This window comes from Stigmatopora argus, chromosome 7 (genome assembly GCF_051989625.1).
Source record: "Stigmatopora argus isolate UIUO_Sarg chromosome 7, RoL_Sarg_1.0, whole genome shotgun sequence".
Classification (NCBI taxonomy): domain Eukaryota; kingdom Metazoa; phylum Chordata; class Actinopteri; order Syngnathiformes; family Syngnathidae; genus Stigmatopora; species Stigmatopora argus.
In genome coordinates, this window is record NC_135393.1 from 439807 (window position 1) to 583985 (window position 144179).

The following is a 144179-nucleotide window of genomic DNA, read 5'->3' on the forward strand; positions in this document are numbered from 1 at the left end:
CAGCCCCTGAAAAGCACATTTTGCCCATTTAAAACTGAATATGTCCCCTGCAACCAAACGAACTGTCAGAGACACAAATCTACAATGGACATAGTGTAAAATGGTCCAATTCAAGTAAGTTATTCATTTGGCATCATTCAAATGGATAGAAATCAAGTTTTAATGAAAATTATCATACTCGGCCAAAACATGCTTTTCAGCCCCTGAAAAGCACATTTTGGCCATAAAAACTGAATATGTCCCCTGCAACCAAACGAACTGTCAGAGATACAAATCTACAATGGACATAGTGTAAAATGGTCCAATTCAAGTAAATTATTCATTTGGCATCATTCGAAGTGATAGAAATTAAGTTTTAATGAAAATTATCAAACTCGGCCAAAACATGCTTTTCAGCCCCTGAAAAGCACATTTTGGCCATAAAAACTGAATATGTCCCCTGCAACCAAACGAACTGTCAGAGACACAAATCTACAATGGACATAGTGTAAAATGGTCCAATTCAAGTAAGTTATTCATTTGGCATCATTCAAATGGATAGAAATCAAGTTTTAATGAAAATTATCATACTCGGCCAAAAGATGTTTTCAGCCCCTGAAAAGCACATTTTGGCCATAAAAACTGAATATGTCCCCTGCAACCAAACGAACTGTCAGAGACACAAATCTACAATGGACATAGTGTAAAATGGTCCAATTCAAGTAAGTTATTCATTTGGCATCATTCGAAGTGATAGAAATCAAGTTTTAATGAAAATTATCATACTCGGCCAAAACATGCTTTTCAGCCCCTGAAAAGCACATTTTGGACATAAAAACTGAATATGTCCCCTGCAACCAAACGAACTGTCAGAGACACAAATCTACAATGGACATAGTGTAAAATGGTCCAATTCAAGTAAGTTATTCATTTGGCATCATTCAAATGGATAGAAATCAAGTTTTAATTAAAATTATCATACTCGGCCAAAACATGCTTTTCAGCCCCTGAAAAGCACATTTTGGCCATAAAAACTGAAAATGTCCCCTGCAACCAAACAATGTCGGAGACACAAATCTACAATGGACATAGTGTAAAATGGTCCAATTCAAGTAAGTTATTCATTTGGCATCATTCGAAGTGATAGAAATTAAGTTTTAATGAAAATTATCATACTCTGCCAAAACATGCTTTTCAGCCTCTGAAAAGCACATTTTGGCCATAAAAACTGAAAATGTCCCCTGCAACCAAACGAACTGTCGGAGACACAAATCTACAATGGACATAGTGTAAAATGGTCCAATTCAAGTAAGTTATTCATTTGGCATCATTCAAATGGATAGAAATCAAGTTTTAATGAAAATTATCATATTCGGCCAAAACATGCTTTTCAGCCCCTGAAAAGCACATTTTGGCCATAAAAACTGAATATGTCCCCTGCAACCAAACGAACTGTCGGAGACACAAATCTACAATGGACATAGTGTAAAATGGTCCAATTCAAGTAAGTTATTCATTTGGCATCAATCGAAGTGATATAAATCAAGTTTTAATGAAAATTATCAAACTCGGCCAAAACATGCTTTTCAGCCCCTGAAAAGCACATTTTGGCCATAAAAACTGAATATGTCCCCTGCAACCAAACGAACTGTCAGAGACACAAATCTACAATGGACATAGTGTAAAATGGTCCAATTCAAGTAAGTTATTCATTTGGAAACATTCAAATGGATAGAAATCAAGTTTTAATGAAAATTATCATACTCGGCCAAAACATGCTTTTCAGCCCTTGAAAAGCACATTTTGGCCATAAAAACTGAATATGTCCCCTGCAACCAAACGAACTGTCGGAGACACAAATCTACAATGGACATAGTGTAAAATGGTCCAATTCAAGTAAGTTATTCATTTGGCATCATTCGAAGTTATAGAAATTAAGTTTTAATGAAAATTATCAAACTCGGCCAAAACATGCTTTTCAGCCCCTGAAAAGCACATTTTGGCCATAAAAACTGAAAATGTCCCCTACAACCAAACGAACTGTCGGAGACACAAATCTACAATGGACATAGTGTAAAATGGTCCAATTCAAGTAAGTTATTCATTTGGCATCAATCGAAGTGATAGAAATCAAGTTTTAATGAAAATTATCAAACTCGGCCAAAACATGCTTTTCAGCCCCTGAAAAGCACATTTTGCCCATAAAAACTGAATATGTCCCCTGCAACCAAACGAACTGTCAGAGACACAAATCTACAATGGACATAGTGTAAAATGGTCCAATTCAAGTAAGTTATTCATTTGGCATCATTCAAATGGATAGAAATCAAGTTTTAATGAAAATTATCATACTCGGCCAAAACATGCTTTTCAGCCCCTGAAAAGCACATTTTGGCCATAAAAACTGAATATGTCCCCTGCAACCAAACGAACTGTCAGAGATACAAATCTACAATGGACATAGTGTAAAATGGTCCAATTCAAGTAAATTATTCATTTGGCATCATTCGAAGTGATAGAAATTAAGTTTTAATGAAAATTATCAAACTCGGCCAAAACATGCTTTTCAGCCCCTGAAAAGCACATTTTGGCCATAAAAACTGAATATGTCCCCTGCAACCAAACGAACTGTCAGAAACACAAATCTACAATGGACATAGTGTAAAATGGTCCAATTCAAGTAAGTTATTCATTTGGCATCATTCAAATGGATAGAAATCAAGTTTTAATGAAAATTATCATACTCGGCCAAAACATGCTTTTCAGCCCCTGAAAAGCACATTTTGGCCATAAAAACTGAAAATGTCCCCTGCAACCAAACAAACTGTCGGAGACACAAATCTACAATGGACATAGTGTAAAATGGTCCAATTCAAGTAAGTTATTCATTTGGCATCATTCGAAGTGATAGAAATCAAGTTTTAATGAAAATTATCATACTCGGCCAAAACATGCTTTTCAGCCCCTGAAAAGCACATTTTGGCCATAAAAACTTAATATGTCCCCTGCAACCAAACGAACTGTCAGAGACACAATTCTACAATGGACATAGTGTAAAATGGTCCAATTCAAGTAAGTTATTCATTTGGCATCATTCGAAGTGATAGAAATTAAGTTTTAATGAAAATTATCATACTCTGCCAAAACATGCTTTTCAGCCTCTGAAAAGCACATTTTGGCCATAAAAACTGAAAATGTCCCCTACAACCAAACGAACTGTCGGAGACACAAATCTACAATGGACATAGTGTAAAATGGTCCAATTCAAGTAAGTTATTCATTTGGCATCAATCGAAGTGATAGAAATCAAGTTTTAATGAAAATTATCAAACTCGGCCAAAACATGCTTTTCAGCCCCTGAAAAGCACATTTTGCCCATAAAAACTGAATATGTCCCCTGCAACCAAACGAACTGTCAGAGACACAAATCTACAATGGACATAGTGTAAAATGGTCCAATTCAAGTAAGTTATTCATTTGGCATCATTCAAATGGATAGAAATCAAGTTTTAATGAAAATTATCATACTCGGCCAAAACATGCTTTTCAGCCCCTGAAAAGCACATTTTGGCCATAAAAACTGAATATGTCCCCTGCAACCAAACGAACTGTCAGAGATACAAATCTACAATGGACATAGTGTAAAATGGTCCAATTCAAGTAAATTATTCATTTGGCATCATTCGAAGTGATAGAAATTAAGTTTTAATGAAAATTATCAAACTCGGCCAAAACATGCTTTTCAGCCCCTGAAAAGCACATTTTGGCCATAAAAACTGAATATGTCCCCTGCAACCAAACGAACTGTCAGAGACACAAATCTACAATGGACATAGTGTAAAATGGTCCAATTCAAGTAAGTTATTCATTTGGCATCATTCAAATGGATAGAAATCAAGTTTTAATGAAAATTATCATACTCGGCCAAAACATGCTTTTCAGCCCCTGAAAAGCACATTTTGGCCATAAAAACTGAAAATGTCCCCTGCAACCAAACAAACTGTCGGAGACACAAATCTACAATGGACATAGTGTAAAATGGTCCAATTCAAGTAAGTTATTCATTTGGCATCATTCGAAGTGATAGAAATCAAGTTTTAATGAAAATTATCATACTCGGCCAAAACATGCTTTTCAGCCCCTGAAAAGCACATTTTGGCCATAAAAACTTAATATGTCCCCTGCAACCAAACGAACTGTCAGAGACACAATTCTACAATGGACATAGTGTAAAATGGTCCAATTCAAGTAAGTTATTCATTTGGCATCATTCGAAGTGATAGAAATTAAGTTTTAATGAAAATTATCATACTCTGCCAAAACATGCTTTTCAGCCTCTGAAAAGCACATTTTGGCCATAAAAACTGAAAATGTCCCCTACAACCAAACGAACTGTCGGAGACACAAATCTACAATGGACATAGTGTAAAATGGTCCAATTCAAGTAAGTTATTCATTTGGCATCAATCGAAGTGATAGAAATCAAGTTTTAATGAAAATTATCAAACTCGGCCAAAACATGCTTTTCAGCCCCTGAAAAGCACATTTTGCCCATAAAAACTGAATATGTCCCCTGCAACCAAACGAACTGTCAGAGACACAAATCTACAATGGACATAGTGTAAAATGGTCCAATTCAAGTAAGTTATTCATTTGGCATCATTCAAATGGATAGAAATCAAGTTTTAATGAAAATTATCATACTCGGCCAAAACATGCTTTTCAGCCCCTGAAAAGCACATTTTGGCCATAAAAACTGAATATGTCCCCTGCAACCAAACGAACTGTCAGAGATACAAATCTACAATGGACATAGTGTAAAATGGTCCAATTCAAGTAAATTATTCATTTGGCATCATTCGAAGTGATAGAAATTAAGTTTTAATGAAAATTATCAAACTCGGCCAAAACATGCTTTTCAGCCCCTGAAAAGCACATTTTGGCCATAAAAACTGAATATGTCCCCTGCAACCAAACGAACTGTCAGAGACACAAATCTACAATGGACATAGTGTAAAATGGTCCAATTCAAGTAAGTTATTCATTTGGCATCATTCAAATGGATAGAAATCAAGTTTTAATGAAAATTATCATACTCGGCCAAAACATGCTTTTCAGCCCCTGAAAAGCACATTTTGGCCATAAAAACTGAAAATGTCCCCTGCAACCAAACGAACTGTCAGAGACACAAATCTACAATGGACATAGTGTAAAATGGTCCAATTCAAGTAAGTTATTCATTTGGCATCATTCAAATGGATAGAAATCAAGTTTTAATGAAAATTATCATACTCGGCCAAAACATGCTTTTCAGCCCCTGAAAAGCACATTTTGGCCATAAAAACTGAAAATGTCCCCTGCAACCAAACAAACTGTCGGAGACACAAATCTACAATGGACATAGTGTAAAATGGTCCAATTCAAGTAAGTTATTCATTTGGCATCATTCGAAGTGATAGAAATCAAGTTTTAATGAAAATTATCATACTCGGCCAAAACATGCTTTTCAGCCCCTGAAAAGCACATTTTGGCCATAAAAACTTAATATGTCCCCTGCAACCAAACGAACTGTCAGAGACACAATTCTACAATGGACATAGTGTAAAATGGTCCAATTCAAGTAAGTTATTCATTTGGCATCATTCGAAGTGATAGAAATTAAGTTTTAATGAAAATTATCATACTCTGCCAAAACATGCTTTTCAGCCTCTGAAAAGCACATTTTGGCCATAAAAACTGAAAATGTCCCCTACAACCAAACGAACTGTCGGAGACACAAATCTACAATGGACATAGTGTAAAATGGTCCAATTCAAGTAAGTTATTCATTTGGCATCAATCGAAGTGATAGAAATCAAGTTTTAATGAAAATTATCAAACTCGGCCAAAACATGCTTTTCAGCCCCTGAAAAGCACATTTTGCCCATAAAAACTGAATATGTCCCCTGCAACCAAACGAACTGTCAGAGACACAAATCTACAATGGACATAGTGTAAAATGGTCCAATTCAAGTAAGTTATTCATTTGGCATCATTCAAATGGATAGAAATCAAGTTTTAATGAAAATTATCATACTCGGCCAAAACATGCTTTTCAGCCCCTGAAAAGCACATTTTGGCCATAAAAACTGAATATGTCCCCTGCAACCAAACGAACTGTCAGAGATACAAATCTACAATGGACATAGTGTAAAATGGTCCAATTCAAGTAAATTATTCATTTGGCATCATTCGAAGTGATAGAAATTAAGTTTTAATGAAAATTATCAAACTCGGCCAAAACATGCTTTTCAGCCCCTGAAAAGCACATTTTGGCCATAAAAACTGAATATGTCCCCTGCAACCAAACGAACTGTCAGAGACACAAATCTACAATGGACATAGTGTAAAATGGTCCAATTCAAGTAAGTTATTCATTTGGCATCATTCAAATGGATAGAAATCAAGTTTTAATGAAAATTATCATACTCGGCCAAAACATGCTTTTCAGCCCCTGAAAAGCACATTTTGGCCATAAAAACTGAAAATGTCCCCTGCAACCAAACGAACTGTCAGAGACACAAATCTACAATGGACATAGTGTAAAATGGTCCAATTCAAGTAAGTTATTCATTTGGCATCATTCGAAGTGATAGAAATCAAGTTTTAATGAAAATTATCATACTCGGCCAAAACATGCTTTTCAGCCCCTGAAAAGCACATTTTGGCCATAAAAACTTAATATGTCCCCTGCAACCAAACGAACTGTCAGAGACACAAATCTACAATGGACATAGTGTAAAATTGTCCAATTCAAGTAAGTTATTCATTTGGCATCATTCGAAGTGATAGAAATTAAGTTTTAATGAAAATTATCATACTCTGCCAAAACATGCTTTTCAGCCTCTGAAAAGCACATTTTGGCCATAAAAACTGAAAATGTCCCCTGCAACCAAACGAACTGTCGGAGACACAAATCTACAATGGACATAGTGTAAAATGGTCCAATTCAAGTAAGTTATTCATTTGGCATCATTCAAATGGATAGAAATCAAGTTTTAATGAAAATTATCATATTCGGCCAAAACATGCTTTTCAGCCCCTGAAAAGCACATTTTGGCCATAAAAACTGAATATGTCCCCTGCAACCAAACGAACTGTCGGAGACACAAATCTACAATGGACATAGTGTAAAATGGTCCAATTCAAGTAAGTTATTCATTTGGCATCAATCGAAGTGATATAAATCAAGTTTTAATGAAAATTATCAAACTCGGCCAAAACATGCTTTTCAGCCCCTGAAAAGCACATTTTGGCCATAAAAACTGAATATGTCCCCTGCAACCAAACGAACTGTCAGAGACACAAATCTACAATGGACATAGTGTAAAATGGTCCAATTCAAGTAAGTTATTCATTTGGAAACATTCAAATGGATAGAAATCAAGTTTTAATGAAAATTATCATACTCGGCCAAAACATGCTTTTCAGCCCTTGAAAAGCACATTTTGGCCATAAAAACTGAATATGTCCCCTGCAACCAAACGAACTGTCGGAGACACAAATCTACAATGGACATAGTGTAAAATGGTCCAATTCAAGTAAGTTATTCATTTGGCATCATTCGAAGTTATAGAAATTAAGTTTTAATGAAAATTATCAAACTCGGCCAAAACATGCTTTTCAGCCCCTGAAAAGCACATTTTGGCCATAAAAACTGAATATGTCCCCTGCAAACAAACGAACTGTCAGAGACACAAATCTACAATGGACATAGTGTAAAATGGTCCAATTCAAGTAAGTTATTCATTTGGCATCATTCAAATGGATAGAAATCAAGTTTTAATGAAAATTATCATACTCGGCCAAAACATGCTTTTCAGCCCCTGAAAAGCACATTTTGGCCATAAAAACTTAATATGTCCCCTGCAACCAAACGAACTGTCGGAGACACAAATCTACAATGGACATAGTGTAAAATGGTCCAATTCAAGTAAGTTATTCATTTGGCATCAATCGAAGTGATAGAAATCAAGTTTTAATGAAAATTATCAAACTCGGCCAAAACATGCTTTTCAGCCCCTGAAAAGCACATTTTGGCCATAAAAACTGAATATGTCCCCTGCAACCAAACGAACTGTCAGAGACACAAATCTACAATGGACATAGTGTAAAATGGTCCAATTCAAGTAAGTTATTCATTTGGCATCATTCAAATGGATAGAAATCAAGTTTTAATGAAAATTATCATACTCGGCCAAAACATGCTTTTCAGCCCCTGAAAAGCACATTTTGGCCATAAAAACTGAATATGTCCCCTGCAACCAAACGAACTGTCAGAGATACAAATCTACAATGGACATAGTGTAAAATGGTCCAATTCAAGTAAATTATTCATTTGGCATCATTCGAAGTGATAGAAATTAAGTTTTAATGAAAATTATCAAACTCGGCCAAAACATGCTTTTCAGCCCCTGAAAAGCACATTTTGGCCATAAAAACTTAATATGTCCCCTGCAACCAAACGAACTGTCAGAGACACAAATCTACAATGGACATAGTGTAAAATGGTCCAATTCAAGTAAGTTATTCATTTGGCATCATTCGAAGTGATAGAAATTAAGTTTTAATGAAAATTATCATACTCTGCCAAAACATGCTTTTCAGCCTCTGAAAAGCACATTTTGGCCATAAAAACTGAAAATGTCCCCTGCAACCAAACGAACTGTCGGAGACACAAATCTACAATGGACATAGTGTAAAAATGGTCCAATTCAAGTAAGTTATTCATTTGGCATCAATCGAAGTGATAGAAATCAAGTTTTAATGAAAATTATCAAACTCGGCCAAAACATGCTTTTCAGCCCCTGAAAAGCACATTTTGGCCATAAAAACTGAATATGTCCCCTGCAACCAAACGAACTGTCAGAGACACAAATCTACAATGGACATAGTGTAAAATGGTCCAATTCAAGTAAGTTATTCATTTGGCATCATTCAAATGGATAGAAATCAAGTTTTAATGAAAATTATCATACTCGGCCAAAACATGCTTTTCAGCCCCTGAAAAGCACATTTTGGCCATAAAAACTGAATATGTCCCCTGCAACCAAACGAACTGTCAGAGATACAAATCTACAATGGACATAGTGTAAAATGGTCCAATTCAAGTAAATTATTCATTTGGCATCATTCGAAGTGATAGAAATTAAGTTTTAATGAAAATTATCAAACTCGGCCAAAACATGCTTTTCAGCCCCTGAAAAGCACATTTTGGCCATAAAAACTGAATATGTCCCCTGCAACCAAACGAACTGTCAGAGACACAAATCTACAATGGACATAGTGTAAAATGGTCCAATTCAAGTAAGTTATTCATTTGGCATCATTCAAATGGATAGAAATCAAGTTTTAATGAAAATTATCATACTCGGCCAAAACATGCTTTTCAGCCCCTGAAAAGCACATTTTGGCCATAAAAACTGAAAATGTCCCCTGCAACCAAACAAACTGTCGGAGACACAAATCTACAATGGACATAGTGTAAAATGGTCCAATTCAAGTAAGTTATTCATTTGGCATCATTCGAAGTGATAGAAATTAAGTTTTAATGAAAATTATCATACTCTGCCAAAACATGCTTTTCAGCCTCTGAAAAGCACATTTTGGCCATAAAAACTGAAAATGTCCCCTGCAACCAAACAAACTGTCGGAGACACAAATCTACAATGGACATAGTGTAAAATGGTCCAATTCAAGTAAGTTATTCATTTGGCATCATTCAAATGGATAGAAATCAAGTTTTAATGAAAATTATCATACTCGGCCAAAACATGCTTTTCAGCCCCTGAAAAGCACATTTTGGCCATAAAAACTTAATATGTCCCCTGCAACCAAACGAACTGTCGGAGACACAAATCTACAATGGACATAGTGTAAAATGGTCCAATTCAAGTAAGTTATTCATTTGGCATCAATCGAAGTGATAGAAATCAAGTTTTAATGAAAATTATCAAACTCGGCCAAAACATGCTTTTCAGCCCCTGAAAAGCACATTTTGGCCATAAAAACTGAATATGTCCCCTGCAACCAAACGAACTGTCAGAGACACAAATCTACAATGGACATAGTGTAAAATGGTCCAATTCAAGTAAGTTATTCATTTGGCATCATTCAAATGGATAGAAATCAAGTTTTAATGAAAATTATCATACTCGGCCAAAACATGCTTTTCAGCCCCTGAAAAGCACATTTTGGCCATAAAAACTGAATATGTCCCCTGCAACCAAACGAACTGTCAGAGATACAAATCTACAATGGACATAGTGTAAAATGGTCCAATTCAAGTTAATTATTCATTTGGCATCATTCGAAGTGATAGAAATTAAGTTTTAATGAAAATTATCAAACTCGGCCAAAACATGCTTTTCAGCCCCTGAAAAGCACATTTTGGCCATAAAAACTTAATATGTCCCCTGCAACCAAACGAACTGTCAGAGACACAAATCTACAATGGACATAGTGTAAAATGGTCCAATTCAAGTAAGTTATTCATTTGGCATCATTCGAAGTGATAGAAATTAAGTTTTAATGAAAATTATCATACTCTGCCAAAACATGCTTTTCAGCCTCTGAAAAGCACATTTTGGCCATAAAAACTGAAAATGTCCCCTGCAACCAAACGAACTGTCGGAGACACAAATCTACAATGGACATAGTGTAAAAATGGTCCAATTCAAGTAAGTTATTCATTTGGCATCAATCGAAGTGATAGAAATCAAGTTTTAATGAAAATTATCAAACTCGGCCAAAACATGCTTTTCAGCCCCTGAAAAGCACATTTTGGCCATAAAAACTGAATATGTCCCCTGCAACCAAACGAACTGTCAGAGACACAAATCTACAATGGACATAGTGTAAAATGGTCCAATTCAAGTAAGTTATTCATTTGGCATCATTCAAATGGATAGAAATCAAGTTTTAATGAAAATTATCATACTCGGCCAAAACATGCTTTTCAGCCCCTGAAAAGCACATTTTGGCCATAAAAACTGAATATGTCCCCTGCAACCAAACGAACTGTCAGAGATACAAATCTACAATGGACATAGTGTAAAATGGTCCAATTCAAGTTAATTATTCATTTGGCATCATTCGAAGTGATAGAAATTAAGTTTTAATGAAAATTATCAAACTCGGCCAAAACATGCTTTTCAGCCCCTGAAAAGCACATTTTGGCCATAAAAACTTAATATGTCCCCTGCAACCAAACGAACTGTCAGAGACACAAATCTACAATGGACATAGTGTAAAATGGTCCAATTCAAGTAAGTTATTCATTTGGCATCATTCGAAGTGATAGAAATTAAGTTTTAATGAAAATTATCATACTCTGCCAAAACATGCTTTTCAGCCTCTGAAAAGCACATTTTGGCCATAAAAACTGAAAATGTCCCCTGCAACCAAACGAACTGTCGGAGACACAAATCTACAATGGACATAGTGTAAAAATGGTCCAATTCAAGTAAGTTATTCATTTGGCATCAATCGAAGTGATAGAAATCAAGTTTTAATGAAAATTATCAAACTCGGCCAAAACATGCTTTTCAGCCCCTGAAAAGCACATTTTGGCCATAAAAACTGAATATGTCCCCTGCAACCAAACGAACTGTCAGAGACACAAATCTACAATGGACATAGTGTAAAATGGTCCAATTCAAGTAAGTTATTCATTTGGCATCATTCAAATGGATAGAAATCAAGTTTTAATGAAAATTATCATACTCGGCCAAAACATGCTTTTCAGCCCCTGAAAAGCACATTTTGGCCATAAAAACTGAATATGTCCCCTGCAACCAAACGAACTGTCAGAGATACAAATCTACAATGGACATAGTGTAAAATGGTCCAATTCAAGTAAATTATTCATTTGGCATCATTCGAAGTGATAGAAATTAAGTTTTAATGAAAATTATCAAACTCGGCCAAAACATGCTTTTCAGCCCCTGAAAAGCACATTTTGGCCATAAAAACTGAATATGTCCCCTGCAACCAAACGAACTGTCAGAGACACAAATCTACAATGGACATAGTGTAAAATGGTCCAATTCAAGTAAGTTATTCATTTGGCATCATTCAAATGGATAGAAATCAAGTTTTAATGAAAATTATCATACTCGGCCAAAACATGCTTTTCAGCCCCTGAAAAGCACATTTTGGCCATAAAAACTGAAAATGTCCCCTGCAACCAAACAAACTGTCGGAGACACAAATCTACAATGGACATAGTGTAAAATGGTCCAATTCAAGTAAGTTATTCATTTGGCATCATTCGAAGTGATAGAAATTAAGTTTTAATGAAAATTATCATACTCTGCCAAAACATGCTTTTCAGCCTCTGAAAAGCACATTTTGGCCATAAAAACTGAAAATGTCCCCTGCAACCAAACGAACTGTCGGAGACACAAATCTACAATGGACATAGTGTAAAATGGTCCAATTCAAGTAAGTTATTCATTTGGTATCAATCGAAGTGATAGAAATCAAGTTTTAATGAAAATTATCAAACTCGGCCAAAACATGCTTTTCAGCCCCTGAAAAGCACATTTTGGCCATAAAAACTGAATATGTCCCCTGCAACCAAACGAACTGTCAGAGACACAAATCTACAATGGACATAGTGTAAAATGGTCCAATTCAAGTAAGTTATTCATTTGGCATCATTCAAATGGATAGAAATCAAGTTTTAATGAAAATTATCAAACTCTGCCAAAACATGCTTTTCAGCCTCTGAAAAGCACATTTTGGCCATAAAAACTGAAAATGTCCCCTGCAACCAAACGAACTGTCGGAGACACAAGTCTACAATGGACATAGTGTAAAATTGTCCAATTCAAGTAAGTTATTCATTTGGCATCAATCGAAGTGATATAAATCAAGTTTTAATGAAAATTATCAAACTCGGCCAAAACATGCTTTTCAGCCCCTGAAAAGCACATTTTGGCCATAAAAACTGAATATGTCCCCTGCAACCAAACGAACTGTCAGAGACACAAATCTACAATGGACATAGTGTAAAATGGTCCAATTCAAGTAAGTTATTCATTTGGCATCATTCAAATGGATAGAAATCAAGTTTTAATGAAAATTATCATACTCGGCCAAAACATGCTTTTCAGCCCCTGAAAAGCACATTTTGGCCATAAAAACTTAATATGTCCCCTGCAACCAAACGAACTGTCGGAGACACAAATCTACAATGGACATAGTGTAAAATGGTCCAATTCAAGTAAGTTATTCATTTGGCATCAATCGAAGTGATAGAAATCAAGTTTTAATGAAAATTATCAAACTCGGCCAAAACATGCTTTTCAGCCCCTGAAAAGCACATTTTGGCCATAAAAACTGAATATGTCCCCTGCAACCAAACGAACTGTCAGAGACACAAATCTACAATGGACATAGTGTAAAATGGTCCAATTCAAGTAAGTTATTCATTTGGCATCATTCAAATGGATAGAAATCAAGTTTTAATGAAAATTATCATACTCGGCCAAAACATGCTTTTCAGCCCCTGAAAAGCACATTTTGGCCATAAAAACTGAATATGTCCCCTGCAAACAAACGAACTGTCAGAGACACAAATCTACAATGGACATAGTGTAAAATGGTCCAATTCAAGTAAGTTATTCATTTGGCATCATTCAAATGGATAGAAATCAAGTTTTAATGAAAATTATCATACTCGGCCAAAACATGCTTTTCAGCCCCTGAAAAGCACATTTTGGCCATAAAAACTTAATATGTCCCCTGCAACCAAACGAACTGTCGGAGACACAAATCTACAATGGACATAGTGTAAAATGGTCCAATTCAAGTAAGTTATTCATTTGGCATCAATCGAAGTGATAGAAATCAAGTTTTAATGAAAATTATCAAACTCGGCCAAAACATGCTTTTCAGCCCCTGAAAAGCACATTTTGGCCATAAAAACTGAATATGTCCCCTGCAACCAAACGAACTGTCAGAGACACAAATCTACAATGGACATAGTGTAAAATGGTCCAATTCAAGTAAGTTATTCATTTGGCATCATTCAAATGGATAGAAATCAAGTTTTAATGAAAATTATCATACTCGGCCAAAACATGCTTTTCAGCCCCTGAAAAGCACATTTTGGCCATAAAAACTGAATATGTCCCCTGCAACCAAACGAACTGTCAGAGATACAAATCTACAATGGACATAGTGTAAAATGGTCCAATTCAAGTAAATTATTCATTTGGCATCATTCGAAGTGATAGAAATTAAGTTTTAATGAAAATTATCAAACTCGGCCAAAACATGCTTTTCAGCCCCTGAAAAGCACATTTTGGCCATAAAAACTTAATATGTCCCCTGCAACCAAACGAACTGTCAGAGACACAAATCTACAATGGACATAGTGTAAAATGGTCCAATTCAAGTAAGTTATTCATTTGGCATCATTCGAAGTGATAGAAATTAAGTTTTAATGAAAATTATCATACTCTGCCAAAACATGCTTTTCAGCCTCTGAAAAGCACATTTTGGCCATAAAAACTGAAAATGTCCCCTGCAACCAAACGAACTGTCGGAGACACAAATCTACAATGGACATAGTGTAAAAATGGTCCAATTCAAGTAAGTTATTCATTTGGCATCAATCGAAGTGATAGAAATCAAGTTTTAATGAAAATTATCAAACTCGGCCAAAACATGCTTTTCAGCCCCTGAAAAGCACATTTTGGCCATAAAAACTGAATATGTCCCCTGCAACCAAACGAACTGTCAGAGACACAAATCTACAATGGACATAGTGTAAAATGGTCCAATTCAAGTAAGTTATTCATTTGGCATCATTCAAATGGATAGAAATCAAGTTTTAATGAAAATTATCATACTCGGCCAAAACATGCTTTTCAGCCCCTGAAAAGCACATTTTGGCCATAAAAACTGAATATGTCCCCTGCAACCAAACGAACTGTCAGAGATACAAATCTACAATGGACATAGTGTAAAATGGTCCAATTCAAGTAAATTATTCATTTGGCATCATTCGAAGTGATAGAAATTAAGTTTTAATGAAAATTATCAAACTCGGCCAAAACATGCTTTTCAGCCCCTGAAAAGCACATTTTGGCCATAAAAACTGAATATGTCCCCTGCAACCAAACGAACTGTCAGAGACACAAATCTACAATGGACATAGTGTAAAATGGTCCAATTCAAGTAAGTTATTCATTTGGCATCATTCAAATGGATAGAAATCAAGTTTTAATGAAAATTATCATACTCGGCCAAAACATGCTTTTCAGCCCCTGAAAAGCACATTTTGGCCATAAAAACTGAAAATGTCCCCTGCAACCAAACAAACTGTCGGAGACACAAATCTACAATGGACATAGTGTAAAATGGTCCAATTCAAGTAAGTTATTCATTTGGCATCATTCGAAGTGATAGAAATTAAGTTTTAATGAAAATTATCATACTCTGCCAAAACATGCTTTTCAGCCTCTGAAAAGCACATTTTGGCCATAAAAACTGAAAATGTCCCCTGCAACCAAACAAACTGTCGGAGACACAAATCTACAATGGACATAGTGTAAAATGGTCCAATTCAAGTAAGTTATTCATTTGGCATCATTCAAATGGATAGAAATCAAGTTTTAATGAAAATTATCATACTCGGCCAAAACATGCTTTTCAGCCCCTGAAAAGCACATTTTGGCCATAAAAACTTAATATGTCCCCTGCAACCAAACGAACTGTCGGAGACACAAATCTACAATGGACATAGTGTAAAATGGTCCAATTCAAGTAAGTTATTCATTTGGCATCAATCGAAGTGATAGAAATCAAGTTTTAATGAAAATTATCAAACTCGGCCAAAACATGCTTTTCAGCCCCTGAAAAGCACATTTTGGCCATAAAAACTGAATATGTCCCCTGCAACCAAACGAACTGTCAGAGACACAAATCTACAATGGACATAGTGTAAAATGGTCCAATTCAAGTAAGTTATTCATTTGGCATCATTCAAATGGATAGAAATCAAGTTTTAATGAAAATTATCATACTCGGCCAAAACATGCTTTTCAGCCCCTGAAAAGCACATTTTGGCCATAAAAACTGAATATGTCCCCTGCAACCAAACGAACTGTCAGAGATACAAATCTACAATGGACATAGTGTAAAATGGTCCAATTCAAGTTAATTATTCATTTGGCATCATTCGAAGTGATAGAAATTAAGTTTTAATGAAAATTATCAAACTCGGCCAAAACATGCTTTTCAGCCCCTGAAAAGCACATTTTGGCCATAAAAACTTAATATGTCCCCTGCAACCAAACGAACTGTCAGAGACACAAATCTACAATGGACATAGTGTAAAATGGTCCAATTCAAGTAAGTTATTCATTTGGCATCATTCGAAGTGATAGAAATTAAGTTTTAATGAAAATTATCATACTCTGCCAAAACATGCTTTTCAGCCTCTGAAAAGCACATTTTGGCCATAAAAACTGAAAATGTCCCCTGCAACCAAACGAACTGTCGGAGACACAAATCTACAATGGACATAGTGTAAAAATGGTCCAATTCAAGTAAGTTATTCATTTGGCATCAATCGAAGTGATAGAAATCAAGTTTTAATGAAAATTATCAAACTCGGCCAAAACATGCTTTTCAGCCCCTGAAAAGCACATTTTGGCCATAAAAACTGAATATGTCCCCTGCAACCAAACGAACTGTCAGAGACACAAATCTACAATGGACATAGTGTAAAATGGTCCAATTCAAGTAAGTTATTCATTTGGCATCATTCAAATGGATAGAAATCAAGTTTTAATGAAAATTATCATACTCGGCCAAAACATGCTTTTCAGCCCCTGAAAAGCACATTTTGGCCATAAAAACTGAATATGTCCCCTGCAACCAAACGAACTGTCAGAGATACAAATCTACAATGGACATAGTGTAAAATGGTCCAATTCAAGTTAATTATTCATTTGGCATCATTCGAAGTGATAGAAATTAAGTTTTAATGAAAATTATCAAACTCGGCCAAAACATGCTTTTCAGCCCCTGAAAAGCACATTTTGGCCATAAAAACTTAATATGTCCCCTGCAACCAAACGAACTGTCAGAGACACAAATCTACAATGGACATAGTGTAAAATGGTCCAATTCAAGTAAGTTATTCATTTGGCATCATTCGAAGTGATAGAAATTAAGTTTTAATGAAAATTATCATACTCTGCCAAAACATGCTTTTCAGCCTCTGAAAAGCACATTTTGGCCATAAAAACTGAAAATGTCCCCTGCAACCAAACGAACTGTCGGAGACACAAATCTACAATGGACATAGTGTAAAAATGGTCCAATTCAAGTAAGTTATTCATTTGGCATCAATCGAAGTGATAGAAATCAAGTTTTAATGAAAATTATCAAACTCGGCCAAAACATGCTTTTCAGCCCCTGAAAAGCACATTTTGGCCATAAAAACTGAATATGTCCCCTGCAACCAAACGAACTGTCAGAGACACAAATCTACAATGGACATAGTGTAAAATGGTCCAATTCAAGTAAGTTATTCATTTGGCATCATTCAAATGGATAGAAATCAAGTTTTAATGAAAATTATCATACTCGGCCAAAACATGCTTTTCAGCCCCTGAAAAGCACATTTTGGCCATAAAAACTGAATATGTCCCCTGCAACCAAACGAACTGTCAGAGATACAAATCTACAATGGACATAGTGTAAAATGGTCCAATTCAAGTAAATTATTCATTTGGCATCATTCGAAGTGATAGAAATTAAGTTTTAATGAAAATTATCAAACTCGGCCAAAACATGCTTTTCAGCCCCTGAAAAGCACATTTTGGCCATAAAAACTGAATATGTCCCCTGCAACCAAACGAACTGTCAGAGACACAAATCTACAATGGACATAGTGTAAAATGGTCCAATTCAAGTAAGTTATTCATTTGGCATCATTCAAATGGATAGAAATCAAGTTTTAATGAAAATTATCATACTCGGCCAAAACATGCTTTTCAGCCCCTGAAAAGCACATTTTGGCCATAAAAACTGAAAATGTCCCCTGCAACCAAACAAACTGTCGGAGACACAAATCTACAATGGACATAGTGTAAAATGGTCCAATTCAAGTAAGTTATTCATTTGGCATCATTCGAAGTGATAGAAATTAAGTTTTAATGAAAATTATCATACTCTGCCAAAACATGCTTTTCAGCCTCTGAAAAGCACATTTTGGCCATAAAAACTGAAAATGTCCCCTGCAACCAAACGAACTGTCGGAGACACAAATCTACAATGGACATAGTGTAAAATGGTCCAATTCAAGTAAGTTATTCATTTGGTATCAATCGAAGTGATAGAAATCAAGTTTTAATGAAAATTATCAAACTCGGCCAAAACATGCTTTTCAGCCCCTGAAAAGCACATTTTGGCCATAAAAACTGAATATGTCCCCTGCAACCAAACGAACTGTCAGAGACACAAATCTACAATGGACATAGTGTAAAATGGTCCAATTCAAGTAAGTTATTCATTTGGCATCATTCAAATGGATAGAAATCAAGTTTTAATGAAAATTATCAAACTCTGCCAAAACATGCTTTTCAGCCTCTGAAAAGCACATTTTGGCCATAAAAACTGAAAATGTCCCCTGCAACCAAACGAACTGTCGGAGACACAAGTCTACAATGGACATAGTGTAAAATTGTCCAATTCAAGTAAGTTATTCATTTGGCATCAATCGAAGTGATATAAATCAAGTTTTAATGAAAATTATCAAACTCGGCCAAAACATGCTTTTCAGCCCCTGAAAAGCACATTTTGGCCATAAAAACTGAATATGTCCCCTGCAACCAAACGAACTGTCAGAGACACAAATCTACAATGGACATAGTGTAAAATGGTCCAATTCAAGTAAGTTATTCATTTGGCATCATTCAAATGGATAGAAATCAAGTTTTAATGAAAATTATCATACTCGGCCAAAACATGCTTTTCAGCCCCTGAAAAGCACATTTTGGCCATAAAAACTTAATATGTCCCCTGCAACCAAACGAACTGTCGGAGACACAAATCTACAATGGACATAGTGTAAAATGGTCCAATTCAAGTAAGTTATTCATTTGGCATCAATCGAAGTGATAGAAATCAAGTTTTAATGAAAATTATCAAACTCGGCCAAAACATGCTTTTCAGCCCCTGAAAAGCACATTTTGGCCATAAAAACTGAATATGTCCCCTGCAACCAAACGAACTGTCAGAGACACAAATCTACAATGGACATAGTGTAAAATGGTCCAATTCAAGTAAGTTATTCATTTGGCATCATTCAAATGGATAGAAATCAAGTTTTAATGAAAATTATCATACTCGGCCAAAACATGCTTTTCAGCCCCTGAAAAGCACATTTTGGCCATAAAAACTGAATATGTCCCCTGCAACCAAACGAACTGTCAGAGATACAAATCTACAATGGACATAGTGTAAAATGGTCCAATTCAAGTAAATTATTCATTTGGCATCATTCGAAGTGATAGAAATTAAGTTTTAATGAAAATTATCAAACTCGGCCAAAACATGCTTTTCAGCCCCTGAAAAGCACATTTTGGCCATAAAAACTGAATATGTCCCCTGCAACCAAACGAACTGTCAGAGACACAAATCTACAATGGACATAGTGTAAAATGGTCCAATTCAAGTAAGTTATTCATTTGGCATCATTCAAATGGATAGAAATCAAGTTTTAATGAAAATTATCATACTCGGCCAAAACATGCTTTTCAGCCCCTGAAAAGCACATTTTGGCCATAAAACTGAAAATGTCCCCTGCAACCAAACAAACTGTCGGAGACACAAATCTACAATGGACATAGTGTAAAATGGTCCAATTCAAGTAAGTTATTCATTTGGCATCATTCAAAGTGATAGAAATCAAGTTGTAATGAAAATTATCATATTCGGCCAAAACATGCTTTTCAGCCCCTGAAAAGCACATTTTGGCCATAAAAACTGAATATGTCCCCTGCAACCAAACGAACTGTCAGAGACACAAATCTACAATGGACATAGTGTAAAATGGTCCAATTCAAGTAAGTTATTCATTTGGCATCATTCGAAGTGATAGAAATCAAGTTTTAATGAAAATTATCATACTCGGCCAAAACATGCTTTTCAGCCCCTGAAAAGCACATTTTGGCCATAAAAACTGAATATGTCCCCTGCAACCAAACGAACTGTCAGAGATACAAATCTACAATGGACATAGTGTAAAATGGTCCAATTCAAGTAAATTATTCATTTGGCATCATTCGAAGTGATAGAAATTAAGTTTTAATGAAAATTATCAAACTCGGCCAAAACATGCTTTTCAGCCCCTGAAAAGCACATTTTGGCCATAAAAACTGAATATGTCCCCTGCAACCAGACGAACTGTCAGAGACACAAATCTACAATGGACATAGTGTAAAATGGTCCAATTCAAGTAAGTTATTCATTTGGCATCATTCAAATGGATAGAAATCAAGTTTTAATGAAAATTATCATACTCGGCCAAAACATGCTTTTCAGCCCCTGAAAAGCACATTTTGGCCATAAAAACTGAAAATGTCCCCTGCAACCAAACAAACTGTCGGAGACACAAATCTACAATGGACATAGTGTAAAATGGTCCAATTCAAGTAAGTTATTCATTTGGCATCATTCAAAGTGATAGAAATCAAGTTGTAATGAAAATTATCATATTCGGCCAAAACATGCTTTTCAGCCCCTGAAAAGCACATTTTGGCCATAAAAACTGAATATGTCCCCTGCAACCAAACGAACTGTCAGAGACACAAATCTACAATGGACATAGTGTAAAATGGTCCAATTCAAGTAAGTTATTCATTTGGCATCATTCGAAGTGATAGAAATCAAGTTTTAATGAAAATTATCATACTCGGCCAAAACATGCTTTTCAGCCCCTGAAAAGCACATTTTGGCCATAAAAACTTAATATGTCCCCTGCAACCAAACGAACTGTCAGAGACACAAATCTACAATGGACATAGTGTAAAATGGTCCAATTCAAGTAAGTTATTCATTTGGCATCATTCGAAGTGATAGAAATTAAGTTTTAATGAAAATTATCATACTCTGCCAAAACATGCTTTTCAGCCTCTGAAAAGCACATTTTGGCCATAAAAACTGAAAATGTCCCCTGCAACCAAACGAACTGTCGGAGACACAAATCTACAATGGACATAGTGTACAATGGTCCCATTCAAGTAAGTTATTCATTTGGCATCAATCGAAGTGATAGAAATCAAGTTTTAATGAAAATTATCAAACTCGGCCAAAACATGCTTTTCAGCCCCTGAAAAGCACATTTTGGCCATAAAAACTGAATATGTCCCCTGTAACCAAACGAACTGTCAGAGACACAAATCTACAATGGACATAGTGTAAAATGGTCCAATTCAAGCAAATTATTCATTTGGCATCATTCGAAGTGATAGAAATCAAGTTTTAATGAAAATTATCATACTCGGCCAAAACATGCTTTTCAGCCTCTGAAAAGCACATTTTGGCCATAAAAACTGAAAATGTCCCCTGCAACCAAACGAACTGTCAGAGACACAAATCTACAATGGACATAGTGTAAAATGGTCCAATTCAAGTAAGTTATTCATTTGGCATCATTCGAAGTGATAGAAATTAAGTTTTAATGTAAATTATCATACTCGGCCAAAACATGCTTTTCAGCCTCTGAAAAGCACATTTTGGCCATAAAAACTGAAAATGTCCCCTGCAACCAAACGAACTGTCAGAGACACAAATCTACAATGGACATAGTGTAAAATGGTCCAATTCAAGCAAATTATTCATTTGGCATCATTCGAAGTGATAGAAATTAAGTTTTAATGTAAATTATCATACTCGGCCAAAACATGCTTTTCAGCCTCTGAAAAGCACATTTTGGCCATAAAAACTGAAAATGTCCCCTGCAACCAAACGAACTGTCGGAGACACAAATCTACAATGGACATAGTGTACAATGGTCCCATTCAAGTAAGTTATTCATTTGGCATCAATCGAAGTGATAGAAATCAAGTTTTAATGAAAATTATCAAACTCGGCCAAAACATGCTTTTCAGCCCCTGAAAAGCACATTTTGGCCATAAAAACTGAATATGTCCCCTGTAACCAAACGAACTGTCAGAGACACAAATCTACAATGGACATAGTGTAAAATGGTCCAATTCAAGCAAATTATTCATTTGGCATCATTCGAAGTGATAGAAATCAAGTTTTAATGAAAATTATCATACTCGGCCAAAACATGCTTTTCAGCCTCTGAAAAGCACATTTTGGCCATAAAAACTGAAAATGTCCCCTGCAACCAAACGAACTGTCGGAGACACAAATCTACAATGGACATAGTGTACAATGGGCCAATTCAAGTAAGTTATTCATTTGGCATCAATCGAAGTGATAGAAATCAAGTTTTAATGAAAATTATCAAACTCGGCCAAAACATGCTTTTCAGCCCCTGAAAAGCACATTTTGGCCATAAAAACTGAATATGTCCCCTGCAACCAAACGAACTGTCAGAGAAACAAATCTACAATGGACATAGTGTAAAATGGTCCAATTCAAGTAAGTTATTCATTTGGCATCATTCGAAGTGATAGAAATCAAGTTTTAATGAAAATTATCATACTCGGCCAAAACATGCTTTTCAGCCCCTGAAAAGTACATTTTGGCCATAAAAACTTAATATATCCCCTGCAACCAAACGAACTGTCAGAGACACAAATCTACAATGGACATAGTGTAAAATGGTCCAATTCAAGTAAGTTATTCATTTGGTATCATTCGAATGGATAGAAATCAAGTTTTAATGAAAATTATCATACTCTGCCAAAACGTGCTTTTCAGCCCCTGAAAAGCACATTTTGGCCATAAAAACTGAATATGTCCCCTGCAACCAAACGAACTGTCAGAGAAACAAATCTACAATGGACATAGTGTAAAATGGTCCAATTCAAGTAAGTTATTCATTTGGCATCATTCGAAGTGATAGAAATCAAGTTTTAATGAAAATTATCATACTCGGCCAAAACATGCTTTTCAGCCCCTGAAAAGCACATTTTGGCCATAAAAACTTAATATATCCCCTGCAACCAAACGAACTGTCAGAGACACAAATCTACAATGGACATAGTGTAAAATGGTCCAATTCAAGTAAGTTATTCATTTGGCATCATTCGAAGTGATAGAAATTAAGTTTTAATGTAAATTATCATACTCGGCCAAAACATGCTTTTCAGCCTCTGAAAAGCACATTTTGGCCATAAAAACTGAAAATGTCCCCTGCAACCAAACGAACTGTCGGAGACACAAATCTACAATGGACATAGTGTACAATGGGCCAATTCAAGTAAGTTATTCATTTGGCATCAATCGAAGTGATAGAAATCAAGTTTTAATGAAAATTATCAAACTCGGCCAAAACATGCTTTTCAGCCCCTGAAAAGCACATTTTGGCCATAAAAACTGAATATGTCCCCTGTAACCAAACGAACTGTCAGAGACACAAATCTACAATGGACATAGTGTAAAATGGTCCAATTCAAGAAAATTATTCATTTGGCATCATTCGAAGTGATAGAAATCAAGTTTTAATGAAAATTACCATACTCGGCCAAAGCATGCTTTTCAGCCCCTGAAAAGCACATTTTGGCCTTAAAAACTGAATATGTCCCCTGCAACCAAACGAACTGTCAGAGAAACAAATCTACAATGGACATAGTGTAAAATGGTCCAATTCAAGTAAGTTATTCATTTGGCATCATTCGAAGTGATAGAAATCAAGTTTTAATGAAAATTATCATACTCGGCCAAAACATGCTTTTCAGCCCCTGAAAAGTACATTTTGGCCATAAAAACTTAATATATCCCCTGCAACCAAACGAACTGTCAGAGACACAAATCTACAATGGACATAGTGTAAAATGGTCCAATTCAAGTAAGTTATTCATTTGGCATCATTCGAAGTGATAGAAATTAAGTTTTAATGTAAATTATCATACTCGGCCAAAACATGCTTTTCAGCCTCTGAAAAGCACATTTTGGCCATAAAAACTGAAAATGTCCCCTGCAACCAAACGAACTGTCGGAGACACAAATCTACAATGGACATAGTGTACAATGGGCCAATTCAAGTAAGTTATTCATTTGGCATCAATCGAAGTGATAGAAATCAAGTTTTAATGAAAATTATCAAACTCGGCCAAAACATGCTTTTCAGCCCCTGAAAAGCACATTTTGGCCATAAAAACTGAATATGTCCCCTGTAACCAAACGAACTGTCAGAGACACAAATCTACAATGGACATAGTGTAAAATGGTCCAATTCAAGCAAATTATTCATTTGGCATCATTCGAAGTGATAGAAATCAAGTTTTAATGAAAATTATCATACTCGGCCAAAACATGCTTTTCAGCCTCTGAAAAGCACATTTTGGCCATAAAAACTGAAAATGTCCCCTGCAACCAAACGAACTGTCAGAGACACAAATCTACAATGGACATAGTGTAAAATGGTCCAATTCAAGTAAGTTATTCATTTGGCATCATTCGAAGTGATAGAAATCAAGTTTTAATGAAAATTACCATACTCGGCCAAAGCATGCTTTTCAGCCCCTGAAAAGCACATTTTGGCCTTAAAAACTGAATATGTCCCCTGCAACCAAACGAACTGTCAGAGAAACAAATCTACAATGGACATAGTGTAAAATGGTCCAATTCAAGTAAGTTATTCATTTGGCATCATTCGAAGTGATAGAAATCAAGTTTTAATGAAAATTATCATACTCGGCCAAAACATGCTTTTCAGCCCCTGAAAAGCACATTTTGGCCATAAAAACTTAATATATCCCCTGCAACCAAACGAACTGTCAGAGACACAAATCTACAATGGACATAGTGTAAAATGGTCCAATTCAAGTAAGTTATTCATTTGGCATCATTCGAAGTGATAGAAATTAAGTTTTAATGTAAATTATCATACTCGGCCAAAACATGCTTTTCAGCCTCTGAAAAGCACATTTTGGCCATAAAAACTGAAAATGTCCCCTGCAACCAAACGAACTGTCGGAGACACAAATCTACAATGGACATAGTGTACAATGGGCCAATTCAAGTAAGTTATTCATTTGGCATCAATCGAAGTGATAGAAATCAAGTTTTAATGAAAATTATCAAACTCGGCCAAAACATGCTTTTCAGCCCCTGAAAAGCACATTTTGGCCATAAAAACTGAATATGTCCCCTGTAACCAAACGAACTGTCAGAGACACAAATCTACAATGGACATAGTGTAAAATGGTCCAATTCAAGAAAATTATTCATTTGGCATCATTCGAAGTGATAGAAATCAAGTTTTAATGAAAATTATCATACTCGGCCAAAACATGCTTTTCAGCCTCTGAAAAGCACATTTTGGCCATAAAAACTGAAAATGTCCCCTGCAACCAAACGAACTGTCAGAGACACAAATCTACAATGGACATAGTGTAAAATGGTCCAATTCAAGTAAGTTATTCATTTGGCATCATTCGAAGTGATAGAAATCAAGTTTTAATGAAAATTACCATACTCGGCCAAAGCATGCTTTTCAGCCCCTGAAAAGCACATTTTGGCCTTAAAAACTGAATATGTCCCCTGCAACCAAACGAACTGTCAGAGAAACAAATCTACAATGGACATAGTGTAAAATGGTCCAATTCAAGTAAGTTATTCATTTGGCATCATTCGAAGTGATAGAAATCAAGTTTTAATGAAAATTATCATACTCGGCCAAAACATGCTTTTCAGCCCCTGAAAAGTACATTTTGGCCATAAAAACTTAATATATCCCCTGCAACCAAACGAACTGTCAGAGACACAAATCTACAATGGACATAGTGTAAAATGGTCCAATTCAAGTAAGTTATTCATTTGGCATCATTCGAAGTGATAGAAATTAAGTTTTAATGTAAATTATCATACTCGGCCAAAACATGCTTTTCAGCCTCTGAAAAGCACATTTTGGCCATAAAAACTGAAAATGTCCCCTGCAACCAAACGAACTGTCGGAGACACAAATCTACAATGGACATAGTGTACAATGGTCCCATTCAAGTAAGTTATTCATTTGGCATCAATCGAAGTGATAGAAATCAAGTTTTAATGAAAATTATCAAACTCGGCCAAAACATGCTTTTCAGCCCCTGAAAAGCACATTTTGGCCATAAAAACTGAATATGTCCCCTGTAACCAAACGAACTGTCAGAGACACAAATCTACAATGGACATAGTGTAAAATGGTCCAATTCAAGCAAATTATTCATTTGGCATCATTCGAAGTGATAGAAATCAAGTTTTAATGAAAATTATCATACTCGGCCAAAACATGCTTTTCAGCCTCTGAAAAGCACATTTTGGCCATAAAAACTGAAAATGTCCCCTGCAACCAAACGAACTGTCAGAGACACAAATCTACAATGGACATAGTGTAAAATGGTCCAATTCAAGTAAGTTATTCATTTGGCATCATTCGAAGTGATAGAAATCAAGTTTTAATGAAAATTACCATACTCGGCCAAAGCATGCTTTTCAGCCCCTGAAAAGCACATTTTGGCCTTAAAAACTGAATATGTCCCCTGCAACCAAACGAACTGTCAGAGATACAAATCTACAATGGACATAGTGTAAAATGGTCCAATTCAAGTAAATTATTCATTTGGCATCATTCGAAGTGATAGAAATCAAGTTTTATTGAAAATTATCATACTCGGCCAAAACATGCTTTTCAGCCCCTGAAAAGCACATTTTGGCCATAAAAACTGAATAAGTCCCCTGCAACCAAACGAACTGTCAGAGACACAAATCTACAATGGACATAGTGTAAAATGGTCCAATTCAAGTAAGTTATTCATTTGGCATCATTCGAAGTGATAGAAATCAAGTTTTAATGAAAATTACCATACTCGGCCAAAGCATGCTTTTCAGCCCCTGAAAAGCACATTTTGGCCTTAAAAACTGAATATGTCCCCTGCAACCAAACGAACTGTCAGAGAAACAAATCTACAATGGACATAGTGTAAAATGGTCCAATTCAAGTAAGTTATTCATTTGGCATCATTCGAAGTGATAGAAATCAAGTTTTAATGAAAATTATCATACTCGGCCAAAACATGCTTTTCAGCCCCTGAAAAGCACATTTTGGCCATAAAAACTTAATATATCCCCTGCAACCAAACGAACTGTCAGAGACACAAATCTACAATGGACATAGTGTAAAATGGTCCAATTCAAGTAAGTTATTCATTTGGCATCATTCGAAGTGATAGAAATTAAGTTTTAATGTAAATTATCATACTCGGCCAAAACATGCTTTTCAGCCTCTGAAAAGCACATTTTGGCCATAAAAACTGAAAATGTCCCCTGCAACCAAACGAACTGTCGGAGACACAAATCTACAATGGACATAGTGTACAATGGTCCAATTCAAGTAAGTTATTCATTTGGCATCAATCGAAGTGATAGAAATCAAGTTTTAATGAAAATTATCAAACTCGGCCAAAACATGCTTTTCAGCCCCTGAAAAGCACATGTTGGCCATAAAAACTGAATATGTCCCCTGTAACCAAACGAACTGTCAGAGACACAAATCTACAATGGACATAGTGTAAAATGGTCCAATTCAAGCAAATTATTCATTTGGCATCATTCGAAGTGATAGAAATCAAGTTTTAATGAAAATTATCATACTCGGCCAAAACATGCTTTTCAGCCTCTGAAAAGCACATTTTGGCCATAAAAACTGAAAATGTCCCCTGCAACCAAACGAACTGTCAGAGACACAAATCTACAATGGACATAGTGTAAAATGGTCCAATTCAAGTAAGTTATTCATTTGGCATCATTCGAAGTGATAGAAATCAAGTTTTAATGAAAATTACCATACTCGGCCAAAGCATGCTTTTCAGCCCCTGAAAAGCACATTTTGGCCTTAAAAACTGAATATGTCCCCTGCAACCAAACGAACTGTCAGAGATACAAATCTACAATGGACATAGTGTAAAATGGTCCAATTCAAGTAAATTATTCATTTGGCATCATTCGAAGTGATAGAAATCAAGTTTTAATGAAAATTATCATACTCGGCCAAAACATGCTTTTCAGCCCCTGAAAAGCACATTTTGGCCATAAAAACTGAATAAGTCCCCTGCAACCAAACGAACTGTCAGAGACACAAATCTACAATGGACATAGTGTAAAATGGTCCAATTCAAGTAAGTTATACATTTGGCATCATTCGAATGGATAGAAATCAAGTTTTAATGAAAATTATCATACTCGGCCAAAACATGCTTTTCAGCCCCTGAAAAGCACATTTTGGCCATAAAAACTGAATATGTCCCCTGTAACCAAACGAACTGTCAGAGACACAAATCTACAATGGACATAGTGTAAAATGGTCCAATTCAAGCAAATTATTCATTTGGCATCATTCGAAGTGATAGAAATCAAGTTTTAATGAAAATTACCATACTCGGCCAAAGCATGCTTTTCAGCCCCTGAAAAGCACATTTTGGCCTTAAAAACTGAATATGTCCCCTGCAACCAAACGAACTGTCAGAGATACAAATCTACAATGGACATAGTGTAAAATGGTCCAATTCAAGTAAATTATTCATTTGGCATCATTCGAAGTGATAGAAATCAAGTTTTAATGAAAATTATCATACTCGGCCAAAACATGCTTTTCAGCCCCTGAAAAGCACATTTTGGCCATAAAAACTGAATAAGTCCCCTGCAACCAAACGAACTGTCAGAGACACAAATCTACAATGGACATAGTGTAAAATGGTCCAATTCAAGTAAGTTATTCATTTGGCATCATTCGAAGTGATAGAAATCAAGTTTTAATGAAAATTACCATACTCGGCCAAAGCATGCTTTTCAGCCCCTGAAAAGCACATTTTGGCCTTAAAAACTGAATATGTCCCCTGCAACCAAACGAACTGTCAGAGAAACAAATCTACAATGGACATAGTGTAAAATGGTCCAATTCAAGTAAGTTATTCATTTGGCATCATTCGAAGTGATAGAAATCAAGTTTTAATGAAAATTATCATACTCGGCCAAAACATGCTTTTCAGCCCCTGAAAAGTACATTTTGGCCATAAAAACTTAATATATCCCCTGCAACCAAACGAACTGTCAGAGACACAAATCTACAATGGACATAGTGTAAAATGGTCCAATTCAAGTAAGTTATTCATTTGGCATCATTCGAAGTGATAGAAATTAAGTTTTAATGTAAATTATCATACTCGGCCAAAACATGCTTTTCAGCCTCTGAAAAGCACATTTTGGCCATAAAAACTGAAAATGTCCCCTGCAACCAAACGAACTGTCGGAGACACAAATCTACAATGGACATAGTGTACAATGGTCCCATTCAAGTAAGTTATTCATTTGGCATCAATCGAAGTGATAGAAATCAAGTTTTAATGAAAATTATCAAACTCGGCCAAAACATGCTTTTCAGCCCCTGAAAAGCACATTTTGGCCATAAAAACTGAATATGTCCCCTGTAACCAAACGAACTGTCAGAGACACAAATCTACAATGGACATAGTGTAAAATGGTCCAATTCAAGCAAATTATTCATTTGGCATCATTCGAAGTGATAGAAATCAAGTTTTAATGAAAATTATCATACTCGGCCAAAACATGCTTTTCAGCCTCTGAAAAGCACATTTTGGCCATAAAAACTGAAAATGTCCCCTGCAACCAAACGAACTGTCAGAGACACAAATCTACAATGGACATAGTGTAAAATGGTCCAATTCAAGTAAGTTATTCATTTGGCATCATTCGAAGTGATAGAAATCAAGTTTTAATGAAAATTACCATACTCGGCCAAAGCATGCTTTTCAGCCCCTGAAAAGCACATTTTGGCCTTAAAAACTGAATATGTCCCCTGCAACCAAACGAACTGTCAGAGATACAAATCTACAATGGACATAGTGTAAAATGGTCCAATTCAAGTAAATTATTCATTTGGCATCATTCGAAGTGATAGAAATCAAGTTTTATTGAAAATTATCATACTCGGCCAAAACATGCTTTTCAGCCCCTGAAAAGCACATTTTGGCCATAAAAACTGAATAAGTCCCCTGCAACCAAACGAACTGTCAGAGACACAAATCTACAATGGACATAGTGTAAAATGGTCCAATTCAAGTAAGTTATTCATTTGGCATCATTCGAAGTGATAGAAATCAAGTTTTAATGAAAATTACCATACTCGGCCAAAGCATGCTTTTCAGCCCCTGAAAAGCACATTTTGGCCTTAAAAACTGAATATGTCCCCTGCAACCAAACGAACTGTCAGAGAAACAAATCTACAATGGACATAGTGTAAAATGGTCCAATTCAAGTAAGTTATTCATTTGGCATCATTCGAAGTGATAGAAATCAAGTTTTAATGAAAATTATCATACTCGGCCAAAACATGCTTTTCAGCCCCTGAAAAGCACATTTTGGCCATAAAAACTTAATATATCCCCTGCAACCAAACGAACTGTCAGAGACACAAATCTACAATGGACATAGTGTAAAATGGTCCAATTCAAGTAAGTTATTCATTTGGCATCATTCGAAGTGATAGAAATTAAGTTTTAATGTAAATTATCATACTCGGCCAAAACATGCTTTTCAGCCTCTGAAAAGCACATTTTGGCCATAAAAACTGAAAATGTCCCCTGCAACCAAACGAACTGTCGGAGACACAAATCTACAATGGACATAGTGTACAATGGTCCAATTCAAGTAAGTTATTCATTTGGCATCAATCGAAGTGATAGAAATCAAGTTTTAATGAAAATTATCAAACTCGGCCAAAACATGCTTTTCAGCCCCTGAAAAGCACATTTTGGCCATAAAAACTGAATATGTCCCCTGTAACCAAACGAACTGTCAGAGACACAAATCTACAATGGACATAGTGTAAAATGGTCCAATTCAAGCAAATTATTCATTTGGCATCATTCGAAGTGATAGAAATCAAGTTTTAATGAAAATTATCATACTCGGCCAAAACATGCTTTTCAGCCTCTGAAAAGCACATTTTGGCCATAAAAACTGAAAATGTCCCCTGCAACCAAACGAACTGTCAGAGACACAAATCTACAATGGACATAGTGTAAAATGGTCCAATTCAAGTAAGTTATTCATTTGGCATCATTCGAAGTGATAGAAATCAAGTTTTAATGAAAATTACCATACTCGGCCAAAGCATGCTTTTCAGCCCCTGAAAAGCACATTTTGGCCTTAAAAACTGAATATGTCCCCTGCAACCAAACGAACTGTCAGAGATACAAATCTACAATGGACATAGTGTAAAATGGTCCAATTCAAGTAAATTATTCATTTGGCATCATTCGAAGTGATAGAAATCAAGTTTTAATGAAAATTATCATACTCGGCCAAAACATGCTTTTCAGCCCCTGAAAAGCACATTTTGGCCATAAAAACTGAATAAGTCCCCTGCAACCAAACGAACTGTCAGAGACACAAATCTACAATGGACATAGTGTAAAATGGTCCAATTCAAGTAAGTTATACATTTGGCATCATTCGAATGGATAGAAATCAAGTTTTAATGAAAATTATCATACTCGGCCAAAACATGCTTTTCAGCCCCTGAAAAGCACATTTTGGCCATAAAAACTGAATATGTCCCCTGTAACCAAACGAACTGTCAGAGACACAAATCTACAATGGACATAGTGTAAAATGGTCCAATTCAAGCAAATTATTCATTTGGCATCATTCGAAGTGATAGAAATCAAGTTTTAATGAAAATTACCATACTCGGCCAAAGCATGCTTTTCAGCCCCTGAAAAGCACATTTTGGCCTTAAAAACTGAATATGTCCCCTGCAACCAAACGAACTGTCAGAGATACAAATCTACAATGGACATAGTGTAAAATGGTCCAATTCAAGTAAATTATTCATTTGGCATCATTCGAAGTGATAGAAATCAAGTTTTAATGAAAATTATCATACTCGGCCAAAACATGCTTTTCAGCCCCTGAAAAGCACATTTTGGCCATAAAAACTGAATAAGTCCCCTGCAACCAAACGAACTGTCAGAGACACAAATCTACAATGGACATAGTGTAAAATGGTCCAATTCAAGTAAGTTATACATTTGGCATCATTCGAATGGATAGAAATCAAGTTTTAATGAAAATTATCATACTCGGCCAAAACATGCTTTTCAGCCCCTGAAAAGCACATTTTGGCCTTAAAAACTGAATATGTCCCCTGCAACCAAACGAACTGTCAGAGACACAAATCTACAATGGACATAGTGTAAAATGGTCCAATTCAAGCAAATTATTCATTTGGCATCATTCGAAGTGATAGAAATCAAGTTTTAATGAAAATTATCATACTCGGCCAAAACATGCTTTTCAGCCTCTGAAAAGCACATTTTGGCCATAAAAACTGAAAATTTCCCCTGCAACCAAACGAACTGTCGGAGACACAAATCTACAATGGACATAGTGTAAAATGGTCCAATTCAAGCAAATTATTCATTTGACATCATTCGAAGTGATAGAAATCAAGTTTTAATGAAAATTATCATACTCGGCCAAAACATGCTTTTCAGCCTCTGAAAAGCACATTTTGGCCATAAAAACTGAAAATGTCCCCTGCAACCAAACGAACTGTCAGAGACACAAATCTACCATGGACATAGTGTAAAATGGTCCAATTCAAGTAAGTTATTCATTTGGCATCATTCGAAGTGATAGAAATTAAGTTTTAATGTAAATTATCATACTCGGCCAAAACATGCTTTTCAGGCTCTGAAAAGCACATTTTGGCCATAAAAACTGAAAATGTCCCCTGCAACCAAACGAACTGTCGGAGACACAAATCTACAATGGACATAGTGTAAAATGGTCCAATTCAAGTAAGTTATTCATTTGGTATCATTCGAATGGATAGAAATTAAGTTTTAATGAAAATTATCATACTCTGCCAAAACGTGCTTTTCAGCCCCTGAAAAGCACATTTTGGCCATAAAAACTTAATATATCCCCTGCAACCAAACGAACTGTCAGAGACACAAATCTACAATGGACATAGTGTAAAATGGTCCAATTCAAGTAAGTTATTCATTTGGCATCATTCGAAGTGATAGAAATCAAGTTTTAATGAAAATTATCATACTCGGCCAAAACATGCTTTTCAGCCCCTGAAAAGCACATTTTGGCCATAAAAACTGAAAATGTCCCCTGCAACCAAACGAACTGTCAGAGACACAAATCTACAATGGACATAGTGTAAAATGGTCCAATTCAAGTAAGTTATTCATTTGGCATCATTCGAAGTGATAGAAATAAAGTTTTAATGAAAATTATCATACTCGGCCAAAACATGCTTTTCAGCCCCTGAAAAGCACATTTTGGCCATAAAAACTGAAAATGTCCCCTGCAACCAAACGAACTGTCGGAGACAAAAATCTACAATGGACATAGTGTACAATGGTCCAATTCAAGTAAGTTATTCATTTGGCATCAATCGAAGTGATAGAAATCAAGTTTTAATGAAAATTATCAAACTCGGCCAAAACATGCTTTTCAGCCCCTGAAAAGCACATTTTGGCCATAAAAACTGAATATGTCCCCTGCAACCAAACGAACTGTCAGAGACACAAATCTACAATGGACATAGTGTAAAATGGTCCAATTCAAGTAAGTTATTCATTTGGCATCATTCGAAGAGATAGAAATTAAGTTTTAATGAAAATTATCATACTCTGCCAAAACATGCTTTTCAGCCTCTGAAAAGCACATTTTGGCCATAAAAACTGAATATGTCCCCTGAAACCAAACGAACTGTCAGAGACACAAATCTACAATGGACATAGTGTAAAATGGTCCAATTCAAGTAAGTTATTCATTTGGCATCATTCGAAGTGATAGAAATTAAGTTTTAATGTAAATTATCATACTCGGCCATAACATGCTTTTCAGCCTCTGAAAAGCACATTTTGGCCATAAAAACTGAAAATGTCCCCTGCAACCAAACGAACTGTCGGAGACACAAATCTACAATGGACATAGTGTAAAATTGTCCAATTCAAGTAAGTTATTCATTTGGCATCATTCGAAGTGATAGAAATCAAGTTTTAATGAAAATTATCATACTCGGCCAAAACATGCTTTTCAGCCCCTGAAAAGCACATTTTGGCCATAAAAACTGAATATGTCCCCTGCAACCAAACGAACTGTCAGAGACACAAATCTACAATGGACATAGTGTAAAATGGTCCAATTCAAGTAAGTTATTCATTTGGCATCATTCGAATGGATAGAAATCAAGTTTTAATGAAAATTATCATACTCGGCCAAAACATGCTTTTCAGCCCATGAAAAGCACATTTTGGCCTTAAAAACTGAATATGTCCCCTGCAACCAAACGAACTGTCAGAGACACAAATCTACAATGGACATAGTGTAAAATGGTCCAATTCAAGCAAATTATTCATTTGGCATCATTCGAAGTGATAGAAATCAAGTTTTAATGAAAATTATCATACTCGGCCAAAACATGCTTTTCAGCCTCTGAAAAGCACATTTTGGCCATAAAAACTGAAAATGTCCCCTGCAACCAAACGAACTGTCAGAGACACAAATCTACCATGGACATAGTGTAAAATGGTCCAATTTAAGTAAGTTATTCATTTGGCATCATTCGAAGTGATAGAAATTAAGTTTTAATGTAAATTATCATACTCGGCCAAAACATGCTTTTCAGCCTCTGAAAAGCACATTTTGGCCATAAAAACTGAAAATGTCCCCTGCAACCAAACGAACTGTCGGAGACACAAATCTACAATGGACATAGTGTAAAATGGTCCAATTCAAGTAAGTTATTCATTTGGCATCATTCGAAGTGATAGAAATCAAGTTTTAATGAAAATTACCATACTCGGCCAAAACATGCTTTTCAGCCCCTGAAAAGCACATTTTGGCCTTAAAAACTGAATATGTCCCCTGCAACCAAACGAACTGTCAGAGATACAAATCTACAATGGACATAGTGTAAAATGGTCCAATTCAAGTAAATTATTCATTTGGCATCATTCGAAGTGATAGAAATTAAGTTTTAATGAAAATTATCATACTCTGCCAAAACATGCTTTTCAGCCTCTGAAAAGCACATTTTGGCCATAAAAACTGAAAATGTCCCCTGCAACCAAACGAACTGTCAGAGACACAAATCTACAATGGACATAGTGTAAAATGGTCCAATTCAAGCAAATTATTCATTTGACATCATTCGAAGTGATAGAAATCAAGTTTTAATGAAAATTATCATACTCGGCCAAAACATGCTTTTCAGCCTCTGAAAAGCACATTTTGGCCATAAAAACTGAAAATGTCCCCTGCAACCAAACGAACTGTCAGAGACACAAATCTACCATGGACATAGTGTAAAATGGTCCAATTCAAGTAAGTTATTTATTTGGCATCATTCAAATGGATAGAAATCAAGTTTTAATGAAAATTATCATACTCGGCCAAAACATGCTTTTCAGCCCCTGAAAAGCACATTTTGGCCATAAAAACTGAAAATGTCCCCTGCAACCAAACGAACTGTCGGAGACAAAAATCTACAATGGACATAGTGTACAATGGTCCAATTCAAGTAAGTTATTCATTTGGCATCAATCGAAGTGATAGAAATCAAGTTTTAATGAAAATTATCAAACTCGGCCAAAACATGCTTTTCAGCCCCTGAAAAGCACATTTTGGCCATAAAAACTGAATATGTCCCCTGCAACCAAACGAACTGTCAGAGACACAAATCTACAATGGACATAGTGTAAAATGGTCCAATTCAAGTAAGTTATTCATTTGGCATCATTCGAAGAGATAGAAATTAAGTTTTAATGAAAATTATCATACTCTGCCAAAACATGCTTTTCAGCCTCTGAAAAGCACATTTTGGCCATAAAAACTGAATATGTCCCCTGAAACCAAACGAACTGTCAGAGACACAAATCTACAATGGACATAGTGTAAAATGGTCCAATTCAAGTAAGTTATTCATTTGGCATCATTCGAAGTGATAGAAATTAAGTTTTAATGTAAATTATCATACTCGGCCATAACATGCTTTTCAGCCTCTGAAAAGCACATTTTGGCCATAAAAACTGAAAATGTCCCCTGCAACCAAACGAACTGTCGGAGACACAAATCTACAATGGACATAGTGTAAAATTGTCCAATTCAAGTAAGTTATTCATTTGGCATCATTCGAAGTGATAGAAATCAAGTTTTAATGAAAATTATCATACTCGGCCAAAACATGCTTTTCAGCCCCTGAAAAGCACATTTTGGCCATAAAAACTGAATATGTCCCCTGCAACCAAACGAACTGTCAGAGACACAAATCTACAATGGACATAGTGTAAAATGGTCCAATTCAAGTAAGTTATTCATTTGGCATCATTCGAATGGATAGAAATCAAGTTTTAATGAAAATTATCATACTCGGCCAAAACATGCTTTTCAGCCCATGAAAAGCACATTTTGGCCTTAAAAACTGAATATGTCCCCTGCAACCAAACGAACTGTCAGAGACACAAATCTACAATGGACATAGTGTAAAATGGTCCAATTCAAGCAAATTATTCATTTGGCATCATTCGAAGTGATAGAAATCAAGTTTTAATGAAAATTATCATACTCGGCCAAAACATGCTTTTCAGCCTCTGAAAAGCACATTTTGGCCATAAAAACTGAAAATGTCCCCTGCAACCAAACGAACTGTCAGAGACACAAATCTACCATGGACATAGTGTAAAATGGTCCAATTTAAGTAAGTTATTCATTTGGCATCATTCGAAGTGATAGAAATTAAGTTTTAATGTAAATTATCATACTCGGCCAAAACATGCTTTTCAGCCTCTGAAAAGCACATTTTGGCCATAAAAACTGAAAATGTCCCCTGCAACCAAACGAACTGTCGGAGACACAAATCTACAATGGACATAGTGTAAAATGGTCCAATTCAAGTAAGTTATTCATTTGGCATCATTCGAAGTGATAGAAATCAAGTTTTAATGAAAATTACCATACTCGGCCAAAACATGCTTTTCAGCCCCTGAAAAGCACATTTTGGCCTTAAAAACTGAATATGTCCCCTGCAACCAAACGAACTGTCAGAGATACAAATCTACAATGGACATAGTGTAAAATGGTCCAATTCAAGTAAATTATTCATTTGGCATCATTCGAAGTGATAGAAATTAAGTTTTAATGAAAATTATCATACTCTGCCAAAACATGCTTTTCAGCCTCTGAAAAGCACATTTTGGCCATAAAAACTGAAAATGTCCCCTGCAACCAAACGAACTGTCAGAGACACAAATCTACAATGGACATAGTGTAAAATGGTCCAATTCAAGCAAATTATTCATTTGACATCATTCGAAGTGATAGAAATCAAGTTTTAATGAAAATTATCATACTCGGCCAAAACATGCTTTTCAGCCTCTGAAAAGCACATTTTGGCCATAAAAACTGAAAATGTCCCCTGCAACCAAACGAACTGTCAGAGACACAAATCTACCATGGACATAGTGTAAAATGGTCCAATTCAAGTAAGTTATTCATTTGGCATCATTCGAAGTGATAGAAATTAAGTTTTAATGTAAATTATCATACTCGGCCAAAACATGCTTTTCAGCCTCTGAAAAGCACATTTTGGCCATAAAAACTGAAAATGTCCCCTGCAACCAAACGAACTGTCGGAGACACAAATCTACAATGGACATAGTGTAAAATGGTCCAATTCAAGTAAGTTATTCATTTGGCATCATTCGAAGTGATAGAAATCAAGTTTTAATGAAAATTACCATACTCGGCCAAAACATGCTTTTCAGCCCCTGAAAAGCACATTTTGGCCTTAAAAACTGAATATGTCCCCTGCAACCAAACGAACTGTCAGAGATACAAATCTACAATGGACATAGTGTAAAATGGTCCAATTCAAGTAAGTTATTTATTTGGCATCATTCAAATGGATAGAAATCAAGTTTTAATGAAAATTATCATACTCGGCCAAAACATGCTTTTCAGCCCCTGAAAAGCACATTTTGGCCATAAAAACTGAAAATGTCCCCTGCAACCAAACGAACTGTCAGAGACACAAATCTACAATGGACATAGTGTAAAATGGTCCAATTCAAGTAAGTTATTCATTTGGTATCATTCGAATGGATAGAAATCAAGTTTTAATGAAAATTATCATACTCTGCCAAAACGTGCTTTTCAGCCCCTGAAAAGCACATTTTGGCCATAAAAACTGAATATGTCCCCTGCAACCAAACGAACTGTCAGAGAAACAAATCTACAATGGACATAGTGTAAAATGGTCCAATTCAAGTAAGTTATTCATTTGGCATCATTCGAAGTGATAGAAATCAAGTTTTAATGAAAATTATCATACTCGGCCAAAACATGCTTTTCAGCCCCTGAAAAGCACATTTTGGCCATAAAAACTTAATATATCCCCTGCAACCAAACGAACTGTCAGAGACACAAATCTACAATGGACATAGTGTAAAATGGTCCAATTCAAGTAAGTTATTCATTTGGCATCATTCGAAGTGATAGAAATTAAGTTTTAATGTAAATTATCATACTCGGCCAAAACATGCTTTTCAGCCTCTGAAAAGCACATTTTGGCCATAAAAACTGAAAATGTCCCCTGCAACCAAACGAACTGTCGGAGACACAAATCTACAATGAACATAGTGTACAATGGGCCAATTCAAGTAAGTTATTCATTTGGCATCAATCGAAGTGATAGAAATCAAGTTTTAATGAAAATTATCAAACTCGGCCAAAACATGCTTTTCAGCCCCTGAAAAGCACATTTTGGCCATAAAAACTGAATATGTCCCCTGTAACCAAACGAACTGTCAGAGACACAAATCTACAATGGACATAGTGTAAAATGGTCCAATTCAAGCAAATTATTCATTTGGCATCATTCGAAGTGATAGAAATCAAGTTTTAATGAAAATTATCATACTCGGCCAAAACATGCTTTTCAGCCTCTGAAAAGCACATTTTGGCCATAAAAACTGAAAATGTCCCCTGCAACCAAACGAACTGTCAGAGACACAAATCTACAATGGACATAGTGTAAAATGGTCCAATTCAAGTAAGTTATTCATTTGGCATCATTCGAAGTGATAGAAATCAAGTTTTAATGAAAATTATCATACTCGGCCAAAACATGCTTTTCAGCCCCTGAAAAGTACATTTTGGCCATAAAAACTTAATATATCCCCTGCAACCAAACGAACTGTCAGAGACACAAATCTACAATGGACATAGTGTAAAATGGTCCAATTCAAGTAAGTTATTCATTTGGCATCATTCGAAGTGATAGAAATTAAGTTTTAATGTAAATTATCATACTCGGCCAAAACATGCTTTTCAGCCTCTGAAAAGCACATTTTGGCCATAAAAACTGAAAATGTCCCCTGCAACCAAACGAACTGTCGGAGACACAAATCTACAATGGACATAGTGTACAATGGTCCCATTCAAGTAAGTTATTCATTTGGCATCAATCGAAGTGATAGAAATCAAGTTTTAATGAAAATTATCAAACTCGGCCAAAACATGCTTTTCAGCCCCTGAAAAGCACATTTTGGCCATAAAAACTGAATATGTCCCCTGTAACCAAATGAACTGTCAGAGACACAAATCTACAATGGACATAGTGTAAAATGGTCCAATTCAAGCAAATTATTCATTTGGCATCATTCGAAATGATAGAAATCAAGTTTTAATGAAAATTATCATACTCGGCCAAGACATGCTTTTCAGCCTCTGAAAAGCACATTTTGGCCATAAAAACTGAAAATGTCCCCTGCAACCAAACGAACTGTCAGAGACACAAATCTACAATGGACATAGTGTAAAATGGTCCAATTCAAGTAAGTTATTCATTTGGCATCATTCGAAGTGATAGAAATCAAGTTTTAATGAAAATTACCATACTCGGCCAAAGCATGCTTTTCAGCCCCTGAAAAGCACATTTTGGCCTTAAAAACTGAATATGTCCCCTGCAACCAAACGAACTGTCAGAGATACAAATCTACAATGGACATAGTGTAAAATGGTCCAATTCAAGTAAATTATTCATTTGGCATCATTCGAAGTGATAGAAATCAAGTTTTAATGAAAATTATCATACTCGGCCAAAACATGCTTTTCAGCCTCTGAAAAGCACATTTTGGCCATAAAAACTGAAAATGTCCCCTGCAACCAAACGAACTGTCGGAGACACAAATCTACAATGGACATAGTGTACAATGGTCCCATTCAAGTAAGTTATTCATTTGGCATCAATCGAAGTGATAGAAATCAAGTTTTAATGAAAATTATCAAACTCGGCCAAAACATGCTTTTCAGCCCCTGAAAAGCACATTTTGGCCATAAAAACTGAATATGTCCCCTGTAACCAAATGAACTGTCAGAGACACAAATCTACAATGGACATAGTGTAAAATGGTCCAATTCAAGCAAATTATTCATTTGGCATCATTCGAAGTGATAGAAATCAAGTTTTAATGAAAATTATCATACTCGGCCAAAACATGCTTTTCAGCCTCTGAAAAGCACATTTTGGCCATAAAAACTGAAAATGTCCCCTGCAACCAAACGAACTGTCAGAGACACAAATCTACAATGGACATAGTGTAAAATGGTCCAATTCAAGTAAGTTATTCATTTGGCATCATTCGAAGTGATAGAAATCAAGTTTTAATGAAAATTACCATACTCGGCCAAAGCATGCTTTTCAGCCCCTGAAAAGCACATTTTGGCCTTAAAAACTGAATATGTCCCCTGCAACCAAACGAACTGTCAGAGATACAAATCTACAATGGACATAGTGTAAAATGGTCCAATTCAAGTAAATTATTCATTTGGCATCATTCGAAGTGATAGAAATCAAGTTTTATTGAAAATTATCATACTCGGCCAAAACATGCTTTTCAGCCCCTGAAAAGCACATTTTGGCCATAAAAACTGAATAAGTCCCCTGCAACCAAACGAACTGTCAGAGACACAAATCTACAATGGACATAGTGTAAAATGGTCCAATTCAAGTAAGTTATTCATTTGGCATCATTCGAAGTGATAGAAATCAAGTTTTAATGAAAATTACCATACTCGGCCAAAGCATGCTTTTCAGCCCCTGAAAAGCACATTTTGGCCTTAAAAACTGAATATGTCCCCTGCAACCAAACGAACTGTCAGAGAAACAAATCTACAATGGACATAGTGTAAAATGGTCCAATTCAAGTAAGTTATTCATTTGGCATCATTCGAAGTGATAGAAATCAAGTTTTAATGAAAATTATCATACTCGGCCAAAACATGCTTTTCAGCCCCTGAAAAGCACATTTTGGCCATAAAAACTTAATATATCCCCTGCAACCAAACGAACTGTCAGAGACACAAATCTACAATGGACATAGTGTAAAATGGTCCAATTCAAGTAAGTTATTCATTTGGCATCATTCGAAGTGATAGAAATTAAGTTTTAATGTAAATTATACTCGGCCAAAACATGCTTTTCAGCCTCTGAAAAGCACATTTTGGCCATAAAAACTGAAAATGTCCCCTGCAACCAAACGAACTGTCGGAGACACAAATCTACAATGGACATAGTGTACAATGGTCCAATTCAAGTAAGTTATTCATTTGGCATCAATCGAAGTGATAGAAATCAAGTTTTAATGAAAATTATCAAACTCGGCCAAAACATGCTTTTCAGCCCCTGAAAAGCACATTTTGGCCATAAAAACTGAATATGTCCCCTGTAACCAAACGAACTGTCAGAGACACAAATCTACAATGGACATAGTGTAAAATGGTCCAATTCAAGCAAATTATTCATTTGGCATCATTCGAAGTGATAGAAATCAAGTTTTAATGAAAATTATCATACTCGGCCAAAACATGCTTTTCAGCCTCTGAAAAGCACATTTTGGCCATAAAAACTGAAAATGTCCCCTGCAACCAAACGAACTGTCAGAGACACAAATCTACAATGGACATAGTGTAAAATGGTCCAATTCAAGTAAGTTATTCATTTGGCATCATTCGAAGTGATAGAAATCAAGTTTTAATGAAAATTACCATACTCGGCCAAAGCATGCTTTTCAGCCCCTGAAAAGCACATTTTGGCCTTAAAAACTGAATATGTCCCCTGCAACCAAACGAACTGTCAGAGATACAAATCTACAATGGACATAGTGTAAAATGGTCCAATTCAAGTAAATTATTCATTTGGCATCATTCGAAGTGATAGAAATCAAGTTTTAATGAAAATTATCATACTCGGCCAAAACATGCTTTTCAGCCCCTGAAAAGCACATTTTGGCCATAAAAACTGAATAAGTCCCCTGCAACCAAACGAACTGTCAGAGACACAAATCTACAATGGACATAGTGTAAAATGGTCCAATTCAAGCAAATTATTCATTTGGCATCATTCGAAGTGATAGAAATCAAGTTTTAATGAAAATTACTATACTCGGCCAAAGCATGCTTTTCAGCCCCTGAAAAGCACATTTTGGCCTTAAAAACTGAATATGTCCCCTGCAACCAAACGAACTGTCAGAGATACAAATCTACAATGGACATAGTGTAAAATGGTCCAATTCAAGTAAATTATTCATTTGGCATCATTCGAAGTGATAGAAATCAAGTTTTAATGAAAATTACCATACTCGGCCAAAGCATGCTTTTCAGCCCCTGAAAAGCACATTTTGGCCTTAAAAACTGAATATGTCCCCTGCAACCAAACGAACTGTCAGAGATACAAATCTACAATGGACATAGTGTAAAATGGTCCAATTCAAGTAAATTATTCATTTGGCATCATTCGAAGTGATAGAAATCAAGTTTTAATGAAAATTATCATACTCGGCCAAAACATGCTTTTCAGCCTCTGAAAAGCACATTTTGGCCATAAAAACTGAAAATGTCCCCTGCAACCAAACGAACTGTCAGAGACACAAATCTACCATGGACATAGTGTAAAATGGTCCAATTCAAGTAAGTTATTCATTTGGCATCATTCGAAGTGATAGAAATTAAGTTTTAATGTAAATTATCATACTCGGCCAAAACATGCTTTTCAGCCTCTGAAAAGCACATTTTGGCCATAAAAACTGAAAATGTCCCCTGCAACCAAACGAACTGTCGGAGACACAAATCTACAATGGACATAGTGTAAAATGGTCCAATTCAAGTAAGTTATTCATTTGGCATCATTCGGAGTGATAGAAATCAAGTTTTAATGAAAATTACCATACTCGGCCAAAACATGCTTTTCAGCCCCTGAAAAGCACATTTTGGCCTTAAAAACTGAATATGTCCCCTGCAACCAAACGAACTGTCAGAGATACAAATCTACAATGGACATAGTGTAAAATGGTCCAATTCAAGTAAATTATTCATTTGGCATCATTCGAAGTGATAGAAATTAAGTTTTTAATGAAAATTATCATACTCTGCCAAAACATGCTTTTCAGCCTCTGAAAAGCACATTTTGGCCATAAAAACTGAAAATGTCCCCTGCAACCAAACGAACTGTCAGAGACACAAATCTACAATGGACATAGTGTAAAATGGTCCAATTCAAGCAAATTATTCATTTGACATCATTCGAAGTGATAGAAATCAAGTTTTAATGAAAATTATCATACTCGGCCAAAACATGCTTTTCAGCCTCTGAAAAGCACATTTTGGCCATAAAAACTGAAAATGTCCCCTGCAACCAAACGAACTGTCAGAGACACAAATCTACCATGGACATAGTGTAAAATGGTCCAATTCAAGTAAGTTATTCATTTGGCATCATTCGAAGTGATAGCAATTAAGTTTTAATGTAAATTATCATACTCGGCCAAAACATGCTTTTCAGCCTCTGAAAAGCACATTTTGGCCATAAAAACTGAAAATGTCCCCTGCAACCAAACGAACTGTCGGAGACACAAATCTACAATGGACATAGTGTAAAATGGTCCAATTCAAGTAAGTTATTCATTTGGCATCATTCGAAGTGATAGAAATCAAGTTTTAATGAAAATTACCATACTCGGCCAAAACATGCTTTTCAGCCCCTGAAAAGCACATTTTGGCCTTAAAAACTGAATATGTCCCCTGCAACCAAACGAACTGTCAGAGATACAAATCTACAATGGACATAGTGTAAAATGGTCCAATTCAAGTAAATTATTCATTTGGCATCATTCGAAGTGATAGAAATTAAGTTTTAATGAAAATTATCATACTCTGCCAAAACATGCTTTTCAGCCTCTGAAAAGCACATTTTGGCCATAAAAACTGAAAATGTCCCCTGCAACCAAACGAACTGTCAGAGACACAAATCTACAATGGACATAGTGTAAAATGGTCCAATTCAAGTAAGTTATTTATTTGGCATCATTCAAATGGATAGAAATCAAGTTTTAATGAAAATTATCATACTCGGCCAAAACATGCTTTTCAGCCCCTGAAAAGCACATTTTGGCCATAAAAACTGAAAATGTCCCCTGCAACCAAACGAACTGTCAGAGACACAAATCTACAATGGACATAGTGTAAAATGGTCCAATTCAAGTAAGTTATTCATTTGGTATCATTCGAATGGATAGAAATCAAGTTTTAATGAAAATTATCATACTCTGCCAAAACGTGCTTTTCAGCCCCTGAAAAGCACATTTTGGCCATAAAAACTGAATATGTCCCCTGCAACCAAACGAACTGTCAGAGAAACAAATCTACAATGGACATGGTGTAAAATGGTCCAATTCAAGTAAGTTATTCATTTGGCATCATTCGAAGTGATAGAAATCAAGTTTTAATGAAAATTATCATACTCGGCCAAAACATGCTTTTCAGCCCCTGAAAAGCACATTTTGGCCATAAAAACTTAATATATCCCCTGCAACCAAACGAACTGTCAGAGACACAAATCTACAATGGACATAGTGTAAAATGGTCCAATTCAAGTAAGTTATTCATTTGGCATCATTCGAAGTGATAGAAATTAAGTTTTAATGTAAATTATCATACTCGGCCAAAACATGCTTTTCAGCCTCTGAAAAGCACATTTTGGCCATAAAAACTGAAAATGTCCCCTGCAACCAAACGAACTGTCGGAGACACAAATCTACAATGGACATAGTGTACAATGGGCCAATTCAAGTAAGTTATTCATTTGGCATCAATCGAAGTGATAGAAATCAAGTTTTAATGAAAATTATCAAACTCGGCCAAAACATGCTTTTCAGCCCCTGAAAAGCACATTTTGGCCATAAAAACTGAATATGTCCCCTGTAACCAAACGAACTGTCAGAGACACAAATCTACAATGGACATAGTGTAAAATGGTCCAATTCAAGCAAATTATTCATTTGGCATAATTCGAAGTGATAGAAATCAAGTTTTAATGAAAATTATCATACTCGGCCAAAACATGCTTTTCAGCCTCTGAAAAGCACATTTTGGCCATAAAAACTGAAAATGTCCCCTGCAACCAAACGAACTGTCGGAGACACAAATCTACAATGGACATAGTGTACAATGGTCCCATTCAAGTAAGTTATTCATTTGGCATCAATCGAAGTGATAGAAATCAAGTTTTAATGAAAATTATCAAACTCGGCCAAAACATGCTTTTCAGCCCCTGAAAAGCACATTTTGGCCATAAAAACTGAATATGTCCCCTGTAACCAAACGAACTGTCAGAGACACAAATCTACAATGGACATAGTGTAAAATGGTCCAATTCAAGCAAATTATTCATTTGGCATCATTCGAAGTGATAGAAATCAAGTTTTAATGAAAATTATCATACTCGGCCAAAACATGCTTTTCAGCCTCTGAAAAGCACATTTTGGCCATAAAAACTGAAAATGTCCCCTGCAACCAAACGAACTGTCAGAGACACAAATCTACAATGGACATAGTGTAAAATGGTCCAATTCAAGTAAGTTATTCATTTGGCATCAATCGAAGTGATAGAAATCAAGTTTTAATGAAAATTATCATACTCTGCCAAAACGTGCTTTTCAGCCCCTGAAAAGCACATTTTGGCCATAAAAACTGAATATGTCCCCTGCAACCAAACGAACTGTCAGAGATACAAATCTACAATGGACATAGTGTAAAATGGTCCAATTCAAGTAAATTATTCATTTGGCATCATTCGAAGTGATAGAAATTAAGTTTTTAATGAAAATTATCATACTCTGCCAAAACATGCTTTTCAGCCTCTGAAAAGCACATTTTGGCCATAAAAACTGAAAATGTCCCCTGCAACCAAACGAACTGTCAGAGACACAAATCTACAATGGACATAGTGTAAAATGGTCCAATTCAAGCAAATTATTCATTTGACATCATTCGAAGTGATAGAAATCAAGTTTTAATGAAAATTATCATACTCGGCCAAAACATGCTTTTCAGCCTCTGAAAAGCACATTTTGGCCATAAAAACTGAAAATGTCCCCTGCAACCAAACGAACTGTCAGAGACACAAATCTACCATGGACATAGTGTAAAATGGTCCAATTCAAGTAAGTTATTCATTTGGCATCATTCGAAGTGATAGCAATTAAGTTTTAATGTAAATTATCATACTCGGCCAAAACATGCTTTTCAGCCTCTGAAAAGCACATTTTGGCCATAAAAACTGAAAATGTCCCCTGCAACCAAACGAACTGTCGGAGACACAAATCTACAATGGACATAGTGTAAAATGGTCCAATTCAAGTAAGTTATTCATTTGGCATCATTCGAAGTGATAGAAATCAAGTTTTAATGAAAATTACCATACTCGGCCAAAACATGCTTTTCAGCCCCTGAAAAGCACATTTTGGCCTTAAAAACTGAATATGTCCCCTGCAACCAAACGAACTGTCAGAGATACAAATCTACAATGGACATAGTGTAAAATGGTCCAATTCAAGTAAATTATTCATTTGGCATCATTCGAAGTGATAGAAATTAAGTTTTAATGAAAATTATCATACTCTGCCAAAACATGCTTTTCAGCCTCTGAAAAGCACATTTTGGCCATAAAAACTGAAAATGTCCCCTGCAACCAAACGAACTGTCAGAGACACAAATCTACAATGGACATAGTGTAAAATGGTCCAATTCAAGTAAGTTATTTATTTGGCATCATTCAAATGGATAGAAATCAAGTTTTAATGAAAATTATCATACTCGGCCAAAACATGCTTTTCAGCCCCTGAAAAGCACATTTTGGCCATAAAAACTGAAAATGTCCCCTGCAACCAAACGAACTGTCAGAGACACAAATCTACAATGGACATAGTGTAAAATGGTCCAATTCAAGTAAGTTATTCATTTGGTATCATTCGAATGGATAGAAATCAAGTTTTAATGAAAATTATCATACTCTGCCAAAACGTGCTTTTCAGCCCCTGAAAAGCACATTTTGGCCATAAAAACTGAATATGTCCCCTGCAACCAAACGAACTGTCAGAGAAACAAATCTACAATGGACATGGTGTAAAATGGTCCAATTCAAGTAAGTTATTCATTTGGCATCATTCGAAGTGATAGAAATCAAGTTTTAATGAAAATTATCATACTCGGCCAAAACATGCTTTTCAGCCCCTGAAAAGCACATTTTGGCCATAAAAACTTAATATATCCCCTGCAACCAAACGAACTGTCAGAGACACAAATCTACAATGGACATAGTGTAAAATGGTCCAATTCAAGTAAGTTATTCATTTGGCATCATTCGAAGTGATAGAAATTAAGTTTTAATGTAAATTATCATACTCGGCCAAAACATGCTTTTCAGCCTCTGAAAAGCACATTTTGGCCATAAAAACTGAAAATGTCCCCTGCAACCAAACGAACTGTCGGAGACACAAATCTACAATGGACATAGTGTACAATGGGCCAATTCAAGTAAGTTATTCATTTGGCATCAATCGAAGTGATAGAAATCAAGTTTTAATGAAAATTATCAAACTCGGCCAAAACATGCTTTTCAGCCCCTGAAAAGCACATTTTGGCCATAAAAACTGAATATGTCCCCTGTAACCAAACGAACTGTCAGAGACACAAATCTACAATGGACATAGTGTAAAATGGTCCAATTCAAGCAAATTATTCATTTGGCATAATTCGAAGTGATAGAAATCAAGTTTTAATGAAAATTATCATACTCGGCCAAAACATGCTTTTCAGCCTCTGAAAAGCACATTTTGGCCATAAAAACTGAAAATGTCCCCTGCAACCAAACGAACTGTCGGAGACACAAATCTACAATGGACATAGTGTACAATGGTCCCATTCAAGTAAGTTATTCATTTGGCATCAATCGAAGTGATAGAAATCAAGTTTTAATGAAAATTATCAAACTCGGCCAAAACATGCTTTTCAGCCCCTGAAAAGCACATTTTGGCCATAAAAACTGAATATGTCCCCTGTAACCAAACGAACTGTCAGAGACACAAATCTACAATGGACATAGTGTAAAATGGTCCAATTCAAGCAAATTATTCATTTGGCATCATTCGAAGTGATAGAAATCAAGTTTTAATGAAAATTATCATACTCGGCCAAAACATGCTTTTCAGCCTCTGAAAAGCACATTTTGGCCATAAAAACTGAAAATGTCCCCTGCAACCAAACGAACTGTCAGAGACACAAATCTACAATGGACATAGTGTAAAATGGTCCAATTCAAGTAAGTTATTCATTTGGCATCAATCGAAGTGATAGAAATCAAGTTTTAATGAAAATTATCATACTCTGCCAAAACGTGCTTTTCAGCCCCTGAAAAGCACATTTTGGCCATAAAAACTGAATATGTCCCCTGCAACCAAACGAACTGTCAGAGAAACAAATCTACAATGGACATAGTGTAAAATGGTCCAATTCAAGTAAGTTATTCATTTGGCATCATTCGAAGTGATAGAAATCAAGTTTTAATGAAAATTATCATACTCGGCCAAAACATGCTTTTCAGCCCCTGAAAAGCACATTTTGGCCATAAAAACTTAATATATCCCCTGCAACCAAACGAACTGTCAGAGACACAAATCTACAATGGACATAGTGTAAAATGGTCCAATTCAAGTAAGTTATTCATTTGGCATCATTCGAAGTGATAGAAATTAAGTTTTAATGTAAATTATCATACTCGGCCAAAACATGCTTTTCAGCCTCTGAAAAGCACATTTTGGCCATAAAAACTGAAAATGTCCCCTGCAACCAAACGAACTGTCGGAGACACAAATCTACAATGGACATAGTGTACAATGGGCCAATTCAAGTAAGTTATTCATTTGGCATCAATCGAAGTGATAGAAATCAAGTTTTAATGAAAATTATCAAACTCGGCCAAAACATGCTTTTCAGCCCCTGAAAAGCACATTTTGGCCATAAAAACTGAATATGTCCCCTGTAACCAAACGAACTGTCAGAGACACAAATCTACAATGGACATAGTGTAAAATGGTCCAATTCAAGAAAATTATTCATTTGGCATCATTCGAAGTGATAGAAATCAAGTTTTAATGAAAATTATCATACTCGGCCAAAACATGCTTTTCAGCCTCTGAAAAGCACATTTTGGCCATAAAAACTGAAAATGTCCCCTGCAACCAAACGAACTGTCAGAGACACAAATCTACAATGGACATAGTGTAAAATGGTCCAATTCAAGTAAGTTATTCATTTGGCATCATTCGAAGTGATAGAAATCAAGTTTTAATGAAAATTACCATACTCGGCCAAAGCATGCTTTTCAGCCCCTGAAAAGCACATTTTGGCCTTAAAAACTGAATATGTCCCCTGCAACCAAACGAACTGTCAGAGAAACAAATCTACAATGGACATAGTGTAAAATGGTCCAATTCAAGTAAGTTATTCATTTGGCATCATTCGAAGTGATAGAAATCAAGTTTTAATGAAAATTATCATACTCGGCCAAAACATGCTTTTCAGCCCCTGAAAAGTACATTTTGGCCATAAAAACTTAATATATCCCCTGCAACCAAACGAACTGTCAGAGACACAAATCTACAATGGACATAGTGTAAAATGGTCCAATTCAAGTAAGTTATTCATTTGGCATCATTCGAAGTGATAGAAATTAAGTTTTAATGTAAATTATCATACTCGGCCAAAACATGCTTTTCAGCCTCTGAAAAGCACATTTTGGCCATAAAAACTGAAAATGTCCCCTGCAACCAAACGAACTGTCGGAGACACAAATCTACAATGGACATAGTGTACAATGGGCCAATTCAAGTAAGTTATTCATTTGGCATCAATCGAAGTGATAGAAATCAAGTTTTAATGAAAATTATCAAACTCGGCCAAAACATGCTTTTCAGCCCCTGAAAAGCACATTTTGGCCATAAAAACTGAATATGTCCCCTGTAACCAAACGAACTGTCAGAGACACAAATCTACAATGGACATAGTGTAAAATGGTCCAATTCAAGTAAGTTATTCATTTGGCATCATTCGAAGTGATAGAAATCAAGTTTTAATGAAAATTACCATACTCGGCCAAAGCATGCTTTTCAGCCCCTGAAAAGCACATTTTGGCCTTAAAAACTGAATATGTCCCCTGCAACCAAACGAACTGTCAGAGAAACAAATCTACAATGGACATAGTGTAAAATGGTCCAATTCAAGTAAGTTATTCATTTGGCATCATTCGAAGTGATAGAAATCAAGTTTTAATGAAAATTATCATACTCGGCCAAAACATGCTTTTCAGCCCCTGAAAAGTAGATTTTGGCCATAAAAACTTAATATATCCCCTGCAACCAAACGAACTGTCAGAGACACAAATCTACAATGGACATAGTGTAAAATGGTCCAATTCAAGTAAGTTATTCATTTGGCATCATTCGAAGTGATAGAAATTAAGTTTTAATGTAAATTATCATACTCGGCCAAAACATGCTTTTCAGCCTCTGAAAAGCACATTTTGGCCATAAAAACTGAAAATGTCCCCTGCAACCAAACGAACTGTCGGAGACACAAATCTACAATGGACATAGTGTACAATGGTCCCATTCAAGTAAGTTATTCATTTGGCATCAATCGAAGTGATAGAAATCAAGTTTTAATGAAAATTATCAAACTCGGCCAAAACATGCTTTTCAGCCCCTGAAAAGCACATTTTGGCCATAAAAACTGAATATGTCCCCTGTAACCAAACGAACTGTCAGAGACACAAATCTACAATGGACATAGTGTAAAATGGTCCAATTCAAGCAAATTATTCATTTGGCATCATTCGAAGTGATAGAAATCAAGTTTTAATGAAAATTATCATACTCGGCCAAAACATGCTTTTCAGCCTCTGAAAAGCACATTTTGGCCATAAAAACTGAAAATGTCCCCTGCAACCAAACGAACTGTCAGAGACACAAATCTACAATGGACATAGTGTAAAATGGTCCAATTCAAGTAAGTTATTCATTTGGTATCATTCGAATGGATAGAAATCAAGTTTTAATGAAAATTATCATACTCTGCCAAAACGTGCTTTTCAGCCCCTGAAAAGCACATTTTGGCCATAAAAACTGAATATGTCCCCTGCAACCAAACGAACTGTCAGAGAAACAAATCTACAATGGACATAGTGTAAAATGGTCCAATTCAAGTAAGTTATTCATTTGGCATCATTCGAAGTGATAGAAATCAAGTTTTAATGAAAATTATCATACTCGGCCAAAACATGCTTTTCAGCCCCTGAAAAGCACATTTTGGCCATAAAAACTTAATATATCCCCTGCAACCAAACGAACTGTCAGAGACACAAATCTACAATGGACATAGTGTAAAATGGTCCAATTCAAGTAAGTTATTCATTTGGCATCATTCGAAGTGATAGAAATTAAGTTTTAATGTAAATTATCATACTCGGCCAAAACATGCTTTTCAGCCTCTGAAAAGCACATTTTGGCCATAAAAACTGAAAATGTCCCCTGCAACCAAACGAACTGTCGGAGACACAAATCTACAATGGACATAGTGTACAATGGGCCAATTCAAGTAAGTTATTCATTTGGCATCAATCGAAGTGATAGAAATCAAGTTTTAATGAAAATTATCAAACTCGGCCAAAACATGCTTTTCAGCCCCTGAAAAGCACATTTTGGCCATAAAAACTGAATATGTCCCCTGTAACCAAACGAACTGTCAGAGACACAAATCTACAATGGACATAGTGTAAAATGGTCCAATTCAAGAAAATTATTCATTTGGCATCATTCGAAGTGATAGAAATCAAGTTTTAATGAAAATTATCATACTCGGCCAAAACATGCTTTTCAGCCTCTGAAAAGCACATTTTGGCCATAAAAACTGAAAATGTCCCCTGCAACCAAACGAACTGTCAGAGACACAAATCTACAATGGACATAGTGTAAAATGGTCCAATTCAAGTAAGTTATTCATTTGGCATCATTCGAAGTGATAGAAATCAAGTTTTAATGAAAATTACCATACTCGGCCAAAGCATGCTTTTCAGCCCCTGAAAAGCACATTTTGGCCTTAAAAACTGAATATGTCCCCTGCAACCAAACGAACTGTCAGAGAAACAAATCTACAATGGACATAGTGTAAAATGGTCCAATTCAAGTAAGTTATTCATTTGGCATCATTCGAAGTGATAGAAATCAAGTTTTAATGAAAATTATCATACTCGGCCAAAACATGCTTTTCAGCCCCTGAAAAGTACATTTTGGCCATAAAAACTTAATATATCCCCTGCAACCAAACGAACTGTCAGAGACACAAATCTACAATGGACATAGTGTAAAATGGTCCAATTCAAGTAAGTTATTCATTTGGCATCATTCGAAGTGATAGAAATTAAGTTTTAATGTAAATTATCATACTCGGCCAAAACATGCTTTTCAGCCTCTGAAAAGCACATTTTGGCCATAAAAACTGAAAATGTCCCCTGCAACCAAACGAACTGTCGGAGACACAAATCTACAATGGACATAGTGTACAATGGTCCCATTCAAGTAAGTTATTCATTTGGCATCAATCGAAGTGATAGAAATCAAGTTTTAATGAAAATTATCAAACTCGGCCAAAACATGCTTTTCAGCCCCTGAAAAGCACATTTTGGCCATAAAAACTGAATATGTCCCCTGTAACCAAACGAACTGTCAGAGACACAAATCTACAATGGACATAGTGTAAAATGGTCCAATTCAAGCAAATTATTCATTTGGCATCATTCGAAGTGATAGAAATCAAGTTTTAATGAAAATTATCATACTCGGCCAAAACATGCTTTTCAGCCCCTGAAAAGCACATTTTGGCCATAAAAACTTAATATATCCCCTGCAACCAAACGAACTGTCAGAGACACAAATCTACAATGGACATAGTGTAAAATGGTCCAATTCAAGTAAGTTATTCATTTGGCATCATTCGAAGTGATAGAAATTAAGTTTTAATGTAAATTATCATACTCGGCCAAAACATGCTTTTCAGCCTCTGAAAAGCACATTTTGGCCATAAAAACTGAAAATGTCCCCTGCAACCAAACGAACTGTCGGAGACACAAATCTACAATGGACATAGTGTACAATGGGCCAATTCAAGTAAGTTATTCATTTGGCATCAATCGAAGTGATAGAAATCAAGTTTTAATGAAAATTATCAAACTCGGCCAAAACATGCTTTTCAGCCCCTGAAAAGCACATTTTGGCCATAAAAACTGAATATGTCCCCTGTAACCAAACGAACTGTCAGAGACACAAATCTACAATGGACATAGTGTAAAATGGTCCAATTCAAGAAAATTATTCATTTGGCATCATTCGAAGTGATAGAAATCAAGTTTTAATGAAAATTATCATACTCGGCCAAAACATGCTTTTCAGCCTCTGAAAAGCACATTTTGGCCATAAAAACTGAAAATGTCCCCTGCAACCAAACGAACTGTCAGAGACACAAATCTACAATGGACATAGTGTAAAATGGTCCAATTCAAGTAAGTTATTCATTTGGCATCATTCGAAGTGATAGAAATCAAGTTTTAATGAAAATTACCATACTCGGCCAAAGCATGCTTTTCAGCCCCTGAAAAGCACATTTTGGCCTTAAAAACTGAATATGTCCCCTGCAACCAAACGAACTGTCAGAGAAACAAATCTACAATGGACATAGTGTAAAATGGTCCAATTCAAGTAAGTTATTCATTTGGCATCATTCGAAGTGATAGAAATCAAGTTTTAATGAAAATTATCATACTCGGCCAAAACATGCTTTTCAGCCCCTGAAAAGTACATTTTGGCCATAAAAACTTAATATATCCCCTGCAACCAAACGAACTGTCAGAGACACAAATCTACAATGGACATAGTGTAAAATGGTCCAATTCAAGTAAGTTATTCATTTGGCATCATTCGAAGTGATAGAAATTAAGTTTTAATGTAAATTATCATACTCGGCCAAAACATGCTTTTCAGCCTCTGAAAAGCACATTTTGGCCATAAAAACTGAAAATGTCCCCTGCAACCAAACGAACTGTCGGAGACACAAATCTACAATGGACATAGTGTACAATGGTCCCATTCAAGTAAGTTATTCATTTGGCATCAATCGAAGTGATAGAAATCAAGTTTTAATGAAAATTATCAAACTCGGCCAAAACATGCTTTTCAGCCCCTGAAAAGCACATTTTGGCCATAAAAACTGAATATGTCCCCTGTAACCAAACGAACTGTCAGAGACACAAATCTACAATGGACATAGTGTAAAATGGTCCAATTCAAGCAAATTATTCATTTGGCATCATTCGAAGTGATAGAAATCAAGTTTTAATGAAAATTATCATACTCGGCCAAAACATGCTTTTCAGCCTCTGAAAAGCACATTTTGGCCATAAAAACTGAAAATGTCCCCTGCAACCAAACGAACTGTCAGAGACACAAATCTACAATGGACATAGTGTAAAATGGTCCAATTCAAGTAAGTTATTCATTTGGCATCATTCGAAGTGATAGAAATCAAGTTTTAATGAAAATTACCATACTCGGCCAAAGCATGCTTTTCAGCCCCTGAAAAGCACATTTTGGCCTTAAAAACTGAATATGTCCCCTGCAACCAAACGAACTGTCAGAGATACAAATCTACAATGGACATAGTGTAAAATGGTCCAATTCAAGTAAATTATTCATTTGGCATCATTCGAAGTGATAGAAATCAAGTTTTATTGAAAATTATCATACTCGGCCAAAACATGCTTTTCAGCCCCTGAAAAGCACATTTTGGCCATAAAAACTGAATAAGTCCCCTGCAACCAAACGAACTGTCAGAGACACAAATCTACAATGGACATAGTGTAAAATGGTCCAATTCAAGTAAGTTATTCATTTGGCATCATTCGAAGTGATAGAAATCAAGTTTTAATGAAAATTATCATACTCGGCCAAAACATGCTTTTCAGCCCCTGAAAAGCACATTTTGGCCATAAAAACTTAATATATCCCCTGCAACCAAACGAACTGTCAGAGACACAAATCTACAATGGACATAGTGTAAAATGGTCCAATTCAAGTAAGTTATTCATTTGGCATCATTCGAAGTGATAGAAATTAAGTTTTAATGTAAATTATCATACTCGGCCAAAACATGCTTTTCAGCCTCTGAAAAGCACATTTTGGCCATAAAAACTGAAAATGTCCCCTGCAACCAAACGAACTGTCGGAGACACAAATCTACAATGGACATAGTGTACAATGGTCCAATTCAAGTAAGTTATTCATTTGGCATCAATCGAAGTGATAGAAATCAAGTTTTAATGAAAATTATCAAACTCGGCCAAAACATGCTTTTCAGCCCCTGAAAAGCACATTTTGGCCATAAAAACTGAATATGTCCCCTGTAACCAAACGAACTGTCAGAGACACAAATCTACAATGGACATAGTGTAAAATGGTCCAATTCAAGCAAATTATTCATTTGGCATCATTCGAAGTGATAGAAATCAAGTTTTAATGAAAATTATCATACTCGGCCAAAACATGCTTTTCAGCCTCTGAAAAGCACATTTTGGCCATAAAAACTGAAAATGTCCCCTGCAACCAAACGAACTGTCAGAGACACAAATCTACAATGGACATAGTGTAAAATGGTCCAATTCAAGTAAGTTATTCATTTGGCATCATTCGAAGTGATAGAAATCAAGTTTTAATGAAAATTACCATACTCGGCCAAAGCATGCTTTTCAGCCCCTGAAAAGCACATTTTGGCCTTAAAAACTGAATATGTCCCCTGCAACCAAACGAACTGTCAGAGATACAAATCTACAATGGACATAGTGTAAAATGGTCCAATTCAAGTAAATTATTCATTTGGCATCATTCGAAGTGATAGAAATCAAGTTTTATTGAAAATTATCATACTCGGCCAAAACATGCTTTTCAGCCCCTGAAAAGCACATTTTGGCCATAAAAACTGAATAAGTCCCCTGCAACCAAACGAACTGTCAGAGACACAAATCTACAATGGACATAGTGTAAAATGGTCCAATTCAAGTAAGTTATTCATTTGGCATCATTCGAAGTGATAGAAATCAAGTTTTAATGAAAATTATCATACTCGGCCAAAACATGCTTTTCAGCCCCTGAAAAGCACATTTTGGCCATAAAAACTTAATATATCCCCTGCAACCAAACGAACTGTCAGAGACACAAATCTACAATGGACATAGTGTAAAATGGTCCAATTCAAGTAAGTTATTCATTTGGCATCATTCGAAGTGATAGAAATTAAGTTTTAATGTAAATTATCATACTCGGCCAAAACATGCTTTTCAGCCTCTGAAAAGCACATTTTGGCCATAAAAACTGAAAATGTCCCCTGCAACCAAACGAACTGTCGGAGACACAAATCTACAATGGACATAGTGTACAATGGTCCAATTCAAGTAAGTTATTCATTTGGCATCAATCGAAGTGATAGAAATCAAGTTTTAATGAAAATTATCAAACTCGGCCAAAACATGCTTTTCAGCCCCTGAAAAGCACATTTTGGCCATAAAAACTGAATATGTCCCCTGTAACCAAACGAACTGTCAGAGACACAAATCTACAATGGACATAGTGTAAAATGGTCCAATTCAAGCAAATTATTCATTTGGCATCATTCGAAGTGATAGAAATCAAGTTTTAATGAAAATTATCATACTCGGCCAAAACATGCTTTTCAGCCTCTGAAAAGCACATTTTGGCCATAAAAACTGAAAATGTCCCCTGTAACCAAACGAACTGTCAGAGACACAAATCTACAATGGACATAGTGTAAAATGGTCCAATTCAAGTAAGTTATTCATTTGGCATCATTCGAAGTGATAGAAATCAAGTTTTAATGAAAATTACCATACTCGGCCAAAGCATGCTTTTCAGCCCCTGAAAAGCACATTTTGGCCTTAAAAACTGAATATGTCCCCTGCAACCAAACGAACTGTCAGAGATACAAATCTACAATGGACATAGTGTAAAATGGTCCAATTCAAGTAAATTATTCATTTGGCATCATTTGAAGTGATAGAAATCAAGTTTTAATGAAAATTATCATACTCGGCCAAAACATGCTTTTCAGCCCCTGAAAAGCACATTTTGGCCATAAAAACTGAATAAGTCCCCTGCAACCAAACGAACTGTCAGAGACACAAATCTACAATGGACATAGTGTAAAATGGTCCAATTCAAGTAAGTTATACATTTGGCATCATTCGAATGGATAGAAATCAAGTTTTAATGAAAATTATCATACTCGGCCAAAACATGCTTTTCAGCCCCTGAAAAGCACATTTTGGCCATAAAAACTGAATATGTCCCCTGTAACCAAACGAACTGTCAGAGACACAAATCTACAATGGACATAGTGTAAAATGGTCCAATTCAAGCAAATTATTCATTTGGCATCATTCGAAGTGATAGAAATCAAGTTTTAATGAAAATTACCATACTCGGCCAAAGCATGCTTTTCAGCCCCTGAAAAGCACATTTTGGCCTTAAAAACTGAATATGTCCCCTGCAACCAAACGAACTGTCAGAGATACAAATCTACAATGGACATAGTGTAAAATGGTCCAATTCAAGTAAATTATTCATTTGGCATCAATCGAAGTGATAGAAATCAAGTTTTAATGAAAATTATCATACTCGGCCAAAACATGCTTTTCAGCCCCTGAAAAGCACATTTTGGCCATAAAAACTTAATATATCCCCTGCAACCAAACGAACTGTCAGAGACACAAATCTACAATGGACATAGTGTAAAATGGTCCAATTCAAGTAAGTTATTCATTTGGCATCATTCGAAGTGATAGAAATTAAGTTTTAATGTAAATTATCATACTCGGCCAAAACATGCTTTTCAGCCTCTGAAAAGCACATTTTGGCCATAAAAACTGAAAATGTCCCCTGCAACCAAACGAACTGTCGGAGACACAAATCTACAATGGACATAGTGTACAATGGTCCAATTCAAGTAAGTTATTCATTTGGCATCAATCGAAGTGATAGAAATCAAGTTTTAATGAAAATTATCAAACTCGGCCAAAACATGCTTTTCAGCCCCTGAAAAGCACATTTTGGCCATAAAAACTGAATATGTCCCCTGTAACCAAACGAACTGTCAGAGACACAAATCTACAATGGACATAGTGTAAAATGGTCCAATTCAAGCAAATTATTCATTTGGCATCATTCGAAGTGATAGAAATCAAGTTTTAATGAAAATTATCATACTCGGCCAAAACATGCTTTTCAGCCTCTGAAAAGCACATTTTGGCCATAAAAACTGAAAATGTCCCCTGCAACCAAACGAACTGTCAGAGACACAAATCTACAATGGACATAGTGTAAAATGGTCCAATTCAAGTAAGTTATTCATTTGGCATCATTCGAAGTGATAGAAATCAAGTTTTAATGAAAATTACCATACTCGGCCAAAGCATGCTTTTCAGCCCCTGAAAAGCACATTTTGGCCTTAAAAACTGAATATGTCCCCTGCAACCAAACGAACTGTCAGAGATACAAATCTACAATGGACATAGTGTAAAATGGTCCAATTCAAGTAAATTATTCATTTGGCATCATTTGAAGTGATAGAAATCAAGTTTTAATGAAAATTATCATACTCGGCCAAAACATGCTTTTCAGCCCCTGAAAAGCACATTTTGGCCATAAAAACTGAATAAGTCCCCTGCAACCAAACGAACTGTCAGAGACACAAATCTACAATGGACATAGTGTAAAATGGTCCAATTCAAGTAAGTTATACATTTGGCATCATTCGAATGGATAGAAATCAAGTTTTAATGAAAATTATCATACTCGGCCAAAACATGCTTTTCAGCCCCTGAAAAGCACATTTTGGCCATAAAAACTGAATATGTCCCCTGTAACCAAACGAACTGTCAGAGACACAAATCTACAATGGACATAGTGTAAAATGGTCCAATTCAAGCAAATTATTCATTTGGCATCATTCGAAGTGATAGAAATCAAGTTTTAATGAAAATTACCATACTCGGCCAAAGCATGCTTTTCAGCCCCTGAAAAGCACATTTTGGCCTTAAAAACTGAATATGTCCCCTGCAACCAAACGAACTGTCAGAGATACAAATCTACAATGGACATAGTGTAAAATGGTCCAATTCAAGTAAATTATTCATTTGGCATCATTCGAAGTGATAGAAATCAAGTTTTAATGAAAATTATCATACTCGGCCAAAACATGCTTTTCAGCCCCTGAAAAGCACATTTTGGCCATAAAAACTGAATAAGTCCCCTGCAACCAAACGAACTGTCAGAGACACAAATCTACAATGGACATAGTGTAAAATGGTCCAATTCAAGTAAGTTATACATTTGGCATCATTCGAATGGATAGAAATCAAGTTTTAATGAAAATTATCATACTCGGCCAAAACATGCTTTTCAGCCCCTGAAAAGCACATTTTGGCCTTAAAAACTGAATATGTCCCCTGCAACCAAACGAACTGTCAGAGACACAAATCTACAATGGACATAGTGTAAAATGGTCCAATTCAAGCAAATTATTCATTTGGCATCATTCGAAGTGATAGAAATCAAGTTTTAATGAAAATTATCATACTCGGCCAAAACATGCTTTTCAGCCTCTGAAAAGCACATTTTGGCCATAAAAACTGAAAATTTCCCCTGCAACCAAACGAACTGTCGGAGACACAAATCTACAATGGACATAGTGTAAAATGGTCCAATTCAAGTAAGTTATTCATTTGGCATCATTCGAAGTGATAGAAATCAAGTTTTAATGAAAATTATCATACTCGGCCAAAACATGCTTTTCAGCCTCTGAAAAGCACATTTTGGCCATAAAAACTGAAAATGTCCCCTGCAACCAAACGAACTGTCGGAGACACAAATCTACAATGGACATAGTGTAAAATGGTCCAATTCAAGTAAGTTATTCATTTGGCATCATTCGAATGGATAGAAATCAAGTTTTAATGAAAATTATCATACTCTGCCAAAACGTGCTTTTCAGCCCCTGAAAAGCACATTTTGGCCATAAAAACTGAAAATGTCCCCTGCAACCAAACGAACTGTCGGAGACACAAATCTACAATGGACATAGTGTAAAATGGTCCAATTCAAGTAAGTTATTCATTTGGCATCATTCAAATGGATAGAAATCAAGTTTTAATGAAAATTATCATACTCGGCCAAAACATGCTTTTCAGCCCCTGAAAAGCACATTTTGGCCATAAAAACTGAATATGTCCCCTGCAACCAAACGAACTGTCAGAGATACAAATCTACAATGGACATAGTGTAAAATGGTCCAATTCAAGTAAATTATTCATTTGGCATCATTCGAAGTGATAGAAATCAAGTTTTAATGAAAATTATCATACTCGGCCAAAACATGCTTTTCAGCCCCTGAAAAGCACATTTTGGCCATAAAAACTGAATATGTTCCCTGCAACCAAATGAACTGTCAGAGACACAAATCTACAATGGACATAGTGTAAAATGGTCCAATTCAAGTAAGTTATTCATTTGGCATCATTCGAATGGATATAAATCAAGTTTTAATGAAAATTATCATACTCTGCCAAAACGTGCTTTTCAGCCCCTGAAAAGCACATTTTGGCCATAAAAACTGAATATGTCCCCTACAACCAAACGAACTGTCAGAGACACAAATCTACAATGGACATAGTGTAAAATGGTCCAATTCAAGTAAGTTATTCATTTGGCATCATTCAAATGGATAGAAATCAAGTTTTAATGAAAATTATCATACTCGGCCAAAACATGCTTTTCAGCCCCTGAAAAGCACATTTTGGCCATAAAAACTGAAAATGTCCCCTGCAACCAAACGAACTGTCAGAGACACAAATCTACAATGGACATAGTGTAAAATGGTCCAATTCAAGTAATTTATTCATTTGGCATCATTCAAAGTGATAGAAATCAAGTTTTAATGTAAATTATCATACTCGGCCAAAACATGCTTTTCAGCCCCTGAAAAGCACATTTTGGCCATAAAAACTTAATATGTCCCCTGCAACCAAACGAACTGTCAGAGACAAAAATCTACAATGGACATAGTGTACAATGGTCCAATTCAAGTAAGTTATTCATTTGGCATCAATCGAAGTGATAGAAATCAAGTTTTAATGAAAATTATCAAACTCGGCCAAAACATGCTTTTCAGCCCCTGAAAAGCACATTTTGGCCATAAAAACTGAATATGTCCCCTGCAACCAAACAAACTGTCAGAGACACAAATCTACAATGGACATAGTGTAAAATGGTCCAATTCAAGTAAGTTATTCATTTGGCATCATTCGAAGAGATAGAAATTAAGTTTTAATGAAAATTATCATACTCGGCCAAAACATGCTTTTCAGCCCATGAAAAGCACATTTTGGCCTTAAAAACTGAATATGTCCCCTGCAACCAAACGAACTGTCAGAGACACAAATCTACAATGGACATAGTGTACAATGGTCCAATTCAAGCAAATTATTCATTTGGCATCATTCGAAGTGATAGAAATCAAGTTTTAATGAAAATTATCATACTCGGCCAAAACATGCTTTTCAGCCTCTGAAAAGCACATTTTGGCCATAAAAACTGAAAATGTCCCCTGCAACCAAACGAACTGTCAGAGACACAAATCTACAATGGACATAGTGTAAAATGGTCCAATTCAAGTAAGTTATTCATTTGGCATCAATCGAAGTGATAGAAATCAAGTTTTAATGAAAATTATCAAACTCGGCCAAAACATGCTTTTCAGCCCCTGAAAAGCACATTTTGGCCATAAAAACTGAATATGTCCCCTGTAACCAAACGAACTGTCAGAGACACAAATCTACAATGGACATAGTGTAAAATGGTCCAATTCAAGCAAATTATTCATTTGGCATCATTCGAAGTGATAGAAATCAAGTTTTAATGAAAATTATCATACTCGGCCAAAACATGCTTTTCAGCCTCTGAAAAGCACATTTTGGCCATAAAAACTGAAAATGTCCCCTGCAACCAAACGAACTGTCAGAGACACAAATCTACAATGGACATAGTGTAAAATGGTCCAATTCAAGTAAGTTATTCATTTGGCATCATTCGAAGTGATAGAAATCAAGTTTTAATGAAAATTACCATACTCGGCCAAAGCATGCTTTTCAGCCCCTGAAAAGCACATTTTGGCCTTAAAAACTGAATATGTCCCCTGCAACCAAACGAACTGTCAGAGATACAAATCTACAATGGACATAGTGTAAAATGGTCCAATTCAAGTAAATTATTCATTTGGCATCATTTGAAGTGATAGAAATCAAGTTTTAATGAAAATTATCATACTCGGCCAAAACATGCTTTTCAGCCCCTGAAAAGCACATTTTGGCCATAAAAACTGAATAAGTCCCCTGCAACCAAACGAACTGTCAGAGACACAAATCTACAATGGACATAGTGTAAAATGGTCCAATTCAAGTAAGTTATACATTTGGCATCATTCGAATGGATAGAAATCAAGTTTTAATGAAAATTATCATACTCGGCCAAAACATGCTTTTCAGCCCCTGAAAAGCACATTTTGGCCATAAAAACTGAATATGTCCCCTGTAACCAAACGAACTGTCAGAGACACAAATCTACAATGGACATAGTGTAAAATGGTCCAATTCAAGCAAATTATTCATTTGGCATCATTCGAAGTGATAGAAATCAAGTTTTAATGAAAATTACCATACTCGGCCAAAGCATGCTTTTCAGCCCCTGAAAAGCACATTTTGGCCTTAAAAACTGAATATGTCCCCTGCAACCAAACGAACTGTCAGAGATACAAATCTACAATGGACATAGTGTAAAATGGTCCAATTCAAGTAAATTATTCATTTGGCATCATTCGAAGTGATAGAAATCAAGTTTTAATGAAAATTATCATACTCGGCCAAAACATGCTTTTCAGCCCCTGAAAAGCACATTTTGGCCATAAAAACTGAATAAGTCCCCTGCAACCAAACGAACTGTCAGAGACACAAATCTACAATGGACATAGTGTAAAATGGTCCAATTCAAGTAAGTTATACATTTGGCATCATTCGAATGGATAGAAATCAAGTTTTAATGAAAATTATCATACTCGGCCAAAACATGCTTTTCAGCCCCTGAAAAGCACATTTTGGCCTTAAAAACTGAATATGTCCCCTGCAACCAAACGAACTGTCAGAGACACAAATCTACAATGGACATAGTGTAAAATGGTCCAATTCAAGTAAGTTATTCATTTGGCATCATTCGAAGTGATAGAAATCAAGTTTTAATGAAAATTATCATACTCGGCCAAAACATGCTTTTCAGCCTCTGAAAAGCACATTTTGGCCATAAAAACTGAAAATGTCCCCTGCAACCAAACGAACTGTCGGAGACACAAATCTACAATGGACATAGTGTAAAATGGTCCAATTCAAGTAAGTTATTCATTTGGCATCATTCGAATGGATAGAAATCAAGTTTTAATGAAAATTATCATACTCTGCCAAAACGTGCTTTTCAGCCCCTGAAAAGCACATTTTGGCCATAAAAACTGAAAATGTCCCCTGCAACCAAACGAACTGTCGGAGACACAAATCTACAATGGACATAGTGTAAAATGGTCCAATTCAAGTAAGTTATTCATTTGGCATCATTCAAATGGATAGAAATCAAGTTTTAATGAAAATTATCATACTCGTCCAAAACATGCTTTTCAGCCCCTGAAAAGCACATTTTGGCCATAAAAACTGAATATGTCCCCTGCAACCAAACGAACTGTCAGAGATACAAATCTACAATGGACATAGTGTAAAATGGTCCAATTCAAGTAAATTATTCATTTGGCATCATTCGAAGTGATAGAAATCAAGTTTTAATGAAAATTATCATACTCGGCCAAAACATGCTTTTCAGCCCCTGAAAAGCACATTTTGGCCATAAAAACTGAATATGTTCCCTGCAACCAAATGAACTGTCAGAGACACAAATCTACAATGGACATAGTGTAAAATGGTCCAATTCAAGTAAGTTATTCATTTGGCATCATTCGAATGGATATAAATCAAGTTTTAATGAAAATTATCATACTCTGCCAAAACGTGCTTTTCAGCCCCTGAAAAGCACATTTTGGCCATAAAAACTGAATATGTCCCCTACAACCAAACGAACTGTCAGAGACACAAATCTACAATGGACATAGTGTAAAATGGTCCAATTCAAGTAAGTTATTCATTTGGCATCATTCAAATGGATAGAAATCAAGTTTTAATGAAAATTATCATACTCGGCCAAAACATGCTTTTCAGCCCCTGAAAAGCACATTTTGGCCATAAAAACTGAAAATGTCCCCTGCAACCAAACGAACTGTCAGAGACACAAATCTACAATGGACATAGTGTAAAATGGTCCAATTCAAGTAATTTATTCATTTGGCATCATTCGAAGTGATAGAAATCAAGTTTTAATGTAAATTATCATACTCGGCCAAAACATGCTTTTCAGCCCCTGAAAAGCACATTTTGGCCATAAAAACTTAATATGTCCCCTGCAACCAAACGAACTGTCAGAGACAAAAATCTACAATGGACATAGTGTACAATGGTCCAATTCAAGTAAGTTATTCATTTGGCATCAATCGAAGTGATAGAAATCAAGTTTTAATGAAAATTATCAAACTCGGCCAAAACATGCTTTTCAGCCCCTGAAAAGCACATTTTGGCCATAAAAACTGAATATGTCCCCTGCAACCAAACAAACTGTCAGAGACACAAATCTACAATGGACATAGTGTAAAATGGTCCAATTCAAGTAAGTTATTCATTTGGCATCATTCGAAGAGATAGAAATTAAGTTTTAATGAAAATTATCATACTCGGCCAAAACATGCTTTTCAGCCCATGAAAAGCACATTTTGGCCTTAAAAACTGAATATGTCCCCTGCAACCAAACGAACTGTCAGAGACACAAATCTACAATGGACATAGTGTACAATGGTCCAATTCAAGCAAATTATTCATTTGGCATCATTCGAAGTGATAGAAATCAAGTTTTAATGAAAATTATCATACTCGGCCAAAACATGCTTTTCAGCCTCTGAAAAGCACATTTTGGCCATAAAAACTGAAAATGTCCCCTGCAACCAAACGAACTGTCAGAGACACAAATCTACAATGGACATAGTGTAAAATGGTCCAATTCAAGTAAGTTATTCATTTGGCATCATTCGAAGTGATAGAAATCAAGTTTTAATGAAAATTACCATACTCGGCCAAAGCATGCTTTTCAGCCCCTGAAAAGCACATTTTGGCCTTAAAAACTGAATATGTCCCCTGCAACCAAACGAACTGTCAGAGATACAAATCTACAATGGACATAGTGTAAAATGGTCCAATTCAAGTAAATTATTCATTTGGCATCATTCGAAGTGATAGAAATCAAGTTTTAATGAAAATTATCATACTCGGCCATAACATGCTTTTCAGCCCCTGAAAAGCACATTTTGGCCATAAAAACTGAATAAGTCCCCTGCAACCAAACGAACTGTCAGAGACACAAATCTACAATGGACATAGTGTAAAATGGTCCAATTCAAGTAAGTTATTCATTTGGCATCATTCGAAGTGATAGAAATCAAGTTTTAATGAAAATTACCATACTCGGCCAAAGCATGCTTTTCAGCCCCTGAAAAGCACATTTTGGCCTTAAAAACTGAATATGTCCCCTGCAACCAAACGAACTGTCAGAGAAACAAATCTACAATGGACATAGTGTAAAATGGTCCAATTCAAGTAAGTTATTCATTTGGCATCATTCGAAGTGATAGAAATCAAGTTTTAATGAAAATTATCATACTCGGCCAAAACATGCTTTTCAGCCCCTGAAAAGCACATTTTGGCCATAAAAACTTAATATATCCCCTGCAACCAAACGAACTGTCAGAGACACAAATCTACAATGGACATAGTGTAAAATGGTCCAATTCAAGTAAGTTATTCATTTGGCATCATTCGAAGTGATAGAAATTAAGTTTTAATGTAAATTATCATACTCGGCCAAAACATGCTTTTCAGCCTCTGAAAAGCACATTTTGGCCATAAAAACTGAAAATGTCCCCTGCAACCAAACGAACTGTCGGAGACACAAATCTACAATGGACATAGTGTACAATGGTCCAATTCAAGTAAGTTATTCATTTGGCATCAATCGAAGTGATAGAAATCAAGTTTTAATGAAAATTATCAAACTCGGCCAAAACATGCTTTTCAGCCCCTGAAAAGCACATTTTGGCCATAAAAACTGAATATGTCCCCTGTAACCAAACGAACTGTCAGAGACACAAATCTACAATGGACATAGTGTAAAATGGTCCAATTCAAGCAAATTATTCATTTGGCATCATTCGAAGTGATAGAAATCAAGTTTTAATGAAAATTATCATACTCGGCCAAAACATGCTTTTCAGCCTCTGAAAAGCACATTTTGGCCATAAAAACTGAAAATGTCCCCTGCAACCAAACGAACTGTCAGAGACACAAATCTACAATGGACATAGTGTAAAATGGTCCAATTCAAGTAAGTTATTCATTTGGCATCATTCGAAGTGATAGAAATCAAGTTTTAATGAAAATTACCATACTCGGCCAAAGCATGCTTTTCAGCCCCTGAAAAGCACATTTTGGCCTTAAAAACTGAATATGTCCCCTGCAACCAAACGAACTGTCAGAGATACAAATCTACAATGGACATAGTGTAAAATGGTCCAATTCAAGTAAGTTATTCATTTGGCATCATTCGAATGGATAGAAATCAAGTTTTAATGAAAATTATCATACTCGGCCAAAACATGCTTTTCAGCCCCTGAAAAGCACATTTTGGCCTTAAAAACTGAATATGTCCCCTGCAACCAAACGAACTGTCAGAGACACAAATCTACAATGGACATAGTGTAAAATGGTCCAATTCAAGCAAATTATTCATTTGGCATCATTCGAAGTGATAGAAATCAAGTTTTAATGAAAATTATCATACTCGGCCAAAACATGCTTTTCAGCCTCTGAAAAGCACATTTTGGCCATAAAAACTGAAAATGTCCCCTGCAACCAAACGAACTGTCGGAGACACAAATCTACAATGGACATAGTGTAAAATGGTCCAATTCAAGTAAGTTATTCATTTGGCATCATTCGAAGTGATAGAAATCAAGTTTTAATGAAAATTATCATACTCGGCCAAAACATGCTTTTCAGCCTCTGAAAAGCACATTTTGGCCATAAAAACTGAAAATGTCCCCTGCAACCAAACGAACTGTCGGAGACACAAATCTACTATGGACATAGTGTAAAATGGTCCAATTCAAGTAAGTTATTCATTTGGCATCATTCGAATGGATAGAAATCAAGTTTTAATGAAAATTATCAAACTCGGCCAAAACATGCTTTTCAGCCCCTGAAAAGCACATTTTGGCCATAAAAACTGAATATGTCCCCTGTAACCAAACGAACTGTCAGAGACACAAATCTACAATGGACATAGTGTAAAATGGTCCAATTCAAGCAAATTATTCATTTGGCATCATTCGAAGTGATAGAAATCAAGTTTTAATGAAAATTATCATACTCGGCCAAAACATGCTTTTCAGCCTCTGAAAAGCACATTTTGGCCATAAAAACTGAAAATGTCCCCTGCAACCAAACGAACTGTCAGAGACACAAATCTACAATGGACATAGTGTAAAATGGTCCAATTCAAGTAAGTTATTCATTTGGCATCATTCGAAGTGATAGAAATCAAGTTTTAATGAAAATTACCATACTCGGCCAAAGCATGCTTTTCAGCCCCTGAAAAGCACATTTTGGCCTTAAAAACTGAATATGTCCCCTGCAACCAAACGAACTGTCAGAGAAACAAATCTACAATGGACATAGTGTAAAATGGTCCAATTCAAGTAAGTTATTCATTTGGCATCATTCGAAGTGATAGAAATCAAGTTTTAATGAAAATTATCATACTCGGCCAAAACATGCTTTTCAGCCCCTGAAAAGCACATTTTGGCCATAAAAACTTAATATATCCCCTGCAACCAAACGAACTGTCAGAGACACAAATCTACAATGGACATAGTGTAAAATGGTCCAATTCAAGTAAGTTATTCATTTGGCATCATTCGAAGTGATAGAAATTAAGTTTTAATGTAAATTATCATACTCGGCCAAAACATGCTTTTCAGCCTCTGAAAAGCACATTTTGGCCATAAAAACTGAAAATGTCCCCTGCAACCAAACGAACTGTCGGAGACACAAATCTACAATGGACATAGTGTACAATGGTCCAATTCAAGTAAGTTATTCATTTGGCATCAATCGAAGTGATAGAAATCAAGTTTTAATGAAAATTATCAAACTCGGCCAAAACATGCTTTTCAGCCCCTGAAAAGCACATTTTGGCCATAAAAACTGAATAAGTCCCCTGCAACCAAACGAACTGTCAGAGACACAAATCTACAATGGACATAGTGTAAAATGGTCCAATTCAAGCAAATTATTCATTTGGCATCATTCGAAGTGATAGAAATCAAGTTTTAATGAAAATTATCATACTCGGCCAAAACATGCTTTTCAGCCTCTGAAAAGCACATTTTGGCCATAAAAACTGAAAATGTCCCCTGCAACCAAACGAACTGTCAGAGACACAAATCTACAATGGACATAGTGTAAAATGGTCCAATTCAAGTAAGTTATTCATTTGGCATCATTCGAAGTGATAGAAATCAAGTTTTAATGAAAATTACCATACTCGGCCAAAGCATGCTTTTCAGCCCCTGAAAAGCACATTTTGGCCTTAAAAACTGAATATGTCCCCTGCAACCAAACGAACTGTCAGAGATACAAATCTACAATGGACATAGTGTAAAATGGTCCAATTCAAGTAAATTATTCATTTGGCATCATTCGAAGTGATAGAAATCAAGTTTTAATGAAAATTATCATACTCGGCCAAAACATGCTTTTCAGCCCCTGAAAAGCACATTTTGGCCATAAAAACTGAATAAGTCCCCTGCAACCAAACGAACTGTCAGAGACACAAATCTACAATGGACATAGTGTAAAATGGTCCAATTCAAGTAAGTTATTCATTTGGCATCATTCGAATGGATAGAAATCAAGTTTTAATGAAAATTATCATACTCGGCCAAAACATGCTTTTCAGCCCCTGAAAAGCACATTTTGGCCTTAAAAACTGAATATGTCCCCTGCAACCAAACGAACTGTCAGAGACACAAATCTACAATGGACATAGTGTAAAATGGTCCAATTCAAGCAAATTATTCATTTGGCATCATTCGAAGTGATAGAAATCAAGTTTTAATGAAAATTATCATACTCGGCCAAAACATGCTTTTCAGCCTCTGAAAAGCACATTTTGGCCATAAAAACTGAAAATGTCCCCTGCAACCAAACGAACTGTCAGAGAAACAAATCTACAATGGACATAGTGTAAAATGGTCCAATTCAAGTAAGTTATTCATTTGGCATCATTCGAAGTGATAGAAATCAAGTTTTAATGAAAATTATCATACTCGGCCAAAACATGCTTTTCAGCCCCTGAAAAGCACATTTTGGCCATAAAAACTTAATATATCCCCTGCAACCAAACGAACTGTCAGAGACACAAATCTACAATGGACATAGTGTAAAATGGTCCAATTCAAGTAAGTTATTCATTTGGCATCATTCGAAGTGATAGAAATTAAGTTTTAATGTAAATTATCATACTCGGCCAAAACATGCTTTTCAGCCTCTGAAAAGCACATTTTGGCCATAAAAACTGAAAATGTCCCCTGCAACCAAACGAACTGTCGGAGACACAAATCTACAATGGACATAGTGTACAATGGTCCAATTCAAGTAAGTTATTCATTTGGCATCAATCGAAGTGATAGAAATCAAGTTTTAATGAAAATTATCAAACTCGGCCAAAACATGCTTTTCAGCCCCTGAAAAGCACATTTTGGCCATAAAAACTGAATATGTCCCCTGTAACCAAACGAACTGTCAGAGACACAAATCTACAATGGACATAGTGTAAAATGGTCCAATTCAAGCAAATTATTCATTTGGCATCATTCGAAGTGATAGAAATCAAGTTTTAATGAAAATTATCATACTCAGCCAAAACATGCTTTTCAGCCTCTGAAAAGCACATTTTGGCCATAAAAACTGAAAATGTCCCCTGCAACCAAACGAACTGTCAGAGACACAAATCTACAATGGACATAGTGTAAAATGGTCCAATTCAAGTAAGTTATTCATTTGGCATCATTCGAAGTGATAGAAATCAAGTTTTAATGAAAATTACCATACTCGGCCAAAGCATGCTTTTCAGCCCCTGAAAAGCACATTTTGGCCTTAAAAACTGAATATGTCCCCTGCAACCAAACGAACTGTCAGAGATACAAATCTACAATGGACATAGTGTAAAATGGTCCAATTCAAGTAAATTATTCATTTGGCATCATTCGAAGTGATAGAAATCAAGTTTTAATGAAAATTATCATACTCGGCCAAAACATGCTTTTCAGCCCCTGAAAAGCACATTTTGGCCATAAAAACTGAATAAGTCCCCTGCAACCAAACGAACTGTCAGAGACACAAATCTACAATGGACATAGTGTAAAATGGTCCAATTCAAGTAAGTTATTCATTTGGCATCATTCGAATGGATAGAAATCAAGTTTTAATGAAAATTATCATACTCGGCCAAAACATGCTTTTCAGCCCCTGAAAAGCACATTTTGGCCTTAAAAACTGAATATGTCCCCTGCAACCAAACGAACTGTCAGAGACACAAATCTACAATGGACATAGTGTAAAATGGTCCAATTCAAGCAAATTATTCATTTGGCATCATTCGAAGTGATAGAAATCAAGTTTTAATGAAAATTATCATACTCGGCCAAAACATGCTTTTCAGCCTCTGAAAAGCACATTTTGGCCATAAAAACTGAAAATGTCCCCTGCAACCAAACGAACTGTCAGAGACACAAATCTACAATGGACATAGTGTAAAATGGTCCAATTCAAGTAAGTTATTCATTTGGCATCATTCGAAGTGATAGAAATCAAGTTTTAATGAAAATTACCATACTCGGCCAAAGCATGCTTTTCAGCCCCTGAAAAGCACATTTTGGCCTTAAAAACTGAATATGTCCCCTGCAACCAAACGAACTGTCAGAGATACAAATCTACAATGGACATAGTGTAAAATGGTCCAATTCAAGTAAATTATTCATTTGGCATCATTCGAAGTGATAGAAATCAAGTTTTAATGAAAATTATCATACTCGGCCAAAACATGCTTTTCAGCCCCTGAAAAGCACATTTTGGCCATAAAAACTGAATAAGTCCCCTGCAACCAAACGAACTGTCAGAGACACAAATCTACAATGGACATAGTGTAAAATGGTCCAATTCAAGTAAGTTATTCATTTGGCATCATTCGAATGGATAGAAATCAAGTTTTAATGAAAATTATCATACTCGGCCAAAACATGCTTTTCAGCCCCTGAAAAGCACATTTTGGCCTTAAAAACTGAATATGTCCCCTGCAACCAAACGAACTGTCAGAGACACAAATCTACAATGGACATAGTGTAAAATGGTCCAATTCAAGCAAATTATTCATTTGGCATCATTCGAAGTGATAGAAATCAAGTTTTAATGAAAATTATCATACTCGGCCAAAACATGCTTTTCAGCCTCTGAAAAGCACATTTTGGCCATAAAAACTGAAAATGTCCCCTGCAACCAAACGAACTGTCAGAGAAACAAATCTACAATGGACATAGTGTAAAATGGTCCAATTCAAGTAAGTTATTCATTTGGCATCATTCGAAGTGATAGAAATCAAGTTTTAATGAAAATTATCATACTCGGCCAAAACATGCTTTTCAGCCCCTGAAAAGCACATTTTGGCCATAAAAACTTAATATATCCCCTGCAACCAAACGAACTGTCAGAGACACAAATCTACAATGGACATAGTGTAAAATGGTCCAATTCAAGTAAGTTATTCATTTGGCATCATTCGAAGTGATAGAAATTAAGTTTTAATGTAAATTATCATACTCGGCCAAAACATGCTTTTCAGCCTCTGAAAAGCACATTTTGGCCATAAAAACTGAAAATGTCCCCTGCAACCAAACGAACTGTCGGAGACACAAATCTACAATGGACATAGTGTACAATGGTCCAATTCAAGTAAGTTATTCATTTGGCATCAATCGAAGTGATAGAAATCAAGTTTTAATGAAAATTATCAAACTCGGCCAAAACATGCTTTTCAGCCCCTGAAAAGCACATTTTGGCCATAAAAACTGAATATGTCCCCTGTAACCAAACGAACTGTCAGAGACACAAATCTACAATGGACATAGTGTAAAATGGTCCAATTCAAGCAAATTATTCATTTGGCATCATTCGAAGTGATAGAAATCAAGTTTTAATGAAAATTATCATACTCGGCCAAAACATGCTTTTCAGCCTCTGAAAAGCACATTTTGGCCATAAAAACTGAAAATGTCCCCTGCAACCAAACGAACTGTCAGAGACACAAATCTACAATGGACATAGTGTAAAATGGTCCAATTCAAGTAAGTTATTCATTTGGCATCATTCGAAGTGATAGAAATCAAGTTTTAATGAAAATTACCATACTCGGCCAAAGCATGCTTTTCAGCCCCTGAAAAGCACATTTTGGCCTTAAAAACTGAATATGTCCCCTGCAACCAAACGAACTGTCAGAGATACAAATCTACAATGGACATAGTGTAAAATGGTCCAATTCAAGTAAATTATTCATTTGGCATCATTCGAAGTGATAGAAATCAAGTTTTAATGAAAATTATCATACTCGGCCAAAACATGCTTTTCAGCCCCTGAAAAGCACATTTTGGCCATAAAAACTGAATAAGTCCCCTGCAACCAAACGAACTGTCAGAGACACAAATCTACAATGGACATAGTGTAAAATGGTCCAATTCAAGTAAGTTATTCATTTGGCATCATTCGAATGGATAGAAATCAAGTTTTAATGAAAATTATCATACTCGGCCAAAACATGCTTTTCAGCCCCTGAAAAGCACATTTTGGCCTTAAAAACTGAATATGTCCCCTGCAACCAAACGAACTGTCAGAGACACAAATCTACAATGGACATAGTGTAAAATGGTCCAATTCAAGCAAATTATTCATTTGGCATCATTCGAAGTGATAGAAATCAAGTTTTAATGAAAATTATCATACTCGGCCAAAACATGCTTTTCAGCCTCTGAAAAGCACATTTTGGCCATAAAAACTGAAAATGTCCCCTGCAACCAAACGAACTGTCGGAGACACAAATCTACAATGGACATAGTGTAAAATGGTCCAATTCAAGTAAGTTATTCATTTGGCATCATTCGAAGTGATAGAAATCAAGTTTTAATGAAAGTTATCATACTCGGCCAAAACATGCTTTTCAGCCTCTGAAAAGCACATTTTGGCCATAAAAACTGAAAATGTCCCCTGCAACCAAACGAACTGTCGGAGACACAAATCTACTATGGACATAGTGTAAAATGGTCCAATTCAAGTAAGTTATTCATTTGGCATCATTCGAATGGATAGAAATCAAGTTTTAATGAAAATTATCAAACTCGGCCAAAACATGCTTTTCAGCCCCTGAAAAGCACATTTTGGCCATAAAAACTGAATAAGTCCCCTGCAACCAAACGAACTGTCAGAGACACAAATCTACAATGGACATAGTGTAAAATGGTCCAATTCAAGTAAGTTATTCATTTGGCATCATTCGAAGTGATAGAAATCAAGTTTTAATGAAAATTACCATACTCGGCCAAAGCATGCTTTTCAGCCCCTGAAAAGCACATTTTGGCCTTAAAAACTGAATATGTCCCCTGCAACCAAACGAACTGTCAGAGATACAAATCTACAATGGACATAGTGTAAAATGGTCCAATTCAAGTAAATTATTCATTTGGCATCATTCGAAGTGATAGAAATCAAGTTTTAATGAAAATTATCATACTCGGCCAAAACATGCTTTTCAGCCCCTGAAAAGCACATTTTGGCCATAAAAACTGAATAAGTCCCCTGCAACCAAACGAACTGTCAGAGACACAAATCTACAATGGACATAGTGTAAAATGGTCCAATTCAAGTAAGTTATTCATTTGGCATCATTCGAATGGATAGAAATCAAGTTTTAATGAAAATTATCATACTCGGCCAAAACATGCTTTTCAGCCCCTGAAAAGCACATTTTGGCCATAAAAACTGAATATGTCCCCTGCAACCAAACGAACTGTCAGAGACACAAATCTACAATGGACATAGTGTAAAATGGTCCAATTCAAGTAAGTTATTCATTTGGCATCATTCGAAGTGATAGAAATCAAGTTTTAATGAAAATTATCATACTCGGCCAAAACATGCTTTTCAGCCCCTGAAAAGCACATTTTGGCCATAAAAACTTAATATATCCCCTGCAACCAAACGAACTGTCAGAGACACAAATCTACAATGGACATAGTGTAAAATGGTCCAATTCAAGTAAGTTATTCATTTGGCATCATTCGAAGTGATAGAAATTAAGTTTTAATGTAAATTATCATACTCGGCCAAAACATGCTTTTCAGCCTCTGAAAAGCACATTTTGGCCATAAAAACTGAAAATGTCCCCTGCAACCAAACGAACTGTCGGAGACACAAATCTACAATGGACATAGTGTAAAATGGTCCAATTCAAGTAAGTTATTCATTTGGCATCATTCGAAGTGATAGAAATCAAGTTTTAATGAAAATTATCATACTCGGCCAAAACATGCTTTTCAGCCCCTGAAAAGCACATTTTGGGCTTAAAAACTGAATATGTCCCCTGCAACCAAACGAACTGTCAGAGATACAAATCTACAATGGACATAGTGTAAAATGGTCCAATTCAAGTAAATTATTCATTTGGCATCATTCGAAGTGATAGAAATCAAGTTTTAATGAAAATTATCATACTCGGCCAAAACATGCTTTTCAGCCCCTGAAAAGCACATTTTGGCCATAAAAACTGAATAAGTCCCCTGCAACCAAACGAACTGTCAGAGACACAAATCTACAATGGACATAGTGTAAAATGGTCCAATTCAAGTAAGTTATTCATTTGGCATCATTCGAATGGATAGAAATCAAGTTTTAATGAAAATTATCATACTCGGCCAAAACATGCTTTTCAGCCCCTGAAAAGCACATTTTGGCCATAAAAACTGAATATGTCCCCTGCAACCAAACGAACTGTCAGAGACACAAATCTACAATGGACATAGTGTAAAATGGTCCAATTCAAGTAAGTTATTCATTTGGCATCATTCGAAGTGATAGAAATCAAGTTTTAATGAAAATTATCATACTCGGCCAAAACATGCTTTTCAGCCCCTGAAAAGCACATTTTGGCCATAAAAACTTAATATATCGCCTGCAACCAAACGAACTGTCAGAGACACAAATCTACAATGGACATAGTGTAAAATGGTCCAATTCAAGTAAGTTATTCATTTGGCATCATTCGAAGTGATAGAAATTAAGTTTTAATGTAAATTATCATACTCGGCCAAAACATGCTTTTCAGCCTCTGAAAAGCACATTTTGGCCATAAAAACTGAAAATGTCCCCTGCAACCAAACGAACTGTCGGAGACACAAATCTACAATGGACATAGTGTAAAATGGTCCAATTCAAGTAAGTTATTCATTTGGCATCATTCGAATGGATAGAAATCAAGTTTTAATGAAAATTATCATACTCGGCCAAAACATGCTTTTCAGCCCCTGAAAAGCACATTTTGGCCATAAAAACTGAAAATGTCCCCTGCAACCAAACGAACTGTCAGAGACACAAATCTACAATGGACATAGTGTAAAATGGTCCAATTCAAGTAAGTTATTCATTTGGCATCATTCGAAGTGATAGAAATAAAGTTTTAATGAAAATTATCATACTCGGCCAAAACGTGCTTTTCAGCCCCTGAAAAGCACATTTTGGCCATAAAAACTGAAAATGTCCCCTGCAACCAAACGAACTGTCAGAGACACAAATCTACAATGGACATAGTGTAAAATGGTCCAATTCAAGTAAGTTATTCATTTGGCATCATTCGAAGAGATAGAAATTAAGTTTTAATGAAAATTATCATACTCGGCCAAAACATGCTTTTCAGCCCATGAAAAGCACATTTTGGCCTTAAAAACTGAATATGTCCCCTGCAACCAAACGAACTGTCAGAGACACAAATCTACAATGGACATAGTGTACAATGGTCCAATTCAAGCAAATTATTCATTTGGCATCATTCGAAGTGATAGAAATCAAGTTTTAATGAAAATTATCATACTCGGCCAAAACATGCTTTTCAGCCTCTGAAAAGCACATTTTGGCCATAAAAACTGAAAATGTCCCCTGCAACCAAACGAACTGTCAGAGACACAAATCTACAATGGACATAGTGTAAAATGGTCCAATTCAAGTAAGTTATTCATTTGGCATCATTCGAAGTGATAGAAATCAAGTTTTAATGAAAATTACCATACTCGGCCAAAGCATGCTTTTCAGCCCCTGAAAAGCACATTTTGGCCTTAAAAACTGAATATGTCCCCTGCAACCAAACGAACTGTCAGAGATACAAATCTACAATGGACATAGTGTAAAATGGTCCAATTCAAGTAAATTATTCATTTGGCATCATTCGAAGTGATAGAAATCAAGTTTTAATGAAAATTATCATACTCGGCCAAAACATGCTTTTCAGCCCCTGAAAAGCACATTTTGGCCATAAAAACTGAATAAGTCCCCTGCAACCAAACGAACTGTCAGAGACACAAATCTACAATGGACATAGTGTAAAATGGTCCAATTCAAGTAAGTTATTCATTTGGCATCATTCGAAGTGATAGAAATCAAGTTTTAATGAAAATTATCATACTCGGCCAAAACATGCTTTTCAGCCCCTGAAAAGCACATTTTGGCCATAAAAACTTAATATATCCCCTGCAACCAAACGAACTGTCAGAGACACAAATCTACAATGGACATAGTGTACAATGGTCCAATTCAAGCAAATTATTCATTTGGCATCATTCGAAGTGATAGAAATCAAGTTTTAATGAAAATTATCATACTCGGCCAAAACATGCTTTTCAGCCTCTGAAAAGCACATTTTGGCCATAAAAACTGAAAATGTCCCCTGCAACCAAACGAACTGTCAGAGACACAAATCTACAATGGACATAGTGTAAAATGGTCCAATTCAAGTAAGTTATTCATTTGGCATCATTCGAAGTGATAGAAATCAAGTTTTAATGAAAATTACCATACTCGGCCAAAGCATGCTTTTCAGCCCCTGAAAAGCACATTTTGGCCTTAAAAACTGAATATGTCCCCTGCAACCAAACGAACTGTCAGAGATACAAATCTACAATGGACATAGTGTAAAATGGTCCAATTCAAGTAAATTATTCATTTGGCATCATTCGAAGTGATAGAAATCAAGTTTTAATGAAAATTATCATACTCGGCCAAAACATGCTTTTCAGCCCCTGAAAAGCACATTTTGGCCATAAAAACTGAATAAGTCCCCTGCAACCAAACGAACTGTCAGAGACACAAATCTACAATGGACATAGTGTAAAATGGTCCAATTCAAGTAAGTTATTCATTTGGCATCATTCGAATGGATAGAAATCAAGTTTTAATGAAAATTATCATACTCGGCCAAAACATGCTTTTCAGCCCCTGAAAAGCACATTTTGGCCATAAAAACTGAAAATGTCCCCTGCAACCAAACGAACTGTCAGAGACACAAATCTACAATGGACATAGTGTAAAATGGTCCAATTCAAGTAAGTTATTCATTTGGCATCATTCGAAGTGATAGAAATAAAGTTTTAATGAAAATTATCATACTCGGCCAAAACGTGCTTTTCAGCCCCTGAAAAGCACATTTTGGCCATAAAAACTGAAAATGTCCCCTGCAACCAAACGAACTGTCAGAGACACAAATCTACAATGGACATAGTGTAAAATGGTCCAATTCAAGTAAGTTATTCATTTGGCATCATTCGAAGAGATAGAAATTAAGTTTTAATGAAAATTATCATACTCGGCCAAAACATGCTTTTCAGCCCATGAAAAGCACATTTTGGCCTTAAAAACTGAATATGTCCCCTGCAACCAAACGAACTGTCAGAGACACAAATCTACAATGGACATAGTGTACAATGGTCCAATTCAAGCAAATTATTCATTTGGCATCATTCGAAGTGATAGAAATCAAGTTTTAATGAAAATTATCATACTCGGCCAAAACATGCTTTTCAGCCTCTGAAAAGCACATTTTGGCCATAAAAACTGAAAATGTCCCCTGCAACCAAACGAACTGTCAGAGACACAAATCTACAATGGACATAGTGTAAAATGGTCCAATTCAAGTAAGTTATTCATTTGGCATCATTCGAAGTGATAGAAATCAAGTTTTAATGAAAATTACCATACTCGGCCAAAGCATGCTTTTCAGCCCCTGAAAAGCACATTTTGGCCTTAAAAACTGAATATGTCCCCTGCAACCAAACGAACTGTCAGAGATACAAATCTACAATGGACATAGTGTAAAATGGTCCAATTCAAGTAAATTATTCATTTGGCATCATTCGAAGTGATAGAAATCAAGTTTTAATGAAAATTATCATACTCGGCCAAAACATGCTTTTCAGCCCCTGAAAAGCACATTTTGGCCATAAAAACTGAATAAGTCCCCTGCAACCAAACGAACTGTCAGAGACACAAATCTACAATGGACATAGTGTAAAATGGTCCAATTCAAGTAAGTTATTCATTTGGCATCATTCGAAGTGATAGAAATCAAGTTTTAATGAAAATTATCATACTCGGCCAAAACATGCTTTTCAGCCCCTGAAAAGCACATTTTGGCCATAAAAACTTAATATATCCCCTGCAACCAAACGAACTGTCAGAGACACAAATCTACAATGGACATAGTGTAAAATGGTCCAATTCAAGTAAGTTATTCATTTGGCATCATTCGAAGTGATAGAAATTAAGTTTTAATGTAAATTATCATACTCGGCCAAAACATGCTTTTCAGCCTCTGAAAAGCACATTTTGGCCATAAAAACTGAAAATGTCCCCTGCAACCAAACGAACTGTCGGAGACACAAATCTACAATGGACATAGTGTACAATGGTCCAATTCAAGTAAGTTATTCATTTGGCATCAATCGAAGTGATAGAAATCAAGTTTTAATGAAAATTATCAAACTCGGCCAAAACATGCTTTTCAGCCCCTGAAAAGCACATTTTGGCCATAAAAACTGAATATGTCCCCTGTAACCAAACGAACTGTAAGAGACACAAATCTACAATGGACATAGTGTAAAATGGTCCAATTCAAGCAAATTATTCATTTGGCATCATTCGAAGTGATAGAAATCAAGTTTTAATAAAAATTATCATACTCGGCCAAAACATGCTTTTCAGCCTCTGAAAAGCACATTTTGGCCATAAAAACTGAAAATGTCCCCTGCAACCAAACGAACTGTCAGAGACACAAATCTACAATGGACATAGTGTAAAATGGTCCAATTCAAGTAAGTTATTCATTTGGCATCATTCGAAGTGATAGAAATCAAGTTTTAATGAAAATTACCATACTCGGCCAAAGCATGCTTTTCAGCCCCTGAAAAGCACATTTTGGCCTTAAAAACTGAATATGTCCCCTGCATCCAAACGAACTGTCAGAGATACAAATCTACAATGGACATAGTGTAAAATGGTCCAATTCAAGTAAATTATTCATTTGGCATCATTCGAAGTGATAGAAATCAAGTTTTAATGAAAATTATCATACTCGGCCAAAACATGCTTTTCAGCCCCTGAAAAGCACATTTTGGCCACAAAAACTGAATAAGTCCCCTGCAACCAAACGAACTGTCAGAGACACAAATCTACAATGGACATAGTGTAAAATGGTCCAATTCAAGTAAGTTATTCATTTGGCATCATTCGAATGGATAGAAATCAAGTTTTAATGAAAATTATCATACTCGGCCAAAACATGCTTTTCAGCCCCTGAAAAGCACATTTTGGCCTTAAAAACTGAATATGTCCCCTGCAACCAAACGAACTGTCAGAGACACAAATCTACAATGGACATAGTGTAAAATGGTCCAATTCAAGCAAATTATTCTTTTGGCATCATTCGAAGTGATAGAAATCAAGTTTTAATGAAAATTATCATACTCGGCCAAAACATGCTTTTCAGCCTCTGAAAAGCACATTTTGGCCATAAAAACTGAAAATGTCCCCTGCAACCAAACGAACTGTCGGAGACACAAATCTACAATGGACATAGTGTACAATGGTCCAATTCAAGTAAGTTATTCATTTGGCATCAATCGAAGTGATAGAAATCAAGTTTTAATGAAAATTATCAAACTCGGCCAAAACATGCTTTTCAGCCCCTGAAAAGCACATTTTGGCCATAAAAACTGAATATGTCCCCTGTAACCAAACGAACTGTAAGAGACACAAATCTACAATGGACATAGTGTAAAATGGTCCAATTCAAGCAAATTATTCATTTGGCATCATTCGAAGTGATAGAAATCAAGTTTTAATGAAAATTATCATACTCGGCCAAAACATGCTTTTCAGCCTCTGAAAAGCACATTTTGGCCATAAAAACTGAAAATGTCCCCTGCAACCAAACGAACTGTCAGAGACACAAATCTACAATGGACATAGTGTAAAATGGTCCAATTCAAGTAAGTTATTCATTTGGCATCATTCGAAGTGATAGAAATCAAGTTTTAATGAAAATTACCATACTCGGCCAAAGCATGCTTTTCAGCCCCTGAAAAGCACATTTTGGCCTTAAAAACTGAATATGTCCCCTGCAACCAAACGAACTGTCAGAGATACAAATCTACAATGGACATAGTGTAAAATGGTCCAATTCAAGTAAATTATTCATTTGGCATCATTCGAAGTGATAGAAATCAAGTTTTAATGAAAATTATCATACTCGGCCAAAACATGCTTTTCAGCCCCTGAAAAGCACATTTTGGCCATAGAAACTGAATAAGTCCCCTGCAACCAAACGAACTGTCAGAGACACAAATCTACAATGGACATAGTGTAAAATGGTCCAATTCAAGTAAGTTATTCATTTGGCATCATTCGAATGGATAGAAATCAAGTTTTAATGAAAATTATCATACTCGGCCAAAACATGCTTTTCAGCCCCTGAAAAGCACATTTTGGCCATAAAAACTGAATATGTCCCCTGCAACCAAACGAACTGTCAGAGACACAAATCTACAATGGACATAGTGTAAAATGGTCCAATTCAAGTAAGTTATTCATTTGGCATCATTCGAAGTGATAGAAATCAAGTTTTAATGAAAATTACCATACTCGGCCAAAGCATGCTTTTCAGCCCCTGAAAAGCACATTTTGGCCTTAAAAACTGAATATGTCCCCTGCATCCAAACGAACTGTCAGAGATACAAATCTACAATGGACATAGTGTAAAATGGTCCAATTCAAGTAAATTATTCATTTGGCATCATTCGAAGTGATAGAAATCAAGTTTTAATGAAAATTATCATACTCGGCCAAAACATGCTTTTCAGCCTCTGAAAAGCACATTTTGGCCATAAAAACTGAAAATGTCCCCTGCAACCAAACGAACTGTCAGAGACACAAATCTACAATGGACATAGTGTAAAATGGTCCAATTCAAGTAAGTTATTCATTTGGCATCATTCGAAGTGATAGAAATCAAGTTTTAATGAAAATTACCATACTCGGCCAAAGCATGCTTTTCAGCCCCTGAAAAGCACATTTTGGCCTTAAAAACTGAATATGTCCCCTGCATCCAAACGAACTGTCAGAGATACAAATCTACAATGGACATAGTGTAAAATGGTCCAATTCAAGTAAATTATTCATTTGGCATCATTCGAAGTGATAGAAATCAAGTTTTAATGAAAATTATCATACTCGGCCAAAACATGCTTTTCAGCCCCTGAAAAGCACATTTTGGCCACAAAAACTGAATAAGTCCCCTGCAACCAAACGAACTGTCAGAGACACAAATCTACAATGGACATAGTGTAAAATGGTCCAATTCAAGTAAGTTATTCATTTGGCATCATTCGAATGGATAGAAATCAAGTTTTAATGAAAATTATCATACTCGGCCAAAACATGCTTTTCAGCCCCTGAAAAGCACATTTTGGCCTTAAAAACTGAATATGTCCCCTGCAACCAAACGAACTGTCAGAGACACAAATCTACAATGGACATAGTGTAAAATGGTCCAATTCAAGCAAATTATTCTTTTGGCATCATTCGAAGTGATAGAAATCAAGTTTTAATGAAAATTATCATACTCGGCCAAAACATGCTTTTCAGCCTCTGAAAAGCACATTTTGGCCATAAAAACTGAAAATGTCCCCTGCAACCAAACGAACTGTCGGAGACACAAATCTACAATGGACATAGTGTACAATGGTCCAATTCAAGTAAGTTATTCATTTGGCATCAATCGAAGTGATAGAAATCAAGTTTTAATGAAAATTATCAAACTCGGCCAAAACATGCTTTTCAGCCCCTGAAAAGCACATTTTGGCCATAAAAACTGAATATGTCCCCTGTAACCAAACGAACTGTAAGAGACACAAATCTACAATGGACATAGTGTAAAATGGTCCAATTCAAGCAAATTATTCATTTGGCATCATTCGAAGTGATAGAAATCAAGTTTTAATGAAAATTATCATACTCGGCCAAAACATGCTTTTCAGCCTCTGAAAAGCACATTTTGGCCATAAAAACTGAAAATGTCCCCTGCAACCAAACGAACTGTCAGAGACACAAATCTACAATGGACATAGTGTAAAATGGTCCAATTCAAGTAAGTTATTCATTTGGCATCATTCGAAGTGATAGAAATCAAGTTTTAATGAAAATTACCATACTCGGCCAAAGCATGCTTTTCAGCCCCTGAAAAGCACATTTTGGCCTTAAAAACTGAATATGTCCCCTGCATCCAAACGAACTGTCAGAGATACAAATCTACAATGGACATAGTGTAAAATGGTCCAATTCAAGTAAATTATTCATTTGGCATCATTCGAAGTGATAGAAATCAAGTTTTAATGAAAATTATCATACTCGGCCAAAACATGCTTTTCAGCCCCTGAAAAGCACATTTTGGCCACAAAAACTGAATAAGTCCCCTGCAACCAAACGAACTGTCAGAGACACAAATCTACAATGGACATAGTGTAAAATGGTCCAATTCAAGTAAGTTATTCATTTGGCATCATTCGAATGGATAGAAATCAAGTTTTAATGAAAATTATCATACTCGGCCAAAACATGCTTTTCAGCCCCTGAAAAGCACATTTTGGCCTTAAAAACTGAATATGTCCCCTGCAACCAAACGAACTGTCAGAGACACAAATCTACAATGGACATAGTGTAAAATGGTCCAATTCAAGCAAATTATTCTTTTGGCATCATTCGAAGTGATAGAAATCAAGTTTTAATGAAAATTATCATACTCGGCCAAAACATGCTTTTCAGCCTCTGAAAAGCACATTTTGGCCATAAAAACTGAAAATGTCCCCTGCAACCAAACGAACTGTCGGAGACACAAATCTACAATGGACATAGTGTAAAATGGTCCAATTCAAGTAAGTTATTCATTTGGCATCATTCGAAGTGATAGAAATCAAGTTTTAATGAAAATTACCATACTCGGCCAAAGCATGCTTTTCAGCCCCTGAAAAGCACATTTTGGCCTTAAAAACTGAATATGTCCCCTGCAACCAAACGAACTGTCAGAGAAACAAATCTACAATGGACATAGAGTAAAATGGTCCAATTCAAGTAAGTTATTCATTTGGCATCATTCGAAGTGATAGAAATCAAGTTTTAATGAAAATTATCATACTCGGCCAAAACATGCTTTTCAGCCCCTGAAAAGCACATTTTGGCCTTAAAAACTGAAAATGTCCCCTGCAACCAAACGAACTGTCAGAGACACAAATCTACAATGGACATAGTGTAAAATGGTCCAATTCAAGTAAGTTATTCATTTGGCATCATTCGAAGTGATAGAAATCAAGTTTTAATGAAAATTACCATACTCGGCCAAAGCATGCTTTTCAGCCCCTGAAAAGCACATTTTGGCCTTAAAAACTGAATATGTCCCCTGCAACCAAACGAACTGTCAGAGATACAAATCTACAATGGACATAGTGTAAAATGGTCCAATTCAAGTAAATTATTCATTTGGCATCATTCGAAGTGATAGAAATCAAGTTTTAATGAAAATTATCATACTCGGCCAAAACATGCTTTTCAGCCCCTGAAAAGCACATTTTGGCCATAAAAACTGAATAAGTCCCCTGCAACCAAACGAACTGTCAGAGACACAAATCTACAATGGACATAGTGTAAAATGGTCCAATTCAAGTAAGTTATTCATTTGGCATCATTCGAATGGATAGAAATCAAGTTTTAATGAAAATTATCATACTCGGCCAAAACATGCTTTTCAGCCCCTGAAAAGCACATTTTGGCCATAAAAACTGAATATGTCCCCTGCAACCAAACGAACTGTCAGAGACACAAATCTACAATGGACATAGTGTAAAATGGTCCAATTCAAGTAAGTTATTCATTTGGCATCATTCGAAGTGATAGAAATCAAGTTTTAATGAAAATTACCATACTCGGCCAAAGCATGCTTTTCAGCCCCTGAAAAGCACATTTTGGCCTTAAAAACTGAATATGTCCCCTGCATCCAAACGAACTGTCAGAGATACAAATCTACAATGGACATAGTGTAAAATGGTCCAATTCAAGTAAATTATTCATTTGGCATCATTCGAAGTGATAGAAATCAAGTTTTAATGAAAATTATCATACTCGGCCAAAACATGCTTTTCAGCCCCTGAAAAGCACATTTTGGCCACAAAAACTGAATAAGTCCCCTGCAACCAAACGAACTGTCAGAGACACAAATCTACAATGGACATAGTGTAAAATGGTCCAATTCAAGTAAGTTATTCATTTGGCATCATTCGAATGGATAGAAATCAAGTTTTAATGAAAATTATCATACTCGGCCAAAACATGCTTTTCAGCCCCTGAAAAGCACATTTTGGCCTTAAAAACTGAATATGTCCCCTGCAACCAAACGAACTGTCAGAGACACAAATCTACAATGGACATAGTGTAAAATGGTCCAATTCAAGCAAATTATTCTTTTGGCATCATTCGAAGTGATAGAAATCAAGTTTTAATGAAAATTATCATACTCGGCCAAAACATGCTTTTCAGCCTCTGAAAAGCACATTTTGGCCATAAAAACTGAAAATGTCCCCTGCAACCAAACGAACTGTCGGAGACACAAATCTACAATGGACATAGTGTACAATGGTCCAATTCAAGTAAGTTATTCATTTGGCATCAATCGAAGTGATAGAAATCAAGTTTTAATGAAAATTATCAAACTCGGCCAAAACATGCTTTTCAGCCCCTGAAAAGCACATTTTGGCCATAAAAACTGAATATGTCCCCTGTAACCAAACGAACTGTAAGAGACACAAATCTACAATTGACATAGTGTAAAATGGTCCAATTCAAGCAAATTATTCATTTGGCATCATTCGAAGTGATAGAAATCAAGTTTTAATGAAAATTATCATACTCGGCCAAAACATGCTTTTCAGCCTCTGAAAAGCACATTTTGGCCATAAAAACTGAAAATGTCCCCTGCAACCAAACGAACTGTCAGAGACACAAATCTACAATGGACATAGTGTAAAATGGTCCAATTCAAGTAAGTTATTCATTTGGCATCATTCGAAGTGATAGAAATCAAGTTTTAATGAAAATTACCATACTCGGCCAAAGCATGCTTTTCAGCCCCTGAAAAGCACATTTTGGCCTTAAAAACTGAATATGTCCCCTGCATCCAAACGAACTGTCAGAGATACAAATCTACAATGGACATAGTGTAAAATGGTCCAATTCAAGTAAATTATTCATTTGGCATCATTCGAAGTGATAGAAATCAAGTTTTAATGAAAATTATCATACTCGGCCAAAACATGCTTTTCAGCCCCTGAAAAGCACATTTTGGCCACAAAAACTGAATAAGTCCCCTGCAACCAAACGAACTGTCAGAGACACAAATCTACAATGGACATAGTGTAAAATGGTCCAATTCAAGTAAGTTATTCATTTGGCATCATTCGAATGGATAGAAATCAAGTTTTAATGAAAATTATCATACTCGGCCAAAACATGCTTTTCAGCCCCTGAAAAGCACATTTTGGCCTTAAAAACTGAATATGTCCCCTGCAACCAAACGAACTGTCAGAGACACAAATCTACAATGGACATAGTGTAAAATGGTCCAATTCAAGCAAATTATTCTTTTGGCATCATTCGAAGTGATAGAAATCAAGTTTTAATGAAAATTATCATACTCGGCCAAAACATGCTTTTCAGCCTCTGAAAAGCACATTTTGGCCATAAAAACTGAAAATGTCCCCTGCAACCAAACGAACTGTCGGAGACACAAATCTACAATGGACATAGTGTAAAATGGTCCAATTCAAGTAAGTTATTCATTTGGCATCATTCGAAGTGATAGAAATCAAGTTTTAATGAAAATTACCATACTCGGCCAAAGCATGCTTTTCAGCCCCTGAAAAGCACATTTTGGCCTTAAAAACTGAATATGTCCCCTGCAACCAAACGAACTGTCAGAGAAACAAATCTACAATGGACATAGAGTAAAATGGTCCAATTCAAGTAAGTTATTCATTTGGCATCATTCGAAGTGATAGAAATCAAGTTTTAATGAAAATTATCATACTCGGCCAAAACATGCTTTTCAGCCCCTGAAAAGCACATTTTGGCCTTAAAAACTGAAAATGTCCCCTGCAACCAAACGAACTGTCAGAGACACAAATCTACAATGGACATAGTGTAAAATGGTCCAATTCAAGTAAGTTATTCATTTGGCATCATTCGAAGTGATAGAAATCAAGTTTTAATGAAAATTACCATACTCGGCCAAAGCATGCTTTTCAGCCCCTGAAAAGCACATTTTGGCCTTAAAAACTGAATATGTCCCCTGCAACCAAACGAACTGTCAGAGATACAAATCTACAATGGACATAGTGTAAAATGGTCCAATTCAAGTAAATTATTCATTTGGCATCATTCGAAGTGATAGAAATCAAGTTTTAATGAAAATTATCATACTCGGCCAAAACATGCTTTTCAGCCCCTGAAAAGCACATTTTGGCCATAAAAACTGAATAAGTCCCCTGCAACCAAACGAACTGTCAGAGACACAAATCTACAATGGACATAGTGTAAAATGGTCCAATTCAAGTAAGTTATTCATTTGGCATCATTCGAATGGATAGAAATCAAGTTTTAATGAAAATTATCATACTCGGCCAAAACATGCTTTTCAGCCCCTGAAAAGCACATTTTGGCCATAAAAACTGAATATGTCCCCTGCAACCAAACGAACTGTCAGAGACACAAATCTACAATGGACATAGTGTAAAATGGTCCAATTCAAGTAAGTTATTCATTTGGCATCATTCGAAGTGATAGAAATCAAGTTTTAATGAAAATTATCATACTCGGCCAAAACATGCTTTTCAGCCCCTGAAAAGCACATTTTGGCCATAAAAACTGAAAATGTCCCCTGCAACCAAACGAACTGTCGGAAAGACAAAAATCTACAATGGACATAGTGTACAATGGTCCAATTCAAGTAAGTTATTCATTTGGCATCAATCGAAGTGATAGAAATCAAGTTTTAATGAAAATTATCATACTCGGCCAAAACATGCTTTTCAGCCTCTGAAAAGCACATTTTGGCCATAAAAACTGAATATGTCCCCTGTAACCAAACGAACTGTAAGAGACACAAATCTACAATGGACATAGTGTAAAATGGTCCAATTCAAGCAAATTATTCATTTGGCATCATTCGAAGTGATAGAAATCAAGTTTTAATGAAAATTATCATACTCGGCCAAAACATGCTTTTCAGCCTCTGAAAAGCACATTTTGGCCATAAAAACTGAAAATGTCCCCTGCAACCAAACGAACTGTCAGAGACACAAATCTACAATGGACATAGTGTAAAATGGTCCAATTCAAGTAAGTTATTCATTTGGCATCATTCGAAGTGATAGAAATCAAGTTTTAATGAAAATTACCATACTCGGCCAAAGCATGCTTTTCAGCCCCTGAAAAGCACATTTTGGCCTTAAAAACTGAATATGTCCCCTGCATCCAAACGAACTGTCAGAGATACAAATCTACAATGGACATAGTGTAAAATGGTCCAATTCAAGTAAATTATTCATTTGGCATCATTCGAAGTGATAGAAATCAAGTTTTAATGAAAATTATCATACTCGGCCAAAACATGCTTTTCAGCCCCTGAAAAGCACATTTTGGCCACAAAAACTGAATAAGTCCCCTGCAACCAAACGAACTGTCAGAGACACAAATCTACAATGGACATAGTGTAAAATGGTCCAATTCAAGTAAGTTATTCATTTGGCATCATTCGAATGGATAGAAATCAAGTTTTAATGAAAATTATCATACTCGGCCAAAACATGCTTTTCAGCCCCTGAAAAGCACATTTTGGCCATAAAAACTGAATATGTCCCCTGCAACCAAACGAACTGTCAGAGACACAAATCTACAATGGACATAGTGTAAAATGGTCCAATTCAAGCAAATTATTCTTTTGGCATCATTCGAAGTGATAGAAATCAAGTTTTAATGAAAATTATCATACTCGGCCAAAACATGCTTTTCAGCCTCTGAAAAGCACATTTTGGCCATAAAAACTGAAAATGTCCCCTGCAACCAAACGAACTGTCGGAGACACAAATCTACAATGGACATAGTGTAAAATGGTCCAATTCAAGTAAGTTATTCATTTGGCATCATTCGAAGTGATAGAAATCAAGTTTTAATGAAAATTACCATACTCGGCCAAAGCATGCTTTTCAGCCCCTGAAAAGCACATTTTGGCCTTAAAAACTGAATATGTCCCCTGCAACCAAACGAACTGTCAGAGAAACAAATCTACAATGGACATAGAGTAAAATGGTCCAATTCAAGTAAGTTATTCATTTGGCATCATTCGAAGTGATAGAAATCAAGTTTTAATGAAAATTATCATACTCGGCCAAAACATGCTTTTCAGCCCCTGAAAAGCACATTTTGGCCTTAAAAACTGAAAATGTCCCCTGCAACCAAACGAACTGTCAGAGACACAAATCTACAATGGACATAGTGTAAAATGGTCCAATTCAAGTAAGTTATTCATTTGGCATCATTCGAAGTGATAGAAATCAAGTTTTAATGAAAATTACCATACTCGGCCAAAGCATGCTTTTCAGCCCCTGAAAAGCACATTTTGGCCTTAAAAACTGAATATGTCCCCTGCAACCAAACGAACTGTCAGAGATACAAATCTACAATGGACATAGTGTAAAATGGTCCAATTCAAGTAAATTATTCATTTGGCATCATTCGAAGTGATAGAAATCAAGTTTTAATGAAAATTATCATACTCGGCCAAAACATGCTTTTCAGCCCCTGAAAAGCACATTTTGGCCATAGAAACTGAATAAGTCCCCTGCAACCAAACGAACTGTCAGAGACACAAATCTACAATGGACATAGTGTAAAATGGTCCAATTCAAGTAAGTTATTCATTTGGCATCATTCGAATGGATAGAAATCAAGTTTTAATGAAAATTATCATACTCGGCCAAAACATGCTTTTCAGCCCCTGAAAAGCACATTTTGGCCATAAAAACTGAATATGTCCCCTGCAACCAAACGAACTGTCAGAGACACAAATCTACAATGGACATAGTGTAAAATGGTCCAATTCAAGTAAGTTATTCATTTGGCATCATTCGAAGTGATAGAAATCAAGTTTTAATGAAAATTACCATACTCGGCCAAAGCATGCTTTTCAGCCCCTGAAAAGCACATTTTGGCCTTAAAAACTGAATATGTCCCCTGCATCCAAACGAACTGTCAGAGATACAAATCTACAATGGACATAGTGTAAAATGGTCCAATTCAAGTAAATTATTCATTTGGCATCATTCGAAGTGATAGAAATCAAGTTTTAATGAAAATTATCATACTCGGCCAAAACATGCTTTTCAGCCTCTGAAAAGCACATTTTGGCCATAAAAACTGAAAATGTCCCCTGCAACCAAACGAACTGTCAGAGACACAAATCTACAATGGACATAGTGTAAAATGGTCCAATTCAAGTAAGTTATTCATTTGGCATCATTCGAAGTAATAGAAATCAAGTTTTAATGAAAATTACCATACTCGGCCAAAGCATGCTTTTCAGCCCCTGAAAAGCACATTTTGGCCTTAAAAACTGAATATGTCCCCTGCATCCAAACGAACTGTCAGAGATACAAATCTACAATGGACATAGTGTAAAATGGTCCAATTCAAGTAAATTATTCATTTGGCATCATTCGAAGTGATAGAAATCAAGTTTTAATGAAAATTATCATACTCGGCCAAAACATGCTTTTCAGCCCCTGAAAAGCACATTTTGGCCACAAAAACTGAATAAGTCCCCTGCAACCAAACGAACTGTCAGAGACACAAATCTACAATGGACATAGTGTAAAATGGTCCAATTCAAGTAAGTTATTCATTTGGCATCATTCGAATGGATAGAAATCAAGTTTTAATGAAAATTATCATACTCGGCCAAAACATGCTTTTCAGCCCCTGAAAAGCACATTTTGGCCTTAAAAACTGAATATGTCCCCTGCAACCAAACGAACTGTCAGAGACACAAATCTACAATGGACATAGTGTAAAATGGTCCAATTCAAGCAAATTATTCTTTTGGCATCATTCGAAGTGATAGAAATCAAGTTTTAATGAAAATTATCATACTCGGCCAAAACATGCTTTTCAGCCTCTGAAAAGCACATTTTGGCCATAAAAACTGAAAATGTCCCCTGCAACCAAACGAACTGTCGGAGACACAAATCTACAATGGACATAGTGTACAATGGTCCAATTCAAGTAAGTTATTCATTTGGCATCAATCGAAGTGATAGAAATCAAGTTTTAATGAAAATTATCAAACTCGGCCAAAACATGCTTTTCAGCCCCTGAAAAGCACATTTTGGCCATAAAAACTGAATATGTCCCCTGTAACCAAACGAACTGTAAGAGACACAAATCTACAATGGACATAGTGTAAAATGGTCCAATTCAAGCAAATTATTCATTTGGCATCATTCGAAGTGATAGAAATCAAGTTTTAATGAAAATTATCATACTCGGCCAAAACATGCTTTTCAGCCTCTGAAAAGCACATTTTGGCCATAAAAACTGAAAATGTCCCCTGCAACCAAACGAACTGTCAGAGACACAAATCTACAATGGACATAGTGTAAAATGGTCCAATTCAAGTAAGTTATTCATTTGGCATCATTCGAAGTGATAGAAATCAAGTTTTAATGAAAATTACCATACTCGGCCAAAGCATGCTTTTCAGCCCCTGAAAAGCACATTTTGGCCTTAAAAACTGAATATGTCCCCTGCATCCAAACGAACTGTCAGAGATACAAATCTACAATGGACATAGTGTAAAATGGTCCAATTCAAGTAAATTATTCATTTGGCATCATTCGAAGTGATAGAAATCAAGTTTTAATGAAAATTATCATACTCGGCCAAAACATGCTTTTCAGCCCCTGAAAAGCACATTTTGGCCACAAAAACTGAATAAGTCCCCTGCAACCAAACGAACTGTCAGAGACACAAATCTACAATGGACATAGTGTAAAATGGTCCAATTCAAGTAAGTTATTCATTTGGCATCATTCGAATGGATAGAAATCAAGTTTTAATGAAAATTATCATACTCGGCCAAAACATGCTTTTCAGCCCCTGAAAAGCACATTTTGGCCTTAAAAACTGAATATGTCCCCTGCAACCAAACGAACTGTCAGAGACACAAATCTACAATGGACATAGTGTAAAATGGTCCAATTCAAGCAAATTATTCTTTTGGCATCATTCGAAGTGATAGAAATCAAGTTTTAATGAAAATTATCATACTCGGCCAAAACATGCTTTTCAGCCTCTGAAAAGCACATTTTGGCCATAAAAACTGAAAATGTCCCCTGCAACCAAACGAACTGTCGGAGACACAAATCTACAATGGACATAGTGTAAAATGGTCCAATTCAAGTAAGTTATTCATTTGGCATCATTCGAAGTGATAGAAATCAAGTTTTAATGAAAATTACCATACTCGGCCAAAGCATGCTTTTCAGCCCCTGAAAAGCACATTTTGGCCTTAAAAACTGAATATGTCCCCTGCAACCAAACGAACTGTCAGAGAAACAAATCTACAATGGACATAGAGTAAAATGGTCCAATTCAAGTAAGTTATTCATTTGGCATCATTCGAAGTGATAGAAATCAAGTTTTAATGAAAATTATCATACTCGGCCAAAACATGCTTTTCAGCCCCTGAAAAGCACATTTTGGCCTTAAAAACTGAAAATGTCCCCTGCAACCAAACGAACTGTCAGAGACACAAATCTACAATGGACATAGTGTAAAATGGTCCAATTCAAGTAAGTTATTCATTTGGCATCATTCGAAGTGATAGAAATCAAGTTTTAATGAAAATTACCATACTCGGCCAAAGCATGCTTTTCAGCCCCTGAAAAGCACATTTTGGCCTTAAAAACTGAATATGTCCCCTGCAACCAAACGAACTGTCAGAGATACAAATCTACAATGGACATAGTGTAAAATGGTCCAATTCAAGTAAATTATTCATTTGGCATCATTCGAAGTGATAGAAATCAAGTTTTAATGAAAATTATCATACTCGGCCAAAACATGCTTTTCAGCCCCTGAAAAGCACATTTTGGCCATAAAAACTGAATAAGTCCCCTGCAACCAAACGAACTGTCAGAGACACAAATCTACAATGGACATAGTGTAAAATGGTCCAATTCAAGTAAGTTATTCATTTGGCATCATTCGAATGGATAGAAATCAAGTTTTAATGAAAATTATCATACTCGGCCAAAACATGCTTTTCAGCCCCTGAAAAGCACATTTTGGCCATAAAAACTGAATATGTCCCCTGCAACCAAACGAACTGTCAGAGACACAAATCTACAATGGACATAGTGTAAAATGGTCCAATTCAAGTAAGTTATTCATTTGGCATCATTCGAAGTGATAGAAATCAAGTTTTAATGAAAATTACCATACTCGGCCAAAGCATGCTTTTCAGCCCCTGAAAAGCACATTTTGGCCTTAAAAACTGAATATGTCCCCTGCATCCAAACGAACTGTCAGAGATACAAATCTACAATGGACATAGTGTAAAATGGTCCAATTCAAGTAAATTATTCATTTGGCATCATTCGAAGTGATAGAAATCAAGTTTTAATGAAAATTATCATACTCGGCCAAAACATGCTTTTCAGCCCCTGAAAAGCACATTTTGGCCACAAAAACTGAATAAGTCCCCTGCAACCAAACGAACTGTCAGAGACACAAATCTACAATGGACATAGTGTAAAATGGTCCAATTCAAGTAAGTTATTCATTTGGCATCATTCGAATGGATAGAAATCAAGTTTTAATGAAAATTATCATACTCGGCCAAAACATGCTTTTCAGCCCCTGAAAAGCACATTTTGGCCTTAAAAACTGAATATGTCCCCTGCAACCAAACGAACTGTCAGAGACACAAATCTACAATGGACATAGTGTAAAATGGTCCAATTCAAGCAAATTATTCTTTTGGCATCATTCGAAGTGATAGAAATCAAGTTTTAATGAAAATTATCATACTCGGCCAAAACATGCTTTTCAGCCTCTGAAAAGCACATTTTGGCCATAAAAACTGAAAATGTCCCCTGCAACCAAACGAACTGTCGGAGACACAAATCTACAATGGACATAGTGTACAATGGTCCAATTCAAGTAAGTTATTCATTTGGCATCAATCGAAGTGATAGAAATCAAGTTTTAATGAAAATTATCAAACTCGGCCAAAACATGCTTTTCAGCCCCTGAAAAGCACATTTTGGCCATAAAAACTGAATATGTCCCCTGTAACCAAACGAACTGTAAGAGACACAAATCTACAATGGACATAGTGTAAAATGGTCCAATTCAAGCAAATTATTCATTTGGCATCATTCGAAGTGATAGAAATCAAGTTTTAATGAAAATTATCATACTCGGCCAAAACATGCTTTTCAGCCTCTGAAAAGCACATTTTGGCCATAAAAACTGAAAATGTCCCCTGCAACCAAACGAACTGTCAGAGACACAAATCTACAATGGACATAGTGTAAAATGGTCCAATTCAAGTAAGTTATTCATTTGGCATCATTCGAAGTGATAGAAATCAAGTTTTAATGAAAATTACCATACTCGGCCAAAGCATGCTTTTCAGCCCCTGAAAAGCACATTTTGGCCTTAAAAACTGAATATGTCCCCTGCATCCAAACGAACTGTCAGAGATACAAATCTACAATGGACATAGTGTAAAATGGTCCAATTCAAGTAAATTATTCATTTGGCATCATTCGAAGTGATAGAAATCAAGTTTTAATGAAAATTATCATACTCGGCCAAAACATGCTTTTCAGCCCCTGAAAAGCACATTTTGGCCACAAAAACTGAATAAGTCCCCTGCAACCAAACGAACTGTCAGAGACACAAATCTACAATGGACATAGTGTAAAATGGTCCAATTCAAGTAAGTTATTCATTTGGCATCATTCGAATGGATAGAAATCAAGTTTTAATGAAAATTATCATACTCGGCCAAAACATGCTTTTCAGCCCCTGAAAAGCACATTTTGGCCTTAAAAACTGAATATGTCCCCTGCAACCAAACGAACTGTCAGAGACACAAATCTACAATGGACATAGTGTAAAATGGTCCAATTCAAGCAAATTATTCTTTTGGCATCATTCGAAGTGATAGAAATCAAGTTTTAATGAAAATTATCATACTCGGCCAAAACATGCTTTTCAGCCTCTGAAAAGCACATTTTGGCCATAAAAACTGAAAATGTCCCCTGCAACCAAACGAACTGTCGGAGACACAAATCTACAATGGACATAGTGTAAAATGGTCCAATTCAAGTAAGTTATTCATTTGGCATCATTCGAAGTGATAGAAATCAAGTTTTAATGAAAATTACCATACTCGGCCAAAGCATGCTTTTCAGCCCCTGAAAAGCACATTTTGGCCTTAAAAACTGAATATGTCCCCTGCAACCAAACGAACTGTCAGAGAAACAAATCTACAATGGACATAGAGTAAAATGGTCCAATTCAAGTAAGTTATTCATTTGGCATCATTCGAAGTGATAGAAATCAAGTTTTAATGAAAATTATCATACTCGGCCAAAACATGCTTTTCAGCCCCTGAAAAGCACATTTTGGCCTTAAAAACTGAAAATGTCCCCTGCAACCAAACGAACTGTCAGAGACACAAATCTACAATGGACATAGTGTAAAATGGTCCAATTCAAGTAAGTTATTCATTTGGCATCATTCGAAGTGATAGAAATCAAGTTTTAATGAAAATTACCATACTCGGCCAAAGCATGCTTTTCAGCCCCTGAAAAGCACATTTTGGCCTTAAAAACTGAATATGTCCCCTGCAACCAAACGAACTGTCAGAGATACAAATCTACAATGGACATAGTGTAAAATGGTCCAATTCAAGTAAATTATTCATTTGGCATCATTCGAAGTGATAGAAATCAAGTTTTAATGAAAATTATCATACTCGGCCAAAACATGCTTTTCAGCCCCTGAAAAGCACATTTTGGCCATAAAAACTGAATAAGTCCCCTGCAACCAAACGAACTGTCAGAGACACAAATCTACAATGGACATAGTGTAAAATGGTCCAATTCAAGTAAGTTATTCATTTGGCATCATTCGAATGGATAGAAATCAAGTTTTAATGAAAATTATCATACTCGGCCAAAACATGCTTTTCAGCCCCTGAAAAGCACATTTTGGCCATAAAAACTGAATATGTCCCCTGCAACCAAACGAACTGTCAGAGACACAAATCTACAATGGACATAGTGTAAAATGGTCCAATTCAAGTAAGTTATTCATTTGGCATCATTCGAAGTGATAGAAATCAAGTTTTAATGAAAATTATCATACTCGGCCAAAACATGCTTTTCAGCCCCTGAAAAGCACATTTTGGCCATAAAAACTGAAAATGTCCCCTGCAACCAAACGAACTGTCGGAAAGACAAAAATCTACAATGGACATAGTGTACAATGGTCCAATTCAAGTAAGTTATTCATTTGGCATCAATCGAAGTGATAGAAATCAAGTTTTAATGAAAATTATCATACTCGGCCAAAACATGCTTTTCAGCCTCTGAAAAGCACATTTTGGCCATAAAAACTGAATATGTCCCCTGTAACCAAACGAACTGTAAGAGACACAAATCTACAATGGACATAGTGTAAAATGGTCCAATTCAAGCAAATTATTCATTTGGCATCATTCGAAGTGATAGAAATCAAGTTTTAATGAAAATTATCATACTCGGCCAAAACATGCTTTTCAGCCTCTGAAAAGCACATTTTGGCCATAAAAACTGAAAATGTCCCCTGCAACCAAACGAACTGTCAGAGACACAAATCTACAATGGACATAGTGTAAAATGGTCCAATTCAAGTAAGTTATTCATTTGGCATCATTCGAAGTGATAGAAATCAAGTTTTAATGAAAATTACCATACTCGGCCAAAGCATGCTTTTCAGCCCCTGAAAAGCACATTTTGGCCTTAAAAACTGAATATGTCCCCTGCATCCAAACGAACTGTCAGAGATACAAATCTACAATGGACATAGTGTAAAATGGTCCAATTCAAGTAAATTATTCATTTGGCATCATTCGAAGTGATAGAAATCAAGTTTTAATGAAAATTATCATACTCGGCCAAAACATGCTTTTCAGCCCCTGAAAAGCACATTTTGGCCACAAAAACTGAATAAGTCCCCTGCAACCAAACGAACTGTCAGAGACACAAATCTACAATGGACATAGTGTAAAATGGTCCAATTCAAGTAAGTTATTCATTTGGCATCATTCGAATGGATAGAAATCAAGTTTTAATGAAAATTATCATACTCGGCCAAAACATGCTTTTCAGCCCCTGAAAAGCACATTTTGGCCTTAAAAACTGAATATGTCCCCTGCAACCAAACGAACTGTCAGAGACACAAATCTACAATGGACATAGTGTAAAATGGTCCAATTCAAGCAAATTATTCTTTTGGCATCAGTCGAAGTGATAGAAATCAAGTTTTAATGAAAATTATCATACTCGGCCAAAACATGCTTTTCAGCCTCTGAAAAGCACATTTTGGCCATAAAAACTGAAAATGTCCCCTGCAACCAAACGAACTGTCGGAGACACAAATCTACAATGGACATAGTGTAAAATGGTCCAATTCAAGTAAGTTATTCATTTGGCATCATTCGAAGTGATAGAAATCAAGTTTTAATGAAAATTACCATACTCGGCCAAAGCATGCTTTTCAGCCCCTGAAAAGCACATTTTGGCCTTAAAAACTGAATATGTCCCCTGCAACCAAACGAACTGTCAGAGAAACAAATCTACAATGGACATAGAGTAAAATGGTCCAATTCAAGTAAGTTATTCATTTGGCATCATTCGAAGTGATAGAAATCAAGTTTTAATGAAAATTATCATACTCGGCCAAAACATGCTTTTCAGCCCCTGAAAAGCACATTTTGGCCTTAAAAACTGAAAATGTCCCCTGCAACCAAACGAACTGTCAGAGACACAAATCTACAATGGACATAGTGTAAAATGGTCCAATTCAAGTAAGTTATTCATTTGGCATCATTCGAAGTGATAGAAATCAAGTTTTAATGAAAATTACCATACTCGGCCAAAGCATGCTTTTCAGCCCCTGAAAAGCACATTTTGGCCTTAAAAACTGAATATGTCCCCTGCAACCAAACGAACTGTCAGAGATACAAATCTACAATGGACATAGTGTAAAATGGTCCAATTCAAGTAAATTATTCATTTGGCATCATTCGAAGTGATAGAAATCAAGTTTTAATGAAAATTATCATACTCGGCCAAAACATGCTTTTCAGCCCCTGAAAAGCACATTTTGGCCATAAAAACTGAATAAGTCCCCTGCAACCAAACGAACTGTCAGAGACACAAATCTACAATGGACATAGTGTAAAATGGTCCAATTCAAGTAAGTTATTCATTTGGCATCATTCGAATGGATAGAAATCAAGTTTTAATGAAAATTATCATACTCGGCCAAAACATGCTTTTCAGCCCCTGAAAAGCACATTTTGGCCATAAAAACTGAATATGTCCCCTGCAACCAAACGAACTGTCAGAGACACAAATCTACAATGGACATAGTGTAAAATGGTCCAATTCAAGTAAGTTATTCATTTGGCATCATTCGAAGTGATAGAAATCAAGTTTTAATGAAAATTACCATACTCGGCCAAAGCATGCTTTTCAGCCCCTGAAAAGCACATTTTGGCCTTAAAAACTGAATATGTCCCCTGCATCCAAACGAACTGTCAGAGATACAAATCTACAATGGACATAGTGTAAAATGGTCCAATTCAAGTAAATTATTCATTTGGCATCATTCGAAGTGATAGAAATCAAGTTTTAATGAAAATTATCATACTCGGCCAAAACATGCTTTTCAGCCCCTGAAAAGCACATTTTGGCCACAAAAACTGAATAAGTCCCCTGCAACCAAACGAACTGTCAGAGACACAAATCTACAATGGACATAGTGTAAAATGGTCCAATTCAAGTAAGTTATTCATTTGGCATCATTCGAATGGATAGAAATCAAGTTTTAATGAAAATTATCATACTCGGCCAAAACATGCTTTTCAGCCTCTGAAAAGCACATTTTGGCCATAAAAACTGAAAATGTCCCCTGCAACCAAACGAACTGTCAGAGACACAAATCTACAATGGACATAGTGTAAAATGGTCCAATTCAAGTAAGTTATTCATTTGGCATCATTCGAAGTGATAGAAATCAAGTTTTAATGAAAATTACCATACTCGGCCAAAGCATGCTTTTCAGCCCCTGAAAAGCACATTTTGGCCTTAAAAACTGAATATGTCCCCTGCATCCAAACGAACTGTCAGAGATACAAATCTACAATGGACATAGTGTAAAATGGTCCAATTCAAGTAAATTATTCATTTGGCATCATTCGAAGTGATAGAAATCAAGTTTTAATGAAAATTATCATACTCGGCCAAAACATGCTTTTCAGCCCCTGAAAAGCACATTTTGGCCACAAAAACTGAATAAGTCCCCTGCAACCAAACGAACTGTCAGAGACACAAATCTACAATGGACATAGTGTAAAATGGTCCAATTCAAGTAAGTTATTCATTTGGCATCATTCGAATGGATAGAAATCAAGTTTTAATGAAAATTATCATACTCGGCCAAAACATGCTTTTCAGCCCCTGAAAAGCACATTTTGGCCTTAAAAACTGAATATGTCCCCTGCAACCAAACGAACTGTCAGAGACACAAATCTACAATGGACATAGTGTAAAATGGTCCAATTCAAGCAAATTATTCTTTTGGCATCATTCGAAGTGATAGAAATCAAGTTTTAATGAAAATTATCATACTCGGCCAAAACATGCTTTTCAGCCTCTGAAAAGCACATTTTGGCCATAAAAACTGAAAATGTCCCCTGCAACCAAACGAACTGTCGGAGACACAAATCTACAATGGACATAGTGTAAAATGGTCCAATTCAAGTAAGTTATTCATTTGGCATCATTCGAAGTGATAGAAATCAAGTTTTAATGAAAATTACCATACTCGGCCAAAGCATGCTTTTCAGCCCCTGAAAAGCACATTTTGGCCTTAAAAACTGAATATGTCCCCTGCAACCAAACGAACTGTCAGAGAAACAAATCTACAATGGACATAGAGTAAAATGGTCCAATTCAAGTAAGTTATTCATTTGGCATCATTCGAAGTGATAGAAATCAAGTTTTAATGAAAATTATCATACTCGGCCAAAACATGCTTTTCAGCCCCTGAAAAGCACATTTTGGCCTTAAAAACTGAAAATGTCCCCTGCAACCAAACGAACTGTCAGAGACACAAATCTACAATGGACATAGTGTAAAATGGTCCAATTCAAGTAAGTTATTCATTTGGCATCATTCGAAGTGATAGAAATCAAGTTTTAATGAAAATTACCATACTCGGCCAAAGCATGCTTTTCAGCCCCTGAAAAGCACATTTTGGCCTTAAAAACTGAATATGTCCCCTGCAACCAAACGAACTGTCAGAGATACAAATCTACAATGGACATAGTGTAAAATGGTCCAATTCAAGTAAATTATTCATTTGGCATCATTCGAAGTGATAGAAATCAAGTTTTAATGAAAATTATCATACTCGGCCAAAACATGCTTTTCAGCCCCTGAAAAGCACATTTTGGCCATAAAAACTGAATAAGTCCCCTGCAACCAAACGAACTGTCAGAGACACAAATCTACAATGGACATAGTGTAAAATGGTCCAATTCAAGTAAGTTATTCATTTGGCATCATTCGAATGGATAGAAATCAAGTTTTAATGAAAATTATCATACTCGGCCAAAACATGCTTTTCAGCCCCTGAAAAGCACATTTTGGCCATAAAAACTGAATATGTCCCCTGCAACCAAACGAACTGTCAGAGACACAAATCTACAATGGACATAGTGTAAAATGGTCCAATTCAAGTAAGTTATTCATTTGGCATCATTCGAAGTGATAGAAATCAAGTTTTAATGAAAATTATCATACTCGGCCAAAACATGCTTTTCAGCCCCTGAAAAGCACATTTTGGCCATAAAAACTGAAAATGTCCCCTGCAACCAAACGAACTGTCGGAAAGACAAAAATCTACAATGGACATAGTGTACAATGGTCCAATTCAAGTAAGTTATTCATTTGGCATCAATCGAAGTGATAGAAATCAAGTTTTAATGAAAATTATCATACTCGGCCAAAACATGCTTTTCAGCCTCTGAAAAGCACATTTTGGCCATAAAAACTGAATATGTCCCCTGTAACCAAACGAACTGTAAGAGACACAAATCTACAATGGACATAGTGTAAAATGGTCCAATTCAAGCAAATTATTCATTTGGCATCATTCGAAGTGATAGAAATCAAGTTTTAATGAAAATTATCATACTCGGCCAAAACATGCTTTTCAGCCTCTGAAAAGCACATTTTGGCCATAAAAACTGAAAATGTCCCCTGCAACCAAACGAACTGTCAGAGACACAAATCTACAATGGACATAGTGTAAAATGGTCCAATTCAAGTAAGTTATTCATTTGGCATCATTCGAAGTGATAGAAATCAAGTTTTAATGAAAATTACCATACTCGGCCAAAGCATGCTTTTCAGCCCCTGAAAAGCACATTTTGGCCTTAAAAACTGAATATGTCCCCTGCATCCAAACGAACTGTCAGAGATACAAATCTACAATGGACATAGTGTAAAATGGTCCAATTCAAGTAAATTATTCATTTGGCATCATTCGAAGTGATAGAAATCAAGTTTTAATGAAAATTATCATACTCGGCCAAAACATGCTTTTCAGCCCCTGAAAAGCACATTTTGGCCACAAAAACTGAATAAGTCCCCTGCAACCAAACGAACTGTCAGAGACACAAATCTACAATGGACATAGTGTAAAATGGTCCAATTCAAGTAAGTTATTCATTTGGCATCATTCGAATGGATAGAAATCAAGTTTTAATGAAAATTATCATACTCGGCCAAAACATGCTTTTCAGCCCCTGAAAAGCACATTTTGGCCTTAAAAACTGAATATGTCCCCTGCAACCAAACGAACTGTCAGAGACACAAATCTACAATGGACATAGTGTAAAATGGTCCAATTCAAGCAAATTATTCTTTTGGCATCATTCGAAGTGATAGAAATCAAGTTTTAATGAAAATTATCATACTCGGCCAAAACATGCTTTTCAGCCTCTGAAAAGCACATTTTGGCCATAAAAACTGAAAATGTCCCCTGCAACCAAACGAACTGTCGGAGACACAAATCTACAATGGACATAGTGTAAAATGGTCCAATTCAAGTAAGTTATTCATTTGGCATCATTCGAAGTGATAGAAATCAAGTTTTAATGAAAATTACCATACTCGGCCAAAGCATGCTTTTCAGCCCCTGAAAAGCACATTTTGGCCTTAAAAACTGAATATGTCCCCTGCAACCAAACGAACTGTCAGAGAAACAAATCTACAATGGACATAGAGTAAAATGGTCCAATTCAAGTAAGTTATTCATTTGGCATCATTCGAAGTGATAGAAATCAAGTTTTAATGAAAATTATCATACTCGGCCAAAACATGCTTTTCAGCCCCTGAAAAGCACATTTTGGCCTTAAAAACTGAAAATGTCCCCTGCAACCAAACGAACTGTCAGAGACACAAATCTACAATGGACATAGTGTAAAATGGTCCAATTCATGTAAGTTATTCATTTGGCATCATTCGAAGTGATAGAAATCAAGTTTTAATGAAAATTACCATACTCGGCCAAAGCATGCTTTTCAGCCCCTGAAAAGCACATTTTGGCCTTAAAAACTGAATATGTCCCCTGCAACCAAACGAACTGTCAGAGATACAAATCTACAATGGACATAGTGTAAAATGGTCCAATTCAAGTAAATTATTCATTTGGCATCATTCGAAGTGATAGAAATCAAGTTTTAATGAAAATTATCATACTCGGCCAAAACATGCTTTTCAGCCCCTGAAAAGCACATTTTGGCCATAAAAACTGAATAAGTCCCCTGCAACCAAACGAACTGTCAGAGACACAAATCTACAATGGACATAGTGTAAAATGGTCCAATTCAAGTAAGTTATTCATTTGGCATCATTCGAATGGATAGAAATCAAGTTTTAATGAAAATTATCATACTCGGCCAAAACATGCTTTTCAGCCCCTGAAAAGCACATTTTGGCCATAAAAACTGAATATGTCCCCTGCAACCAAACGAACTGTCAGAGACACAAATCTACAATGGACATAGTGTAAAATGGTCCAATTCAAGTAAGTTATTCATTTGGCATCATTCGAAGTGATAGAAATCAAGTTTTAATGAAAATTACCATACTCGGCCAAAGCATGCTTTTCAGCCCCTGAAAAGCACATTTTGGCCTTAAAAACTGAATATGTCCCCTGCATCCAAACGAACTGTCAGAGATACAAATCTACAATGGACATAGTGTAAAATGGTCCAATTCAAGTAAATTATTCATTTGGCATCATTCGAAGTGATAGAAATCAAGTTTTAATGAAAATTATCATACTCGGCCAAAACATGCTTTTCAGCCCCTGAAAAGCACATTTTGGCCACAAAAACTGAATAAGTCCCCTGCAACCAAACGAACTGTCAGAGACACAAATCTACAATGGACATAGTGTAAAATGGTCCAATTCAAGTAAGTTATTCATTTGGCATCATTCGAATGGATAGAAATCAAGTTTTAATGAAAATTATCATACTCGGCCAAAACATGCTTTTCAGCCTCTGAAAAGCACATTTTGGCCATAAAAACTGAAAATGTCCCCTGCAACCAAACGAACTGTCAGAGACACAAATCTACAATGGACATAGTGTAAAATGGTCCAATTCAAGTAAGTTATTCATTTGGCATCATTCGAAGTGATAGAAATCAAGTTTTAATGAAAATTACCATACTCGGCCAAAGCATGCTTTTCAGCCCCTGAAAAGCACATTTTGGCCTTAAAAACTGAATATGTCCCCTGCATCCAAACGAACTGTCAGAGATACAAATCTACAATGGACATAGTGTAAAATGGTCCAATTCAAGTAAATTATTCATTTGGCATCATTCGAAGTGATAGAAATCAAGTTTTAATGAAAATTATCATACTCGGCCAAAACATGCTTTTCAGCCCCTGAAATGCTTTTCAGGGGCTGAAAAGCATGTTTTGGCCGAGTATGATAATTTTCATTAAAACTTGATTTCTATCACTTCGAATGATGCCAAATGAATAATTTACTTGAATTGGACCATTTTACACTACATTTTACACTACAAGTTTTAATGAAAATTATCATACTCGGCCAAAACATGCTTTTCAGCCCCTGAAAAGCACATTTTGGCCTTAAAAACTGAATATGTCCCCTGCAACCAAACGAACTGTCAGAGACACAAATCTACAATGGACATAGTGTAAAATGGTCCAATTCAAGCAAATTATTCTTTTGGCATCATTCGAAGTGATAGAAATCAAGTTTTAATGAAAATTATCATACTCGGCCAAAACATGCTTTTCAGCCTCTGAAAAGCACATTTTGGCCATAAAAACTGAAAATGTCCCCTGCAACCAAACGAACTGTCGGAGACACAAATCTACAATGGACATAGTGTAAAATGGTCCAATTCAAGTAAGTTATTCATTTGGCATCATTCGAAGTGATAGAAATCAAGTTTTAATGAAAATTACCATACTCGGCCAAAGCATGCTTTTCAGCCCCTGAAAAGCACATTTTGGCCTTAAAAACTGAATATGTCCCCTGCAACCAAACGAACTGTCAGAGAAACAAATCTACAATGGACATAGAGTAAAATGGTCCAATTCAAGTAAGTTATTCATTTGGCATCATTCGAAGTGATAGAAATCAAGTTTTAATGAAAATTATCATACTCGGCCAAAACATGCTTTTCAGCCCCTGAAAAGCACATTTTGGCCTTAAAAACTGAAAATGTCCCCTGCAACCAAACGAACTGTCAGAGACACAAATCTACAATGGACATAGTGTAAAATGGTCCAATTCAAGTAAGTTATTCATTTGGCATCATTCGAAGTGATAGAAATCAAGTTTTAATGAAAATTACCATACTCGGCCAAAGCATGCTTTTCAGCCCCTGAAAAGCACATTTTGGCCTTAAAAACTGAATATGTCCCCTGCAACCAAACGAACTGTCAGAGATACAAATCTACAATGGACATAGTGTAAAATGGTCCAATTCAAGTAAATTATTCATTTGGCATCATTCGAAGTGATAGAAATCAAGTTTTAATGAAAATTATCATACTCGGCCAAAACATGCTTTTCAGCCCCTGAAAAGCACATTTTGGCCATAAAAACTGAATAAGTCCCCTGCAACCAAACGAACTGTCAGAGACACAAATCTACAATGGACATAGTGTAAAATGGTCCAATTCAAGTAAGTTATTCATTTGGCATCATTCGAATGGATAGAAATCAAGTTTTAATGAAAATTATCATACTCGGCCAAAACATGCTTTTCAGCCCCTGAAAAGCACATTTTGGCCATAAAAACTGAATATGTCCCCTGCAACCAAACGAACTGTCAGAGACACAAATCTACAATGGACATAGTGTAAAATGGTCCAATTCAAGTAAGTTATTCATTTGGCATCATTCGAAGTGATAGAAATCAAGTTTTAATGAAAATTACCATACTCGGCCAAAGCATGCTTTTCAGCCCCTGAAAAGCACATTTTGGCCTTAAAAACTGAATATGTCCCCTGCATCCAAACGAACTGTCAGAGATACAAATCTACAATGGACATAGTGTAAAATGGTCCAATTCAAGTAAATTATTCATTTGGCATCATTCGAAGTGATAGAAATCAAGTTTTAATGAAAATTATCATACTCGGCCAAAACATGCTTTTCAGCCCCTGAAAAGCACATTTTGGCCACAAAAACTGAATAAGTCCCCTGCAACCAAACGAACTGTCAGAGACACAAATCTACAATGGACATAGTGTAAAATGGTCCAATTCAAGTAAGTTATTCATTTGGCATCATTCGAATGGATAGAAATCAAGTTTTAATGAAAATTATCATACTCGGCCAAAACATGCTTTTCAGCCTCTGAAAAGCACATTTTGGCCATAAAAACTGAAAATGTCCCCTGCAACCAAACGAACTGTCAGAGACACAAATCTACAATGGACATAGTGTAAAATGGTCCAATTCAAGTAAGTTATTCATTTGGCATCATTCGAAGTGATAGAAATCAAGTTTTAATGAAAATTACCATACTCGGCCAAAGCATGCTTTTCAGCCCCTGAAAAGCACATTTTGGCCTTAAAAACTGAATATGTCCCCTGCATCCAAACGAACTGTCAGAGATACAAATCTACAATGGACATAGTGTAAAATGGTCCAATTCAAGTAAATTATTCATTTGGCATCATTCGAAGTGATAGAAATCAAGTTTTAATGAAAATTATCATACTCGGCCAAAACATGCTTTTCAGCCCCTGAAATGCTTTTCAGGGGCTGAAAAGCATGTTTTGGCCGAGTATGATAATTTTCATTAAAACTTGATTTCTATCACTTCGAATGATGCCAAATGAATAATTTACTTGAATTGGACCATTTTACACTACATTTTACACTACAAGTTTTAATGAAAATTATCATACTCGGCCAAAACATGCTTTTCAGCCCCTGAAAAGCACATTTTGGCCTTAAAAACTGAATATGTCCCCTGCAACCAAACGAACTGTCAGAGACACAAATCTACAATGGACATAGTGTAAAATGGTCCAATTCAAGCAAATTATTCTTTTGGCATCATTCGAAGTGATAGAAATCAAGTTTTAATGAAAATTATCATACTCGGCCAAAACATGCTTTTCAGCCTCTGAAAAGCACATTTTGGCCATAAAAACTGAAAATGTCCCCTGCAACCAAACGAACTGTCGGAGACACAAATCTACAATGGACATAGTGTAAAATGGTCCAATTCAAGTAAGTTATTCATTTGGCATCATTCGAAGTGATAGAAATCAAGTTTTAATGAAAATTACCATACTCGGCCAAAGCATGCTTTTCAGCCCCTGAAAAGCACATTTTGGCCTTAAAAACTGAATATGTCCCCTGCAACCAAACGAACTGTCAGAGAAACAAATCTACAATGGACATAGAGTAAAATGGTCCAATTCAAGTAAGTTATTCATTTGGCATCATTCGAAGTGATAGAAATCAAGTTTTAATGAAAATTATCATACTCGGCCAAAACATGCTTTTCAGCCCCTGAAAAGCACATTTTGGCCTTAAAAACTGAAAATGTCCCCTGCAACCAAACGAACTGTCAGAGACACAAATCTACAATGGACATAGTGTAAAATGGTCCAATTCAAGTAAGTTATTCATTTGGCATCATTCGAAGTGATAGAAATCAAGTTTTAATGAAAATTACCATACTCGGCCAAAGCATGCTTTTCAGCCCCTGAAAAGCACATTTTGGCCTTAAAAACTGAATATGTCCCCTGCAACCAAACGAACTGTCAGAGATACAAATCTACAATGGACATAGTGTAAAATGGTCCAATTCAAGTAAATTATTCATTTGGCATCATTCGAAGTGATAGAAATCAAGTTTTAATGAAAATTATCATACTCGGCCAAAACATGCTTTTCAGCCCCTGAAAAGCACATTTTGGCCATAAAAACTGAATAAGTCCCCTGCAACCAAACGAACTGTCAGAGACACAAATCTACAATGGACATAGTGTAAAATGGTCCAATTCAAGTAAGTTATTCATTTGGCATCATTCGAATGGATAGAAATCAAGTTTTAATGAAAATTATCATACTCGGCCAAAACATGCTTTTCAGCCCCTGAAAAGCACATTTTGGCCATAAAAACTGAATATGTCCCCTGCAACCAAACGAACTGTCAGAGACACAAATCTACAATGGACATAGTGTAAAATGGTCCAATTCAAGTAAGTTATTCATTTGGCATCATTCGAAGTGATAGAAATCAAGTTTTAATGAAAATTATCATACTCGGCCAAAACATGCTTTTCAGCCCCTGAAAAGCACATTTTGGCCATAAAAACTGAAAATGTCCCCTGCAACCAAACGAACTGTCGGAAAGACAAAAATCTACAATGGACATAGTGTACAATGGTCCAATTCAAGTAAGTTATTCATTTGGCATCAATCGAAGTGATAGAAATCAAGTTTTAATGAAAATTATCAAACTCGGCCAAAACATGCTTTTCAGCCCCTGAAAAGCACATTTTGGCCATAAAAACTGAATATGTCCCCTGCAACCAAACAAACTGTCAGAGACACAAATCTACAATGGACATAGTGTAAAATGGTCCAATTCAAGTAAGTTATTCATTTGGCATCATTCGAAGAGATAGAAATTAAGTTTTAATGAAAATTATCATACTCGGCCAAAACATGCTTTTCAGCCCATGAAAAGCACATTTTGGCCTTAAAAACTGAATATGTCCCCTGCAACCAAACGAACTGTCAGAGACACAAATCTACAATGGACATAGTGTACAATGGTCCAATTCAAGCAAATTATTCATTTGGCATCATTCGAAGTGATAGAAATCAAGTTTTAATGAAAATTATCATACTCGGCCAAAACATGCTTTTCAGCCTCTGAAAAGCACATTTTGGCCATAAAAACTGAAAATGTCCCCTGCAACCAAACGAACTGTCAGAGACACAAATCTACAATGGACATAGTGTAAAATGGTCCAATTCAAGTAAGTTATTCATTTGGCATCATTCGAAGTGATAGAAATCAAGTTTTAATGAAAATTACCATACTCGGCCAAAGCATGCTTTTCAGCCCCTGAAAAGCACATTTTGGCCTTAAAAACTGAATATGTCCCCTGCAACCAAACGAACTGTCAGAGATACAAATCTACAATGGACATAGTGTAAAATGGTCCAATTCAAGTAAATTATTCATTTGGCATCATTCGAAGTGATAGAAATCAAGTTTTAATGAAAATTATCATACTCGGCCAAAACATGCTTTTCAGCCCCTGAAAAGCACATTTTGGCCTTAAAAACTGAATATGTCCCCTGCAACCAAACGAACTGTCAGAGAAACAAATCTACAATGGACATAGTGTAAAATGGTCCAATTCAAGTAAGTTATTCATTTGGCATCATTCGAAGTGATAGAAATCAAGTTTTAATGAAAATTATCATACTCGGCCAAAACATGCTTTTCAGCCCCTGAAAAGCACATTTTGGCCATAAAAACTTAATATATCCCCTGCAACCAAACGAACTGTCAGAGACACAAATCTACAATGGACATAGTGTAAAATGGTCCAATTCAAGTAAGTTATTCATTTGGCATCATTCGAAGTGATAGAAATTAAGTTTTAATGTAAATTATCATACTCGGCCAAAACATGCTTTTCAGCCTCTGAAAAGCACATTTTGGCCATAAAAACTGAAAATGTCCCCTGCAACCAAACGAACTGTCGGAGACACAAATCTACAATGGACATAGTGTACAATGGTCCAATTCAAGTAAGTTATTCATTTGGCATCAATCGAAGTGATAGAAATCAAGTTTTAATGAAAATTATCAAACTCGGCCAAAACATGCTTTTCAGCCCCTGAAAAGCACATTTTGGCCATAAAAACTGAATATGTCCCCTGTAACCAAACGAACTGTTAGAGACATAAATCTACAATGGACATAGTGTAAAATGGTCCAATTCAAGCAAATTATTCATTTGGCATCATTCGAAGTGATAGAAATCAAGTTTTAATGAAAATTATCATACTCGGCCAAAACATGCTTTTCAGCCTCTGAAAAGCACATTTTGGCCATAAAAACTGAAAATGTCCCCTGCAACCAAACGAACTGTCAGAGACACAAATCTACAATGGACATAGTGTAAAATGGTCCAATTCAAGTAAGTTATTCATTTGGCATCATTCGAAGTGATAGAAATCAAGTTTTAATGAAAATTACCATACTCGGCCAAAGCATGCTTTTCAGCCCCTGAAAAGCACATTTTGGCCTTAAAAACTGAATATGTCCCCTGCAACCAAACGAACTGTCAGAGATACAAATCTACAATGGACATAGTGTAAAATGGTCCAATTCAAGTAAATTATTCATTTGGCATCATTCGAAGTGATAGAAATCAAGTTTTAATGAAAATTATCATACTCGGCCAAAACATGCTTTTCAGCCCCTGAAAAGCACATTTTGGCCATAAAAACTGAATAAGTCCCCTGCAACCAAACGAACTGTCAGAGACACAAATCTACAATGGACATAGTGTAAAATGGTCCAATTCAAGTAAGTTATTCATTTGGCATCATTCGAATGGATAGAAATCAAGTTTTAATGAAAATTATCATACTCGGCCAAAACATGCTTTTCAGCCCCTGAAAAGCACATTTTGGCCTTAAAAACTGAATATGTCCCCTGCAACCAAACGAACTGTCAGAGACACAAATCTACAATGGACATAGTGTAAAATGGTCCAATTCAAGCAAATTATTCATTTGGCATCATTCGAAGTGATAGAAATCAAGTTTTAATGAAAATTATCATACTCGGCCAAAACATGCTTTTCAGCCTCTGAAAAGCACATTTTGGCCATAAAAACTGAAAATGTCCCCTGCAACCAAACGAACTGTCAGAGACACAAATCTACAATGGACATAGTGTAAAATGGTCCAATTCAAGTAAGTTATTCATTTGGCATCATTCGAAGTGATAGAAATCAAGTTTTAATGAAAATTACCATACTCGGCCAAAGCATGCTTTTCAGCCCCTGAAAAGCACATTTTGGCCTTAAAAACTGAATATGTCCCCTGCAACCAAACGAACTGTCAGAGAAACAAATCTACAATGGACATAGTGTAAAATGGTCAAATTCAAGTAAGTTATTCATTTGGCATCATTCGAAGTGATAGAAATCAAGTTTTAATGAAAATTATCATACTCGGCCAAAACATGCTTTTCAGCCCCTGAAAAGCACATTTTGGCCATAAAAACTTAATATATCCCCTGCAACCAAACGAACTGTCAGAGACACAAATCTACAATGGACATAGTGTAAAATGGTCCAATTCAAGTAAGTTATTCATTTGGCATCATTCGAAGTGATAGAAATTAAGTTTTAATGTAAATTATCATACTCGGCCAAAACATGCTTTTCAGCCTATGAAAAGCACATTTTGGCCATAAAAACTGAAAATGTCCCATGCAACCAAACGAACTGTCGGAGACACAAATCTACAATGGACATAGTGTACAATGGTCCAATTCAAGCAAATTATTCATTTGGCATCATTCGAAGTGATAGAAATCAAGTTTTAATGAAAATTATCATACTCGGCCAAAACATGCTTTTCAGCCTCTGAAAAGCACATTTTGGCCATAAAAACTGAAAATGTCCCCTGCAACCAAACGAACTGTCAGAGACACAAATCTACAATGGACATAGTGTAAAATGGTCCAATTCAAGTAAGTTATTCATTTGGCATCATTCGAAGTGATAGAAATCAAGTTTTAATGAAAATTACCATACTCGGCCAAAGCATGCTTTTCAGCCCCTGAAAAGCACATTTTGGCCTTAAAAACTGAATATGTCCCCTGCAACCAAACGAACTGTCAGAGAAACAAATCTACAATGGACATAGTGTAAAATGGTCCAATTCAAGTAAGTTATTCATTTGGCATCATTCGAAGTGATAGAAATCAAGTTTTAATGAAAATTATCATACTCGGCCAAAACATGCTTTTCAGCCCCTGAAAAGCACATTTTGGCCATAAAAACTTAATATATCCCCTGCAACCAAACGAACTGTCAGAGACACAAATCTACAATGGACATAGTGTACAATGGTCCAATTCAAGTAAGTTATTCATTTGGCATCAATCGAAGTGATAGAAATCAAGTTTTAATGAAAATTATAAAACTCGGCCAAAACATGCTTTTCAGCCCCTGAAAAGCACATTTTGGCCATAAAAACTGAATATGTCCCCTGTAACCAAACGAACTGTCAGAGACACAAATCTACAATGGACATAGTGTAAAATGGTCCAATTCAAGTAAGTTATTCATTTGGCAGCATTCGAAGTGATATAAATTAAGTTTTAATTTAAATTATCATACTCGGCCAAAACATGCTTTTCAGCCTCTGAAAAGCACATTTTGGCCATAAAAACTGAAAATGTCCCCTGCAACCAAACGAACTGTCAGAGACACAAATCTACAATGGACATAGTGTACAATGGGCCAATTCAAGTAAGTTATTCATTTGGCATCAATCGAAGTGATAGAAATCAAGTTTTAATGAAAATTATCAAACTCGGCCAAAACATGCTTTTCAGCCCCTGAAAAGCACATTTTGGCCATAAAAACTGAATATGTCCCCTGTAACCAAACGAACTGTCAGAGACACAAATCTACAATGGACATAGTGTAAAATGGTCCAATTCAAGCAAATTATTCATTTGGCATCATTCGAAGTGATAGAAATCAAGTTTTAATGAAAATTATCATACTCGGCCAAAACATAATTTTCAGCCTCTGAAAAGCACATTTTGGCCATAAAAACTGAAAATGTCCCCTGCAACCAAACGAAATGTCAGAGACACAAATCTACAATGGACATAGTGTAAAATGGTCCAATTCAAGTAAGTTATTCATTTGGCATCATTCGAAGTGATAGAAATCAAGTTTTAATGAAAATTACCATACTCGGCCAAAGCATGCTTTTCAGCCCCTGAAAAGCACATTTTGGCCTTAAAAACTGAATATGTCCCCTGCAACCAAACGAACTGTCAGAGAAACAAATCTACAATGGACATAGTGTAAAATGGTCCAATTCAAGTAAGTTATTCATTTGGCATCATTCGAAGTGATAGAAATTAAGTTTTAATTTAAATTATCATACTCGGCCAAAACATGCTTTTCAGCCTCTGAAAAGCACATTTTGGCCATAAAAACTGAAAATGTCCCCTGCAACCAAACGAACTGTCGGAGACACAAATCTACAATGGACATAGTGTACAATGGGCCAATTCAAGTAAGTTATTCATTTGGCATCAATCGAAGTGATAGAAATCAAGTTTTAATGAAAATTATCAAACTCGGCCAAAACATGCTTTTCAGCCCCTGAAAAGCACATTTTGGCCATAAAAACTGAATATGTCCCCTGTAACCAAACGAACTGTCAGAGACACAAATCTACAATGGACATAGTGTAAAATGGTCCAATTCAAGCAAATTATTCATTTGGCATCATTCGAAGTGATAGAAATCAAGTTTTAATGAAAATTATTATACTCGGCCAAAACATGCTTTTCAGCCTCTGAAAAGCACATTTTGGCCATAAAAACTGAAAATGTCCCCTGCAACCAAACGAACTGTCAGAGACACAAATCTACAATGGACATAGTGTAAAATGGTCCAATTCAAGTAAGTTATTCATTTGGCATCATTCGAAGTGATAGAAATCAAGTTTTAATGAAAATTACCATACTCGGCCAAAGCATGCTTTTCAGCCCCTGAAAAGCACATTTTGGCCTTAAAAACTGAATATGTCCCCTGCAACCAAACGAACTGTCAGAGAAACAAATCTACAATGGACATAGTGTAAAATGGTCCAATTCAAGTAAGTTATTCATTTGGCATCATTCGAAGTGATAGAAATCAAGTTTTAATGAAAATTATCATACTCGGCCAAAACATGCTTTTCAGCTCCTGAAAAGCACATTTTGGCCATAAAAACTTAATATATCCCCTGCAACCAAACGAATTGTCAGAGACACAAATCTACAATGGACATAGTGTAAAATGGTCCAATTCAAGTAAGTTATTCATTTGGCATCATTCGAAGTGATAGAAATTAAGTTTTAATGTAAATTATCATACTCGGCCAAAACATGCTTTTCAGCCTCTGAAAAGCACATTTTGGCCATAAAAACTGAAAATGTCCCCTGCAACCAAACGAACTGTCGGAGACACAAATCTACAATGGACATAGTGTACAATGGTCCAATTCAAGTAAGTTATTCATTTGGCATCAATCGAAGTGATAGAAATCAAGTTTTAATGAAAATTATCAAACTCGGCCAAAACATGCTTTTCAGCCCCTGAAAAGCACATTTTGGCCATAAAAACTGAATATGTCCCCTGTAACCAAACAAACTGTCAGAGACACAAATCTACAATGGACATAGTGTAAAATGGTCCAATTCAAGCAAATTATTCATTTGGCATCATTCGAAGTGATAGAAATCAAGTTTTAATGAAAATTATCATACTCGGCCAAAACATGCTTTTCAGCCTCTGAAAAGCACATTTTGGCCATAAAAACTGAAAATGTCCACTGCAACCAAACGAACTGTCAGAGACACAAATCTACAATGGACATAGTGTAAAATGGTCCAATTCAAGTAAGTTATTCATTTGGCATCATTCGAAGTGATAGAAATCAAGTTTTAATGAAAATTACCATACTCGGCCAAAGCATGCTTTTCAGCCCCTGAAAAGCACATTTTGGCCTTAAAAACTGAATATGTCCCCTGCAACCAAACGAACTGTCAGAGATACAAATCTACAATGGACATAGTGTAAAATGGTCCAATTCAAGTAAATTATTCATTTGGCATCATTCGAAGTGATAGAAATCAAGTTTTAATGAAAATTATCATACTCGGCCAAAACATGCTTTTCAGCCCCTGAAAAGCACATTTTGGCCATAAAAACTGAATAAGTCCCCTGCAACCAAACGAACTGTCAGAGACACAAATCTACAATGGACATAGTGTAAAATGGTCGAATTCAAGCAAATTATTCATTTGGCATCATTCGAATAGAAATCAAGTTTTAATGAAAATTATCATACTCGGCCAAAACATGCTTTTCAGCCTCTGAAAAGCACATTTTGGCCATAAAAACTGAAAATGTCCCCTGCAACCAAACGAACTGTCGGAGACACAAATCTACAATGGACATAGTGTAAAATGGTCCAATTCAAGTAAGTTATTCATTTGGCATCATTCGAAGTGATAGAAATCAAGTTTTAATGAAAATTATCATACTCGGCCAAAACATGCTTTTCAGCCCCTGAAAAGCACATTTTGGCCATAAAAACTGAATATGTCCCCTGCAACCAAACGAACTGTCAGAGACACAAATCTACAATGGACATAGTGTAAAATGGTCCAATTCAAGTAAGTTATTCATTTGGCATCATTCGAATGGATAGAAATCAAGTTTTAATGAAAATTATCATACTCGGCCAAAACATGCTTTTCAGCCCCTGAAAAGCACATTTTGGCCTTAAAAACTGAATATGTCCCCTGCAACCAAACGAACTGTCAGAGACACAAATCTACAATGGACATAGTGTAAAATGGTCCAATTCAAGCAAATTATTCATTTGGCATCATTCGAAGTAATAGAAATCAAGTTTTAATGAAAATTATCATACTCTGCCAAAACGTGCTTTTCAGCCCCTGAAAAGCACATTTTGGCCATAAAAACTGAATATGTCCCCTGCAACCAAACGAACCGACAGAGACACAAATCTACAATGGACATAGTGTAAAATGGTCCAATTCAAGTAAGTTATTCATTTGGCATCATTCAAATGGATAGAAATCAAGTTTTAATGAAAATTATCATACTCGGCCAAAACATGCTTTTCAGCCCCTTGAAAAGCACATTTTGGCCATAAAAACTGAAAATGTCCCCTGCAACCAAACAAACTGTCGGAGACACAAATCTACAATGGACATAGTGTAAAATGGTCCAATTCAAGTAAGTTATTCATTTGGCATCATTCGAAGTGATAGAAATTAAGTTTTAATGTAAATTATCATACTCGGCCAAAACATGCTTTTCAGCCTCTGAAAAGCACATTTTGGCCATAAAAACTGATAATGTCCCCTGCAACCAAACGAACTGTCGGAGACACAAATCTACAATGGACATAGTGTAAAATGGTCCAATTCAAGTAAGTTATTCATTTGGCATCAATCGAAGTGATAGAAATCAAGTTTTAATGAAAATTATCAAACTCGGCCAAAACATGCTTTTCAGCCCCTGAAAAGCACATTTTGGCCATAAAAACTGAATATGTCCCCTAACCAAACGAACTGTCAGAGACACAAATCTACAATGGACATAGTGTAAAATGGTCCAATTCAAGAAAGTTATTCATTTGGCATCATTCAAATGGATAGAAATCAAGTTTTAATGAAAATTATCATACTCGGCCAAAACATGCTTTTCAGCCCCTGAAAAGCACATTTTGGCCATAAAAACTGAAAATGTCCCCTGCAACCAAACGAACTGTCGGAGACACAAATCTAAAATGGACATAGTGTAAAATGGTCCAATTCAAGTAAGTTATTCATTTGGCATCATTCGAAGTGATAGAAATCAAGTTTTAATGAAAATTATCATACTCGGCCAAAACATGCTTTTCAGCCCCTGAAAAGCACATTTTGGCCATAAAAACTGAAAATGTCCCCTGCAACCAAACGAACTGTCAGAGACACAAATCTACAAAGGAAATAGTGTAAAATGGTCCAATTCAAGTAAGTTATTCATTTGGCATCATTCGAATGGATAGAAATCAAGTTTTAATGAAAATTATCATACTCTGCCAAAACGTGCTTTTCAGCCCATGAAAAGCACATTTTGGCCATAAAAACTGAATATGTCCCCTGCAACCAAACGAACTGTCAGAGAAACAAATCTACAATGGACATAGTGTAAAATGGTCCAATTCAAGTAAGTTATTCATTTGGCATCATTCGAAGTGATAGAAATCAAGTTTTAATGAAAATTATCATACTCGGCCAAAACATGCTTTTCAGCCCCTGAAAAGCACATTTTGGCCATAAAAACTTAATATGTCCCCTGCAACCAAACAAACTGTCAGAGACACAAATCTACAATGGACATAGTGTAAAATGGTCCAATTCAAGTAAGTTATTCATTTGGCATCATTCGAAGTGATAGAAATTAAGTTTTAATGTAAATTATCATACTCGGCAAAAACATGCTTTTTAGCCTTTGAAAAGCACATTTTGGCCATAAAAACTGAAAATGTCCCCTGCCACCAAACGAACTGTCGGAGACACAAATCTACAATGGACATAGTGTACAATGGTCCAATTCAAGTAAGTTATTCATTTGGCATCAATCGAAGTGATAGAAATCAAGTTTTAATGAAAATTATCAAACTCGGCCAAAACATGCTTTTCAGCCCCTGAAAAGCACATTTTGGCCATAAAAACTGAATATGTCCCCTGCAACCAAACGAACTGTCAGAGACACAAATCTACAATGGACATAGTGTAAAATGGTCCAATTCAAGTAAGTTATTCATTTGGCATCATTCGAATGGATAGAAATCAAGTTTTAATGAAAATTATCATACTCGGCCAAAACTTGCTTTTCAGCCTCTGAAAAGCACATTTTGGCCATAAAAACTGAAAATGTCCCCTGCAACCAAACGAACTGTCAGAGACACAAATCTACAATGGACATAGTGTAAAATGGTCCAATTCAAGCAAATTATTCATTTGGCATCATTCGAAGTGATAGAAATTAAGTTTTAATGTAAATTATCATACTCGGCCAAAACATGCTTTTCAGCCTCTGAAAAGCACATTTTGGCCATAAAAACTGATAATGTCCCCTGCAACCAAACGAACTGTCGGAGACACAAATCTACAATGGACATAGTGTAAAATGGTCCAATTCAAGTAAGTTATTCATTTGGCATCAATCGAAGTGATAGAAATCAAGTTTTAATGAAAATTATCAAACTCGGCCAAAACATGCTTTTCAGCCCCTGAAAAGCACATTTTGGCCATAAAAACTGAATATGTCCCCTAACCAAACGAACTGTCAGAGACACAAATCTACAATGGACATAGTGTAAAATGGTCCAATTCAAGAAAGTTATTCATTTGGCATCATTCAAATGGATAGAAATCAAGTTTTAATGAAAATTATCATACTCGGCCAAAACATGCTTTTCAGCCCCTGAAAAGCACATTTTGGCCATAAAAACTGAAAATGTCCCCTGCAACCAAACGAACTGTCGGAGACACAAATCTAAAATGGACATAGTGTAAAATGGTCCAATTCAAGTAAGTTATTCATTTGGCATCATTCGAAGTGATAGAAATCAAGTTTTAATGAAAATTATCATACTCGGCCAAAACATGCTTTTCAGCCCCTGAAAAGCACATTTTGGCCATAAAAACTGAAAATGTCCCCTGCAACCAAACGAACTGTCAGAGACACAAATCTACAAAGGAAATAGTGTAAAATGGTCCAATTCAAGTAAGTTATTCATTTGGCATCATTCGAATGGATAGAAATCAAGTTTTAATGAAAATTATCATACTCTGCCAAAACGTGCTTTTCAGCCCATGAAAAGCACATTTTGGCCATAAAAACTGAATATGTCCCCTGCAACCAAACGAACTGTCAGAGAAACAAATCTACAATGGACATAGTGTAAAATGGTCCAATTCAAGTAAGTTATTCATTTGGCATCATTCGAAGTGATAGAAATCAAGTTTTAATGAAAATTATCATACTCGGCCAAAACATGCTTTTCAGCCCCTGAAAAGCACATTTTGGCCATAAAAACTTAATATGTCCCCTGCAACCAAACAAACTGTCAGAGACACAAATCTACAATGGACATAGTGTAAAATGGTCCAATTCAAGTAAGTTATTCATTTGGCATCATTCGAAGTGATAGAAATTAAGTTTTAATGTAAATTATCATACTCGGCAAAAACATGCTTTTTAGCCTTTGAAAAGCACATTTTGGCCATAAAAACTGAAAATGTCCCCTGCCACCAAACGAACTGTCGGAGACACAAATCTACAATGGACATAGTGTACAATGGTCCAATTCAAGTAAGTTATTCATTTGGCATCAATCGAAGTGATAGAAATCAAGTTTTAATGAAAATTATCAAACTCGGCCAAAACATGCTTTTCAGCCCCTGAAAAGCACATTTTGGCCATAAAAACTGAATATGTCCCCTGCAACCAAACGAACTGTCAGAGACACAAATCTACAATGGACATAGTGTAAAATGGTCCAATTCAAGTAAGTTATTCATTTGGCATCATTCGAATGGATAGAAATCAAGTTTTAATGAAAATTATCATACTCGGCCAAAACATGCTTTTCAGCCTCTGAAAAGCACATTTTGGCCATAAAAACTGAAAATGTCCCCTGCAACCAAACGAACTGTCAGAGACACAAATCTACAATGGACATAGTGTAAAATGGTCCAATTCAAGCAAATTATTCATTTGGCATCATTCGAAGTGATAGAAATCAAGTTTTAATGAAAATTATCATACTCGGCCAAAACATGCTTTTCAGCCCCTGAAAAGCACATTTTGGCCATAAAAACTGAATATGTCCCCTGCAACCAAACGAACTGTCAGAGACACAAATCTACAATGGACATAGTGTAAAATGGTCCAATTCAAGTAAGTTATTCATTTGGCATCATTCGAATGGATAGAAATCAAGTTTTAATGAAAATTATCATACTCGGCCAAAACATGCTTTTCAGCCCCTGAAAAGCACATTTTGGCCTTAAAAACTGAATATGTCCCCTGCAACCAAACGAACTGTCAGAGACACAAATCTACAATGGACATAGTGTAAAATGGTCCAATTCAAGCAAATTATTCATTTGGCATCATTCGAAGTAATAGAAATCAAGTTTTAATGAAAATTATCATACTCTGCCAAAACGTGCTTTTCAGCCCCTGAAAAGCACATTTTGGCCATAAAAACTGAATATGTCCCCTGCAACCAAACGAACTGACAGAGACACAAATCTACAATGGACATAGTGTAAAATGGTCCAATTCAAGTAAGTTATTCATTTGGCATCATTCAAATGGATAGAAATCAAGTTTTAATGAAAATTATCATACTCGGCCAAAACATGCTTTTCAGCCCCTTGAAAAGCACATTTTGGCCATAAAAACTGAAAATGTCCCCTGCAACCAAACAAACTGTCGGAGACACAAATCTACAATGGACATAGTGTAAAATGGTCCAATTCAAGTAAGTTATTCATTTGGCATCATTCGAAGTGATAGAAATCAAGTTTTAATGAAAATTATCATACTCGGCCAAAACATGCTTTTCAGCCCCTGAAAAGCACATTTTGGCCATAAAAACTTAATATGTCCCCTGCAACCAAACGAACTGTCAGAGACACAAATCTACAATGGACATAGTGTAAAATGGTCCAATTCAAGTAAGTTATTCATTTGGCATCATTCGAAGTGATAGAAATTAAGTTTTAATGTAAATTATCATACTCGGCCAAAACATGCTTTTCAGCCTCTGAAAAGCACATTTTGGCCATAAAAACTGAAAATGTCCCCTGCAACCAAACGAACTGTCGGAGACACAAATCTACAATGGACATAGTGTAAAATGGTCCAATTCAAGTAAGTTATTCATTTGGCATCATTCGAAGTGATAGAAATCAAGTTTTAATGAAAATTATCATACTCGGCCAAAACATGCTTTTCAGCCCCTGAAAAGCACATTTTGGCCATAAAAACTGAATATGTCCCCTGCAACCAAACGAACTGTCAGAGACACAAATCTACAATGGACATAGTGTAAAATGGTCCAATTCAAGTAAGTTATTCATTTGGCATCATTCGAATGGATAGAAATCAAGTTTTAATGAAAATTATCATACTCGGCCAAAACATGCTTTTCAGCCCCTGAAAAGCACATTTTGGCCTTAAAAACTGAATATGTCCCCTGCAACCAAACGAACTGTCAGAGACACAAATCTACAATGGACATAGTGTAAAATGGTCCAATTCAAGTAAATTATTCATTTGGCATCATTCGAAGTAATAGAAATCAAGTTTTAATGAAAATTATCATACTCTGCCAAAACGTGCTTTTCAGCCCCTGAAAAGCACATTTTGGCCATAAAAACTGAATATGTCCCCTGCAACCAAACGAACTGACAGAGACACAAATCTACAATGGACATAGTGTAAAATGGTCCAATTCAAGTAAGTTATTCATTTGGCATCATTCAAATGGATAGAAATCAAGTTTTAATGAAAATTATCATACTCGGCCAAAACATGCTTTTCAGCCCCTTGAAAAGCACATTTTGGCCATAAAAACTGAAAATGTCCCCTGCAACCAAACAAACTGTCGGAGACACAAATCTACAATGGACATAGTGTAAAATGGTCCAATTCAAGTAAGTTATTCATTTGGCATCATTCGAAGTGATAGAAATCAAGTTTTAATGAAAATTATCATACTCGGCCAAAACATGCTTTTCAGCCCCTGAAAAGCACATTTTGGCCATAAAAACTTAATATGTCCCCTGCAACCAAACGAACTGTCAGAGACACAAATCTACAATGGACATAGTGTAAAATGGTCCAATTCAAGTAAGTTATTCATTTGGCATCATTCGAAGTGATAGAAATTAAGTTTTAATGTAAATTATCATACTCGGCCAAAACATGCTTTTCAGCCTCTGAAAAGCACATTTTGGCCATAAAAACTGAAAATGTCCCCTGCAACCAAACGAACTGTCGGAGACACAAATCTACAATGGACATAGTGTAAAATGGTCCAATTCAAGTAAGTTATTCATTTGGCATCATTCAAATGGATAGAAATCAAGTTTTAATGAAAATTATCATACTCGGCCAAAACATGCTTTTCAGCCCCTGAAAAGCACATTTTGGCCATAAAAACTGAAAATGTCCCCTGCAACCAAACGAACTGTCGGAGACACAAATCTACAATGGAAATAGTGTAAAATGGTCCAATTCAAGTAAGTTATTCATTTGGCATCATTCGAATGGATAGAAATCAAGTTTTAATGAAAATTATCATACTCTGCCAAAACGTGCTTTTCAGCCCCTGAAAAGCACATTTTGGCCATAAAAACTGAATATGTCCCCTGCAACCAAACGAACTGTCAGAGAAACAAATCTACAATGGACATAGTGTAAAATGGTCCAATTCAAGTAAGTTATTCATTTGGCATCATTCGAAGTGATAGAAATCAAGTTTTAATGAAAATTATCATACTCGGCCAAAACATGCTTTTCAGCCCCTGAAAAGCACATTTTGGCCATAAAAACTTAATATGTCCCCTGCAACCAAACGAACTGTCGGAGACACAAATCTACAATGGACATAGTGTACAATGGTCCAATTCAAGTAAGTTATTCATTTGGCATCATTCGAATGGATAGAAATCAAGTTTTAATGAAAATTATCATACTCGGCCAAAACATGCTTTTCAGCCCCTGAAAAGCACATTTTGGCCTTAAAAACTGAATATGTCCCCTGCAACCAAACGAACTGTCAGAGACACAAATCTACAATGGACATAGTGTAAAATGGTCCAATTCAAGCAAATTATTCATTTGGCATCATTCGAAGTAATAGAAATCAAGTTTTAATGAAAATTATCATACTCTGCCAAAACGTGCTTTTCAGCCCCTGAAAAGCACATTTTGGCCATAAAAACTGAATATGTCCCCTGCAACCAAACGAACTGTCAGAGACACAAATCTACAATGGACATAGTGTAAAATGGTCCAATTCAAGCAAATTATTCATTTGGCATCATTCGAAGTGATAGAAATCAAGTTTTAATGAAAATTACCATACTCGGCCAAAGCATGCTTTTCAGCCCCTGAAAAGCACATTTTGGCCTTAAAAACTGAATATGTCCCCTGCAACCAAACGAACTGTCAGAGATACAAATCTACAATGGACATAGTGTAAAATGGTCCAATTCAAGTAAATTATTCATTTGGCATCATTCGAAGTGATAGAAATCAAGTTTTAATGAAAATTATCATACTCTGCCAAAACATGCTTTTCAGCCTCTGAAAAGCACATTTTGGCCATAAAAACTGAAAATGTCCCCTGCAACCAAACGAACTGTCGGAGACACAAATCTACAATGGACATAGTGTAAAATGGTCCAATTCAAGTAAGTTATTTATTTGGCATCATTCGAAGTGATAGAAATCAAGTTTTAATGAAAATTATCATACTCGGCCAAAACATGCTTTTCAGCCCCTGAAAAGCACATTTTGGCCATAAAAACTGAATATGTTCCCTGCAACCAAACGAACTGTCAGAGACACAAATCTACAATGGACATAGTGTAAAATGGTCCAATTCAAGTAAGTTATTCATTTGGCATCATTCGAATGGATAGAAATCAAGTTTTAATGAAAATTATCATACTCGGCCAAAACGTGCTTTTCAGCCCCTGAAAAGCACATTTTGGCCATAAAAACTTAATATGTCCCCTACAACCAAACGAACTGTCAGAGACACAAATCTACAATGGACATAGTGTAAAATGGTCCAATTCAAGTAAGTTATTCATTTGGCATTATTCGAATGGATAGAAATCAAGTTTTAATGAAAATTATCATACTCGGCCAAAACGTGCTTTTCAGCCCCTGAAAAGCACATTTTGGCCATAAAAACTTAATATGTCCCCTACAACCAAACGAACTGTCAGAGACACAAATTTACAATAGACATAGTGTAAAATGGTCCAATTCAAGCAAATTATTCAGTTGGCATCATTCGAAGTAATAGAAATCAAGTTTTAATGAAAATTATCATACTCTGCCAAAACGTGCTTTTCAGCCCCTGAAAAGCACATTTTGGCCATAAAAACTGAATATGTCCCCTGCAACCAAACGAACTGACAGAGACACAAATCTACAATGGACATAGTGTAAAATGGTCCAATTCAAGTAAGTTATTCATTTGGCATCATTCAAATGGATAGAAATCAAGTTTTAATGAAAATTATCATACTCGGCCAAAACATGCTTTTCAGCCCCTTGAAAAGCACATTTTGGCCATAAAAACTGAAAATGTCCCCTGCAACCAAACGAACTGTCGGAGACACAAATCTACAATGGACATAGTGTAAAATGGTCCAATTCAAGTAAGTTATTCATTTGGCATCAATCGAAGTGATAGAAATCAAGTTTTAATGAAAATTATCAAACTCGGCCAAAACATGCTTTTCAGCCCCTGAAAAGCACATTTTGGCCATAAAAACTTAATATGTCCCCTGCAACCAAACGAACTGTCGGAGACACAAATCTACAATGGACATAGTGTAAAATGGTCCAATTCAAGTAAGTTATTCATTTGGCATCATTCAAATGGATAGAAATGAAGTTTTAATGAAAATTATCATACTCGGCCAAAACATGCTTTTCAGCCCCTGAAAAGCACATTTTGGCCATAAAAACTGAAAATGTCCCCTGCAACCAAACGAACTGTCAGAGACACAAATCTACAATGGAAATAGTGTAAAATGGTCCAATTCAAGTAAGTTATTCATTTGGCATCATTCGAATGGATAGAAATCAAGTTTTAATGAAAATTATCATACTCTGCCAAAACGTGCTTTTCAGCCCCTGAAAAGCACATTTTGGCCATAAAAACTGAATATGTCCCCTGCAACCAAACGAACTGTCAGAGAAACAAATCTACAATGGACATAGTGTAAAATGGTCCAATTCAAGTAAGTTATTCATTTGGCATCATTCGAAGTGATAGAAATCAAGTTTTAATGAAAATTATCATACTCGGCCAAAACATGCTTTTCAGCCCCTGAAAAGCACATTTTGGCCATAAAAACTTAATATGTCCCCTGCAACCAAACTAACTGTCAGAGACACAAATCTACAATGGACATAGTGTAAAATGGTCCAATTCAAGTGAGTTATTCATTTGGCATCATTCGAAGTAATAGAAATCAAGTTTTAATGAAAATTATCATACTCTGCCAAAACGTGCTTTTCAGCCCCTGAAAAGCACATTTTGGCCATAAAAACTGAATATGTCCCCTGCAACCAAACGAACTGTCAGAGACACAAATCTACAATGGACATAGTGTAAAATGCTCCAATTCAAGAAAGTTATTCATTTGGCATCATTCAAATGGATAGAAATCAAGTTTTAATGAAAATTATCATACTCGGCCAAAACATGCTTTTCAGCCCCTTGAAAAGCACATTTTGGCCATAAAAACTGAAAATGTCCCCTGCAACCAAACAAACTGTCGGAGACACAAATCTACAATGGACATAGTGTAAAATGGTCCAATTCAAGTAAGTTATTCATTTGGCATCATTCGAAGTGATAGAAATTAAGTTTTAATGTAAATTATCATACTCGGCCAAAACATGCTTTTCAGCCTCTGAAAAGCACATTTTGGCTAGAAAAACTGAAAATGTCCCCTGCAACCAAACGAACTGTCGGAGACACAAATCTACAATGGACATAGTGTAAAATGGTCCAATTCAAGTAAGTTATTCATTTGGCATCAATCGAAGTGATAGAAATCAAGTTTTAATGAAAATTATCAAACTCGGCCAAAACATGCTTTTCAGCCCCTGAAAAGCACATTTTGGCCATAAAAACTGAATATGTCCCCTGCAACCAAACGAACTGTCAGAGACACAAATCTACAATGGACATAGTGTAAAATGGTCCAATTCAAGAAAGTTATTCATTTGGCATCATTCGAAGTGATAGAAATCAAGTTTTAATGAAAATTATCATACTCGGCCAAAACATGCTTTTCAGCCCCTGAAAAGCACATTTTGGCCATAAAAACTGAAAATGTCCCCTGCAACCAAACGAACTGTCGGAGACACAAATCTAAAATGGACATAGTGTAAAATGGTCCAATTCAAGTAAGTTATTCATTTGGCATCATTCGAAGTGATAGAAATCAAGTTTTAATGAAAATTATCATACTCGGCCAAAACATGCTTTTCAGCCCCTGAAAAGCACATTTTGGCCATAAAAACTTAATATGTCCCCTGCAACCAAACGAACTGTCAGAGACACAAATCTACAATGGACATAGTGTAAAATGGTCCAATTCAAGTAAGTTATTCATTTGGCATCATTCGAAGTGATAGAAATTAAGTTTTAATGTAAATTATCATACTCGGCCAAAACATGCTTTTCAGCCTCTGAAAAGCACATTTTGGCCATAAAAACTTAATATGTCCCCTGCAACCAAACGAACTGTCGGAGACACAAATCTACAATGGACATAGTGTACAATGGTCCAATTCAAGTAAGTTATTCATTTGGCATCATTCGAATGGATAGAAATCAAGTTTTAATGAAAATTATCATACTCGGCCAAAACATGCTTTTCAGCCCCTGAAAAGCACATTTTGGCCTTAAAAACTGAATATGTCCCCTGCAACCAAACGAACTGTCAGAGATACAAATCTACAATGGACATAGTGTAAAATGGTCCAATTCAAGCAAATTATTCATTTGGCATCATTCGAAGTAATAGAAATCAAGTTTTAATGAAAATTATCATACTCTGCCAAAACGTGCTTTTCAGCCCCTGAAAAGCACATTTTGGCCATAAAAACTGAATATGTCCCCTGCAACCAAACGAACTGTCAGAGACACAAATCTACAATGGACATAGTGTAAAATGCTCCAATTCAAGAAAGTTATTCATTTGGCATCATTCAAATGGATAGAAATCAAGTTTTAATGAAAATTATCATACTCGGCCAAAACATGCTTTTCAGCCCCTTGAAAAGCACATTTTGGCCATAAAAACTGAAAATGTCCCCTGCAACCAAACAAACTGTCGGAGACACAAATCTACAATGGACATAGTGTAAAATGGTCCAATTCAAGTAAGTTATTCATTTGGCATCATTCGAAGTGATAGAAATCAAGTTTTAATGAAAATTATCATACTCGGCCAAAACATGCTTTTCAGCCCCTGAAAAGCACATTTTGGCTATAAAAACTGAAAATGTCCCCTGCAACCAAACGAACTGTCGGAGACACAAATCTACAATGGACATAGTGTAAAATGGTCCAATTCAAGTAAGTTATTCATTTGGCATCAATCGAAGTGATAGAAATCAAGTTTTAATGAAAATTATCAAACTCGGCCAAAACATGCTTTTCAGCCCCTGAAAAGCACATTTTGGCCATAAAAACTGAATATGTCCCCTGCAACCAAACGAACTGTCAGAGACACAAATCTACAATGGACATAGTGTAAAATGGTCCAATTCAAGAAAGTTATTCATTTGGCATCATTCGAAGTGATAGAAATCAAGTTTTAATGAAAATTATCATACTCGGCCAAAACATGCTTTTCAGCCCCTGAAAAGCACATTTTGGCCATAAAAACTGAAAATGTCCCCTGCAACCAAACGAACTGTCGGAGACACAAATCTAAAATGGACATAGTGTAAAATGGTCCAATTCAAGTAAGTTATTCATTTGGCATCATTCGAAGTGATAGAAATCAAGTTTTAATGAAAATTATCATACTCGGCCAAAACATGCTTTTCAGCCCCTGAAAAGCACATTTTGGCCATAAAAACTTAATATGTCCCCTGCAACCAAACGAACTGTCAGAGACACAAATCTACAATGGACATAGTGTAAAATGGTCCAATTCAAGTAAGTTATTCATTTGGCATCATTCGAAGTGATAGAAATTAAGTTTTAATGTAAATTATCATACTCGGCCAAAACATGCTTTTCAGCCCCTGAAAAGCACATTTTGGCCATAAAAACTGAAAATGTCCCCTGCAACCAAACGAACTGTCAGAGACACAAATCTACAATGGAAATAGTGTAAAATGGTCCAATTCAAGTAAGTTATTCATTTGGCATCATTCGAATGTATAGAAATCAAGTTTTAATGAAAATTATCATACTCTGCCAAAACGTGCTTTTCAGCCCCTGAAAAGCACATTTTGGCCATTTAAAATGAATATGTCCCCTGCAACCAAACGAACTGTCAGAGAAACAAATCTACAATGGACATAGTGTAAAATGGTCCAATTCAAGTAAGTTATTCATTTGGCATCATTCGAAGTGATAGAAATCAAGTTTTAATGAAAATTATCATACTCGGCCAAAACATGCTTTTCAGCCCCTGAAAAGCACATTTTGGCCATAAAAACTTAATATGTCCCCTGCAACCAAACAAACTGTCGGAGACACAAATCTACAATGGACATAGTGTAAAATGGTCCAATTCAAGTAAGTTATTCATTTGGCATCATTCGAAGTGATAGAAATTAAGTTTTAATGTAAATTATCATACTCGGCCAAAACATGCTTTTCAGCCTCTGAAAAGCACATTTTGGCTAGAAAAACTGAAAATGTCCCCTGCAACCAAACGAACTGTCGGAGACACAAATCTACAATGGACATAGTGTAAAATGGTCCAATTCAAGTAAGTTATTCATTTGGCATCAATCGAAGTGATAGAAATCAAGTTTTAATGAAAATTATCAAACTCGGCCAAAACATGCTTTTCAGCCCCTGAAAAGCACATTTTGGCCATAAAAACTGAATATGTCCCCTGCAACCAAACGAACTGTCAGAGACACAAATCTACAATGGACATAGTGTAAAATGGTCCAATTCAAGAAAGTTATTCATTTGGCATCATTCGAAGTGATAGAAATCAAGTTTTAATGAAAATTATCATACTCGGCCAAAACATGCTTTTCAGCCCCTGAAAAGCACATTTTGGCCATAAAAACTGAAAATGTCCCCTGCAACCAAACGAACTGTCGGAGACACAAATCTAAAATGGACATAGTGTAAAATGGTCCAATTCAAGTAAGTTATTCATTTGGCATCATTCGAAGTGATAGAAATCAAGTTTTAATGAAAATTATCATACTCGGCCAAAACATGCTTTTCAGCCCCTGAAAAGCACATTTTGGCCATAAAAACTTAATATGTCCCCTGCAACCAAACGAACTGTCAGAGACACAAATCTACAATGGACATAGTGTAAAATGGTCCAATTCAAGTAAGTTATTCATTTGGCATCATTCGAAGTGATAGAAATTAAGTTTTAATGTAAATTATCATACTCGGCCAAAACATGCTTTTCAGCCTCTGAAAAGCACATTTTGGCCATAAAAACTTAATATGTCCCCTGCAACCAAACGAACTGTCGGAGACACAAATCTACAATGGACATAGTGTACAATGGTCCAATTCAAGTAAGTTATTCATTTGGCATCATTCGAATGGATAGAAATCAAGTTTTAATGAAAATTATCATACTCGGCCAAAACATGCTTTTCAGCCCCTGAAAAGCACATTTTGGCCTTAAAAACTGAATATGTCCCCTGCAACCAAACGAACTGTCAGAGATACAAATCTACAATGGACATAGTGTAAAATGGTCCAATTCAAGCAAATTATTCATTTGGCATCATTCGAAGTAATAGAAATCAAGTTTTAATGAAAATTATCATACTCTGCCAAAACGTGCTTTTCAGCCCCTGAAAAGCACATTTTGGCCATAAAAACTGAATATGTCCCCTGCAACCAAACGAACTGTCAGAGACACAAATCTACAATGGACATAGTGTAAAATGCTCCAATTCAAGAAAGTTATTCATTTGGCATCATTCAAATGGATAGAAATCAAGTTTTAATGAAATTTATCATACTCGGCCAAAACATGCTTTTCAGCCCCTTGAAAAGCACATTTTGGCCATAAAAACTGAAAATGTCCCCTGCAACCAAACAAACTGTCGGAGACACAAATCTACAATGGACATAGTGTAAAATGGTCCAATTCAAGTAAGTTATTCATTTGGCATCATTCGAAGTGATAGAAATCAAGTTTTAATGAAAATTATCATACTCGGCCAAAACATGCTTTTCAGCCCCTGAAAAGCACATTTTGGCTATAAAAACTGAAAATGTCCCCTGCAACCAAACGAACTGTCGGAGACACAAATCTACAATGGACATAGTGTAAAATGGTCCAATTCAAGTAAGTTATTCATTTGGCATCAATCAAAGTGATAGAAATCAAGTTTTAATGAAAATTATCAAACTCGGCCAAAACATGCTTTTCAGCCCCTGAAAAGCACATTTTGGCCATAAAAACTGAATATGTCCCCTGCAACCAAACGAACTGTCAGAGACACAAATCTACAATGGACATAGTGTAAAATGGTCCAATTCAAGAAAGTTATTCATTTGGCATCATTCGAAGTGATAGAAATCAAGTTTTAATGAAAATTATCATACTCGGCCAAAACATGCTTTTCAGCCCCTGAAAAGCACATTTTGGCCATAAAAACTGAAAATGTCCCCTGCAACCAAACGAACTGTCGGAGACACAAATCTAAAATGGACATAGTGTAAAATGGTCCAATTCAAGTAAGTTATTCATTTGGCATCATTCGAAGTGATAGAAATCAAGTTTTAATGAAAATTATCATACTCGGCCAAAACATGCTTTTCAGCCCCTGAAAAGCACATTTTGGCCATAAAAACTTAATATGTCCCCTGCAACCAAACGAACTGTCAGAGACACAAATCTACAATGGACATAGTGTAAAATGGTCCAATTCAAGTAAGTTATTCATTTGGCATCATTCGAAGTGATAGAAATTAAGTTTTAATGTAAATTATCATACTCGGCCAAAACATGCTTTTCAGCCCCTGAAAAGCACATTTTGGCCATAAAAACTGAAAATGTCCCCTGCAACCAAACGAACTGTCAGAGACACAAATCTACAATGGAAATAGTGTAAAATGGTCCAATTCAAGTAAGTTATTCATTTGGCATCATTCGAATGTATAGAAATCAAGTTTTAATGAAAATTATCATACTCTGCCAAAACGTGCTTTTCAGCCCCTGAAAAGCACATTTTGGCCATTTAAAATGAATATGTCCCCTGCAACCAAACGAACTGTCAGAGAAACAAATCTACAATGGACATAGTGTAAAATGGTCCAATTCAAGTAAGTTATTCATTTGGCATCATTCGAAGTGATAGAAATCAAGTTTTAATGAAAATTATCATACTCGGCCAAAACATGCTTTTCAGCCCCTGAAAAGCACATTTTGGCCATAAAAACTTAATATGTCCCCTGCAACCAAACAAACTGTCAGAGACACAAATCTACAATGGACATAGTGTAAAATGGTCCAATTCAAGTGAGTTATTCATTTGGCATCATTCGAAGTGATAGAAATTAAGTTTTAATGTAAATTATCATACTCGGCCAAAACATGCTTTTCAGCCTCTGAAAAGCACATTTTGGCCATAAAAACTGAAAATGTCCCCTGCAACCAAACGAACTGTCAGAGACACAAATCTACAATGGACATAGTGTAAAATGGTCCAATTCAAGCAAATTATTCATTTGGCATCATTCGAAGTGATAGAAATCAAGTTTTAATGAAAATTATCATACTCGGCCAAAACATGCTTTTCAGCCTCTGAAAAGCACATTTTGGCCATAAAAACTGAAAATGTCCCCTGCAACCAAACGAACTGTCAGAGACACAAATCTACAATGGACATAGTGTAAAATGGTCCAATTCAAGTAAGTTATTCATTTGGCATCATTCGAAGTGATAGAAATCAAGTTTTAATGAAAATTACCATACTCGGCCAAAGCATGCTTTTCAGCCCCTGAAAAGCACATTTTGGCCTTAAAAACTGAATATGTCCCCTGCAACCAAACGAACTGTCAGAGATACAAATCTACAATGGACATAGTGTAAAATGGTCCAATTCAAGTAAATTATTCATTTGGCATCATTCGAAGTGATAGAAATCAAGTTTTAATGAAAATTATCATACTCTGCCAAAACATGCTTTTCAGCCTCTGAAAAGCACATTTTGGCCATAAAAACTGAAAATGTCCCCTGCAACCAAACGAACTGTCGGAGAAACAAATCTACAATGGACATAGTGTAAAATGGTCCAATTCAAGTAAGTTATTTATTTGGCATCATTCAAAGTGATAGAAATCAAGTTTTAATGAAAATTATCATACTCGGCCAAAACATGCTTTTCAGCCCCTGAAAAGCACATTTTGGCCATAAAAACTGAATGTTCCCTGCAACCAAACGAACTGTCAGAGACACAAATCTACAATGGACATAGTGTAAAATGGTCCAATTCAAGTAAGTTATTCATTTGGCATCATTCGAATGGATAGAAATCAAGTTTTAATGAAAATTATCATACTCGGCCAAAACGTGCTTTTCAGCCCCTGAAAAGCACATTTTGGCCATAAAAACTTAATATGTCCCCTACAACCAAACGAACTGTCAGAGACACAAATATACAATGGACATAGTGTAAAATGGTCCAATTCAAGTAAGTTATTCATTTGGCATCATTCAAATGGATAGAAATCAAGTTTTAATGAAAATTATCATACTCGGCCAAAACATGCTTTTCAGCCCCTGAAAAGCACATTTTGGCCATAAAAACTGAAAATGTCCCCTGCAACCAAACGAACTGTCAGAGACACAAATCTACAATGGACATAGTGTAAAATGGTCCAATTCAAGTAAGTTATTCATTTGGCATTATTCGAATGGATAGAAATCAAGTTTTAATGAAAATTATCATACTCGGCCAAAACGTGCTTTTCAGCCCCTGAAAAGCACATTTTGGCCATAAAAACTTAATATGTCCCCTACAACCAAACGAACTGTCAGAGACACAAATCTACAATGGACATAGTGTAAAACTGTCCAATTCAAGTAAGTTATTCATTTGGCATCATTCAAATGGATAGAAATCAAGTTTTAATGAAAATTATCATACTCGGCCAAAACATGCTTTTCAGCCCCTGAAAAGCACATTTTGGCCATAAAAACTGAAAATGTCCCCTGCAACCAAACGAACTGTCAGAGACACAAATTTACAATAGACATAGTGTAAAATGGTCCAATTCAAGCAAATTATTCATTTGGCATCATTCGAAGTAATAGAAATCAAGTTTTAATGAAAATTATCATACTCTGCCAAAACGTGCTTTTCAGCCCCTGAAAAGCACATTTTGGCCATAAAAACTGAATATGTCCCCTGCAACCAAACGAACTGACAGAGACACAAATCTACAATGGACATAGTGTAAAATGGTCCAATTCAAGTAAGTTATTCATTTGGCATCATTCAAATGGATAGAAATCAAGTTTTAATGAAAATTATCATACTCGGCCAAAACATGCTTTTCAGCCCCTTGAAAAGCACATTTTGGCCATAAAAACTGAAAATGTCCCCTGCAACCAAACAAACTGTCGGAGACACAAATCTACAATGGACATAGTGTAAAATGGTCCAATTCAAGTAAGTTATTCATTTGGCATCATTCAAAGTGATAGAAATCAAGTTTTAATGAAAATTATCATACTCGGCCAAAACATGCTTTTCAGCCCCTGAAAAGCACATTTTGGCCATAAAAACTTAATATGTCCCCTGCAACCAAACGAACTGTCAGAGACACAAATCTACAATGGACATAGTGTAAAATGGTCCAATTCAAGTAAGTTATTCATTTGGCATCATTCGAAGTGATAGAAATTAAGTTTTAATGAAAATTATCATACTCTGCCAAAACATGCTTTTCAGCCTCTGAAAAGCACATTTTGGCCATAAAAACTGAAAATGTCCCCTGCAACCAAACGAACTGTCGGAGACACAAATCTACAATGGACATAGTGTAAAATGGTCCAATTCAAGTAAGTTATTCATTTGGCATTATTCGAATGGATAGAAATCAAGTTTTAATGAAAATTATCATACTCGGCCAAAACGTGCTTTTCAGCCCCTGAAAAGCACATTTTGGCCATAAAAACTTAATATGTCCCCTACAACCAAACGAACTGTCAGAGACACAAATCTACAATGGACATAGTGTAAAATGGTCCAATTCAAGTAAGTTATTCATTTGGCATCATTCAAATGGATAGAAATCAAGTTTTAATGAAAATTATCATACTCGGCCAAAACATGCTTTTCAGCCCCTGAAAAGCACATTTTGGCCATAAAAACTGAAAATGTCCCCTGCAACCAAACGAACTGTCAGAGACACAAATTTACAATAGACATAGTGTAAAATGGTCCAATTCAAGCAAATTATTCATTTGGCATCATTCGAAGTAATAGAAATCAAGTTTTAATGAAAATTATCATACTCTGCCAAAACGTGCTTTTCAGCCCCTGAAAAGCACATTTTGGCCATAAAAACTGAATATGTCCCCTGCAACCAAACGAACTGACAGAGACACAAATCTACAATGGACATAGTGTAAAATGGTCCAATTCAAGTAAGTTATTCATTTGGCATCATTCAAATGGATAGAAATCAAGTTTTAATGAAAATTATCATACTCGGCCAAAACATGCTTTTCAGCCCCTTGAAAAGCACATTTTGGCCATAAAAACTGAAAATGTCCCCTGCAACCAAACAAACTGTCGGAGACACAAATCTACAATGGACATAGTGTAAAATGGTCCAATTCAAGTAAGTTATTCATTTGGCATCATTCAAAGTGATAGAAATCAAGTTTTAATGAAAATTATCATACTCGGCCAAAACATGCTTTTCAGCCCCTGAAAAGCACATTTTGGCCATAAAAACTTAATATGTCCCCTGCAACCAAACGAACTGTCAGAGACACAAATCTACAATGGACATAGTGTAAAATGGTCCAATTCAAGTAAGTTATTCATTTGGCATCATTCGAAGTGATAGAAATTAAGTTTTAATGAAAATTATCATACTCTGCCAAAACATGCTTTTCAGCCTCTGAAAAGCACATTTTGGCCATAAAAACTGAAAATGTCCCCTGCAACCAAACGAACTGTCGGAGACACAAATCTACAATGGACATAGTGTAAAATGGTCCAATTCAAGTAAGTTATTCATTTGGCATCATTCGAAGTGATAGAAATCAAGTTTTAATGAAAATTATCATACTCGGCCAAAACATGCTTTTCAGCCCCTGAAAAGCACATTTTGGCCATAAAAACTGAATATGTCCCCTGCAACCAAACGAACTGTCAGAGACACAAATCTACAATGGACATAGTGTAAAATGGTCCAATTCAAGTAAGTTATTCATTTGGCATCATTCGAATGGATAGAAATCAAGTTTTAATGAAAATTATCATACTCGGCCAAAACATGCTTTTCAGCCCCTGAAAAGCACATTTTGGCCTTAAAAACTGAATATGTCCCCTGCAACCAAACGAACTGTCAGAGACACAAATCTACAATGGACATAGTGTAAAATGGTCCAATTAAGCAAATTATTCATTTGGCATCATTCGAAGTAATAGAAATCAAGTTTTAATGAAAATTATCATACTCTGCCAAAACGTGCTTTTCAGCCCCTGAAAAGCACATTTTGGCCATAAAAACTGAATATGTCCCCTGCAACCAAACGAACTGTCAGAGACACAAATCTACAATGGACATAGTGTAAAATGGTCCAATTCAAGTAAGTTATTCATTTGGCATCATTCAAATGGATAGAAATCAAGTTTTAATGAAAATTATCATACTCGGCCAAAACATGCTTTTCAGCCCCTTGAAAAGCACATTTTGGCCATAAAAACTGAAAATGTCCCCTGCAACCAAACGAACTGTCGGAGACACAAATCTACAATGGACATAGTGTAAAATGGTCCAATTCAAGTAAGTTATTCATTTGGCATCATTCAAATGGATAGAAATCAAGTTTTAATGAAAATTATCATACTCGGCCAAAACATGCTTTTCAGCCCCTGAAAAGCACATTTTGGCCATAAAAACTGAAAATGTCCCCTGCAACCAAACGAACTGTCAGAGACACAAATCTACAATGGACATAGTGTAAAATGGTCCAATTCAAGTAAGTTATTCATTTGGCATCATTCGAATGGATAGAAATCAAGTTTTAATGAAAATTATCATACTCGGCCAAAACATGCTTTTCAGCCCCTTGAAAAGCACATTTTGGCCATAAAAACTGAAAATGTCCCCTGCAACCAAACAAACTGTCGGAGACACAAATCTACAATGAACATAGTGTAAAATGGTCCAATTCAAGTAAGTTATTCATTTGGCATCATTCGAAGTGATAGAAATCAAGTTTTAATGAAAATTATCATACTCGGCCAAAACATGCTTTTCAGCCCCTGAAAAGCACATTTTGGCCATAAAAACTTAATATGTCCCCTGCAACCAAACGAACTGTCAGAGACACAAATCTACAATGGACATAGTGTAAAATGGTCCAATTCAAGTAAGTTATTCATTTGGCATCATTCGAAGTGATAGAAATTAAGTTTTAATGAAAATTATCATACTCTGCCAAAACATGCTTTTCAGCCTCTGAAAAGCACATTTTGGCCATAAAAACTGAAAATGTCCCCTGCAACCATACGAACTGTCGGAGACACAAATCTACAATGGACATAGTGTAAAATGGTCCAATTCAAGTAAGTTATTCATTTGGCATCATTCGAAGTGATAGAAATCAAGTTTTAATGAAAATTATCATACTCGGCCAAAACATGCTTTTCAGCCCCTGAAAAGCACATTTTGGCCATAAAAACTGAATATGTCCCCTGCAACCAAACGAACTGTCGGAGACACAAATCTACAATGGACATAGTGTAAAATGGTCCAATTCAAGTAAGTTATTCATTTGGCATTATTCGAATGGATAGAAATCAAGTTTTAATGAAAATTATCATACTCGGCCAAAACGTGCTTTTCAGCCCCTGAAAAGCACATTTTGGCCATAAAAACTTAATATGTCCCCTACAACCAAACGAACTGTCAGAGACACAAATCTACAATGGACATAGTGTAAAATGGTCCAATTCAAGTAAGTTATTCATTTGGCATCATTCAAATGGATAGAAATCAAGTTTTAATGAAATTTATCATACTCGGCCAAAACATGCTTTTCAGCCCCTGAAAAGCACATTTTGGCCATAAAAACTGAAAATGTCCCCTGCAACCAAACGAACTGTCAGAGACACAAATTTACAATAGACATAGTGTAAAATGGTCCAATTCAAGCAAATTATTCATTTGGCATCATTCGAAGTAATAGAAATCAAGTTTTAATGAAAATTATCATACTCTGCCAAAACGTGCTTTTCAGCCCCTGAAAAGCACATTTTGGCCATAAAAACTGAATATGTCCCCTGCAACCAAACGAACTGACAGAGACACAAATCTACAATGGACATAGTGTAAAATGGTCCAATTCAAGTAAGTTATTCATTTGGCATCATTCAAATGGATAGAAATCAAGTTTTAATGAAAATTATCATACTCGGCCAAAACATGCTTTTCAGCCCCTTGAAAAGCACATTTTGGCCATAAAAACTGAAAATGTCCCCTGCAACCAAACAAACTGTCGGAGACACAAATCTACAATGGACATAGTGTAAAATGGTCCAATTCAAGTAAGTTATTCATTTGGCATCATTCAAAGTGATAGAAATCAAGTTTTAATGAAAATTATCATACTCGGCCAAAACATGCTTTTCAGCCCCTGAAAAGCACATTTTGGCCATAAAAACTTAATATGTCCCCTGCAACCAAACGAACTGTCAGAGACACAAATCTACAATGGACATAGTGTAAAATGGTCCAATTCAAGTAAGTTATTCATTTGGCATCATTCGAAGTGATAGAAATTAAGTTTTAATGAAAATTATCATACTCTGCCAAAACATGCTTTTCAGCCTCTGAAAAGCACATTTTGGCCATAAAAACTGAAAATGTCCCCTGCAACCAAACGAACTGTCGGAGACACAAATCTACAATGGACATAGTGTAAAATGGTCCAATTCAAGTAAGTTATTCATTTGGCATCATTCGAAGTGATAGAAATCAAGTTTTAATGAAAATTATCATACTCGGCCAAAACATGCTTTTCAGCCCCTGAAAAGCACATTTTGGCCATAAAAACTGAATATGTCCCCTGCAACCAAACGAACTGTCAGAGACACAAATCTACAATGGACATAGTGTAAAATGGTCCAATTCAAGTAAGTTATTCATTTGGCATCATTCGAATGGATAGAAATCAAGTTTTAATGAAAATTATCATACTCGGCCAAAACATGCTTTTCAGCCCCTGAAAAGCACATTTTGGCCTTAAAAACTGAATATGTCCCCTGCAACCAAACGAACTGTCAGAGACACAAATCTACAATGGACATAGTGTAAAATGGTCCAATTAAGCAAATTATTCATTTGGCATCATTCGAAGTAATAGAAATCAAGTTTTAATGAAAATTATCATACTCTGCCAAAACGTGCTTTTCAGCCCCTGAAAAGCACATTTTGGCCATAAAAACTGAATATGTCCCCTGCAACCAAACGAACTGTCAGAGACACAAATCTACAATGGACATAGTGTAAAATGGTCCAATTCAAGTAAGTTATTCATTTGGCATCATTCAAATGGATAGAAATCAAGTTTTAATGAAAATTATCATACTCGGCCAAAACATGCTTTTCAGCCCCTTGAAAAGCACATTTTGGCCATAAAAACTGAAAATGTCCCCTGCAACCAAACGAACTGTCGGAGACACAAATCTACAATGGACATAGTGTAAAATGGTCCAATTCAAGTAAGTTATTCATTTGGCATCATTCAAATGGATAGAAATCAAGTTTTAATGAAAATTATCATACTCGGCCAAAACATGCTTTTCAGCCCCTGAAAAGCACATTTTGGCCATAAAAACTGAAAATGTTACCTGCAACCAAACGAACTGTCAGAGACACAAATCTACAATGGACATAGTGTAAAATGGTCCAATTCAAGTAAGTTATTCATTTGGCATCATTCGAATGGATAGAAATCAAGTTTTAATGAAAATTATCATACTCGGCCAAAACATGCTTTTCAGCCCCTTGAAAAGCACATTTTGGCCATAAAAACTGAAAATGTCCCCTGCAACCAAACAAACTGTCGGAGACACAAATCTACAATGAACATAGTGTAAAATGGTCCAATTCAAGTAAGTTATTCATTTGGCATCATTCGAAGTGATAGAAATCAAGTTTTAATGAAAATTATCATACTCGGCCAAAACATGCTTTTCAGCCCCTGAAAAGCACATTTTGGCCATAAAAACTTAATATGTCCCCTGCAACCAAACGAACTGTCAGAGACACAAATCTACAATGGACATAGTGTAAAATGGTCCAATTCAAGTAAGTTATTCATTTGGCATCATTCGAAGTGATAGAAATTAAGTTTTAATGAAAATTATCATACTCTGCCAAAACATGCTTTTCAGCCTCTGAAAAGCACATTTTGGCCATAAAAACTGAAAATGTCCCCTGCAACCATACGAACTGTCGGAGACACAAATCTACAATGGACATAGTGTAAAATGGTCCAATTCAAGTAAGTTATTCATTTGGCATCATTCGAAGTGATAGAAATCAAGTTTTAATGAAAATTATCATACTCGGCCAAAACATGCTTTTCAGCCCCTGAAAAGCACATTTTGGCCATAAAAACTGAATATGTCCCCTGCAACCAAACGAACTGTCAGAGACACAAATCTACAATGGACATAGTGTAAAATGGTCCAATTCAAGTAAGTTATTCATTTGGCATCATTCGAATGGATAGAAATCAAGTTTTAATGAAAATTATCATACTCGGCCAAAACATGCTTTTCAGCCCCTGAAAAGCACATTTTGGCCTTAAAAACTGAATATGTCCCCTGCAACCAAACGAACTGTCAGAGACACAAATCTACAATGGACATAGTGTAAAATGGTCCAATTCAAGCAAATTATTCATTTGGCATCATTCGAAGTAATAGAAATCAAGTTTTAATGAAAATTATCATACTCTGCCAAAACGTGCTTTTCAGCCCCTGAAAATCACATATTTTGGCCATAAAAACTGAATATGTCCCCTGCAACCAAACGAACTGTCAGAGACACAAATCTACAATGGACATAGTGTAAAATGGTCCAATTCAAGAAAGTTATTCATTTGGCATCATTCAAATGGATAGAAATTAAGTTTTAATGTAAATTATCATACTCGGCCAAAACTTGCTTTTCAGCCTCTGAAAAGCACATTTTGGCCATAAAAACTGAAAATGTCCCCATGCAACCAAACGAACTGTCGGAGACACAAATCTACAATGGACATAGTGTAAAATGGTCCAATTCAAGTAAGTTATTCATTTGGCATCATTCAAATGGATAGAAATCAAGTTTTAATGAAAATTATCATACTCGGCCAAAACATGCTTTTCAGCCCCTGAAAAGCACATTTTGGCCATAAAAACTGAAAATGTCCCCTGCAACCAAACGAACTGTCAGAGACACAAATCTACAATGGAAATAGTGTAAAATGGTCCAATTCAAGTAAGTTATTCATTTGGCATCATTCGAATGGATAGAAATCAAGTTTTAATGAAAATTATCATACTCTGCCAAAACGTGCTTTTCAGCCCATGAAAAGCACATTTTGGCCATAAAAACTGAATATGTCCCCTGCAACCAAACGAACTGTCAGAGAAACAAATCTACAATGGACATAGTGTAAAATGGTCCAATTCAAGTAAGTTATTCATTTGGCATCATTCGAAGTGATAGAAATCAAGTTTTAATGAAAATTATCATACTCGGCCAAAACATGCTTTTCAGCCCCTGAAAAGCACATTTTGGCCATAAAAACTTAATATGTCCCCTGCAACCAAACAAACTGTCAGAGACACAAATCTACAATGGACATAGTGTAAAATGGTCCAATTCAAGTAAGTTATTCATTTGGCATCATTCGAAGTGATAGAAATTAAGTTTTAATGTAAATTATCATACTCGGCAAAAACATGCTTTTCAGCCTTTGAAAAGCACATTTTTGCCATAAAAACTGAAAATGTCCCCTGCCACCAAACGAACTGTCGGAGACACAAATCTACAATGGACATAGTGTACAATGGTCCAATTCAAGTAAGTTATTCATTTGGCATCAATCGAAGTGATAGAAATCAAGTTTTAATGAAAATTATCAAACTCGGCCAAAACATGCTTTTCAGCCCCTGAAAAGCACATTTTGGCCATAAAAACTGAATATGTCCCCTGCAACCAAACGAACTGTCAGAGACACAAATCTACAATGGACATAGTGTATAATGGTCCAATTCAAGTAAGTTATTCATTTGGCATCATTCGAATGGATAGAAATCAAGTTTTAATGAAAATTATCATACTCGGCCAAAACATGCTTTTCAGCCTCTGAAAAGCACATTTTGGCCATAAAAACTGAAAATGTCCCCTGCAACCAAACGAACTGTCAGAGACACAAATCTACAATGGACATAGTGTAAAATGGTCCAATTCAAGCAAATTATTCATTTGGCATCATTCGAAGTGATAGAAATCAAGTTTTAATGAAAATTATCATACTCGGCCAAAACATGCTTTTCAGCCTCTGAAAAGCACATTTTGGCCATAAAAACTGAAAATGTCCCCTGCAACCAAACGAACTGTCGGAGACACAAATCTACAATGGACATAGTGTAAAATGGTCCAATTCAAGTAAGTTATTCATTTGGCATCATTCGAAGTGATAGAAATCAAGTTTTAATGAAAATTATCATACTCGGCCAAAACATGCTTTTCAGCCCCTGAAAAGCACATTTTGGCCATAAAAACTGAATATGTCCCCTGCAACCAAACGAACTGTCAGAGACACAAATCTACAATGGACATAGTGTAAAATGGTCCAATTCAAGTAAGTTATTCATTTGGCATCATTCGAAGTGATAGAAATCAAGTTTTAATGAAAATTATCAAACTCGGCCAAAACATGCTTTTCAGCCCCTGAAAAGCACATTTTGGCCTTAAAAACTGAATATGTCCCCTGCAACCAAACGAACTGTCAGAGACACAAATCTACAATGGACATAGTGTAAAATGGTCCAATTCAAGCAAATTATTCATTTGGCATCATTCGAAGTAATAGAAATCAAGTTTTAATGAAAATTATCATACTCTGCCAAAACGTGCTTTTCAGCCCCTGAAAATCACATATTTTGGCCATAAAAACTGAATATGTCCCCTGCAACCAAACGAACTGTCAGAGACACAAATCTACAATGGGCATAGTGTAAAATGGTCCAATTCAAGTAAGTTATTCATTTGGCATCATTCAAATGGATAGAAATCAAGTTTTAATGAAAATTATCATACTCGGCCAAAACATGCTTTTCAGCCCCTTGAAAAGCACATTTTGGCCATAAAAACTGAAAATGTCCCCTGCAACCAAACAAACTGTCGGAGACACAAATCTACAATGGACATAGTGTAAAATGGTCCAATTCAAGTAAGTTATTCATTTGGCATCATTCGAAGTGATAGAAATCAAGTTTTAATGAAAATTATCATACTCGGCCAAAACATGCTTTTCAGCCCCTGAAAAGCACATTTTGGCCATAAAAACTTAATATGTCCCCTGCAACCAAACGAACTGTCAGAGACACAAATCTACAATGGACATAGTGTAAAATGGTCCAATTCAAGAAAGTTATTCATTTGGCATCATTCAAATGGATAGAAATTAAGTTTTAATGTAAATTATCATACTCGGCCAAAACTTGCTTTTCAGCCTCTGAAAAGCACATTTTGGCCATAAAAACTGAAAATGTCCCCATGCAACCAAACGAACTGTCGGAGACACAAATCTACAATGGACATAGTGTAAAATGGTCCAATTCAAGTAAGTTATTCATTTGGCATCATTCAAATGGATAGAAATCAAGTTTTAATGAAAATTATCATACTCGGCCAAAACATGCTTTTCAGCCCCTGAAAAGCACATTTTGGCCATAAAAACTGAAAATGTCCCCTGCAACCAAACGAACTGTCAGAGACACAAATCTACAATGGAAATAGTGTAAAATGGTCCAATTCAAGTAAGTTATTCATTTGGCATCATTCGAATGGATAGAAATCAAGTTTTAATGAAAATTATCATACTCTGCCAAAACGTGCTTTTCAGCCCATGAAAAGCACATTTTGGCCATAAAAACTGAATATGTCCCCTGCAACCAAACGAACTGTCAGAGAAACAAATCTACAATGGACATAGTGTAAAATGGTCCAATTCAAGTAAGTTATTCATTTGGCATCATTCGAAGTGATAGAAATCAAGTTTTAATGAAAATTATCATACTCGGCCAAAACATGCTTTTCAGCCCCTGAAAAGCACATTTTGGCCATAAAAACTTAATATGTCCCCTGCAACCAAACAAACTGTCAGAGACACAAATCTACAATGGACATAGTGTAAAATGGTCCAATTCA